The sequence below is a fragment of the Trichomycterus rosablanca genome, chromosome 6 (genome assembly GCF_030014385.1).
Source record: "Trichomycterus rosablanca isolate fTriRos1 chromosome 6, fTriRos1.hap1, whole genome shotgun sequence".
NCBI classification, from domain to species: Eukaryota; Metazoa; Chordata; class Actinopteri; order Siluriformes; family Trichomycteridae; genus Trichomycterus; species Trichomycterus rosablanca.
This window is the reverse complement of record NC_085993.1, coordinates 44,102,987-44,247,165: the sequence shown is the minus strand read 5'-3', so window position 1 is coordinate 44,247,165 and position 144,179 is coordinate 44,102,987. Positions and strand designations below refer to the sequence as shown.

At 40.4% G+C, this 144,179-nt stretch overlaps 4 protein-coding genes across 5 annotated transcripts; all 4 read right to left on the bottom strand.

Moving 5' to 3' along the window:
* Nucleotides 1–897: 897 nt before the first annotated feature.
* On the bottom strand, nt 898–4,863 carry apof (apolipoprotein F). Its single transcript, XM_062997958.1, has 2 exons — nt 4,792–4,863; nt 898–2,282 (listed from the first exon to the last, which is right to left on the bottom strand). The coding sequence occupies exon 2, from the start codon at nt 2,262–2,264 to the stop codon at nt 996–998; it is 1,269 nt and encodes a 422-aa protein (XP_062854028.1). The 5' UTR covers nt 2,265–2,282; nt 4,792–4,863; the 3' UTR covers nt 898–995.
* A 24,880-nt stretch (nt 4,864–29,743) lies between these two features.
* LOC134317203 (glycoprotein-N-acetylgalactosamine 3-beta-galactosyltransferase 1-B-like) lies at nt 29,744–37,639 on the bottom strand. The gene is made up of 3 exons (XM_062997957.1): nt 37,398–37,639; nt 33,281–33,939; nt 29,744–31,523 (listed from the first exon to the last, which is right to left on the bottom strand). Exons 1-3 carry the CDS (start codon nt 37,627–37,629, stop codon nt 31,275–31,277), a joined length of 1,140 nt encoding a protein of 379 aa, XP_062854027.1. The 5' UTR covers nt 37,630–37,639; the 3' UTR covers nt 29,744–31,274.
* Nucleotides 37,640–55,711: 18,072 nt separating this feature from the next.
* LOC134317202 (glycoprotein-N-acetylgalactosamine 3-beta-galactosyltransferase 1-B-like) lies at nt 55,712–76,883 on the bottom strand. Of its 2 annotated transcripts, none has more exons than XM_062997956.1 (4): nt 76,718–76,883; nt 67,789–68,045; nt 61,255–61,919; nt 55,712–59,613 (listed from the first exon to the last, which is right to left on the bottom strand). In XM_062997956.1, the coding sequence occupies exons 2-4, from the start codon at nt 68,018–68,020 to the stop codon at nt 59,365–59,367; spliced, it is 1,146 nt and encodes a 381-aa protein (XP_062854026.1). In that variant the 5' UTR covers nt 68,021–68,045; nt 76,718–76,883; the 3' UTR covers nt 55,712–59,364. The 2 variants fall into 2 exon arrangements, with proteins under 2 accessions (XP_062854026.1, XP_062854025.1); XM_062997955.1 differs by lacking the exon at nt 76,718–76,883 and adding an exon at nt 74,061–74,407.
* A 10,293-nt stretch (nt 76,884–87,176) lies between these two features.
* Nucleotides 87,177–110,971, bottom strand: os9 (OS9 endoplasmic reticulum lectin). The gene is made up of 15 exons (XM_062997954.1): nt 110,822–110,971; nt 108,837–109,013; nt 107,061–107,124; nt 105,835–105,911; nt 105,632–105,730; nt 102,649–102,850; nt 102,319–102,477; nt 101,497–101,606; nt 101,231–101,273; nt 99,998–100,089; nt 98,685–98,912; nt 96,882–97,116; nt 96,051–96,248; nt 94,382–94,491; nt 87,177–87,858 (listed from the first exon to the last, which is right to left on the bottom strand). Exons 1-15 carry the CDS (start codon nt 110,969–110,971, stop codon nt 87,721–87,723), a joined length of 2,082 nt encoding a protein of 693 aa, XP_062854024.1. The 3' UTR covers nt 87,177–87,720.
* Nucleotides 110,972–144,179: the final 33,208 nt, after the last annotated feature.

Genomic DNA, 144,179 nt, shown 5'->3' with positions numbered 1-144,179 from the left:
TACTCTTCATAAAATGAATTGGCATATTACAAATACATATACATATACACTGATCAGCCATAAGATTAAAACCACCTCCTTGTTTCTACCCTCACTGTCCATTTTATCAGCTCCACTTACCATATAGAAGCACTTTGTAGCTCAACAATTACTGACTGTAGTCCATCTATTTCTCTACATACTTTTTTTGAGCTTTCACCCTGTTCTTCAATGGTCAGGACCCCCACAGGACCACCACAGAGCAGGTATTATTTGGGTGGTGGATCATTCTCAGCACTGCAGTGACAATGACATGGTGGTGGTGTGTTAGTGTGTGTTGTGCTGGTATGAGTGGATCAGACACAGCAGCGCTGCTGGAGTTTTTAAACACCGTGTCCACTCACTGTCCACTCTATTAGACACTCCTACCTAGTTGGTCCACCTTGTAGATGTGAAGTCAGAGACGGTCGTTCATCTATTGCTGCTGTTTGAGTTGGTCATCTTTTAGACCTTCAGCAGTGGTCACAGGATGCTGCCCACGGGGCGATGTTGGCTGGATATATTTTTGGTTGGTGGACTATTCTTAGTCCAGCAGTGACAGTGAGGAGTGACAGTACTGCTATGTCTTATCCACCACCACCATGTCAGTGTCACTGCAGTGCTGAGAATTACCCACCACCCAAATAATACCCACTCTGTGGTGGTCCTGTGGGGGTCCTGACCATTGAAGAACAGCATGAAAGAGGGCTAACAAAGCATGCAGAGAAACAGATAGACTACAGTCAGTAATTGTAGAACTAGAAAGTGCTCCTATATGGTAAGTGGAGCTGATAAAATGGACAGTGAGTGTAGAAACAAGGAGGTGGTTTTAATGTTATGGCTGATCGGTGTATGTAAAAAGTGTAAAATACATTTAGGTTGATTGATAACCAGTCTTTTTATTTCTCATCCATCACTTACAGTGGATTCATAGAGCATTCAGACCCCTTGTTTTTTTGCACACTTTTTAATCTGTCTTATTGAACAATAAACGTTTCCTCCTCCCCAATGTTTTGGTTCATGAGCAGGTCTTCCCCCTGGTTCATTCTATTCAGCAAGTATTTAACGCCGGCCTTTACACCTGTTTTGAGTCCTGCCCCAAGTGCATATCCAGCTACTCCTGCTGTTCCACCAGTAACAGCGATAAGAGCATCAGTGCCCAGATCCACAGCACTGAAAAGGGCTCTTTCCTTTGCTGTGTCTGAGCACTTTACAGAAGCGTAATAAACAGCTGTGCCCAAGTTATACAGTGTTGAGACTGCAGGGATCCACTCCACTACTTTATACACTCGCTCCTCCTTTTCATTCTTACAGTCATTCGGACGAGCTGTGTGTCTGCGTGAGCGTGCAAGTGCCACCCCGCAGTTCTGGATCCAGGTCTCTGATTGGCCAGAGGAAGTTGTGGGTACAACCCGGCTTCCAGCTCTGTGGATTACACGGTACAACCCAGGTATGGAGTCACCTACTTTATTCACACCTGCACATTCAAGTCCAAGGTTCTGACAAAACTGCTTTGCCTCGTTTAAGTGCATATACCTATAATTATCAGCCGTCTGTCCCAATAAGTGAACACCCTGTACCTTCAACCATCCCTGGCATTGTTTCCTCAGTCCAGGTCTGTCTTTACCAAACATCCCAGCAAGATTATCATCTGCATCTGCAAGTTGTTGGATGTTAAACATGATGGCCTGCAGCTGTCTCAGATTAGGAGGAGTGGATGAGGAATTGGAAGGGTGAGAATTGGGCTTTCTATCCCGCCTGATCATTGCTACTATATCCTCCAGAAGTTCCTGTGTGTCATCCTGTCCCAGCAGCTCATAGAGGTTCGTTACCAGTGCCCGGCCTTCGACTACACATCCTGCAGACACGAGTACAGGCACCATGACCAGGCCCAGCAGCTCATGTGAAAATCCCGCTCCTCTCCAGGGCCCTGCTGCCAGCTCTGAACAGCTCAGATTTCTGTGGAGATGAACATGACCCTGTAGAGATGCTGTGAGTGCAGACACGAGGCGATGTGCAGGGTCACTACTGGATTCCTTCATTATGTCTTTGAGCTTTTCTTCTTCTTTCTGGATTGTCTCATGGTTTATAGATGAATGATGTGACTGGTATGAAGACATGCTGTCAGTAGAGATGACTGAAAGGCTGTTTTTTGAGCGAGAAGGAGGCAGAGTTTGGCCAAGAGCCATGTCAGATAACAGGAAGTTGATCATTAGCAGCCACCTGAGTTTAGAGCTCCACATCATCAAGGCAGTAGTTGTAACCTGGCAAAACATATCAACAAGTGAATACAGTGTTATTGGTATGAAGCACCAGTCTGGCTACAGTGTCAATAGCTCCTGCCTGTAAGAAATTTCCATCTGTTTATGTACAACCCTATTTTGCAAGCCAGCTTAATAATAAAATACACCACAGGACCACCACGGAGCAGATATTATTTAGGTGGTGGATCATTCTCAGCACTGCAGTGACACTGACATGGTGGTGGTGTTTTAGTGTGTGTTAGTGTGCTGGTATGATTGGAGTTTTTAAACACCTCACTGTCACTGCTAGACTGAGAATAGTCCACCAACCAAAAATATCCAGTCAACAGCACCCCGTGGGCAGCGCCCTGTGACCACTGATGAAGGTCTAGAAGATGACCAACTCAAACAGCAGCAATAGATGAGCAACCGTCTCTGACTTTACATCTACAAGGTGGACCAACTAGGCAGGAGTGTCTAATAGAGTGGACAGTGAGTGGACACGGTATTTAAAAACTCCAGCAGCACTGCTGTGTCTGATCCACTCATACCAGCACAATACACACTAACACACCACCACCATGTCATTGTCACTGAAAGGCTGAGAATGACCCACTACCCAAATAATACCTGCTCTGTGGTGGTCCTGTGGGGGTCCTGACCATTAAAGAACAGGGTGAAAGCAGGCTAAAAAGGTATGTAGATAAACAGATGTCAGTAATCGTAGAACTTCAAAGTGCTTCTACACTGGCCTTATTACACTGCCTCCCCATACCTTTACAAGTTGGTAGTTTCTTTAATTTGCAACTGTAGGAAGCCTTTGTTGTCATATTACACATTTTCAATTAAAAATATACTGGAACTGTAGGCAGGCAAGTCTATAACTTACACTCTTCTGTGCTGCCATAATGCTTGGTCTTGTCAATTTAAAATAAGTATAAACATCCCTAAAACAGATTGAGAAAGCAGCATATGTTGTCTTTCTGTGTTACCCAATCAAAAGGCCTTATTACACAGCCACCCCATACCATCACAAACCCTAATTTTTTTTAACTTTCTGCTCAGAACAATCTGTAAAGTAATTTTTTGTTGTTGTTACTGATTGTTAATGCATTGTCTTCTCCACTTTACACGTTCAGATTTCATGGGAAAATGTTTAAAACATTTTACAATTTTACAAGAAATACAGTTCTTTTAATTTTGCACCAGATAAGTGTGTTTGTGATGTTTGTGGTGCATGTGAACTGCTGCTGTAACACTGCAGTTTTACTTTGGGGATCAATAAAGTAATCAATCAATCAATAAACTTTTCCTACTGTGTCAAAACATGTGATTTGTTAAAACACTCAGCGACAGTAAGTTATGAAAACTTTAATTAAACGTCCATTAAATCCAACACTTAATTGTCAAATAATGAAGTTTTATTCTAATTTTTGGCACAGGACACACAGAACAGTACTCAAGTCACTAGCCAGGACAATTTGTCCCAGGTTATGTACTCTGTTAAAGGTCTTCCTGAACTGCAAACAGTACTTAATTTTGTGACATTGGCATTAGCCTCATGCCAGGCTTTGTCTGCACAGAGCGCTTTCCATTTTTCCATTTTCACCTCATGATGGAGTTCAGGTGCTCAGTGTATAAAGACATGATTTAACAAGATTGGTCTGGAGGAATTCTCATAGCCTGCACAGAGCACTGAATTCAAAATTAATGATTATATATTTTTTCTATTTTATTTATGCATTTTCTCCCAATTTAGCGTAGTCAATCTGTCTTCCGCTGCTGGAGGATACCTGATTACAGTCGAGGTGGGTATATTGCTGCTCACGCCTCCTCCAACCTGCGTGCAGCCCTTTTTCCACCTATGCACTCTGCACAGATGCCTTTTTATCTGCCAATCAGGGTCTTTACACAGCATTTGAAGACCCCACCCACATAGTCCAGTCATCCTGCCCTAGCAGAACCATGTCTGCTGCATGCACTGCCAATCATGCCGCCCGTTGGCAACGTTGAGTTTCAAACCGAAGAGTTCGGAATCTCGGCGCTAGTGTGCTAGTGGAATATCCAGCTGTGCCAGCCAGGCGCCTTAAAATGAATTATTATTAAAGACCTTCTGGATTACATGGAACATTTAGCGAGTTATTTTTACTCAAAATCAATAAATCATTTGGTGTGTACCTGAACTTACAAATGCTCTTTTGACTGAATAGCCATGAATTCCCACAGATACTGTCTAAAATCTTACTTAATCTAAAGTCTTACTGGAAAAGTGAAGATTATTATTAACACTTATGGTTTTAGAATTGACTGTCCATTAAGCAATGCTTTGGTGTCCACATACTTTAGGCATAATGTGTATATGTAAAGTTTAAGGTTTTTTACTTTTTGTATTGACATAGTATATCAACTTTCGAAGAACATGGCAGTATTTCTTTAAATAACTGATTATATTTAGATTTTATTGCTTTTTAAAAAAGCAATCATTAAAATTCAACTAATGTTAAAGTAAAGTAAAAGTGGTTAATCTTACCTTTTTTTCAGACACTGGTATTCGATGCTGTACCTCTCTGTGTCTCTGTCCTGTTCACACTGTCCTGTGTGTCTGGTCAGGGTTGACCTAATTCCTCAAGGGGGAGTACAGGCTCACATGGAGAGGGTCCATGTTTTTTGTGAGGGCACAGCATGTTTATTCATGGATCCCTTTTCGTCCCTCTCTCTCTTCTTCTTGTTATTTGAGCATTAAAATATGCTTGGTATTCTTTGTTTTTTTGACCCTCGGAGCTATTCATTTGTGTAAGAGGCTAGTGTTGGTGTCTGTACACTAGTTTGAGAAAGTATTCAACTCCCATTGATTGCCACAACACAGGATTTGTATTAATTTAACAAAAACATATTATATTATTTAATCAGACACTGATTATAAAGGGGGTGGCATGGTGGCTCGATGGGTAGCACTGTCCCCTCCTGGGCCTCCAAGAAGGTCCTGGGTTCGATCCCCAGGCTGGGTGGTCCGGGTCCTTTCTGTGCGGAGTTTGCATGTTCTCCCCGTGTCTGCGTGGGTTTCCTACAGGAACTCTGGTTTCCTCCCATTGTCCAAAAACATGCACTCAGGTGAATTGGAGACCCTGAATTGCCCTATAGGTGAATGGATGTGTGTGTGTGTGTGTGTGTGTGTGTGTGTTCCCCATCCAGGGTGTTACTGTGTGCCTTGCGCCCATTGAAAAGCTGAAACAGGCTCCAGTATGACCCAGCCCCCCGCCCCCGCAACCCTAATTGGATTCTGCTTTACAAAAGTATTTGAGTTCAGTCAGTTGGTGCAGTTTTGTTCAACAATTTTATGATTTAAATTCAGATGTCTGATAGTCTTAAAATTTAGACTAAATTATGACATAGTGCAGTTGCAGCCTGGTGGTTAAGGTACTGGACTAGTAATCAAAAGGTTGCTGGTTCAAGCCCCACCACTGCCAGGTTGACACTGTGTCAGTGGTTTTTCAGTGGTATTTCAGTGGTTGTGTTTCTGGTACCTCACTGAATAGTGCATAATTTATTATCATTCTTTAAAATATGCTGCATTTAGCAGATGCTGTTATCTAAAGCGACAATTATGACTAAATACTATTTAAGCAATTAAGGGTTAAGGGCCTTACTCAGGGGCCCAACAGTGGCTGCTGGAAGATGGTGGGGCTTAAACTGGCAACCTAATGAATACTAGTCCAGTACCATAACAGCTGAGCTTAAAACATCTGATCCACAAATGTGTTACACAGGTGTCAAATACTAACAATTCTAATGAGTTGGCAAAGTAATGTGTTTGATCAGAGCCAAGCTAGTCTACCAATTATAAAAGAGAGGTTTACTATAAATTCAAGATTTTAATACATTTTAACTAGTTTTGGCTTTGAACTTTGTTAATACACACTGTTTATAGATCAGCTAAAACAACATGTCTTGTTTTACAACCTCAGTAGTTTATGAATCAGTTAGTGCTGAATCACTAATGGCGCAACTTATGTGAAATTGCACTCTGAGCTTAAACACTCACAGTTTGTAATGCATATACTCCTATACAAAGATTTTAACCCCCATTACCCACAGCAGCACAGGGAAATGCACAAAGAGGTCACATCTGGACTTACACACACACACACACACACAATTCAACTGTTAGACCTTTCCCTAGTATTACAAATCTCCATTATCATTATACATACTATACATATTATTAAAAAACATTTCCCCAAAATATAGGTTAGGTATCTGAGGTTAAATAGTTTTACAGACAGACACACACACACACACACACACACACACACACACACACACACACACACACACACACACACACACACACACACACACACACACACACACACACACACACACACACACACACACACACACACACACACACACACACACACACACACACACACACACACACACACACACATATATATTTGTGGGTGGCATGGTGGCTCGGTGGGTAGCACTGTCGCCTCACAGCAGGAAGGTCCTGGGTTCAATCCCCAGGTGTGGAGTTTGCATGTGTGTGGAGTTTGCATGTTCTCCCCGTGTCTGTGTGGGTTTCCTCCGGGAGCTCCGGTTTCCTCCCGGAGTCCAAAAACATGCAGTCAGGTTAAGTGGAGACACTGAATTGCCCTCTAGGTGAATGGGTGTGTGTGTGTGTGTATCTGCCCTGTGATGGACTGGCGCCCTGTCCATGGTATTACTGTGTGCCTTGCTCCCATTGAAAAGCTGGGATAGGCTCCAGCACCTCCTCCATGACCCTAACTGGATTAGCGGTTAAGAAAGTGAGTGAGTGAGACACTTATATGCTTTAGTTTTGTTATCCACACATTGTAGGTGTTGTTAGACAGCTGTCTTTCTTTTGACACGATTTCTCAGCACTGGCCTTTATCAGCAACAAGTTCCTGAGTTTGTTTTTCAGGTCCTTTCGTTGTGGAGGTCTTCCCACGTCTGCATAGGTTTCCTCTTACAGTCCAAACACGTGTAAGTTAGGTAAATTGGAGATACAAAATTGATGGTGTTTGACACTGAACTTGAACTGATGAATCATGTGTAACCTGTAAATATCTGTCCTGTCATGAATGCAATCAAAGTGTAAAACATAAGGTTAAAATCCTAATTCAACAATCAAACAATTTTTTTTTTCTTTTGTCCACCCTGTGTGTCAATTATCCATTAGCTGGTTATCAGTGGGCAGTTTTTGATGGCCATTAACACAAAAGAGCACTGGTGAGGTTAGGTATTGATAAAAGGCCTGGCTTGCAATCAACTTTCCAAAACATTACAAAGGTGTTCGGTGGGTTTTTATTCGAGGCTTTGTGCATACCACTAAAGTTCTGTCAAATTTATTTAACCATGTCCATATAAAGTGTTCTTCACTTCCCAAAACATGCCATATGTGGATTGGCTGCTTCAGCTACCAATTTCTGAGTAAGTGTGAATGACTAAGCTGGTAGATGATGCACTGAATAGACTGGCACCTTGTCACAAGCTCTAGACCCACCATGGCTAGGACCAGGATATAGCAGTTACTAAATTATACAAACGTTTGCTCCCTGTAAATAATGTGTTAACTTATTTTTACAGAACATGAAATTCCACCAATGGTTCCAAACTTTTGCATAAGAGAACAGGCCACATGTAGCTTTTATGGTTTCACACAGCTGTGATTGCAGTGAGAAGTTATCCAAAAATAAGGGGAAGTGTTATAGGCTTGGGGTTGAGCTGTCAGGAGAAATACTAAAAAGTGTGATAAGATCATTTACACACCCTCTCGCTGACTCACTGAGATAAAACACACTGGTACTCTGACACAAATCCCAGAGCTCAAAGGTAAGAATCTACAAACATGGCAATCCATTATGATCATGGTCATGGCTGTCATGGGGGACCTGGAATGCTTTTGTGAGAGTTGGTCATAAATATGTGAACCCCAGAGGGAGCTATTTTTCATTGTTATGGGACAGTCTAGGCGTTCAACATATTTTAGTAAAACACAGCTTTCATACACCAAAATACATTATACATCTTGGTGACACATACAAACTACTGTACATCCATATATGGCCCAGCCAGAGTCCAGACTTAAATCCTAAATCTGTGGGGTGATCTGAAAAGGGCTGTGCACAGAAGATGCCCTTGCAATCTGACAGACTTGGAGAGCTTTTGCACGGCGGTGTTGGCAAAGACTGCCAAGTCAAGATGTACCATTCTGATAGACTCCCACACAGAAAGACTAAATGCTGTCATAAAATCAAAAGGTGCTTCAACAAAGTATTAGTTTACGTGTCTGCATATTTTTGCAAACATGTTATTGTAATTTTTTTTATTTTTAACAGGCATGTGTTGACTTTTTATATCAACTGTATTGAATATACTGTATATATACACTGGTTAGCCATAACATTAACATTAAAACCACCTCCTTGTTTCTACACTCACTGTGTCCATTTTATCAGCTTCACTTACCATATAGAAGCACTTTGTAGTTCTACAATTACTGACTGTAGTCCATCTGTTTCTCAGCATGCTTTGTTAGCCCCCTTTCATCCTGTTCTTCAATGATCAGGACCCCCACAGGACCACTACAGAGCAGGTATTATTTGGGTGGTGGATCATTCTCAGCACTGCAGTGACAATGACATGGTGGTGGTGTGTTAGTGTGTGTTGTGCTGGTATGAGTGGATCAGACACAGCAGCGCTGCTGGAGTTTTTAAACACCTCACTGTCACTGCTGTACTGAGAATAGTCCACCAACCAAAAATATCCAGCCAACAGCGCCCCGTGGGCAGCGTCCTGTGTCCACTGATGAAGGTCTAGAAGATGACCAACTCAAACAGCAGCAATAGATGAGCGATCGTCTCTGACTTTACATCAAGGTGAACCAACTAGGTAGGAGTGTCTAATAGAGTGGACAGTGAGTGGACACTGTATTTAAAAGCTCCAGCAGCATTGCTGTGTCTAATTCACTCATACCAGCACAACACACACTAACACACCACCACCATGTCAGTGTCACTGCAGTGCTAGGAATGATTCACCAAATAATACCTACTATGTAATTGTCCTGGGAGAGTCCTGACCATTAAAGAACAGCATGAAATGATGCTAACAAAGCATGCAGAGAAACAGATGGACTACAGTAATTGTAGAACTACAAAGTGCTTCTATATGGTAAGTGGAGCTGATAAAGTGTACAGTGTGTGTAGAAACAAGGAGATGGTTTTAATGTTATGGCTGATCTATATGTTTTAACAGCTGCAACATCATGTATCATATGACCTTCTGTCTCAGAATGAATGAAGAACAATGAGTCACTGTGCACACACGCAGCCTCTTGAGTCATATGTGTTAATTCCCTCACTCACATACGTAATAGAAGGAGTTGAAACGTTTCACAAAGGAACAGGACGGCACAGTGCAATACAGAGCTTTAAACTGTCACCGACACAAAGTAAGCACACACACAAGTTTTACATTTATCTTATTGGATTCTGGTCATGGCATCAATTGTTCTGAACACAACCTTTCAAAAAGAGATTTTATTCAAAAGTACAAACAGGTTTTTAATGGTGTTGACTGGGGTTTTTATTTGACTTTGGGTAAACTTTGGGGAACTTAACCACAGTTATTGGACCATATTTTTAAACAAAGTTCAGTATTTAAGACTAGCTGACATGGCTCTGACAAAAAAGTAGCAAAATGAGCCAAAAGTACAGCCACAAACTGACTACAGTAGACCCTTGAGTTACGAACGGTTTACCATATGGACATTTTGGGTTACGAACGATCTTTTTCAACTTAACGTACGAATAAATTTCGGATTACGAACCGAAATTCGCGAAACACGTGACGTCACGAACAAGTTGACTCAGAGCGTCTCTCTCTCTCTCTCTCTCTCTCTCTCTCTCTCTCTCTCTCTCTCTCTATATATATATATATATATATATATATATATATATATATATACAGTGGGGCCAAAAAGTATTTAGTCAGCCACTGATTGTGCAAGTTCTCCTACTTAGAAAGATGAGAGAGGTCTGTAATTTTCATCATAGGTACACTTCAACTATGAGAGACAAAATGAGAAAAAAAAATCCAGGAAATCACATTGTAGGATTTTTAAATAATTTTTTTGTAAATTATGGTGGAAAATAAGTATTTGGTCAATAACAAAAGTTCAACTCAATACTTTGTAACATAACCTTTGTTGGCAATGACAGAGGTCAAACGTTTCCTGTAAGTCTTCACCAGGTTTGCACACACTGTAGCTGGTATTTTGGCCCATTCCTCCATGCAGATCTCCTCTAGAGCAGTGATGTTTTGGGGCTGTCGCTGGGCAACACGGACTCCACAAATTTTCTATGGGGTTGAGGTCTGGAGACTGGCTAGGCCACTCCAGGACCTTGAAATGCTTTTTACGGAGCCACTCCTTCGTTGCCCGAGCGGTGTGTTTGGGATCATTGTCATGCTGGAAGACCCAGCCACATTCCATCTTCAATGCTCTCACTGATGGAAGGAGGTTTTGGCTTAAAATCTCACGATACATGGCCCCGTTCATTCTTCCCTTAACACGGATCAGTCGTCCTGTCCCCTTTGCAGAAAAACAGCCCCAAAGCATGATGTTTCCACCCCCATGCTTCACAGTAGGTATGGTGTTCTTGGGTTCTTCTTCTTCCTCCAAACACGACGAGTTGAGTTTTTACCAAAAAGTTCCATTTTGGTTTCATCTGACCACATGATATTCTCCCAATCCTCTTCTGGATCATCCATATGCTCTCTGGCAAACTTCAGACGGGCCTGGACATGTACTTGCTTAAGCAGGGGGACACGCCTGGCACTGCAGGATTTGAGTCCCTCTCGGCGTAGTGTGTTACTGATGGTAGCCTTTGTACTTTTGTCCCAGCTCTCTGCAGGTCATTCATCAGGTCCCTCCGTGTAGTCCTGGGATTTTTGCTCACCGTTCTCATGATCATTTTGACCCCACGGGATGAGATCTTGACCCCAAGGGAGATTATCAATGGTCTTGTATGTCTTCCATTTTCTTACAATTGCTCCCACAATTGATTTATTCACACCAACCTGCTTGCCTATTGTAGATTCACTCTTCCCAGGCTGGTGCAGGTCTACAATTTTCTTCCTGGTGTTTTTCGACAGTTCTTTAGTCTTGGCCATGGTTGAGTTTGGAGTCTGACTGTTTGAGGCTGTGGACAGGTGTCTTTTATACAGATAACGAGGTCAAACAGGTGCCATTAATACAGGTAACGAGTGGAGGACAGAAGAGCTTCTTAAAGAAGAAGTTACAGGTCTGTGAGAGCCAGAAATCTTGCTTGTTTGTTATTGACCAAATACTTATTTTCCACCATAATTTACAAATAAATTCTTTAAAAATCCTACAATGTGATTTCCTGGATTTTTTTTCTCATTTTGTCTCTCATAGTTGAAGTGTACCTATGATGAAAATTACAGACCTCTCTCATCTTTCTAAGTAGGAGAACCTGCACAATCAGTGGCTGACTAAATACTTTTTGACCCCACTGTGTATATACAGTATATATATATATATATATATATATATATATATATATACAGTGTATCACAAAAGTGAGTACACCCCTCACATTTCTGCAGATATTTAAGTATATCTTTTCATGGGACAACACTGACAAAATGACACTTTGACACAATGAAAAGTAGTCTTTGTGCAGCTTATATAACAGTGTAAATTTATTCTTCCCTCAAAATAACTCAATATACAGCCATTAATGTCTAAACCACTGGCAACAAAAGTGAGTACACCCCTTAGTGAAAGTTCCTGAAGTGTCAATATTTTGTGTGGCTACCATTATTTCCCAGAACTGCCTTAACTCTCCTGGGCATGGAGTTTACCAGAGCTTCACAGGTTGCCACTGGAATGCTTTTTCACTCCTCCATGACGACATCACGGAGCTGGCGGATATTCGAGACTTTGCGCTCCTCCACCTTCCGCTTGAGGATGCCCCAAAGATGTTCTATTGGGTTTAGGTCTGGAGACATGCTTGGCCAGTCCATCACCTTTACCCTCAGCCTCTTCAATAAAGCAGTGGTCGTCTTAGAGGTGTGTTTGGGGTCATTATCATGCTGGAACACTGCCCTGCGACCCAGTTTCCGGAGGGAGGGGATCATGCTCTGCTTCAGTATTTCACAGTACATATTGGAGTTCATGTGTCCCTCAATGAAATGTAACTCCCCAACACCTGCTGCACTCATGCAGCCCCAGACCATGGCATTCCCACCACCATGCTTGACTGTAGGCATGACACACTTATCTTTGTACTCCTCACCTGATTGCCGCCACACATGCTTGAGACCATCTGAACCAAACAAATTAATCTTGGTCTCATCAGACCATAGGACATGGTTCCAGTAATCCATGTCCTTTGTTGACATGTCTTCAGCAAACTGTTTGCGGGCTTTCTTGTGTAGAGACTTCAGAAGAGGCTTCCTTCTGGGGTGACAGCCATGCAGACCGATTTGATGTAGTGTGCGGCGTATGGTCTGAGCACCGAAAGGCTGACCCCGCACCTTTTCAATCTCTGCAGCAATGCTGACAGCACTCCTGCGCCTAGCTTTCAAAGACAGCAGTTGGATGTGACGCTGAGCACGTGCACTCAGCTTCTTTGGACGACCAACGCAAGGTCTGTTCTGAGTGGAACCTGCTCTTTTAAAACACTGGATGATCTTGGCCACTGTGCTGCAGCTCAGTTTCAGGGTGTTGGCAATCTTCTTGTAGCCTTGGCCATCTTCATGTAGCGCAACAATTCGTCTTTTAAGATCCTCAGAGAGTTCTTTGCCATGAGGTGCCATGTTGGAACTTTCAGTGACCAGTATGAGAGAGTGTGAGAGCTGTACTACTAAATTGAACACAACTGCTCCCTATGCACGCCTGAGACCTAGTAACACTAACAAATCACATGACATTTTGGAGGGAAAATGACAAGCAGTGCTCAATTTGGACATTTAGGGGTGTAGTCTCTTAGGGGTGTACTCACTTTTGTTGCCGGTGGTTTAGACATTAATGGCTGTATATTGAGTTATTTTGAGGGAAGAATAAATTTACACTGTTATATAAGCTGCACACAGACTACTTTTCATTGTGTCAAAGTGTCATTTTGTCAGTGTTGTCCCATGAAAAGATATACTTAAATATCTGCAGAAATGTGAGGGGTGTACTCATTTTTGTGATACACTGTATATACAGTGAGCGAAAATTTGCACAGCGGATGGTGTTTTTTCTGTGTTTTCTTTATATTTTGTAAAATTCTGTATTAAAATGTCCCCCAGAGAAGGTGCAGAGAAAGCGTTTTTTGTTGTAGTATAATTACTCCTGCCAGTAGCTGTCACTGTGAATCAGACAGAGGGGACAGTGAGTGAGAGAGAAGAAGGAAATCGCTGAGTAAAGTATTCTTTCTTTCGTGCAATTATACCTACAAAATACAACACTGTTGAAATAAAGAAGTAAATAATAAAGAAATTTGAGAGTTATTGTTGTTTCTGGTAGATACATTTTATAAAAAAAAAAAAGAAATTTATTATGGTACAGCACACGTACCGTACTGTACTGAAATGGGGTGTGTGTTTTATGTACAGTACTACTGTGTATTGTTTATTATTGTTTATTACAGTAATGTCTATTCTATAATTTAAGATTTAAGGGAAAATATACTTGTATTTATTACAAAAAATACCTTTTAAGACATTAGAAAGGTTAAGTAAGGGGGAGGGTTTGGGAGGTCTGGCACGGATTAATTCTGTTTACATTATTTCTTATGGGAAAAATAGGTTTAACTAACGAACATTTTTACTTAAGAACAGCCCTTTGGAACCAATTAAATTCGTAAGTCAAGGGTCCACTGTATTGATTTCACATAAGGAGTAACTTCTTAACTGGACATCATGCATCTGCAGCTCTATTTCAGCCATACTGTTCCTATTCAGTCATACCATTCCTTCTTCATGTTGCTTTAGGTTCAAATTCAACTGATGCATGCAGTCCACTCCAGTGGACCTGTGAATAACTTCATGAAAAATGTTTGTTAAAAAAAATATATAAAATTATAATAGCTTTTTTCATGCCTTGCTAATAATTAAAACACATAAGAAAAAAAATCTGACTCAGGCTATCATCATTTATGCGCCACAGGTTATTTTAAAAGGTAAAATCTGATTTAAAACATGTGAAATGAAACAGCAGGTGTGTTAGCAGGGTGAGAAACCGTGACTGTCCCGGGGGAAGCGGGTGTGTTTGTGTGTAGCATAATAATCCGCCCACGTGAGGGCGCGCGCAATATAAAAAGAACAGCTCGTGCATGCAATCCACAATCCAGTCAGATTAACACACTGATTTATTTATCTACACAAACACACACATCTTAATTCACCAGCTATTAACCTGCAGATATTTTTTACCTACTCAACCACATACATCTTAATTCACCAGCTATCAACCTGCATAGATTTATAGGTGAGAGTCGCGTCTCTTAACACACTACAGACTACCAATCAACTCCACTTATTTCCACATCATGTCAGTGTCCGTCAGTATTGCCGTGTAAATGATTATTTTAATAATAATTCTAACGTTAACTTTATGTATGTATCGGATCTGAATGTGTAGTGCAGTCTAAAGTAATAATCAGAGGCACCGAGTGGATGAGGCAGCTGAGCGCGAGCATGAGGGCGTGTCAGAGGCGCGCGCGACTCACAGTCCTACTACTGCTGCTACTGTTCTGTACTGGCAGCTCCAGTTCTGCACTCAACTACTTCAACATCCAGGTAAGTGATTTAAAAACAAAAACTTTACCTCCTTTAACCATATACATACAGGGGTTGGACAAAATAACTGAAACACCTGGTTTTAGACCACAATAATTTATTAGTATGGTGTAGGGCCTCCTTTTGCGGCCAATACAGCGTCAATTCGTCTTGGAAATGACATATACAAGTCCTGCACAGTGGTCAGAGGGATTTTAAGCCATTCTTCTTGCAGGATAGTGGCCAGGTCACTACGTGATGCTGGTGGAGGAAAACGTTTCCTGACTCGCTTCTCCAAAACACCCCAAAGTGGCTCAATAATATTTAGATCTGGTGACTGTGCAGGCCATGGGAGATGTTCAACTTCACTTTCATGTTCATCAAACCAATCTTTCACCAGTCTTGCTGTGTGTATTGGTGCATTGTCATCCTGATACACGGCACCGCCATTGGATGCACATGGTCCTCCAGAATGGTTCGGTAGTCCTTGGTTCGGTAGTCCATCTAGCACAAGTATTGGGCCAAGGGAATGCCATGATATGGCAGCCCAAACCATCACTGATCCACCCCCATGCTTCACTCTGGGCATGCAACAGTCTGGGTGGTACGCTTCTTTGGGGCTTCTCCACACCGTAACTCTCCCGGATGTGGGGAAAACAGTAAAGGTGGACTCATCAGAGAACAATACATGTTTCACATTGTCCACAGCCCAAGATTTGCGCTCCTTGCACCATTGAAACCGACGTTTGGCATTGGCACGAGTGACCAAAGGTTTGGCTATAGCAGCCCGGCCGTGTATATTGACCCTGTGGAGCTCCCGACGGACAGTTCTGGTGGCAACAGGAGAGTCGAGGTGCACATTTAATTCTGCCGTGATTTGGGCAGCCGTGGTTTTATGTTTTTTTGGATACAATCCGGGTTAGCACCCGAACATCCCTTTCAGACAGCTTCCTCTTGCGTCCACAGTTAATCCTGTTGGATGTGGTTTGTCCTTCTTGGTGGTATGCTGACATTACCCTGGATACCGTGGCTCTTGATACATCACAAAGACTTGCTGTCTTGGTCACAGATGCGCCAGCAAGACGTGCACCAACAATTTGTCCTCCTTTGAACTCTGGTATGTCACCCATAATGTTGTGTGCATTGCAATATTTTGAGCAAAACTGTGCTCTTACCCTGCTAATTGAACCTTCACACTCTGCTCTTACTGGTGCAATGTGCAATTAATGAAGATTGGCCACCAGACTGGTCCAATTTAGCCATGAAACCTCCCACACTCAAATGACAGGTGTTTCAGTTATTTTGTCCAACCCCTGTACATGCACAGTGAAGTGATGCTGCTGTATGTTACTGCATTACCAGTTTATGTCGATATTTCGATTTGTATTTTATGTCATTTCATGTAGTTTTGTATTAAACCCGGTGCGTAACTACCGGGGGTGCAGGGGGGGCAGGTGCACTGGGGCCCATGGCAGTCCATGTCCTTTCTGTGTTGAGTTTGCATGTTCTCCCCGTGTCTGCGTGGGTTTGCTCCGGGAGCTCCGGTTTCCTCCCACAGTCCAAAGACATGCAAGTGAGGTGAATTGGGGACACTGTCACCTCACAGCAAGAAGGTCCTGGGTTCGGCAGTCCATGTCCTTTCTGTGTTGAGTTTGCATGTTCTCCCCATGTCTGCATGGGTTTGCTCCGGGAGCTCCGGTTTCCTCCCACAGTCAAAAAACATGCAAGTGAGGTGAATTGGCGATACAAAATTGTCCATGACTGTGTTTGACATTAAACTTGTGAACTGATGAATCATGAATGTAACGAGTGTGTAAAACATGACGTTAAAATCCTGATCTAATAAATAAACGTACTAAACTGCACCAACACTTTTCTATCCTAAATAAACAGTATTGTGTAGCCCTACCTTTGGTGTCTTTGACTTCGGGTTATCTGAATTAAAGACAGAAAATTTGTTTTAAACAGATAACACGTTTGAAAGTGGCCAAAACCTGTGCATGTAAATCTAAATGCAAATTAAAAATACATTTCAGGCAGACAACACGACAGTTTTGTTGAATAATGTATTATTATTAGGGCTGTCAAACGATTAAAATTTTTAATCGCGATTAATCTCAGAATTTCATATAGTTAATCGCGATTAATCACATTAAAAAAAATCTGTGTAAATGTTATAGAAAACAAGGATTTTTAAGTGAAATGTTACAATTAAAATGGTGAACACATTTTATGCTAAATGTACTGATGTTAAAAACTGCTGGGACAAGAGAAAACTGTAAGGGAGTTTTATTCACTCACATACTAGGCAGTAAATGTCAGATTGTAGGTTAGAATTTCTCCATCAGCAAACATTGTAGATCAGCGGTGCTTTAGGTGGGATAAGGTGTAGTTATTGTATCAGACTTGTCTGTGGTTGTATCGTGACGATGGTTTGATGGACGTTTCTACACGAAGTGAGTGTGTTTTGACCCTTTGGGGCTTCCATAGTTCATGAACTAACGTGCTCGACTCAGCTTTCCGGTATTCGGTACAGAAGAAGAAGTTAATTAAGTGTTCTGCTCCCGACAACTTGTGAATATAGCGTGTATTTATTTCTTTATTATGCAAGTGCATCACTACCACGATCGGTTACATTATGTTAACAAACCGCAAATGAAAAACGGTGGCAAGTCCGACATTAAAACGTTTGTTCTACCAGTCAAGTGTCAACATGAACTAGAATTTGCGTTAATGGCACTAATTTTTTTAATCGCGTTAAATTGAGGTCGCGTTAATGCGTTATTATCACTTCGACAGCCCTAATTATTATTATTATTATTATTATTATTATTAAAGTATTATTTAAAAAAAGAAACCAGTACATTCATAGCTAGTATTTCTGCACTGCCATCATTTTGCTATAATAATACATTTTGAAAGGCTTATTATGCAAATCAGTATCCTTTTTATGTTTACAAAATAGCACAGGATTTAAATGAACCACTGCAATTATATATGTATTATATATCTGTCCTAACAAAATTTAATTCAAAACATGTTCATTTAATAATTTACACAGTTCTTCCCTTCATTTCAATCTCGGGTGGCATGGTGGCTAGGTGGGTAGGTGGGTATCACTGTCGCCTCACAGCAAGAAGGTCCTGGGTTTAATCCCCAGGTGGGGCGGTCCGGGTCCTTTCTGTGTGGAGTTTGCATGTTCTCCCCGTGTCTGCTCGGGTTTACTCCAGGTGCTTCGGTTTCCTCCCACAGTCCAAAGACATGCAAGTAAGGTGAATTGGAGATACTAAATTGTCCATGATTGTGTTAGATATAACCTTGTGAACTGATGAACCTTGAGTAATGAGTAACTACCTGTTCCTGTCATGAATGTAACCAAAGTGTAAAACATGACGTTAAAATCTTAATAAACATAAACACACAACATTTCAATCTCCATTTAAAAAAGGATGGGACATCTTGTAAAATGCAACGAAAAGCACAATCTGTGATTTGTTGGTTATCTTGTACCCTAATTTAACTGACAAAAGTACAAAGAAATATCTTCAAATAACAATGATGGATGGATGGATGGATGGATGGATGGATGGATGGATGGATGGATGGATAGATAGAAATAATAACTTTTTACTTTGTTAGTATAAACAAGTTTTGAATTTGGTGCCTGCAAATAAAACATTTTTGGACACTTAGGGAAAAAACAGTAAAATGTTTAAAGAATGTTCAATTTACACTGGATAAGCGGTTAAGAAAGTGAGTGAGTGAGTGAGTGAGTGAGTGAGTGAGTGTTTTACAAACTGCTTTGTACTGGTCAGGATTGGTGGGTCCATCACCACATGGAAATACTGAGCATAAGGCAGGAACACAGCATCCCAATCCACTGGAGGGATCAAAGGATCTGAGAGGATTTGCTTAGATTTACTGCATTATGAATTTATTATGGTAACTGAAGCATTTTAATTTTAAACTGCTCTCTGTATGTTTTGGTTTTGCACAGGATAACGGAGGCTCTTTGTCTGGACGAATAATGAGGCCGTCTGATGATGCAGACTATGAAAGTTTCATTGGCCTAATGGGAAAAAGAAGTGCAGGTAAGGAAAAACAGATCTTCTTTTGATGGGTTATAGGTTTAGTTAAAAAAATGATGCAAACTGATATTTAATGTACCATCTTAAGCTTTGATTACAATGCACATTCATCATGGCATTGTTTTGACAACTGTATAAAAGTATACAATGCAATGGAAGAGTTGAACTACTCCATACAGTCTTCTCCAGCACATCTTAAAGACTTCGGATGGGGTTAAGGTCAGGGTTCTGTGGTGGCCAATTCATGTGTGAAAATGATTCATCATGCCCCTTAAACCTCTTTTACAAGTTGAGCATAATTGACCTCAAAACTATTGAGGACAAAAAAAATCTACTGATGGTTTAACCAGGTTATTTAGGACCTTCAGGTAGTCAGCTGACTTCATTTAATGGTCACATAATGACCAGATGAAGCAGCCCTGAGATCCACATGCCCCTGATTGATTTAGGCCACTGAAACTGTCATAGTCTGCATCATCAGACGGCCTCATTATCCGTCCATCCAGAGAGCCACCACTGTCCTGTTCAAATCCAACGCTTATCCAATTAGGGTCGCGCGGGGGGGCTGGAGCCTATCCCAGCTTTTCAATGGGTGGAAGACACCCAGTAACAGACGCACATACACAGACACACACACACCCATTCACCTATAGGGCAAAAGAAACAGCAGTTATTCGTTACACAAGATTCATCAGTTCACAAGTTTAACGTCAAACACAGTCATGGACAATTTTTATCTCCAATTCACCTCACCTGCATGTCTTTGGACTGTGGGAGGAAGCCTGAGCTCCCGGAGGAAACCCACACAGACACGGGGAGAACATGCAAACTCCGCACAGAAAGGACCCAGACCACCCCACCTGGGAATGGAACCCAGGACCTTGTGCTGTGAGGCAACAGTGCTACCCACCGAGCCAATACTTTGCATTTATTTGATTGTTTATGCCTTGCAGGTCGAAATGCTGTGCCACTACCCAAATGTACGTGTATCTCTTTGAATATCTAATGCTTTTTTATCTGATTAAAAAAGAATAAAGTGTTACTAATGCTGTAAACTTGGCTCTTGTTTGCTGTAGGGGACATGGATGACATATTTGTTGGCCTGTTAGGCCGCCGAAGCTCAGAATTTGGTGAGTGCATGTTTAATCTTTGTGAGATGTATTATATTGTATTATATACAGTGTAAATTATGTTGGAATGTTTTGTTGGTCCTTAGAAAAAAGTGGTTTATACAAAAATTGGACATCCATTTGAATAACTTGTACAAACCTGAATTCTAAATAGGTTGGATAACAACTAAAATACAAATAGAAACAGAAAATTGTAAACTTCACCATCTACAATTCATAAGTTTTTTTGAAAGATTCAGAGAATCTGGAATATCAAGGCCGGAAACCAATAATTAAGCCTTGTGATCTTAAAACATCAGACAGTACTGTTCTGTTATGAATGTAACCACATGTGGATACTTCGGAAAACCCTTGTAAGTAAACAGTTTGTTGCAACATCTACATGTGTAGGTTAAGACTCTACTACAGAAAGTAGAACCCAGACATCCAACAGCATCCAGAAATGCCACCGACTTCTCTGGACTTATTTGAAAAGGACTGACAGAAACATGTTGTGGTGTGATGATTCCACCTTTAAATTGTTTCTGAAAATAATGGACATGAGCTGAGGTGTTTGTATGTATACAGAAACAATAAAGTTGATTAGCTGAAGCATTCAACTAAACAGAAATGTTCTTGAAACATCTTTAGACTGTTTTCAGATAAACATGGTCTAGAAAATAATGCAAATTTTAATTGTTAATTAATTAATAATTAATTAATTGTTTTTATTTATAATTTATAAATATAGGCACCTCAGTTCCTAAGATTTACATCTACAGGGATCTTTCCAGTGACAACAGAGAGAAGAAGCGGTTTCATCAGGAAAAACAGTAAAATCAGGTGATTTCTAGTATATTTATCTAGAATAAAAAAGATTACGCTCCCACAAGTGCACTGATCAGTAGTTATTTGTCCACACTGTTGCAAATGATGTAAAAAATAACTTTAAAATAATGGTCGGCTGGGCGCCATCTAGCGGGCACAACTGGCAGTGCCTGCAGCAGATACTGATTGGCCACCATGTCTGCTAGGGGGCGGGATGACTGGACAATGTGGGTGGGGTATTCAACGCTGTGCAAGGACCCTGGTTAGCAGATAGAAGTGTCTGTGCAGAAGCACGGGCAAAAAGAAGGGTCGGCTAGGACTGCGCACGCGTCGGAGGAGGTGTGAGCAGCAACATACCCTCCTTGAATGCAATCAGGGATCCCGCAGCAGCGGAAGACAAATTGACTAAGCTAAATTGGGAGAAAATGGGAGAAAATGCGTCAATAAATAGAAAATAAAAATGCAATAAAAATGAATTGGTACTATTTGATCAAACGTGTATGGCAGAACTAAGAAAATGGGTTTGTAAAAACACAGACCTGTGCATTCTTGTTTTTATTCCTAATTCTAGTCATGTTGTAGACATGCTCCCAAGAGCCTTTCACTCCAGTCCCATCAGTATTACATTTGTATACGGCTTTTTATACTTTGTATACTGACCATGTTTTTTTTTTTTCCTCAAACAGGTTCCAACGTACAGTCTAAAGCTTCTTTATCTGTGGAAAGTTCATCACACACCTTTTATTATTTATTGACATTATTGACACATTATTATTATTATTTATTGTTTTTTATTTATTTGATCTCTTTTCAGTGCATTTACCCTATTTAAATGTACACACATTGTTTTACTTGTAATTATAAACAGTAAAAGTTAAAAATGGACTTGTTAGGGGAAAAGTTTTAAATGCTTTATTAAAATGTGTTACAAAAAAAAAGGTTTAGATTTGAATTCTGCACATAAAAACAAAAAAATGTTTTCGTGCAAATTGCAACTGATCCAGTAAAAAAAAGTCAACTGGACTCAACGTAGTTAAAGCAAACACCATAAACACCCTGTCAGTACAATTAGTTTAATACTCTCCAAGTAATCAGATTATTTTATTAATGACTGCTGGTTTGCTCACACTGTAGAGCAGGAGTTTTCAACCTTTTTGGACATGCACCCCCTTTAGACATTGATACAGTGATATTGTGAACAGAGCATCTCCCACTATACACCTTTGTTAAAGACACACACTAACACACGTCCTGTAACAGCCGTTATTGCTTTTGTCACCGATTTATCTTCACTGTTAGCCCTGTTTTTAAGTTTTTCTAGCCACCGGTCCTTTTTTCAGACTGAACTGAATAACATTAAACGTGTGCGTGGTCAGCGAGACTAATGAAATATATCTCCTGTCAATGTGGAATCGAATCCTGCCTTAGGTCAGTTCTTAGGCGCTTGTGCTATAAAACTTGTGATATCAAAAATCCTCAGTTTGTAATACAATCACCTTATGATTGGTTTATTGGAACTCAACCCCTTCACCAATTGAGAAGTGTCTGTATAACCACTGTTGAACCACAGTAATCTGGTTTCACTTTGGCTCATTTCTTTTGTTTTTTCTTTTGGACCCCAAACAGGGCTGGACAGGTCGGTGGCTGAACACCTGAAGCCATTGGGAGGTGCACTTGTTGGTGCGTTCTCAGTACTGGTACTTGCATGGCTTAGCCGGTCTCCTGATATTATAAATAATTTTAAAATTGGGACCCTTGTAACAAAAGAAATTAGCCAAAGCTGAACCACAATACTCTGGTTCAGCAGTGGTTATACGAACAGTTCTCAGTTAGTGAAGGGGTTAAGTTCTAAAAAACCCATCCTCTATTAACTCTATTCCCAAAATCTTCCTAAGACCCTGAAAATAAATAATACATTTATAATTTATTTACGCTGGAACCAGAGCTGGGATCTCAAATACATTGTATCTAACCTCAGCTCTGCCTACTGGCTAACTGGCCTGTAATACAACTGGCCTGTTGTTCAGATATGGGCGGGACTAACACTAGCCAGATATGGGCTTTGACACTTGTCAAAGTGCAGGTGATAAAATGCATACGGCATGCTGCCCACGTGTCGGAGGGGGCGTGGGTTAGCTTAATTCTCCTCAATCAAAGCAGGGATCGGCATTGGTGGAGAGGAAGCATGACGTAATCGGGCAATTGGACGTGCTAAAAGGGAGAAAAAGGGGAGAAAAATGCATAAAGAAAATATATATATATATAAAACAGTATTTTTTAAAATTAATTAATTTAACCTTTTAAGTAAACTGCCTTGTATAGTGTGAATATATGTGTGTGTGTGTGTGTGTGTGTGTGTGTGTATGTGTGTCTGCGCGAATATAACTGATATACAGAACATATTTAAATGTATTTACAGTGGTACCTTGAAACTCAATGTCAGTTGGTTCTGGGAGTGCCGTTGAGTTTAAAAGGCGTTGAGTTTTAAGGTATTTTTTCCCATAAGGATGTATAATAATAAGTTTAATAAGTTTCATGGTCCCGTGGAACTGCATATATTTTGGGTTAATGTAAAATAATGGGGTTGTTTTTGGCACTTATACACTGAAAATAACACAATATAATAAAAAAAAAAAACTGAAATACAATAGAAAAACCAGTTAAAAATCAATAACAAATTACAATAAAACCTGCACTTTACCTTTACTTCTTTATTGTTTCCTTATGCTTCTTAACTAGTGGAGAGAACTTATAATAAGTAATAATAGCTGAATTTGAATATGTTGATGTCATTTTAATACATTAAGTTACATGATAAGTGTTTTAGACTCTTGGAAAAACTGATTCTCACAATTTCTCAGAACCTCGAGCTGTAACACAAGTTTAAAAGTGAAACAGTGAGGAAAATCCAGATAAGCACAGATACATGTGGAGCTTTCAGATTTGACGGCTATTTCACACAAATGCAGATTCGTCTCATATTTGCAATTTGATGACGTTTTACCGCTCAAGCCGAGCGCTGAACAAAGCAGCTGTCACACACGTTGAGTTTAGGGGAAACGTTGAGTTTAAGAGTACAACTTTCTTGACAAAGGGTGTCAAGTTTCAAAGATTTAGAGTTTAGGGGATGTTGGGTTACAAGGTACCACTGTATATACTTTTTTTTTTTTTACATTTCCATAAATAGCTTTATCCTGATTAGGGTTGCAGCAGGTCCAGTTCCAACAGAAAAACATTTTTAATGCACAATAATACAATTCTTAGTGACTTAATTCTTAGATTAATTTTCTTTTTTCTTTTTTTTTCTATTTTCCCCACTTTTTTCCCCCAATTTTCTCCCCTAATCTAGTCGTGTCCAATTACCCTGAATGCGTCCTCTATACTGATTCGACCCTTCACCGCTGACTAAGAACGCCTCTCAACTGACATGCGCCCCCTCCGGCACGTACAGTCAGTACAGACTGCATCTTTCACCTGCGGGAGTCGAGTTCATACACCAACGGACACTGTGTATGGAGGGCCACACCCCCATCAGCATTATTCCTCAGCCCTGTGCAGGCGCCATCAGTCAGCCAGCAGGGGCCGCAGTTGCACCAGTTATGAGGACCTATGATCCAACTTTTTACCCCTATGAACAACAGCCAATCGTTGTTCATGCAGCTGCCCAGCCCAGTCGGAAGGCAGAGCTGAGATTCGATACGATCTATTCGAAACCCCAACTCTGGTGTGCTAGCGTACTTTACCGCTGTGCCACCTGAGCGGCTTAGATGAATTTTCTTGACTTTTTTTATCATAAACCTAGTGTGGGACATGTCATGACCGTCTTGAAATTTGTGACTTCTGCAACTGTTTTACTGACATGAACTTTGAAGATGAAGATTGATTCATATCCACAAAACTAAGAAAATATTTAGCCTTAAATGTTATGGAAAAGAAAAGTGATGTGAAAGAATCAAATGAATGTTGCAAAGCCTGTTCATCAGTGTCTGTTTTAAATGATCAGGTACAAACGATGTTTATTTATGTAAATGAACTACCAGAAGACAGTTTACAGTAAAATACATCTTTATTAAATATTTTGTTCATGAGTCCTAATGATTTTGTATATATGTTCTCTGAATTGTTCACATCAGACGTTCTATAAATAAACAATGCTGTGACGTTACTGTACAGAATTCCCTTCATACACACACCAGTCACAACCCTTTGGATTACAAAGCAAAATAGTGATTTAAAATGTGAAAAGCAACCCTGCCATTGCAGGTACTGCCTTTCTTTACTCTGGAATTCACCCAACACATTGATTCATTGTTCTCAATCAAAGAACAATACTCCCCCAGATTCCACCCAGAAAAGAGCTTTAATGCCCCGGTTAGATTCGTCTTAAAAGATTATCCACAGTCTATTTTCCTATGCACAAGGAAATGCAAAAGCAAAGCTGTGTACAGTATGTCCTGGCATGTAAATTATTTCACTCCATTACACAGAGCAAGCAAACAGAATAAATTAAATTCAAAATGATTTCCTACTTACTCCTTTCATGCACTACAGAAGATTAACTAATAATAACTTTTAGAGACAAATCATACTGAAGAAAACAGGACGGTGAGGATGTCAGAAGTGGTACTGACCAATATTCAAAAGTTTTATACTGACGTTAGGTTAATAATTAAAAACAGAGATCGGGTCATTTCTACTCAATATATCTTTGATTGTAAAACTGCATCCTTCTGCGGTTACAAGATTTTAGTGGTTTCAGATAGAAAACTACATACATATATACTACATATATATATATATATATATATATATACTGTATATATATATATACATGGATCTGCCATAACATTAAAACCACCTCCTTGTTTCTACACTCACTGTCCATTTTATCAGCTAGAAGCACTTTGTAGTACTATAATTACTGATCATTTACAGTGGTACCTTGAAACTCAACATCAATTGGTTCTGGGAGTGCCACTGAGTTTAAAAGGCGTCGAGTTTTAAGGTATTTTTTCCCATATGGATGTTTGGGAAACCTGTTATTGCGTGCCATGGTCCAGTGGAACTGCATATTTTTAGGCTAATGTAAAATAATGGGGTTGTTTTTGGCACTTATACACTGAAAATAACACAAATATTATATATAAACACTGAACTACAATTAAAAAACAGTTAAAAATCCATTAAAAATACAATAAAACCTGCTCTTTACCTTTACTTTTTTATTGTTTCCTTATGCTTCTTAATTAGTGGAGAGAACTTATGAGCAGTAATAATTGAATTTTAATATTTTGATGTCATTATTTTAATACATTAAGTTACATGATAAGTGTTTTACTCTTGGAAAAACTGATTCTCACAATTTCTCAGAACCTCGAGCTGTAACACAAGTTTATAAGTGAAACAGTGAGGAAAATCCAGATAAACACAGATACATGTGGAGCTTTCAGACTATTTCACACAAATGCAGATTCGTCTCATATTTGCAATTTGATGACGTCTTACCGCTCAAGCCGAGCGCTGAACAAAGCAGCTGTCACACACGTTGAGTTTAAGGGTACAAATTTCTTGACAAAGGGTGTCGAGTTTCAAAAATTTTGAGTTTAGGGGACGTTGAGTTACAAGGTACCACTGTATATACTTTTTTTGTATAGCTTTATCCTGGTCAGGGTTGCAGCAGGTCCAGTTTCACCAGAAAAAACATTTTTAATGCACAATAATACAATTCTTAGTGACTTAATTCTTAGATGAATTTTCTTGACTATTTTATCATAAACCTAGTGTGGGACATGTCATGACTGTCTTGAATTGAGACTTGAGACTTCTGCAACTTTTTTACTGACATGAACTTTGAAGATGAAGATTGATTCATATCCACAAAACTAAGACTCAAATGAAAAACTTGTAGTGAAAATAGTGAGAATATTTAGCCTTAAATGTTATGGAAAAGAAAAGTGATGTGAAAGAATCAAATGAATGTTGCATAGCCTGTTCATCAGTGTCTGTTTTAAATGATCAGGTACAAACGACGTTTATTTATGTAAATGAACTACCAGAAGACAGTTTACAGTAAAATACATCTTTATTAAATATTTTGTTCATGAGTCCTAATTATTTTGTATATATGTTCTCTGAATTGTTCACATCAGACGTTCTATAAATAAACAATGCTGTGACGTTACTGTACAGAATTCCCTTCATACACACACCAGTCACAACCCTTTGGATTACAAAGCAAAACAGTGATTAAAAATGTGAAAAGCAGCCCTGCCATTGCAGGTACTGCCTTTCTTTACTCTGGCATTCACCCAACACATTGATTCATTGTTCTCAATCAAAAAACAAAAATCCCCAGATTCCACCCAGAAAAGAGCTTTAATGTCCCGGTTACACCTTCAAAAACCAGATCAATTTCTTACTCATAATTTGATATTACAATGCTTAAACACTACCAATGTGATAGGGCTTATCAGTACATGAAATACAGTCACATTCCACACGTGGTCAGTATGAAAATGTACCCCGTAAAATACAAACTTACTTCCTGAAACTGTTTCTGTCACTGACAGCAATTATCCTCATGCAATACTTTTACTATGGTTAAGTACAAAAAACATTATTTATGAACCTAAACAACAAACAAATCACTTTTAGTAAATCAAAATCTCACTAATAACCTAAAAACAACAACAAAAAAATCACTTTCAGTGAATCAAAATCTCACTAGTGAAAATATAATCATTGCAATGACACGGTAAAAGAGACTTGGTACATATTGAAAAAAAAAAAAATAATAATAATAATCACTTCAACTTTAAGGTATATTTTGAGTAAATTACAGCTTTATTATAACTACTACAGTATATGGTCTCAATACTAGGGCTGTTTTGATACTATAGAAGTACGGCTGTCAGAGCAAAAACTGGCCCAAAATGCTGGATCGGTATCTATATTCCAAATGAATCCACTGTCTTATTCTTGGCTTATTCCACTATACTATCTTAAAAGATTATCCACAGTCTATTTTCCTATGCACAAGGAAATGCAAAAACGAAGCCGTGTATGTCCTGGCATGTAAATTATTTCACTCCATTACACAATAAATTAAATTACAAATGATGACGTTAGGTTAATAATTAAAAACAGAGATCGGGTCATTTCTACTCAATATATCTTTGATTGTAAAACTGCATCCTTCTGTGGTTATACGATTTTAGTGGTTTCAGATAGAAAACTATATATATATATTTACATGGATCAGCCATAACATTAAAACCACCTTCTTGTTTCTACATTCACTGTCCATTTTATCAGCTCCACTTACCATATAGGAGCACTTTGTAGTTCTACAATTACTGACTGTAGTCCATCTGTTTCTCTGCATGCTTTGTTAGCCCCCTTTCATGCTGTTCTTCAATGGTCAGGACCCCCCACAGGACCACTACAGAGAAGGTACTATTTGGGTGGTGGGTCATTCTCAGCACTGCAGTGACACTGACATGGTGGTGGTGTGTTAGTGTGTGTTGTGTTGCGCTTATATAGTTTTTAAACACCTCACTGTCACTGCTGGACTGAGAATAGTCCACCAACCAAAAATATCCAGCCTGACCATTGACTATTACTTGCTTCAACAATAATAATACATTAACCTTTTAACTTTAGAAAACCAGCTAACTTTATAGTCTGAAAAAGAGACCAGTGACTGAATAGTAACTACATTTGTTTGTCTGTATAATATTAGAAATCACAAACTCAGTATGGAAATACTGTTAAGAAAGTCGTTCCTATTGTAAAGCAAGTTAGTTCACCAGGCTTTTATCATGCACGGGAACCAACTGGAAGGGCTAGTTTTACAGGATCTGTTCCTAGCCCAGTTTCACCAAACAATTTCACTGCACACTTTCTAAGGTTCTGTCCTATGACAACAAATTTCATGAGTCAACATGCTGCTTTTAGGGGACGTGTACTATATGTGAACGATCCTAACAATCTTGACCTGTTGTAATAACATTGGCTTGTTGCCACCATTCATTAAGCAACATAAAACATTTCTGTTGATCATGGGTGCCAAATTCACAGTTTCATTTACATGTTAGAAATTCCAGTGGCATTGTGGACATTCGTTAGAAAGAGCAAACTTTTATATGAGTTACAACCTAAGACTGGGCGATATGGTAGATGGGAGACATAGGTACATGCTTTGAAAAATTTAGATTAGACAGGCTGCTGGCTGGCTACTTTGTTATCTCCAATAAGCTCTAGCTACGTGAGAATGATCAGCAAACATTCCTACAAGAAAAACAAAAGATCATACAGATCTTGTGACAGATGCCACTGGAGAAGGCTGACCCATCTGTGCAGCAAACCCCGGCGTGAAAGATCACATTACATTGGCTGCCTGTTAAGCTCTGTATTGACTACAAAATCCTGCTGACGTTTAAAGCCTTAACTTGAGTGTTTAGCCTTCGTCACAAAAGGTCAGTGAGCCACACTGGCAGGTTTTTAAAACAACAAACTACACCTGATTCCTACTGTTCCAATCAGTAAATATTGGTCAAGTGAAGTTCCAGTCCAATTAGAATAAAAACCTGCAGTCGTTCTTAGTTCATATGAGATTAGAATTTAAGAATGTACACTTAGTGGTTCAGCTTCTGCATGTCTTAGTGATCTATTAACTAAAGCCTATCTCAAACACTTTATTTAAATAAAGCGGCGCTTCAGTTAGTCCCTGGAGTCATTTACAGCTCAACCGTGTCCTAAAACTTCAAACATTGGAATAGTGCAACTGAGAATATGTTCAACATGGAGTATTTGTACTATTTTTTTAATATATATTTTCTTTATGCATATTTTCCCCTTTTTCAAGAGCACTCTTTTCTCATCTCTGTGCAGGCACCATCAATCAGCCAGCAGAGGTTGGGAGAGAGACCCCATCTGGCTTAGTCCTGCCCATATCTGAACAACAGGCCAATCGTTGTTCATTTGGCTGCTCAGCCTTAGCCGGCAGGCAAAGCTGAGATTCGATACGACGTATTCGAGATCCCAGCTCTGGTTCCAGCGTGTGTTTTTACCACTGCGCCACCTGAATCGGCGAGTATTTGTACTGTTTATAATCTTTATTAAATTATGTGTAGGCCTGCCATGGTTGTGAAATTTTAGATGACTATTGTCATACACATAGATGCAAGTAATTATTGACTGAAGCAATTAAATTGACTTTTTGCATCTTTATTACATCCGCACACAGTGTAGCTCAAAGCCTTTGACTGGGAATGATTGAAATATGACAATGCCATTTTGTTAAGTTTATTTTAATTAATGTGTCATTTTTGAATAATTCCTATGACAAACTAGACCAGCTTTAAAATGATATTTAGATGATTATTTAATAATTATGACAGGCCTTTATGCATTATAACAAAGCCTTCAGGAATTATTAGCAAATCACTAGTGAAACCTTAGACATGATGGATTCTGTAAAACCAACTTAGATTTTTGAGATTAATTCTTTTTGCACTCTATTTAAACACTAGAAATAAGTTCTGTGCAACAGTCATGGTCTTAATGTACATTAATACTAATTAGAAGGCGGGGGCATGACGCGACACCAGAGCCAGTACTTTATAGATCACCTAAATAAGTTGCAGTTGGGGCCGTTCATCTGGTCTGAACATTAATCATATGAGATCAGAGATGAGTCAACATAGTAAAAACCACCTGAAACCCCGATGCAGCCACACATACAGTAAGTAGAGGCACTGTAAATCATTAAATCTTCATTCATTGCTTAACACTTCTTATGCAACCCTCTTACAATCTCAAAATTTCCTTATACACTCTATGGCCAAAAGTTTGTGGACACCCATCAGGGTGGGGGGGGGGGGGGGGGGTTATATAACATTATTATATGCTTTATTATATGCTTACAACATTGTGACAGCATATTTTTATTAATTCCTATGGTTTTGAATTGCTATGTCCAACAAACCCGAGCAAAATCCACACACTTTTGGCCATATATTATACATGCGCACACTCCCACACCTCTGCTACCTGATTCATAAGCAGACTGTTAGCACAACATTCATCATGCTCACCCATTTCAAAACGAGTCCCATTGTATAAAAAAGTCACAAGATTAGCAGTTATTTTGGGCATTTATAAAATGCTCAGAACTTCTCCCCTTCAGGAGACGGAGCTTTGTTTTCCACTTCATGTTTGTCTGCATCCTGTTTGTGACTGTCGTTTAAAAGCTTCACCTCTTCATGGTGAGATGGACGCTTGGTTGGTGCAGGGGCTTGGTAGCGGTAACTGTAGCCAAAGGCACGTAAGTGGTAAGTGTAGTACTCCAACAGGTACATCAGTTGAGGGTTCACATAATGGAAGGACACGACCAAATCCGAGCAACACTGAGGTCCCTAAAATGAGGGAAAACATGTCAAAAAGTCATCATCGTTTATTCACACTTGTTGGGTCTGTTCAGAAACCTAGTGAGCTACCTTACTGTCTACTGCCTACCTAGACAGCTGACTAAGTAGAAAGATTGTAATAAGACATCGAACTTGTAAAGCAGGTTATTCAGACACACTACTTAGACCAGGGGTTTTCAACCTGTGGGGCCAGGGGGCGTGAGCACTCGTCTGGGGGGGCGCGAGCGGCTGACTGGGGGTGGGGGGGTTAGATAATAATCTACGAGATGATTATTATGAGCCGGTGGCACACAAGACTGACGGAGGATGCGCCAGGCATCCGCGATTGAGCCGTGGTTCACTGAGGGGAAGGGGGGCACGGCAAAAGCCGCCGTGCTTGGCATCTGTGCTCGAGCCGTGCCTCATCCAGGGAGGGGAGGGGGGCGTGGCGGAAGCAGCGCTGTTCCACCAAGGGGAGGGGTGCTCCCTCTGTGTCCTGAAATTGGTTAAACTGTCACTGACAAGCCTGAACTTGCAAATAAATTACAATTGTATGCCTTTATACAAATTAAAAATCAATGAGAACTCCGTTCGTTGCTCCGCATTCGTCTGGGATTGGCTTCACCGCTAAGGAAGCATCGGATGCTCCCTCGTTATTCAGTCAGTTTATAGTTTTGAAATAAGGCACCTTAGTAGGCAGCATTTTGAGGTATCTAAGAATTCGGACAACCTTCTTCTAGGGGGCGTGCGTATGATGACGTAAAATGCTATCTATGTAGAGAGCTCACTAGGTTTTCGGACAGACCCATAGTCTTTACACTTTACTGGGTTGCACCCATTTAGCCATGTAACATTCACACTGAATCTCACCATTATATGATTTCAGCATATGTTTGATTTTGATTATTAGTTACATAAACTGCACACTCTGTATTGGATGTTTGGAAACTAGAAAAGCCACTTGGATTACAGACCAGTTATTGTGTTACTTTCTGATTAACTGATTTTCTACTACTGGGCAGGGCGACACGGTGGCTCGGAGGGTAGCACTGTCGCCTCACAGCAAGAAGGTCCTGGGTTCGAGGTGGGGAGGTCCAGGTCCTTTCTGAGTTTGCATGTTCTCCCCGTGTCTGCGTGGGTTTCCTCCGGGAGCTCCGGCCTCCTCCCACAGTCCAAAGACGTGCATGTGAGGTGAATTGTAGATACAAAATTGTCCAGGAATGTGTTTGATATAACCTTGTGTACTGAAGGACCTTGTGTAATGAGTAACTACCGTTCCTGTCATGTAACCAAAGTGTAAAACATAAGATTACCATAAGGGGGCCAGTGATAGCTCAGTGGTTAAGGTACTGGACTAGTAAACAGAAGGTTGCCGGTTCAAGCCCCGCCACCACCAAGTTGCCACTGTTGGGTCCCTGAGCAAGGCCCTTAACCCTCAATTGCTCATCGTGTTCTGCTCATTGTGTAAGTCGCTTTGGATAAAAGCGTCTGCTAAATGCTGAAAATGTAAATGTAAATTACAATCCCAATAAACAAACAACTTCTGAGCATGTGTGAAAGCATAGCACATTTAAAACTAAATGTTATAAATTACATAGAACGTCAATTAATAGATGCACCAATTAATTACATTTTCACAGGTAGTTCAAATCACCTGTTGTATTAGATAACAGCAGTGTCATTTTACTATACCCCGCAATAATCTAAATCCAGGTTGCTAGGTAACTGAACTGAACTGACTACCTCTCAGCTTCGGCTGTTCTTACCTCTACAGTGGGGTAGTAGTTGTAGTTCCAGAAAGTCTTGGAGAATTTGGCAGTGAGGTGTTGCTGTGGTACGAATGGATGGAAGGTCTCTCTGTGTAGCGTGTCTCGAGAATCCCCGGCTATTACTCCCATCTTTTCCATGCACTGGCCTAAAGCAAGGTCCTCCACCGAGGACGTATGTGTGCACACTTTGGTGCGAAAGCCTTCCGCGAACCTCTTCAGGGCCTCTCGGCTCAAGACGTACCCGGCCCCACCGCTCATGTAGCCCTGCTTGGTGTACGGCTTGAAGCGCCGCCCGAAGTATATGGGTTCGTCCGGCGTGTGATTGGCCAGGATCCAGCGCAGGTTGTCTACCACCACATATGTGTCATCGTCAGCCTTGAAGAACCAGTCAGCATCGTTTTCGTGCTTCTCCAGCACATAATGAAAAGCGTTGATAGTCTTCCAGTATAGCTGGTCTCGGCCCTCTTTGGTGTTGAGGCCCACGGTGGGGAAGTCTGGGTCGTCAACAGAGCTCATAAATATGACGATGTTACAGTGGCGGCTCCACGTGGCCTTCACGTGTCGGGCTTTTGTCTCCAGGTTCTGAGGGCTAGTCATTACCCAACAAAGAATGCGCACACGCTTGTAAAGGTCATCAGCAATAGTGCTGTCCTCTCCTAAAAAAGAAATGATACAAATGGGCGTCAATATTTTCTTTTGTAAAATAAATGTATAAATGTTTCACATCATTCAAAGTTAGCCATGACTTGTGACACAGTCAAACACAGTGTGGCTGAGCTGCTGTGAAGCAGGAAATCAACACGTTATAAATTTGCTTTAACCAACTTACTTTCACGAGTGTAAATGTAATGTCTATACCATCACATGAAGCATCACAGAGAGAACAGCATTGAACCGGGGCGTGAATCAAACCCCACATTGCTAAGACAGCTTTTATGCTTTGGAAAGCTGCAGAATGAGTATATCCAATACAGCCTTTCTTATACTCATACAGTACTGATTAATCAGTGTTCAGCAGTTTTTAGGACTACTTAGTATATATCCCACCATCGCTGAGATCTCAAGCTTTGTGAACATAGCCGGGCGTCCACGCAGGCACAATTGTCTGTGCCTGAAGCAGGAAGTTGTTGAATGGCCTAATTTGTGGCCACTGCTGGCTGTTCGAGGTGCCTGTTCAAGGGATGGTGTAAGACCCCATGTCTAGCAGAAGCAGCTAGCGACTGCACTTGTCAAAGGCGGCAAATAATAGTCTGCAGTCTGCAGAGGAAGTTACAGTTAGAATTGAACCTGTCTGCAGTCTGCACAGGAAGTTACAGTCAGAATTGAACCTGCCTAGATTGGCAGGTAAACATAAAAATAGAGAAATTATCTGTAAAACTCAATCTGAAATGTTCTACAACAAATAGGGTGACTGGATTCTTTTGGCCAGTTGCTTTAATTTCCTAGCTACAGACTAAGAGTGATGTCTATTTTAACCTGAGACACCCAGCCAGGAGGTGATGCTTATATAATAAAAGACTGAAAATGCACATTGAAGCCTGTATTCAGCACAAGATTATAGTTGCCTAAACCATATTTACAGTAAGGTCTAGATGTCTTAGCTCATGTTGTCATTAACCGCATGTGTCACACGGATATAAATCAAGTATTCCTCCAGCACATGGGTCAGTTGTGCTACATGGGTGTGGTCAGAAGTCCGTGTGTACACGTTTATTAGCAGCACAAGAACCTGGGCATCATATGAAAACAATCGACACACTGAAACAAAGGAAACCTTGAATGGTGTAAAAAGTTCATTTGAACTGAATCACTCTGAAACCCCAAGACATCTGCATTCAGGACAGCTACCGCTGTTTCTAGGGACATTTTTGTTTTAATTGTGGGCACAGGAACCTCTGTGCAAATACCCCATTGTAATCGGTTCCTCCATTCTAGCAGGTAAAAAGCAGCATTCTAGAAAACAGCATCAGCCCTAACAGTAGACTTGGGTGGCCTGTTCACACGACTTCACCCTAATTATAAAATAATAATATAGGGCAGATGGAATAAACAGTATGTATGAACATACAGTACATTAAAATTATTTTTCCACATATGTCAGCTTGTTTAAAAGCTGGGGTTCGAGCACAGGGTCAGGCATCAGATAGTACCCCTGGAGCCAGAGAGTTAAGAGCTTTGCTCAATGGCCCAACAGTGGCTGCATGACAAAGTCAGGATTCAAACTAACCATTTAAATCTCTCTAATTTCAGTGAAATACTGGAATCCTGTTGCCAAATCTCCAAATTTAAATCAGACAAGTTTAATAAACATGAACTATAAGAAATGTTCATGATTAACCGGTAACCAACAAAGAAATCATAGATAGGTCAATTATTTAATTCATTTAGAATGAGCAAAAACTTTAAATTAAAGCGACTTGGAATTGTTAATTAACACAATCCAAGCAACTGAAAGTTGAGGGCCTTGCTTGAGGGCCCAACAGTTGCAACCTGACTGTAGTGGGGCTTGTACCAGCAACCTGCACCAGTTATTTTTTTTTTTTAATCCATTTTCTCCCCATTTTCCTCCTGATTTAGCACACTTAATTGTGTCTTCTGCTGCTACCAGAGATACCAGATTGCATCCGAGGAGAGCACGTCGCTGTACACGCCTCTTCCGACACGTGTACAGCCCTCCTCTTCTCGCCCCTGCATCCTGCACAGGCGTCTCTTCCGCCAATAAGGGTCCTTACACAGCGCATGAAGAACCACCCAACCACACAGTCCGGCCCCCACCCTGCAGATACGATGGCCAATTAGTATCTGCTGCAGGCACTGCCAATTATGCCCGCGAGATGGCGCCCAGCCAACCAGAGGCAACACCGAGTTTCGAACTGAGGAGTTCAGAAACTCGTTGCTAGTGTGCAAGCAGAATATCCAGCTGCGCCATCTGGGTGCCACCTGCACCAGTTCTGTTTACACACGCATTTGTAGATTCTTACAAAACCTTTTAATGCGTTTATATCAGTTCAATCATGAACTATTGAACTGATATGAACTGGGATTAAACGAACTATTATGCATTCAAATCCCAAACGCTGAAGTGAAGCTGCTTTACATTTGTAAGACTCAGCACATGTGGATCTGTGTAATATGCTGTACTTTTTCTGTTTGACGTCATGCTTTATTATAAAGTCTGAACTCTGTTTATCATCGAATAACTACACTAATGCTGTCATGGAGAGTTTAAAGATACTGAGCACATCTCATTTTTTTGATTAGCCTGTTTACTTAGCGCTTCTAATGACCTGTTCGCCAGCGGCTTTGTTTAAAACCTGCATTCAGAATGCTGAACTGGTTCTGCTTACGGAGTTTGTTCATCTAACCGTTCTAAACTACTGCCACGTTCTGTTGAGCTGTTTTAGTCAATAAAGCATGAAGAGTTATTACATTTAAAATTTTGATGGGCTGCTCTATGAACGGTGGGTATCTGTATGAACCAACTGGCATTCATTGAAATTGAATTTCTAATCATTTATTTCTTGTTTTTACATAAAATTCATTTGATTCTGAATAAAAGGTTTACACTCTGTGTATCTCTGTTTTATCGTCCTGTGTGTGGAGAAAGACAAATAGTACACTGAGCGTGCATGTGAGCTTTAATTCCTGGATTTAGTATATTAGTATCAGTAGCATTAAGATTGAAAGCAGGTTTAAACCAAAAGAAGTGTTTAGCTTACTGTGTACACTTTGGGAGGGTCAGTGTAAGTGAGGTCATTTGAGGGAAAAATCTGGGCAAAGTCCAGGATTTCATATTTACAATAACAAGACCACTTAAACACAAAGTTAGATGTTACAGACTCTGGACTTTCAGTTAGACTAGTTCTTAAATGCATGTATGCATAAATGCAATAAAACTAACACCAAGAACACAATCAGGCTATTAATGCATTATAGCAGCTGAGTAAACTGTTGAACTAAAAGCTTAAACACATTTACTCTCTTTGGCTAAACAATAAAAGATAAAAAGTATGAATAAAAAAATGTACACAGATCAGCTTCTCAAACAACCTCTAACAGGATACGCTTATCACAAAGCTACTCAGTTTATTACCAAACAGCCGTAATATATTACCTATATGGTGTGGATGATTCAGGTTAAACAGAGCAAACTTCTCTTTTCTCCAGTTCTTTGCCTCTATAAGCAGATTGACGTCCTTAGCACTTTGGCCCAGACCCTCATGCTGATGGTCGTGAAGGCTCTGTGTGAACCATGTCTGTTGAAGGATCACGTACAAGGTGAATGTGCCCACCAAAAAGCCCACAATGAAAGAGGACCTAACATTGAGAGCTTTTTTGAGGATCATTTTCACCACCCCTTTCTCTCAGCACCTGCACATAAAATAATTACAAGGTTACTTATGTTACAACATAGTTCACAGTCATAGTACTGCATAGTTTTAAAGATTCGTTCAGTTAGGGCTTGGTCATATGACTCATTGGCCATGTTTATAGTGCATGTAAATGCTTCCTCATCTAAATGCTTCCATCTAAATGTTTCCTCATGTTACACTTAGCGAATAAACTATAATTACGCATTGAAAGGTGTAAAATTTATAACGTTGGTTTCCAGAGAAGGAAACTAATGCCTACTTAGAAAATCAAATAAACATGGTATTTGACCATGGCAAGTCCAAATATTTGTATACGACTGTGTATGCATAATTACATTTACATTTTCAGCATTTAGCAGACGCTTTTATCCAAAGCGACTTACACAGTAAGCGGAACACAATGAGCAATTGAGGGTTAAGGGCCTTGCTCAGGGACCCAACAGTGGCAACTTGGTGGTGGCGGGGCTTGAACCGGCAACCTTCTGTTTACTAGTCCAGTACCTTAACCACTGAGCTATCACTGGCCCAATTATTCATTAAGAATGACTGTGAAAAAGTGTTACATTTCATCCAGGTATTTTTTTTTATTATTATTATTATTGTTTATGCATTTTCTCCCCTTTATCTTTCCAATTTAGCGCGTCCAATTGCCCGATTGCGTCATGCTTCCTCTTTACTAATGAGGACCCCGGCTCTGATTGAGGAGAACGAAGCTAACCCACGCCTCTCCGACACATGGGTAGCAGCCGTATGCATTTTTTTCACCTGCACTTTGACGAGTGCGCATGCAAATCAGCACCGTGTACGGAGAGACACACCCTGATCAATGCACTTTTTTCCTCATCTCTGTACAGGCGCCATCAATCAGCCAGCAGAGGTCGTGAATTGCATTAGTCATGAGAGAGAGACCTTATCCGGCTTTAATCCCACCCCTATATAAACAACAGGCCAATCGTTGTTCATGTGGCCGCTCAGCCAAGCCGGCAGGCAGAGCTGCATCCAAGTATTTTTGACTGAACCTTAAAAGTCATTTACTTGGCCAGGTTTGTGCTTTGCTCTGTAGGCTGGTCCTGTATATAACACCCCTGAGATTCGAACCCCGGATCTCAGCAGTAGTGGGCTTGCATACTTTATCTATGCGCTACCCGAGCACCCACATCTAGTGCGATAGTATTTAAACATATACAGTATAATTAGCATTTAAAGTGAACAGGAGCTCATTTGGACTTGGCACAAATTGATGTAGTACTTAGTATAAAAGTTATTTTTAAAACTCAAGGTGCTCAGGTGAAGCAGCAGTAAATTATGCTAGCCCACTGCTGCTGGGATCCAGGGTTCAAATCCCCAGCAGGGTTTTTAGCTGGTCAGGCATGATTAATTATGTCAGAGGGTGGGTGGCCAAGGCTCTGTGATGGATTGGTGTCCTGTCAACTGGACCTATTGCAGCCCTGACCAGAATAAAGCAGTGGTAAAACATGAAGATAAAATGGAAGTAAAGTGTATAACTAATTCCAATTTTGTCTTTTTGTGATTTGACTTCAATAGTTTACTTATGCTCAGAGCAGTGCTGCTGCTAATGTTCATGCTGTCTGAAAATTACCACCTCCTTATTTCTACACTCACAGTCCATTTTATCAGCTTCAGTTACCATATAGAAGCACTTTGTAGTTCTACAATTACTGACTGTAGTCCATCTGTTTCTCTGCATGCTTTGTTAGCCCACTTTCATGCTGTTCTTCAATGGTCAGGACCACTACAGAGCAGGTATTATTTAGGTGGTGGATCATTCTCAGCACTGCAGTGACACTGACATGGTGGTGGTGTGTTAGTGTGTGTTGTGCTGGTATGAGTGGATAAGACACAGCAATGCTGATGGAGTTTTTAAACACCTCACTGTCCCTGCTGGACTGAGAATAGTCCACCAACCAAAAATATCCAGCCAACAGCGCCCTGTGGGCAGCATCCTGTGACCACTGATGAAAGTCTAGAAGATGACTAACTCAAACAGCAGCAATAGGTGAGCGATTGTCTCTGACTTTACATCTAGAAGGTGGACCAACCAGGTAGGAGTGTCTAATAGAGTGGACAGTGAGTGGACATGGTATTTAAAAACTTTGATCCACCCACACCAGCACAACACACACTAACACACCACCACCATGTCAGTGTCACTGCAGTGCTGAGAATGATCCACCACCCAAATAATACCTGCTCTGTGGTGGTCCTGTGGGGGTCCTGACCATTGAAGAACAGCATGAAAGCAGGCTCCAAAGGTATGTAGAGAAACAGATGGACTACAGTCAATAATTGTAGAACTTCAAAGTGATTCTATATGGTAAGTGAAGCTGATAAAATTGACAGTGAGTGTAGAAACAAGGAAGTGGTTTTAATGTAATTGCTGATCAGTGTATATACAGTGTATCACAAAAGTGGGTACACCCCTCACATTTCTGCAAATATTTCATTATATCTTTTCATGGGACAACACTATAGACATGAAACTTGGATATAACTTAGAGTAGTCAGTGTACAGCTTGTATAGCAGTGTAGATTTACTGTCTTCTGAAAATAACTCAACACACAGCCATTAATGTCTAAATAGCTGGCAACATAAGTGAGTACACCCCACAGTGAACATGTCCAAATTGTGCCCAAATGTGTCGTTGTCCCTACCTGGTGTCATGTGTCAAGGTCCCAGGTGTAAATGGGGAGCAGGGCTGTTAAATTTGGTGTTTTGGGTACAATTCTCTCATACTGGCCACTGGATATTCAACATGGCACCTCATGGCAAAGAACTCTCTGAGGATGTGAGAAATAGAATTGTTGCTCTCCACAAAGATGGCCTGGGCTATAAGAAGATTGCTAACACCCTAAAACTGAGCTACAGCATGGTGGCCAAGGTCATACAGCGGTTTTCCAGGACAGGTTCCACTCGGAACAGGCTTCGCCAGGGTCGACCAAAGAAGTTGAGTCCACGTGTTCGGCGTCATATCCAGAGGTTGGCTTTAAAAAATAGACACATGAGTGCTGCCAGCATTGCTGCAGAGGTTGAAGACGTGGGAGGTCAGCCTGTCAGTGCTCAGACCATACGCCGCACACTGCATCAACTCGGTCTGCATGGTCGTCATCCCAGAAGGAAGCTGACGCACAAGAAAGCCCGCAAACAGTTTGCTGAAGACAAGCAGTCCAAGAACATGGATTACTGGAATGCCCTGTGGTCTGACGAGACCAAGATAAACTTGTTTGGCTCAGATGGTGTCCAGCATGTGTGGCGGCGCCCTGGTGAGAGTACCAAGACAACTGTATCTTGCCTACAGTCAAGCATGGTGGTGGTAGCATCATGGTCTTGGGCTGCATGAGTGTTGCTGGCACTGGGGAGCTGCGGTTCATTGAGGGAAATATGAATTCCAACATGTACTGTGACATTCTGAAACAGAGCATGATCCCTTCCCTTCGAAAACTGGGCCTCATGGCAGTTTTCCAACAGGATAACGACCCCAAACACAACCTCCAAGATGACAACTGCCTTGCTGAGGAAGCTGAAGGTAAAGGTGATGGACTAAACCCAATTGAGCACCTGTGGCGCATCCTCAAGTGGAAGGTGGAGGAGTTCAAGGTGTCTAACATCCACCAGCTCCGTGATGTCATCATGGAGGAGTGGAAGAGGATTCCAGTAGCAACCTGTGCAGCTCTGGTGAACTCCATGCCCAGGAGGGTTAAGGCAGTGCTGGATAATAATGGTGGTCACACAAAATATTGACACTTTGGGCACAATTTGGACATGTTCACTGTGGGGTGTACTCACTTATGTTGCCAGCCTATTTAGACATTAATGGCTGTGTGTTGAGTTATTTTCAGAAGACAGTAAATCTACACTGCTATACAAGTTGTACACTGACTACTCTAAGTTATATCCAAGTTTTCATGTCTATAGTGTTCTCCCATGAAAAGATATAATAAAATATTTGCAGAAATGTGAGGGGTGTACTCACTTTTGTGATACACTGTATAATATACAGTGTATCACAAAAGTGAGTACACCCCTCACATTTCTGCAAATATTTTATTATATCTTTTCATGGGAGAACACTATAGAAATAAAACTTGGATATAACTTAGAGTAGTCAGTGTACAACTTGTATAGCAGTGTAGATTTACTGTCTTCTGAAAATAACTCAACACACAGCCATTAATGTCTAAATAGCTGGCAACATAAGTGAGTACACCCCACAGTAAACATGTCCAAATTGTGCCCAAAGTGTCAATATTTTGTGTGACCACCATTATTATCCAGCACTGCCTTAACCCTCCTGGGCATGGAGTTCACCAGAGCTGCACAGGTTGCTATTGGAATCCTCTTCCACTCCTCCATGATGACATCACGGAGCTGGTGGATGTTAGACACCTTGAACTCCTCCACCTTCCACTTGAGGATGCGCCACAGGTGCTCAATTGGGTTTAGTCCATCACCTTTACCTTCAGCTTCCTCAGCAAGGCAGTTGTCATCTTGGAGGTTGTGTTTGGGGTCGTTATCCTGTTGGAAAACTGCCATGAGGCCCAGTTTTCGAAGGGAAGGGATCATGCTGTGTTTCAGAATGTCACAGTACATGTTGGAATTCATGTTTCCCTCAATGAACCGCAGCTCCCCAGTGCCAGCAACACTCATGCAGCCCAAGACCATGATGCTACCACCATCATGCTTGACTGTAGGCAAGATACAGTTGTCTTGGTACTTCTCACCAGGGCGCCGCCACACATGCTGGACACCATCTGAGCCAAACAAGTTTATCTTGGTCTCGTCAGACCACAGGGCATTCCAGTAATCCATGTTCTTGGACTGCTTGTTTTCAGCAAACTGTTTGCGGGCTTTCTTGTGCGTCAGCTTCCTTCTGGGATGACGACCATGCAGACCGAGTTGATGCAGTGTGCGGCGTATGGTCTGAGCACTGACAGGCTGACCTCCCACGTCTTCAACCTCTGCAGCAATGCTGGCAGCACTCATGTGTCTATTTTTTAAAGCCAACCTCTGGATATGACGCCGAACACGTGGACTCAACTTCTTTGGTCGACCCTGGCGAAGCCTGTTCCGAGTGGAACCTGTCCTGGAAAACCGCTGTATGACCTTGGCCACCATGCTGTAGCTCAGTTTTAGGGTGTTAGCAATCTTCTTATAGCCCAGGCCATCTTTGTGGAGAGCAACAATTCTATTTCTCACATCCTCAGAGAGTTCTTTGCCATGAGGTGCCATGTTGAATATCCAGTGGCCAGTATGAGAGAATTGTACCCAAAACACCAAATTTAACAGCCCTGCTCCCCATTTACACCTGGGACCTTGACACATGACACCAGGTAGGGACAACGACACATTTGGGCACAATTTGGACATGTTCACTGTGGGGTGTACTCACTTATGTTGCCAGCTATTTAGACATTAATGGCTGTGTGTTGAGTTATTTTCAGAAGACAGTAAATCTACACTGCTATACAAGCTGTACACTGACTACTCTAAGTTATATCCAAGTTTCATGTCTATAGTGTTGTCCCATGAAAAGATATAATGAAATATTTGCAGAAATGTGAGGGGTGTACTCACTTTTGTGATACACTGTATATATATATATATACAGTGAGCGAACATTTGCACAGCGGATGGTGTTTTTTCTGTGTTTTCTTTATATTTTGTAAAATTTTGTATTAAAATGTCCCCAGAGATGGTGCAGAGAAAGCGTTTTTTGTTGTTGTGTAATTACTCCTGCCAGTAGCTGTCACTGTGTATCAGACAGAGGGGACAGTGAGTGAGAGAGAAGAAGGAAGTTATTTTTTCGTGCAATTACACCTACAAAATACAACACTACTGAAATAAAGAAGGAAATAATAGAGAAATATGAGAGTTATTGTTGTTTCTCGTAGATACATTTTATAAAAAAAGAAGGACATTTATTATGGTGTATGGTACAGCACACGTACTGTACTGTGTATTGTTGTTTATTGTTGTTTATTACAGGAATGTCTATTCTATAATTTAAGATTAAGGGAAAATATACTTGTATTTATAACAAAAAATACCTTTTAAGACATTAGAGAGGTTAGGTAAGGGGGTGGTTTCGGAGGTCTGGCACGGATTAATTCTATTTACATTATTTCTTATGGGAAAAATAGGTTTAACTAACGAACATTTTGACTTAAGAACAGTCCTTCAAGGGTCCACTGTATTTTAATTAGTCAATAAACATCTTTTCTTCATATACAACCCCAAATCAGAAAAAGCTGCAAAGTATGGAAAATATATATAAGAAATAAAAATGTAGTTTATTTGTTTACTTTTATTTAATTGCAGGCCGTATAAACCCAAGATATGTCATGTTTTGTCCGGTCAGCTTCATTTTATTTATTAATTTACAACCATTCCTGCATTTTAGGCCTGCAACACATTCCAAAAAAGTTGGGATGGTATATTATTTACCACTTTGTAATGTGGCACAGCAGTAAAACACGCTAGCAAATCAGAGCTGACATTTCAAACTCGTCTGTTCGAAACTCAGCTTTGCCATCCGGCTGGGCTGGGTGCCTACATGAACAATGATTGGCTGTTGTTCATACAGGGTGGGAGCCGGAGCCGGGACCTAATAACTGATGCAATTGCGACCTCTGATGGCTGATTGATGGCGCCTGCACAGAGTCGGGGAATAATGCATTGATCAGGGTGTGTCTCTCCATACACAAAGCTGATCTGCATATGAACTCGCCTTGTGCAGGTTAAAAGATGCTGTCGGCTTCTGCACACGTCAGAGGGGGCGTGTGTCAGTCTCGCGCTCCTCAATCAGAAGTGGAGATCAGCATCAGTAGAGAGGATGCGTAATGCAATGGGGTAATTGGATATGACTAGATTGGGAGGAAAATTGGGGAAAATGCAAAAAAGTGTTGTTTTGCTTTTTGCTTTTTTCAGCATATGATGTGTAATTATACATAATGTACCATATTATTTCATATTTTACATATTATACATAAATTACCATATCTTTTTTTTATATAATTTATTATTTGAGGTGATTTTTAGAGAAATCCTCTATATTCTGAATACTGTATGCAAACATTAATACGACGATAATGCTGTGAAGTTGCACGTGACTTCTGATTAATAGTTTCTTCAGCCTTGATGCAGTCTTAACCCTCTGATGCATAGTGGTCGCTACAGTGGACAGCTATTCAATAGCTGTTTTTTTTTTTTACAAGCACAGGTTTCCATGCTTTAAATGCATATCAACCCCTACAGTGGACACTACTGCATTACTTTGTAGGATTCTACCCAGAGGTCAGTAGTTGTTACTGCAACTGGAATACCTTTCAACCAACCCGATAAAATGCCAATCGAGGAATATCTTGCCAATCTTTCTAATCCAGAAGACCTTTGCAGGTTAAAAATATTATGACATAATGTAACATCCAAGAAATAATATAACTGTTTCATTTTTCAAATACAGTAGACCCTTGAGTTACGAACAGTTTACTATATATTATACGAACATTTCAGGTTTACGAGCAATCTTTTTCAACTTAACGTACAAACAAATTTGGGATTACGAACATAAATTCGTGAAACACGTGACGTCACAAACAAGTTGACTCCAACCGTCTCTCTCTATATGTATACAGTGAGCGAACATTCGGACAGCGGACAGTGTTTTTCTGGGGTTTTCTTTATATTTTGTAAAGTTCAACATTAAAATGTCCCCAAAGAAGGTGCCGAGGAAGCGCAGTGCTGAGAAAATGAAAAAAATTACTATTTGTTGTTGTATATTTACTCCTGCCAGTAGCTGTCACTGTGAATCAGACAGAGGGGACAGTGAGTGAGAGAGAAGAAGGAAATCGCTGAGTAAAGTATTCTTTCTTTCGTGCAATTATACCTACAAAATACAACACTGTTGAAATAAAGAAGTAAATAATAAAGAAATTTGAGAGTTATTGTTGTTTCTGGTAGATACATTTTATAAAAAAAAAAAAGGACATTTATTATGGTACAGCACACGTACCGTACTGTACTGAAATGGGGTGTGTGTTTTATGTACAGTACTACTGTGTATTGTTTATTATTGTTTATTACAGTAATGTCTATTCTATAATTTAAGATTTAAGGGAAAATATACTTGTATTTATTACAAAAAATACCTTTTAAGACATTAGAAAGGTTAAGTAAGGGGGAGGGTTTGGGAGGTCTGGCACGGATTAATTCTGTTTACATTATTTCTTATGGGAAAAATAGGTTTAACTAACGAACATTTTGACTTAAGAACAGCCCGTTGGAATCAATTAAATTCGTAAGTCAAGGGTCCACTGTATTGATTTCACATAAGGAGTAACTTCTTAACTGGACATCATGCATCTGCAGCTCTATTTCAGCCATACTGTTCCTATTCAGTCATACCATTCCTTCTTCATGTTGCTTTAGGTTCAAATTCAACTGACGCATGCAGTCCACTCCAGTGGACCTGTGAATAACTTCATGAAAAATGTTTGTTAAAAAAAATATATAAAATTATAATAGCTTTTTTCATGCCTTGCTAATAATTAAAACACATAAGAAAAAAAATCTGACTCAGGCTATCATCATTTATGCGCCACAGGTTATTTTAAAAGGTAAAATCTGATTTAAAACATGTGAAATGAAACAGCAGGTGTGTTAGCAGGGTGAGAAACCGTGACTGTCCCGGGGGAAGCGGGTGTGTTTGTGTGTAGCATAATAATCCGCCCACGTGAGGGCGCGCGCAATATAAAAAGAACAGCTCGTGCATGCAATCCACAATCCAGTCAGATTAACACACTGATTTATTTATCTACACAAACACACACATCTTAATTCACCAGCTATTAACCTGCAGATATTTTTTACCTACTCAACCACATACATCTTAATTCACCAGCTATCAACCTGCATAGATTTATAGGTGAGAGTCGCGTCTCTTAACACACTACAGACTACCAATCAACTCCACTTATTTCCACATCATGTCAGTGTCCGTCAGTATTGCCGTGTAAATGATTATTTTAATAATAATTCAAACGTTAACTTTATGTATGTATCGGATCTGAATGTGTCGTGCACTCCTTTAACCATATACATACAGTACATGCACAGTGAAGTGATGCTGCTGTATGTTACTGCATTACCAGTTTATGTCGATATTTCGATTTGTATTTTATGTCATTTCATGTAGTTTTGTATTAAACCCGGTGCGTAACTACCGGGGGTGCAGGGGGGGCAGGTGCACTGGGGCCCATGGCAGTCCATGTCCTTTCTGTGTTGAGTTTGCATGTTCTCCCCGTGTCTGCGTGGGTTTGCTCCGGGAGCTTCGGTTTCCTCCCACAGTCCAAAGACATGCAAGTGAGGTGAATTGGGGACACTGTCACCTCACAGCAAGAAGGTCCTGGGTTCGGCAGTCCATGTCCTTTCTGTGTTGAGTTTGCATGTTCTCCCCGTGTCCGCATGGGTTTGCTCCGGGAGCTCCGGTTTCCTCCCACAGTCAAAAAACATGCAAGTGAGGTGAATTGGCGATACAAAATTGTCCATGACTGTGTTTGACATTAAACTTGTGAACTGATGAATCATGAATGTAACGAGTGTGTAAAACATGACGTTAAAATCCTGATCTAATAAATAAACGTACTAAACTGCACCAACACTTTTCTATCCTAAATAAACAGTATTGTGTAGCCCTACCTTTGGTGTCTTTGACTTCGGGTTATCTGAATTAAAGACAGAAAATTTGTTTCAAACAGATAACACGTTTGAAAGTGGCCAAAACATGTGCATGTAAATCTAAATGCAAATTAAAAATACATTTCAACACGACTGTTTTGTTGAACAATGTATTATTATTATTATTATTATTATTAATAAAGTATTATTTAAAAAAAGAAACCAGTACATTCATAGCTAGTATTTCTGCACTGCCATAATTTTGCTATAATAATACATTTTGAAAGGCTTATTATGCAAATCAGTATCCTTTTTATGTTTACAAAATAGCACAGGATTTAAATGAACCACTGCAATTATATATGTATTATATATCTGTCCTAACAAAATTTAATTCAAAACATGTTCATTTAATAATTTACACAGTTCTTCCCTTCATTTCAATCTCGGGTGGCATGGTGGCTAGGTGGGTAGCACTGTCGCCTCACAGGAAGAAGGTCCTGGGTTTAATCCCCAGGTCTGGCGGTCCGGGTCCTTTCTGTGTGGAGTTTGCATGTTCTCCCCGTGTCTGCTCGGGTTTACTCCAGGTGCTTCGGTTTCCTCCCACAGTCCAAAGACATGCAAGTGAGGTGAATTGGAGATACTAAATTGTCCATGATTGTGTTCGATATAACCTTGTGAACTGATGAACCTTGTGTAATGAGTAACTACCGTTTCTGTCATGAATGTAACCAAAGTGTAAAACATGACGTTAAAATCCTAATAAACATAAACACACAACATTTCAATCTCCATTTCAAAAAGGATGGGACATCTTGTAAAATGCAACGAAAAGCACAATCTGTGATTTGTTGGTTATCTTTTCCCCTAATTTAACTGACAAAAGTACAAAGAAATATCTTCAAATAACAATAATGGATGGATGGATGGATGGATGGATGGATGGATGGATGGATGGATGGATGGATGGATGGATGGATGGATGGATGGATGGATGGATGGATGGATGGATAGATAGATAGATAGATAGATAGATAGATAGATAGATAGATAGATAGATAGATAGATAGATAGATGGAAATAATAACTTTTTACTTTGTTAGTATAAACAAGTTTTGAATTTGGTGCCTGCAAATAAAACATTTTTGGACACTTAGGGAAAAAAGAGTAAAATGTTTAAAGAATGTTCAATTTACACTGGAAAAAGCGGTTAAGAAAATGAGTGAGTGAGTGAGTGAGTGAGTGTTTTACAAACTGCTTTGTACTGGTCAGGATTGGTGGGTCCATCACCACATGGAAATACTGAGCGTAAGGCAGGAACACAGCATCCCAATCCACTGGAGGGATCCAAGGATCTGAGAGGATTTGCTTAGATTTACTGCATTATGAATTTATTATGGTAACTGAAGCATTTTAAGTTTAAACTGCTCTCTGTATGTTTTGGTTTTGCACAGGATAACGGAGGCTCTTTGTCTGGACGAATAATGAGGCCGTCTGATGATGCAGACTATGAAAGTTTCATTGGCCTAATGGGAAAAAGAAGTGCAGGTAAGGAAAAACAGATCTTCTTTTGATGGGTTATAGGTTTAGTTAAAAAAATGATGCAAACTGATATTTCATGTACCATCTTAAGCTTTGATTACAATGCACATTCGTCATGGCATTGTTTTGACAACTGTATAAAAGTATACAATGCAATGGAAGAGTTGAACTACTCCATACAGTCTTCTCCAGCACATCTTAAAGACTTCGGATGGGGTTAAGGTCAGGGTTCTGTGGTGGCCAATTCATGTGTGAAAATGATTCATCATGCCCCTTAAACCTCTTTTACAAGTTGAGCATAATTGACCTCAAAACTATTGAGGACAAAAAAAATCTACTGATGGTTTAACCAGGTTATTTAGGACCTTCAGGTAGTCAGCTGACTTCATTTAATGGTCACATAATGACCAGATGAAGCAGCCCTGAGATCCACATGCCCCTGATTGATTTAGGCCACTGAAACTGTCATAGTCTGCATCATCAGACGGCCTCATTATCCGTCCATCCAGAGAGCCACCACTGTCCTGTTCAAATCCAACGCTTATCCAATTAGGGTCGCGCGGGGGGGCTGGAGCCTATCCCAGCTTTTCAATGGGTGGAAGACACCCAGTAACAGACGCACATACACAGACACACACACACCCATTCACCTATAGGGCAAAAGAAACAGCAGTTATTCGTTACACAAGATTCATCAGTTCACAAGTTTAACGTCAAACACAGTCATGGACAATTTTTATCTCCAATTCACCTCACCTGCATGTCTTTGGACTGTGGGAGGAAGCCTGAGCTCCCGGAGGAAACCCACACAGACACGGGGAGAACATGCAAACTCCGCACAGAAAGGACCCAGACCACCCCACCTGGGAATGGAACCCAGGACCTTGTTGCTGTGAGGCAACAGTGCTACCCACCGAGCCAATACTTTGCATTTATTTGATTGTTTATGCCTTGCAGGTCGAAATGCTGTGCCACTACCCAAATGTACGTGTATCTCTTTGAATATCTAATGCTTTTTTATCTGATTAAAAAAGAATAAAGTGTTACTAATGCTGTAAACTTGGCTCTTGTTTGCTGTAGGGGACATGGATGACATATTTGTTGGCCTGTTAGGCCGCCGAAGCTCAGAATTTGGTGAGTGCATGTTTAATCTTTGTGAGATGTATTATATTGTATTATATACAGTGTAAATTATGTTGGAATGTTTTGTTGGTCCTTAGAAAAAAGTGGTTTATACAAAAATTGGACATCCATTTGAATAACTTGTACAAACCTGAATTCTAAATAGGTTGGATAACGACTAAAATACAAATAGAAACAGAAAATTGTAAACTTCACCATCTACAATTCAAGTTTTTTTGAAAGATTCAGAGAATCTGGAATATCAAGGCCGGAAACCAATAATTAAGCCTTGTGATCTTAAAACATTAGACAGTACTGCATTAAAAATCGAGCCACTTCTGTTATGAATGTAACCACATGTGGATACTTCGGAAAACCCTTGTAAGTAAACAGTTTGTTGCAACATCTACATGTGTAGGTTAAGACTCTACTACAGAAAGTAGAACCCAGACATCCAACAGCATCCAGAAATGCCACTGACTTCTCTGGACTTAAGCTTATTTGAAAAGGACTGACAGAAACATGTTGTGGTGTGATGATTCCACCTTTAAATTGTTTCTGAAAATAATGGACATGAGCTGAGGTGTTTGTATGTATACAGAAACAATAAAGTTGATTAGCTGAAGCATTCAACTAAACAGAAATGTTCTTGAAACATCTTTAGACTGTTTTCAGATAAACATGGTCTAGAAAATAATGCAAATTTTAATTGTTAATTAATTAATAATTAATTAATTGTTTTTATTTATAATTTATAAATATAGGCACCTCAGTTCCTAAGATTTACATCTACAGGGATCTTTCCAGTGACAACAGAGAGAAGAAGCGGTTTCATCAGGAAAAACAGTAAAATCAGGTGATTTCTAGTATATTTATCTAGAATAAAAAAGATTACGCTCCCACAAGTGCACTGATCAGTAGTTATTTGTCCACACTGTTGCAAATGATGTAAAAAATAACTTTAAAATAATGGTCGGCTGGGCGCCATCTAGCGGGCACAACTGGCAGTGCCTGCAGCAGATACTGATTGGCCACCATGTCTGCTAGGGGGCGGGATGACTGGACAATGTGGGTGGGGTATTCAACGCTGTGCAAGGACCCTGGTTAGCAGATAGAAGTGTCTGTGCAGAAGCACGGGCAAAAAGAAGGGTCGGCTAGGACTGCGCACGCGTCGGAGGAGGTGTGAGCAGCAACATACCCTCCTTGAATGCAATCAGGGATCCCGCAGCAGCGGAAGACAAATTGACTAAGCTAAATTGGGAGAAAATGGGAGAAAATGCGTCAATAAATAGAAAATAAAAATGCAATAAAAATGAATTGGTACTATTTGATCAAACGTGTATGGCAGAACTAAGAAAATGGGTTTGTAAAAACACAGACCTGTGCATTCTTGTTTTTATTCCTAATTCTAGTCATGTTGTAGACATGCTCCCAAGAGCCTTTCACTCCAGTCCCATCTGTACTACTCACAAACGGAATCATGGTGGACTTCATTGCTAAATACTTAACATTTTAACCCCCCTGCCTGCATTCATGTATTATCTCCTTCTCTTTAGCACCAGTATTACATTTGTATACGTCTTTTTATACTTTGTATACTGACCGTGTTTTTTTTTGTTTCCTCAAACAGGTTCCAACGTACAGTCTAAAGCTTCTTTATCTGTGGAAAGTTCATCACACACCTTTTATTATTTATTGACATTATTGACACATTATTATTATTATTTATTGTTTTTTATTTATTTGATCTCTTTTCAGTGCATTTACCCTATTTAAATGTACACACATTGTTTTACTTGTAATTATAAACAGTAAAAGTTAAAAATGGACTTGTTAGGGGAAAAGTTTTAAATGCTTTATTAAAATGTGTTACAAAAAAAAAGGTTTAGATTTGAATTCTGCACATAAAAACAAAAAAATGTTTTCGTGCAAATTGCAACTGATCCAGTAAAAAAAAGTCAACTGGACTCAACATAGTTAAAGCAAACACCATAAACACCCTGTCAGTACAATTAGTTTAATACTCTCCAAGTCTCCAAGTAATCAGATTATTTTATTAATGACTGCTGGTTTGCTCACACTGTAGAGCAGGAGTTTTCAACCTTTTTGGACATGCACCCCCTTTAGACATTGATACAGTGATATTGTGAACAGAGCATCTCCCACTATACACCTTTCTTAAAGACACACGCTCACACACGTCCTGTAACAGCCGTTATTGCTTTTGTCACCGATTTATCTTCACTGTTAGCCCTGTTTTTAAGTTTTGCTAGCCACCGGTCCTTTTTTCAGACTGAACTGAATAACATTAAACGTGTGCGTGGTCAGCGAGACTAATGAAATATGTCTCCTGTGGGTGAATAATTATTTGCTTTAATTTTAGAATTTAAAAAAAATCTTGTAATGTCGCGCCCCCCTGGATAGGTTGAAAACCCTTGTTGTAAAGTGAGGTCCCAGACACCCGTCAGTGTGGAATCGAATCCTGCCTTAGGTCAGTTCTTAGGCGCTTGTGCTATAAAACTTGTGATATCAAAAATCCTCAGTTTGTAATACAATCACCTTATGATTGGTTTATTGGAACTCAACCCCTTCACCAATTGAGAAGTGTCTGTATAACCACTGTTGAACCACAGTAATCTGGTTTCACTTTGGCTCATTTCTTTTGTTTTTTCTTTTGGACCCCAAACAGGGCTGGACAGGTCGGTGGCTGAACACCTGAAGCCATTGGGAGGTGCACTTGTTGGTGCGTTCTCAGTACTGGTACTTGCATGGCTTAGCCGGTCTCCTGATATTATAAATAATTTTAAAATTGGGACCCTTGTAACAAAAGAAATTAGCCAAAGCTGAACCACAATACTCTGGTTCAGCAGTGGTTATATGAACAGTTCTCAGTTAGTGAAGGGGTTAAGTTCTAAAAAACCCATCCTCTATTAACTCTATTCCCAAAATCTTCCTAAGACCCTGAAAATAAATAATACATTTATTATTTATTTACGCTGGAACCAGAGCTGGGATCTCAAATACATTGTATCTAACCTCAGCTCTGCCTACTGGCTAACTGGCCTGTAATACAACTGGCCTGTTGTTCAGATATGGGCGGGACTAAGCCGGTTGGGGTCTCTCTCCCATGACTGGTGCAATTATGACCTCTGCTGGCTGATTGATGGCGCCTGCACAGAGATGAGAAAAGAGTGCTCTCAGAGTGTGTCTCTCCTTACACAACGCTAAGCTGCACTGCACTTGTCAAAGTGCAGGTGATAAAATGCATACGGCATGCTGCCCACGTGTCGGAGGGGGCGTGGGTTAGCTTCATTCTCCTCAATCAAAGCAGGGATCGGCATTGGTGGAGAGGAAGCATGACGTAATCGGGCAATTGGACGTGCTAAAAGGGAGAAAAAGGGGAGAAAAATGCATAAAGAAAATATATACAGTATATATATATAAAACAGTATTTTTTTTAAATTAATTCATTTAACCTTTTAAGTAAACTGCCTTGTATAGTGTGAATATATGTGTGTGTGTGTGTGTGTATGTGTGTGTGCGCGAATATAACTGATATACAGAACATATTTAAACGTATTTACAGTGGTACCTTGAAACTCAACGTCAGTTGGTTCTGGGAGTGCCGTTGAGTTTAAAAGGCGTTGAGTTTTAAGGTATTTTTTCCCAAGGATGTATGGAAAACCTGTGAATAAGTTTCATGGTGCCGTTGGAAACTGCATATATTTTGGGTTAATGTAAAATAATGGGGTTGTTTTTGGCACTTATACACTGAAAATAACACAATATAATAAAAAAAAAAACTGAAATACAATAAAAAAAAAAAACAGTTAAAAATCAATAACAAAATACAATAAAACCTGCACTTTACCTTTACTTCTTTATTGTTTCCTTATGCTTCGTAACTAGTGGAGAGAACTTATAATAAGTAATAATAGTTGAATTTGAATATGTTGATGTCATTTTAATACATTAAGTTACATGATAAGTGTTTTAGACTCTTGTAAAAACTGATTCTCACAATTTCTCAGAACCTCGAGCTGTAACACAAGTTTAAAAGTGAAACAGTGAGGAAAATCCAGATAAGCACAGATACATGTGGAGCTTTCAGATTTGACGGCTATTTCACACAAATGCAGATTCGTCTCATATTTGCAATTTGATGACGTTTTACCGCTCAAGACGAGCGCTGAACAAAGCAGCTGTCACACACGTTGAGTTTAGGGGAAACGTTGAGTTTAAGGGTACAACTTTCTTGACAAAGGGTGTCAAGTTTCAAAGATTTAGAGTTTAGGTGATGTTGGGTTACATGGTACCTGTTATGGGGATTCAAACAACCCCTAGAGGTTAGTTTGGAACCACTACTCGGGAAATCAAGCTCAGAAACAGAAATAAATGAAAGAGGGTTTTAATACCAGTACCCCAAACTACAATCAGCAATGTAACAAAATACTACAGCGTAAGTAAAGGAAGTTAATGTTCATAAGCACATAACACATGTCCAGACGAACGGAGTCGGTTCCAGGGCTTCTAAAACGTAAGTGTCCAAATCTCAAGTATCGCCTGGACCGCTCCCACCTGCAACAAACAGAATAAACACAGCCGAGGTAAAGGCTAAAAAAAATAGGAACAGGGATCTACTAATAATGCTCTAGTCCGACGACCTAACGAGACCAACTGGCAACAAGGATTCCCACACCACTTCTATATATAGTGCTCGTGATTAGACTACTTAAGCCCCGTGCACCAATAAGAAAAGAACAAAAGGTGTGGCTAAAACCCTCCACCAATGTGACCCCGTAACAGGTACCACTGTATATACTTTTTTTTTTTTTTTTTACATTTCCATAAATAGCTTTATCCTGATCAGGGTTGCAGCAGGTCCAGTTCCAACAGAAAAACATCTTTAATGCACAATAATACAATTCTTAGTGACTTAATTCTTAGATTAATTTTCTTTTTTTTTCTATTTTCCCCACTTTTTTCCCCCAATTTTCTCCCCTAATCTAGTCGTGTCCAACGCCCTCTATACTGATTCGACCCTTCACCGCTGACTAAGAACGCCTCTCAACTGACATGCGCCCCCTCCGGCACGTACAGTCAGTACAGACTGCATCTTTCACCTGCGGGAGTCGAGTTCATACACCAACGGACACTGTGCATGGAGGGCCACACCCCCATCAGCATTATTCCTCAGCCCTGTGCAGGCGCCATCAGTCAGCCAGCAGGGGCCGCAGTTGCACCAGTTATGAGGACCTATGCTCCAACTTTTTACCCCTATGAACAACAGCCAATTGTTGTTCATGCAGCTGCCCAGCCCAGTCGGAAGGCAGAGCTGAGATTCGATACGATCTATTCGAAACCCCAACTCTGGTGTGCTAGCGTACTTTACCGCTGTGCCACCTGAGCGGCTTAGATGAATTTTCTTGACTTTTTTTTATCATAAACCTAGTGTGGGACATGTCATGACCGTCTTGAAATTTGTGACTTCTGCAACTGTTTTACTGACATGAACTTTGAAGATGAAGATTGATTCATATCCACAAAACTAAGAAAATATTTAGCCTTAAATGTTATGGAAAAGAAAAGTGATGTGAAAGAATCAAATGAATGTTGCATAGCCTGTTCATCAGTGTCTGTTTTAAATGATCAGGTACAAACGACGTTTATTTATGTAAATGAACTACCAGAAGACAGTTTACAGTAAAATACATCTTTATTAAATATTTTGTTCATGAGTCCTAATTATTTTGTATATATGTTCTCTGAATTGTTCACATCAGACGTTCTATAAATAAACAATGCTGTGACGTTACTGTACAGAATTCCCTTCATACACACACCAGTCACAACCCTTTGGATTACAAAGCAAAATAGTGATTAAAAATGTGAAAAGCAGCCCTGCCATTGCAGGTACTGCCTTTCTTTACTCTGGAATTCACCCAACACATTGATTCATTGTTCTCAATCAAAGAACAATACTCCCCCAGATTCCACCCAGAAAAGAGCTTTAATGCCCCGGTTACACCTTCAAAAAACCAGATCAATTTCTTGATATTACAATGCTTAAACACTACCAATGTGATAGGGCTTATCAGTACATGAAATACAGTCACATTCCACATGTGGTCAGTATGAAAATGTACCCCGTAAAATACAAACTTACTTCCTGAAACTGTTTCTGTCACTGACAGCAATTATCCTCATGCAATACTTTTACTATGGTTAAGTACAAAAAACATTATTTATAAACCTAAACAACAAACAAATCACTTTTAGTAAATCAAAATCTCACTAATAACCTAAAAACAAAAAAACAAAATCACTTTCAGTGAATCAAAATCTCACTAGTAAAAATATAATCATTGCAATGACACGGTAAAAGAGACTTGGTACATATTGAAAACAAACAAACAAACAAAATAATCACTTCAACTTTAAGGTATATTTTGAGTAAATGACAGCTTTATTATAACTACTACAGTATATGGTCTCAATACTAGGGCTGTTTTGATACTATAGAAGTACGGCTGTCACAGCAAAAACTGGCCCAAAATGCTGGATCGGTATCTATATTCCAAATGAATCCACTGTCTTATTCTTGGCTTATTCCACTATATTATCTTAAAAGATTATCCACAGTCTATTTTCCTATGCACAAGGAAATGCAAAAACGAAGCTGTGTATGTCCTGGCATGTAAATTATTTCACTCCATTACACAATAAATTAAATTCCAAATGATGACGTTAGGTTAATAATTAAAAACAGAGATCGGGTCATTTCTACTCAATATATCTTTGATTGTAAAACTGCATCCTTCTGTGGTTATACGATTTTAGTGGTTTCAGATAGAAAACTATATATATATATTTACATGGATCAGCCATAACATTAAAACCACCTTCTTGTTTCTACACTCACTGTCCATTTTATCAGCTCCACTTACCATATAGGAGCACTTTGTAGTTCTACAATTACTGACTGTAGTCCATCTGTTTCTCTGCATGCTTTGTTAGCCCCCTTTCATGCTGTTCTTCAATGGGCAGGACCCCCCACAGGACCACTACAGAGAAGGTACTATTTGGGTGGTGGGTCATTCTCAGCACTGCAGTGACACTGACATGGTGGTGGTGTGTTAGTGTGTGTTGTGCTGCGCTTATATCGTTTTTAAACACCTCACTGTCACTGCTGGACTGAGAATAGTCCACCAACCAAAAATATCCAGCCAACAGCGCCCCGTGGGCAGCATCCTGTGAGCACTGATGAAGGTCTAGAAGATGACTAACTCAAACAGCAGCAATAGATGAGTGATCGTCTCTGACTTTACATCTACAAGGTGGACCAACCAGGCAGGAGTGTCTAATAGAGTGAACAGTGAGTGGACACGTTATTTAAAAACTCCAGCAGCGCTGAGAATGATCCACCACCTAAATAATACCTGCTCTGTGGTGGTCCTGACCATTGACTATTACTTGCTTCAACAATAATAATACATTAACCTTTAAACTTTAGAACACCAGCTAACTTTATAGTCTGAAAAAGAGACCAGTGACTGAATAGTAACTACATTTGTTTGTCTGTAATAATATTAGAAATCACAAACTCAGTATGACTAAGCAGAAAACTTACTGTTAGTTTGGAAATACTGTTAAGAAAGTCGTTCCTATTGTAAAGCAAGTTAGTTCACCAGGCTTTTATCATGCACGGGAACCAACTGGAAGGGCTAGTTTTACAGGATCTGTTCCTAGCCCAGTTTCACCAAACAATTTCACTGCACACCTTCTAAGGTTCTGTCCTATGACAACAAATTTCATGAGTCAACATGCTGCTTTTAGGGGACGTGTACTATATGTGAACGATCCTAACAATCTTGACCTGTTGTAATAACATTGGCTTGTTGCCACCATTCATTAAGCAACATAAAACATTTCTGTTGATCATGGGTGCCAAATTCACAGTTTCATTTACATGTTAGAAATTCCAGTGGCATTGTGGACATTCGTTAGAAAGAGCAAACTTTTATATGAGTTACAACCTAAGACTGGGCGATATGGTAGATGGGAGACATAGGTACATGCTTTGAAAAATTTAGATTAGACAGGCTGCTGGCTGGCTACTTTGTTATCTCCAATAAGCTCTAGCTACGTGAGAATGATCAGCACACATTCCTACAAGAAAAACAAAAGATCATACAGATCTTGTGACAGATGCCACTGGAGAAGGCTGACCCATCTGTGCAGCAAACCCCGGCGTGAAAGATCACATTACATTGGCTGCCTGTTAAGCTCTGTATTGACTACAAAATCCTGCTGACGTTTAAAGCCTTAACTTGAGTGTTTAGCCTTCTTCACAAAAGGTCAGTGAGCCACACTGGCAGGTTTTTAAAACAACAAACTACACCTGATTCCTACTGTTCCAATCAGTAAATATTGGTCAAGTGAAGTTCCAGTCCAATTAGAATAAAGACCTGCAGTCGTTCTTAGTTCATATGAGATTAGAATTTAGAGATTAGCCAGCAGAGGTTGGGAGAGAGACCGCATCTGGCTTAGTCCTGCCCATATCTGAACAACAGGCCAATCGTTGTTCATGTGGCTGCTCAGCCTTAGCCGGCAGGCAAAGCTGAGATTCGATACGACGTATTCGAGATCCCAGCTCTGGTTCCAGCATGTGTTTTTACCACTGCGCCACCTGAATCGGCGAGTATTTGTACTGTTTAAAATCTTTATTTAATTATGTATTGGCCTGCCATGGTTGTGAAATTTTAAGTGACTATTGTCATACACATAGATGCAAGTAATAATTGACTTAAGCAATTAAATTGACTTTTTGCATCTTTATTACATCCGCACACAGTGTAGCTCAAAGCCTTTGACTGGGAATGATTGAAATATGACAATGCCATTTTGTTAAGTTTATTTTAATTAATGTGTCATTTTTGATTAATTCCTATGACAAACTAGACCAGCTTTAAAATGATATTTAGATGATTATTTAATAATTATGACAGGCCTTTATGCATTATAACAAAGCCTTCAGGAATTATTAGCAAATCACTAGTGAAACCTTAGACATGATGGATTCTTTATATAACATTATTATATGCTTACAACATTGTGACAGCATATTTTTATTAATTCCTATGGTTTTGAATTGCTATGTCCAACAAACCCGAGCAAAATCCACACACTTTTGGCCATATATTATACATGCACACACTCCCACACCTCTGCTACCTGATTCATAAGCAGACTGTTAGCACAACATTCATCATGCTCACCCATTTCAAAACGAGTCCCATTGTATAAAAAAGTCACAAGATTAGCAGTTATTTTGGGCATTTATAAAATGCTCAGAGCTTCTCCCCTTCAGGAGGCGGAGCTTTGTTTTCCACTTCATGTTTGTCTGCATCCTGTTTGTGACTGTCGTTTAAAAGCTTCACCTCTTCATGGTGAGATGGACGCTTGGTTGGTGCAGGGGCTTGGTAGCGGTAACTGTAGCCAAAGGCACGTAAGTGGTAAGTGTAGTACTCCAACAGGTACATCAGTTGAGGGTTCACATAATGGAAGGACACGACCAAATCCGAGCAACACTGAGGTCCCTAAAATGAGGGAAAACATGTCAAAAAGTCATCATCGTTTATTCACACTTGTTGGGTCTGTTCAGAAACCTAGTGAGCTACCTTACTGTCTACTGCCTACCTAGACAGCTGACTAAGTAGAAAGATTGTAATAAGACATCGAACTTGTAAAGCAGGTTATTCAGACACACTACTTAGACCAGGGGTTTTCAACCTGTGGGGCCAGGGGGCGCGAGCGGCTGACCGGCGCGTGGGGGGGTTAGATAATAATCTACGAGATGATTATCATGAGCCGGTGGCACACGAGACTTACGGGGGATGCGCCAGGCATCCGCGATTGAGCCGTGGTTCACTGAGGGGAAGGGGGGCACGGCAAAAGCCGCCGTGCTTGGCATCTGTGCCTCATCCAGGGGAGGGGGCGTGGCGGAAGCAGCGCTGTTCCACCAAGGGGAGGGGGGCTCCCTCTGTGTCCTGAAATTGGTTAAACTGTCACTGACAAGCCTGAACTTGCAAATAAATTACAATTGTATGCCTTTATACAAATTAAAAATCAATGAGAACTCCGTTCGTTGCTCCGCATTCGTCTGGGATTGGCTTCACCGCTAAGGAAGCATCGGATGCTCCCTCGTTATTCAGTCAGTTTATAGTTTTGAAATAAGGCACCTTAGTAGGCAGCATTTTGAGGTATCTAAGAATTCGGACAACCTTCTTCTAGGGGGCGTGCGTATGATGACGTAAAATGCTATCTATGTAGAGAGCTCACTAGGTTTTCGGACAGACCCATAGTCTTTACACTTTACTGGGTTGCACCCATTTAGCCATGTAACATTCACACTGAATCTCACCATTATATGATTTCAGCATATGTTTGATTTTGATTATTAGTTACATAAACTGCACACTCTGTATTGGATGTTTGGAAACTAGAAAAGCCACTTGGATTACAGTCCAGTTATTGTGTTACTTTCTGATGAACTGGCGAGGTCCAGGTCCTTTCTGAGTTTGCATGTTCTCCCCGTGTCTGCGTGGGTTTCCTCCGGGAGCTCCGGCCTCCTCCCACAGTCCAAAGACGTGCATGTGAGGTGAATTGTAGATACAAAATTGTCCAGGACTGTGTTTGATATAACCTTGTGTACTGAAGGACCTTGTGTAATGAGTAACTACCGTTCCTGTCATGTAACCAAAGTGTAAAACATAAGATTATCATAAGGGGGCCAGTGATAGCTCAGTGGTTAAGGTACTGGACTAGTAAACAGAAGGTTGCCGGTTCAAGCCCCGCCACCACCAAGTTGCCACTGTTGGGTCCCTGAGCAAGGCCCTTAACCCTCAATTGCTCATCGTTTTCTGCTCATTGTGTAAGTCGCTTTGGATAAAAGCGTCTGCTAAATGCTGAAAATGTAAATGTAAATTACAATCCCAATAAACAAACAACTTCTGAGCATGTGTGAAAGCATAGCACATTTAAAACTAAATGTTATAAATTACGTAGAACGTCAATTAATAGATGCACCAATTAATTACATTTTCACAGGTAGTTCAAATCACCTGTTGTATTAGATAACAGCAGTGTCATTTTACTATACCCCGCAATAATCTAAATCCAGGTTGCTAGGTAACTGAACTGAACTGACCTGACCACCTCTCAGCTTCGGCTGTTCTTACCTCTACAATGGGGTAGTAGTTGTAGTTCCAGTACCAGAAAGTCTTGGAGAATTTGGCAGTGAGGTGTTGCTGTGGTACGAATGGATGGAAGGTCTCTCTGTGTAGCGTGTCTCGAGAATCCCCGGCTATTACTCCCATCTTTTCCATGCACTGGCCTAAAGCAAGGTCCTCCACCGAGGACGTATGTGTGCACACTTTGGTGCGAAAGCCTTCCACGAACCTCTTCAGGGCCTCTCGGCTCAAGACGTACCCGGCCCCACCGCTCATGTAGCCCTGCTTGGTGTACGGCTTGAAGCGCCGCCCGAAGTATATGGGTTCGTCCGGCGTGTGATTGGCCAGGATCCAGCGCAGGTTGTCTACCACCACATATGTGTCATCGTCAGCCTTGAAGAACCAGTCAGCATCGTTTTCGTGCTTCTCCAGCACATAATGAAAAGCGTTGATAGTCTTCCAGTATAGCTGGTCTCGGCCCTCTTTGGTGTTGAGGCCCACGGTGGGGAAGTCTGGGTCGTCAACAGAGCTCATAAATATGACGATGTTACAGTGGCGGCTCCACGTGGCCTTCACGTGTCGGGCTTTTGTCTCCAGGTTCTTAGGGCTAGTCATTACCCAACAAAGAATGCGCACACGCTTGTAAAGGTCATCAGCAATAGTGCTGTCCTCTCCTAAAAAAGAAATGATGCAAATGGGCGTCAATATTTTCTTTTGTAAAATAAATTTATAAATGTTTCACATCATTCAAAGTTAGCCATGACTTGTGACACAGTCAAACACAGTGTGGCTGAGCTGCTGTGAAGCGGGAAATCAACACGTTATAAATTTGCTTTAACCAACTTACTTTCACGAGTGTAAATGTAATGTCTATACCATCACATGAAGCATCACAGAGAGAACAGCATTGAACCGGGGCGTGAATCAAACCCCACATTGCTAAGACAGCTTTTATGCTTTGGAAAGCTGCAGAATGAGTATATCCAATACAGCCTTTCTTATACTCATACAGTACTGATTAATCAGTGTTCAGCAGTTTTTAGGACTACTTAGCATATATCCCACCATCGCTGAGATCTCAAGCTTTGTCAACCTAGCCGGGCGTCCACGCAGGCACAATTGTCTGTGCCTGAAGCAGGAAGTTGTTGAATGGCCTAATTTGTGGCCACTGCTGGCTGTTCGAGGTGCCTGTTCAAGGGATGGTGTAAGACCCCATGTCTAGCAGAAGCAGCTAGCGACTGCACTTGTCAAAGGCGGCAAATAATAGTCTGCAGTCTGCAGAGGAAGTTACAGTTAGAATTGAACCTGTCTGCAGTCTGCACAGGAAGTTACAGTCAGAATTGAACCTGCCTAGATTGGCAGGTAAAAAGGGAATAAACATAAAAATAGAATAATCAGAGAAATGATCTGTAAAACTCAATCTGAAATGTTCTACAACAAATAGGGTGACTGGATTCTTTTGGCCAGTTGCTTTAATTTTCTAGCTACAGACTAAGAGCAGGGCTCTAGACTAACTTTTTGCACTGGTTGCACTGGTGCGCCTAACTTTTTTTCTTAGGTGCACCAGCACAAAAGTTAGGTGCACCCAAATTTTCGACCGCATCGCATTTAACACCGCAGTTTTACAGGTTCACTTTTTTTTTAATCGTTGTCCATATAGGCAATATTGACTTGTAAATGATTAACAATTTGGTCAACATGGCCTCATTTGATGATCTGTTTGCTGCTGCCTGCCGCTGAAAGGCAGCAGAGAGAGGGGACACTTGGGCAGTACATTTATCCCGGCATGTAATGGGTTTTATAGATGCATTGTGCTTTTTCAGCATTTCAATTCGAAATGTATTACAACCAGTCACAAATGCACTATTGCTCTTCCTACACTCTTTACAGTCAATGATAGTATTATAGTAGACTACAATACAAATTATAAAAATAATAAGAGTAAATGTGTGTATGTATGTGTGTATATCTGTTTATATGTGTGTGTATGTGTGTATATCTGTTTATATATATGTGTGTGTATGTGTGTATATCTGTTTATATATATATGTGTGTGTATATCTGTTTATATGTGTGTGTATGTGTGTACATCTGTTTATATATATGTGTGTGTGTATGTGTGTATATCTGTTTATATATATGTGTGTGTGTATGTGTGTATATCTGTTTATATATATGTGTGTGTATGTGTGTATATCTGTTTATATATATGTGTGTGTATATCTGTTTATGTGTGTGTATGTGTGTACATCTGTTTATATATATGTGTGTGTATGTGTGTATATCTGTTTATATATATGTGTGTGTATATCTGTTTATATGTGTGTATGTGTGTACATCTGTTTATATATATATGTGTGTGTATGTGTGTACATCTGTTTATATATATGTGTGTATATCTGTTTATATATGTGTGTATGTGTGTATATCTGTTTATATGTGTGTGTATATTTGTGTGTGTGTGTATATCTGTTTATATATATGTGTGTGTATATTTGTGTGTGTGTATGGGGCTCTAGAGTGTAATCTTAAATGCAGTGCATTATATTATCGGCTTTACTGTATCGTTTACACAGATTCCCAAAATCGCTTGCGGATGTATACTGATATTTCATTGTCTTTTAGTTATTTTTATATTTTACTTAACGAAAATATTGTCGTGTTTTTACTTTCATTATCGCCGCACTTTACCGCTAGCATTAGCCACTTGCTACTGTAGAGGGTCGGCTCACTTAGCCGCTGTGCGGTGGGGATGCTACAGGTCTTTTGCTGTGCGGTGGTGGAGGTGTGGGAATAAAAGCACACGACATAGTAGAGTCACTTTAACTGTTTAGTCAGGACTTCCAAGAGCGTTCCAGCACCCGAACTTCCATCCTGGGGCTATACGGCGAGTCTCATATACGAAACTAAACAAACTGCACATAACCAGGTGCTGCATTCTGATTGGCTGAGCTGAATGTCACATACCGCCGCTACAATATTGTCCCGCCCTTCACTATCTCTGATTGTGTGTTTGTTGTTGAACCACAGGGAGACTTTCAGAGTCGCGGAGACTTTTTTTCCCCCCCTCGAACGGCTGGTTGCACCGGTGCGACCTAAGATTTTTTTTAGTCGCACCATTGAGAAATTAGGTCGCATGTGCGACCAAATTGGTCGCACACTAGAGCCCTGTAAGAGTGATGTCTATTTTAACCTGAGACACCCAGCCAGGAGGTGATGCTTATATAATAAAAGACTGAAAATGCACATTGAAGCCTGTATTCAGCACAAGATTATAGTTGCCTAAACCATATTTACAGTAAGGTCTAGATGTCTTAGCTCATGTTGTCATTAGCCGCATGTGTCACACGGATATAAATCAAGTATTCCTCCAGCACATGGGTCAGTTGTGCTACATGGGTGTGGTCAGAAGTCCGTGTGTACACGTTTATTAGCAGCACAAGAACCTGGGCATCATATGAAAACAATCGACACACTGAAACAAAGGAAACCTTGAATGGTGTAAAAAGTTCATTTGAACTGAATCACTCTGAAACCCCAAGACATCTGCATTCAGGACAGCTACCGCTGTTTCTAGGGACATTTTTGTTTTAATTGTGGGCACAGGAACCTCTGTGCAAATACCCCATTGTAATGGGTTCCTCCATTCTAGCAGGTAAAAAGCAGCATTCTAGAAAACAGCATCAGCCCTAACAGTAGATGTTGGTGGCCTGTTCACACGACTTCACCCTAATTATAAAATAATAATATAGGGCAGATGGAATAAACAGTATGTATGAACATACAGTACATTAAAATTATTTTTCCACATATGTCAGCTTGTTTAAAAGCTGGGGTTCGAGCACAGGGTCAGGCATCAGATAGTACCCCTGGAGCCAGAGAGTTAATAGCTTTGCTCAATGGCCCAACAGTGGCTGCATGACAAAGTCAGGATTCAAACTAACCATTTAAATCTCTCTAATTTCAGTGAAATACTGGAATCCTGTTGCCAAATCTCCAAATTTAAATCAGACAAGTTTAATAAACATGAACTATAAGAAATGTTCATGATTAACCAGTTGACCGGTAACCAACAAAGAAATCATAGATAGGTCAATTATTTAATTCATTTAGAATGAGCAAAAACTTTAAATTAAAGCAACTTGGAATTGTTAATTAACACAATCCAAGCAACTGAAAGTTGAGGGCCTTGCTTGAGGGCCCAACAGTTGCAACCTGACTGTAGTGGGGCTTGTACCAGCAACCTGCACCAGTTCTTTTTTTTTTTTTTTATCCATTTTCTCCCCATTTTCCTCCTGATTTAGCGCACTTAATTTTGTCTTCCGCTCAGGGCCGGCGCTAGGGGGGGGCTGAGGGGGGCATTGCCCCCCCAAATTGTGTCTTTGCCCCCCCAAGCACAATGCAAGCAATGGCTATTTTTAAAATTATCTCTGAACCAATCACAAAAATGCATTTTGTTTTACAGTGTGAAGATATTTCCTTGCTTATTCCTGATTGGCTCTTTGAGTCATATAAAAATCGGCAGACTGCCCCAAACAGTTCAGTTCGGCAGTATATGTTCCGTTAGTGTGAGCGAGAGGCAGGTATACTGGTAAACACTCTTCTGAGTTTAAACTGACTTCCACATGGTAATATTTGCTTAACTGTGGTTTTTCGTTGCTTTAATGTTACTTACCTCTTACATAGGTGTTGCTTAAATTATTTTATTAGCCGTTAGCGGTTAGGCTAATGAACTAATGGCAATTTAATTAAGGGGGCGTATTAAAAGGAAATACAATTAGATAATCTTTTTTCTCCATTTACATAATCAACATGTATTTTTTAATCATTGGGTTTTAAGTTTAAGTTCGAAAACATGCATTTTTATTTCTTTACCTCATACATCACTTTAAGCCAGTATCAATAGCTTGGCTGTCATCATTCATGCACAAATCAAGCCTTGAATATATTTCTGGCTTCAAAAACATGACTATCAACATGCCCCCTCATTAGGTTTTACTGCCCCCCCAAGCAAAGCAGTCCAGAACCGGGGCTGCTTCCGCTGCTACCAGAGATACCAGATTGCATCCGAGGAGAGAACGTCGCTGTACACGCCTCTTCCGACACGTGTACAGCCCTCCTCTTCTCGCCCCTGCATCCTGCACAGGCGTCTCTTCCGCCAATAAGGGTCCCTACACAGCGCATGAAGAACCACCCAACCACACAGTCCGGCCCCCACCCTGCAGATACGATGGCCAATTAGTATCTGCTGCAGGCACTGCCAATTATGCCCGCGAGATGGCGCCCAGCCAACCAGAGGCAACACCGAGTTTCGAACTGAGGAGTTCAGAAACTCGTTGCTAGTGTGCAAGCAGAATATCCAGCTGCGCCATCTGGGTGCCACCTGCACCAGTTCTGTTTACACACGCATTTGTAGATTCTTACAAAACCTTTTAATGCGTTTATATCATTTCAATCATGAACTATTGAACTGATATGAACTGGGATTAAACGAACTATTATGCATTCAAATCCCAAACGCTGAAGTGAAGCTGCTTTACATTTGTGTGGATCTGTGTAATATGCTGTACTTTTTCTGTTTGACGTCATGCTTTATTATAAAGTCTGAACTCTGTTTATCATCGAATAACTACACTAATGCTGTCATGGAGAGTTTAAAGATACTGAGCACATCTCATTTTTTTGATTAGCCTGTTTACTTAGCGCTTCTAATGACCTGTTCGCCAGCGGCTTTGTTTAAAACCTGCATTCAGAATGCTGAACTGGTTCTGCTTACGGAGTTTGTTCATCTAACCGTTCTAAACTACTGCCACGTTCTGTTGAGCTGTTTTAGTCAATAAAGCATGAAGAGTTATTACATTTAAAATTTTGATGGGCTGCTCTATGAACGGTGGGTATCTGTATGAACCAACTGGCATTCATTGAAATTGAATTTCTAATCATTTATTTCTTGTTTTTACATAAAATTCATTTGATTCTGAATAAAAGGTTTACACTCTGTGTATCTCTGTTTTATCGTCCTGTGTGTGGAGAAAGACAAATAGTACACTGAGCGTGCATGTGAGCTTTAATTCCTGGATTTAGTATATTAGTATCAGTAGCATTAAGATTGAAAGCAGGTTTAAACCAAAAGAAGTGTTTAGCTTACTGTGTACACTTTGGGAGGGTCAGTGTAAGTGAGGTCATTTGAGGGAAAAATCTGGGCAAAGTCCAGGATTTCATATTTACAATAACAAGACCACTTAAACACAAAGTTAGATGTTACAGACTCTGGACTTTCAGTTAGACTAGTTCTTAAATGCATGTATGCATAAATGCAATAAAACTAACACCAAGAACACAATCAGGCTATTAATGCATTATAGCAGCTGAGTAAACTGTTGAACTAAAAGCTTAAACACATTTACTCTCTTTGGCTAAACAATAAAAGATAAAAAGTATGAATAAAAAAATGTACACAGATCAGCTTCTCAAACAACCTCTAACAGGATACGCTTATCACAAAGCTACTCAGTTTACTACCAAACAGCCGTAATATATTACCTATATGGTGTGGATGATTCAGGTTAAACAGAGCAAACTTCTCTTTTCTCCAGTTCTTTGCCTCTATAAGCAGATTGACGTCCTCAGCACTTTGGCCCAGACCCTCATGCTGATGGTCGTGAAGGCTCTGTGTGAACCATGTCTGTTGAAGGATCACGTACAAGGTGAATGTGCCCACCAAAAAGCCCACAATGAAAGAGGACCTAACATTGAGAGCTTTTTTGAGGATCATTTTCACCACCCCTTTCTCTCAGCACCTGCACATAAAATAATTACAAGGTTACTTATGTTACAACATAGTTCACAGTCATAGTACTGCATAGTTTTAAAGATTCGTTCAGTTAGGGCTTGGTCATATGACTCATTGGCCATGTTTATAGTGCATGTAAATGCTTCCTCATCTAAATGCTTCCATCTAAATGTTTCCTCATGTTACACTTAGCGAATAAACTATAATTACGCATTGAAAGGTGTAAAATTTATAACGTTGGTTTCCAGAGAAGGAAACTAATGCCTACTTAGAAAATCAAATAAACATGGTATTTGACCATGGCAAGTCCAAATATTTGTATACGACTGTGTATGCATAATTACATTTACATTTTCAGCATTTAGCAGACGCTTTTATCCAAAGCGACTTACACAGTAAGCGGAACACAATGAGCAATTGAGGGTTAAGGGCCTTGCTCAGGGACCCAACAGTGGCAACTTGGTGGTGGCGGGGCTTGAACCGGCAACCTTCTGTTTACTAGTCCAGTACCTTAACCACTGAGCTATCACTGGCCCAATTATTCATTAAGAATGACTGTGAAAAAGTGTTACATTTCATCCAGGTATTTTTTTTTTATTATTATTATTATTGTTTATGCATTTTCTCCCCTTTATCTTTCCAATTTAGCACGTCCAATTGCCCGATTGCGTCATGCTTCAACTTTACTAATGAGGACCCCGGCTCTGATTGAGGAGAACGAAGCTAACCCACGCCTCTCCGACACATGGGTAGCAGCCGTATGCATTTTTTTCACCTGCACTTTGACGAGTGCGCATGCAAATCAGCACAGTGTACGGAGAGACACACCCTGATCAATGCACTTTTTTCCTCATCTCTGTACAGGCGCCATCAATCAGCCAGCAGAGGTCGTGAATTGCATTAGTCATGAGAGAGAGACCTTATCCGGCTTTAATCCCACCCCTATATGAACAACAGGCCAATCGTTGTTCATGTGGCCGCTCAGCCAAGCCGGCAGGCAGAGCTGCCTGCATCCAAGTATTTTTGACTGAACCTTAAAAGTCATTTACTTGGCCAGGTTTGTGCTTTGTTCTATAGGCTGGTCCTGTATATAACACCCCTGAGATTCGAACCCCGGATCTCAGCAGTAGTGGGCTTGCATACTTTATCTATGCGCTACCCGAGCACCCACATCTAGTGCGATTGTATTTAAACATATACAGTGTATCACAAAAGTGAGTACACCCCTCACATTTCTGCAAATATTTAATTATATCTTTTCATGGGACAACACTATACAAATAAATCTTGGATATGACTTAGAGTAGTCAGTGTACAACTTGTATAGCAGTGTAGATTTACTGTCTTCTGAAAATAACTCAACACACAGCCATTAATGTCTAAATGGCTGGCAACATAAGTGAGTACACCCCACAGTGAACATGTACAAATTGTGCCCAAAGTGTCAATATTTTGTGTGACCACCATTATTATCCAGCACTGCCTTAACCCTCCTGGGCATGGAATTCACCAGAGCTGCACAGGTTGCTACTGGAATCCTCTTCCACTCCTCCATGATGACATCACGGAGCTGGTGGATGTTAGACACCTTGAACTCCTCCACCTTCCACTTGAGGATGCGCCACAGGATGCTCAATTGGGTTTAGTCCATCACCTTTACCTTCAGCTTCCTCAGCAAGGCCGTTGTCATCTTGGAGGTTGTGTTTGGGGTCGTTATCCTGTTGGAAAACTGCCATGAGGCCCAGTTTTCGAAGGGAGGGGATCATGCTCTGTTTCAGAATGTCACAGTACATGTTGGAATTCATGTTTCCCTCAATGAACTGCAGCTCCCCAGTGCCAGCAACACTCATGCAGCCCAAGACCATGATGCTACCACCACCATGCTTGACTGTAGGCAAGATACAGTTGTCTTGGTACTTCTCACCAGGGCGCCGCCACACATGCTGGACACCATCTGAGCCAAACAAGTTTATCTTGGTCTCGTCAGACCACAGGGCATTCCAGTAATCCATGTTCTTGGACTGCTTGTCTTCAGCAAACTGTTTGCTGGCTTTCTTGTGCGTCAGCTTCCTTCTGGGATGACGACCATGCAGACCGAGTTGATGCAGTGTGCGGCGTATGGTCTGAGCACTGACAGGCTGACCTCCCACGTCTTCAACCTCTGCAGCAATGCTGGCAGCACTCATGTGTCTATTTTTTAAAGCCAACCTCTGGATATGACGCCGAACACGTGGACTCAACTTCTTTGGTCGACCCTGGCGAAGCCTGTTCCGAGTGGAACCTGTCCTGGAAAACCGCTGTATGACCTTGGCCACCATGCTGTAGCTCAGTTTCAGGGTGTTAGCAATCTTCTTATAGCCCAGGCCATCTTTGTGGAGAGCAACAATTCTATTTCTCACATCCTCAGAGAGTTCTTTGCCATGAGGTGCCATGTTGAATATCCAGTGGCCAGTATGAGAGAATTGTACCCAAAACACCAAATTTAACAGCCCTGCTCCCCATTTACACCTGGGACCTTGACACATGACACCAGGGAGGGACAACGACACATTTGGGCACAATTTGGACATGTTCACTGTGGGGTGTACTCACTTATGTTGCCAGCTATTTAGACATTAATGGCTGTGTGTTGAGTTATTTTCAGAAGACAGTAAATCTACACTGCTATACAAGCTGTACACTGACTACTCTAAGTTATATCCAAGTTTCATGTCTATAGTGTTGTCCCATGAAAAGATATAATGAAATATTTGCAGAAATGTGAGGGGTGTACTCACTTTTGTGATACACTGTATATACTTTTTTACGCCTCTATTACGCTATACAAGAAGAACAAAAGCCTGTTTCGTAACTGCTACAGTGTAGAGGAAGGAAAATCTGGAAATTCAGGCTCCTCATTATCTCACTCCTACTCAAACAAGTGCTTTTGTTGTAAACATTACAAAACAGACAAATTAGTTTAGCTATTTGCAAAAGTTTTGCCAAGGTTCACAAATATGCGGACTTTGCTAAATAATTTCTGTTCATTTTTTGTTCATCTTTTATAAATGAACAAATAAAAATAAGCAGATGACCATACTAACACTTATGTTTAATAAATGTGTGGTTTTTTATTACTGTTCAAACACAGACTACATAATTCACCTCAGCACTATGATGCTTTACAGTAGGCACTGTTCAATTGTACAGATAAAGTTTACAAATGTGTGTAAAAATGAACCTAAATCTATTCACCTAATGTAAACAATGAGGTACATGTTACTCCGGCACGTACAGTCAGTACAGACTGCATTTTTCACCTGCGGGAGTCAAGTTCATACACTGACGGGCACTGTGTACGGAGGGCCACACCCCCATCAGCATTATTCCTCAGCCCTGTGCAGGCGCCATCAGTCAGCCAGCAGGGGCCGCAGTTGCACCAGTTACGAGGACCTATGATCCGACTTTTTACCCTCATGAACAACAGCCAATCGTTGTTCATGCAGCCGCCCAGCCCAGTCGATACGATGTATTCGAAACCCCAACTCTGGTGTGCTAGCATACTATTTACCGCTGCGCCACCTGAGCGGCCTAACTCTGCAGTGTTTTCTAGTGTGCACCAATATAACAGATACATGAAACGTATGTACTCATTTCTAATGCAATTACAATAGTTTTTGTGTAAAATGTGTTATCATCGCAAAATTATTTGATTTGTAGAATAATTTGATGAACTGTGTATTGTGACACATACACCCCATCACCAGAATTAAAATCTTTTGCAATAAGCCACGCTAGCCCTTGGTCCCTACCAGATTCCATAGAAGTTATGTCTTTAGGCATCAATGAGTCTTACTATATATTTTATATCATTTTTAGAATACCATATGTCCTCTATAAGGGCCTACAGGGGCCTTTTAGTTTCCCTCTAAAATAAAAGATAAAAAGTACAAAGAACACATTTTCATTGTTTTTACCTATAAAGCTAACTGTATTTCATAAATATTAAAAATAAAAATTGAATCGAATGTGACACCTGCAACATTGAAACAGAGAAAGAATAAGACTAAGATTACACAAATAGCACTGTTCAGTAGGGTTCCACAATTAACATGTAAGGTCACACTCAAGTGTGAGTATTAAAGGAGCATACACTGAAAGCTTACTTTTTGCAAATGGGTCTGGTTCACCAATGTGTGTCAAACTTTGTAGTAAAAAGGACAATGTTTCTCAGTGAAAGATTGCAAACAATCTAGTCTTTCCACATTTACAGTTCATACAATCATGAAAATATTCAGGGGTAATCTTGGTGTGTAAAGGCCAAGGGTAGAAACTGCTGCTGAATGTGCGTGACCATCGAGCCCTCAGGTGATACTGTTTGAGATACGCTACTGTGATGGACATGGATTTGGGAGTACTTAAAAAAAAAATCATCTCATTTAACGCAGTCCGCCAAATTTCCAATTGCAACTGTAATATATTATAATACACTACATCATGATTTATTTATTTATTAGGATTTTAATGTCATGTTTTACACACTTCGATTACATTCATGACAGAAACGGTACTTACTCATTACACAAGATTCATCAGTTCACAAGTGTAATGTTCATCACAGTCCTGGACAATTTTTTTTTCTCCAATTAATCTCACTTGCACGTCTTTGGACTGTGGGAGGAAGCCGGAGCTCCGGGAGAAAACCCACGCAGACACGGGGAGACCATGCAAACTACACACAGAAAAGACCCAAACCCAAGGACCTTCTTGCTGTGAGTAGCCCCACTACAATAACTAATTAACTAATAATAAATAACTTATATATTCATTATCTTGTCCCTTAGGCATAATATAAAAATATAAAAATAATAAGTGATCTCTCCCAGCTTGTGTGACAGGTTCAGCTAAAGCAAATTAGGAGTGGTTATTATGGGTTACGTTCCCAATGGTTTAATCATGTTGTATCCTAACTTTTGGTAATACAGACTATTTTAAGATATCAATATTATGTTGGGGTTGAATAATTGTGACATGACAGTATTACAAAATATCCTGCTACTCTAAAATCTTCCATAATTCAACTTTTTGTTTATTTACTGTATCAAAGTTCTATTATGCCATTGAAAACTGTTGGATGGCCCCATAATGTCTTATTTTTTAGCGCCTATAACAATTTTACTGTACTTATTATTCACAAAAAGCGAATAAACTAGTTACAGGGGTCCCTTTCTTAAGCACTTTAATACACAAGATGATCTGTACAAACAGATATTTTAATAAGTATACAGTACATGTCTCTTTGCCAAGGTTGGGGGAGCAAAAACTGTATGTCACTGTATGATTAATACAAATTGGAGAATGCTTGAAAAGGGTATGAGACAGGTGAAAAGAGCTAAAGGGCAACGTTGTTATACATATTTTAGTCACAAACCAAGAAGAGCTCCGGAAATGATTTAAGATTCTACGACTACCAAATATATATTTGTGTGTGTGTGTGTGTGTGTGTGTGTACGTACACTTTTGACCTTACATGTTTCAACGCTGTAGTTTGGAGCAAAATGTTTAATAACAGTAATAATAATAATGATGGGGCGGCACGGTGGGTAGCACTGTGGGTGGGTAGCACTGTCGCCTCACAGCAAGAAGGTCCTGGGTTCGATCCCCAGTTGGGGCGGTCCGGGTCCTTTCTGTGTGGAGTTTGCATGTTCTCCCTGTGTTTGCGTGGGTTTACTCCGGTTTCCTCCCACAGTCCAAAAAAAATGCAAGTGAGGTGAACAGAAGATACTGAATTGTCCATGACTGTGTTCGATATAACCCTGTGAACTGATGAATCTTGTGTAATGAGTAACTACCGTTCCTGTCATGAATGTAACCAAAGTGTAAAACATGACGTTAAAACCCTAACAAACAAACAAACAAACAAATAATAATGATGGTTTTACGAAGTGTATCTGTTTTGTTTATAATATAATAATTTAAGAGTTGGTTGCTGATCTGACCACGATTAAGCCTGCTAGGAAATAACAGTATTAGTAAAACTTACCAAGCTTTGGATGTGTAAGCAATGCTAGAGCACTGACAATACATACAGCAGTGAGAGGTCCATGTCCAGCTCCCAGTAGCTACAGTTAGACATCAGCAGACAGGTAAATGAGACCGTTTGGACGAAATGCAGCCCAACATCTCTCACTAAATTACTGTCAACAGCAGAATAAGCGTCCGATTCAGTTTCTGTTAGCCGCAGCTTTACCACGCTAATTACAAACGGTTAGCTCAGGCTCTAAGCGTGTATAAGTGTCATCACTAAAGTGTCGTTAATAGTGTTCCCTCATCCTACAGTGTTACAGAGTTAATATGAAACAAAGAAACTTAAGCGTGAGCGGAATAACATTCACTCTCTCCGGCGCATAACTTCACACTAACTTCTACTCTCACCACTTCAGTACTGCCAGCTACAGGAAGAGCCTGCAGCAGGACCGTTCCGCGCATGCGCAAACTCAGCACTGTAATTGGCGACGGACGCCAGACCTACAGAAGAGCGATGAAGATTATTGCTACCTTCAAGAGCTCCTCGAAAACTCCCACTCGACAAGTTCGCAGTCAGAAATACGAACTAATATTTTCAACTGGCTTAGATGGAAATAGCGTGAATGAATTGGGGATATTTACTTGTGTAAATATTTGTATATATATTACTTAAGCTTATATTTACTTTAAATGTACATAGAATCGTTTTAGACGTTTTAAACTCATGGGAAAATACACATTTACATATCAAATATATGCAGGAAAATATTTAACAGTTAAAACAAATAGCGTTTTAAAGCACTGTGGTTACATTCCGAATCTTTAGGCAAATTAGCTTTAATTTCCTAAAATTATGAATGTTTCTATTATATTAAATATTATATATATACACCGATCAGCCATAACATTAAAACCACCTCCTTGTTTCTACACTCACTGTCCATTTTATCAGCTCCACTTACCATATAGAAGCACTTTGTAGTTCTACAATTACTGACTGTAGTCAATCTATTTCTCTAGATACTTTTTTTAACCTGCTTTCACCCTGTTCTTGAATGGTCAGGACCACCACAGAGTAGTTATTATTTGGGTGGTGGATCATTCTCAGCACTGCAGTGACACAGACATGGTGGTGGTGTGTTAGTGTGTGTTGTGCTGGCATGAGTGGATCAGACACAGCAGCGCTGCTGGAGTTTTTAAATACCGTGTCCACTCACTGTCCACTCTATTAGACACTCCTACCTAGTTGGTTCAGCTGTAGATGTAAAGTCAGAGACGATCACTCATCTATTGCTGCTGTTTGAGTTGGTTATTTTCTAGACCTTCATCAGTGGTCACAGGACGCTGCCCACAGGGCGCTCTTTGTAGTGTTACAGTGAGTAATTGTAACACTACAAAGTGCTTCTATATGGTAAGTGGAGCTGATAAAATGGACAGTGAGTGTAGAAACAAAGAGTTGGTTTCAATGTTATGGCTGATCAGTGTATAAAGATCCAATTTCTGTTGCAGAGAAGCGGTCCCATATCACAACACTTTCACCTTTATCTCTCTCTTTGGCTTTTTTAGGGTGTAGACAGGGATGTGGATACAATTACATCTCAACTCATTAAAGTGATGGCTGGCTTCTCTTTTAACTTCATTATTATTAGTCTGAAAGCACCCATGGAGCAATCTGGATTTAACATTCACTGAATATTAAACACAGTTATACATCCTTTATAATATTAATATTTAGTCATCTGTAGTAGAGGATAAGATATTATGCTTCTCTGATTTTGAGTAAAAGCCTAATCAAATATTGGTCCAGTCATAAAATGTTATCCAGCTTTATAATCCTTAGTACCAGAGCACAAAAGAAAGCTACCCAGATAAGATGGTGGTCTATTTGTAATATGGTCAAGTGCTTTGCCTCTTTTGGGAGTGCCATGTAGCCAGAATGTATATGTAATCCTAGTTTTGGTTCTGTTTTACAAGATCTTAAATTAAGCTTTGAGTGACTAGTCTGTCTTAAGTGTCTTTGTGAAACATGTAGAACTAAAAAATGGTCTGTCTTTTGTGTCACTCACTACAGAGTTCCAAACTGCCTATGAATGGAATGAAAACTGTGCAGTGGGAGCTTTATGATATGGGTTTTCATGTCAGAGCAGTTGCACACGGACCTACAATTACTATGCATAATGCCAGGTATTGGTTTAAGTCAGGGGTGGGCAATTAAATTTTCCAAGGGGCCACATAAGAAACTGGGACTGTTGTGGAGGGCCGGACCAATAAGGTGAACTTAATTCTGCTCAATATTAATGTTATCTCATTATAAAGAGCAGTAAATTGTACAGTTCTGATAATCTGTTACTGTTTAGATGTTACAATCAGAAGAAGTAGGCAGAGTAAAAACATCAACGTTATTTTACTATTTAATCAACTAATTTTTCAAAAACAAATGGGGTGGCACGGTGGCTAAGTGGGTAGCACTGTCGCCTCACAGCAAGAAGGTCCTGGGTTCGATCCCCAGGTGGGGCGGTCCGGGTCCTTTCTGTGTGGAGTTTGCATGTTCTCCCCGTGTCTGTGTGGGTTTCCTCCGGGTGCTCCGGTTTCCTCCCACAGTCCAAAAACATGCAAGTGAGGTGAATGTGCAGGTTTTTAAACTTTACACTATTTTGTTTGGAGTCTAATTACCTCATTTGCTGTTTTTCAGTCCTTTGTTGTTGTTGGATATTCTTTTTAAAATCATAAAGCAGGTCCTGGTGCTTCAGTTCTGGATGTGTTAAACTTTATAAAAAGTCCTTGTTGCTTTTGCAGTTTTGTTAGAGAAGCTTCAGGTGTGACGCTCCGCATCGTTCATGTTCTTGTATTTCTCTGTTTAGTAACAGCGATTTAAAGCCTAAATTCTGATCCTTAACCAGCGTTACATCTGACTTCAGTGAATAAATACTTCAGAAGTTCATGTCTTGTTAAAACACGTAACGTACACACGTAAAACGAAACTTAAAAGAAATTTAAAGACATAGCGCTCCCGTCAAAAACAATCCTGCTGTATTGTATGTGTGACAGGCACGTGCACAGGTAGACCCCTAGTGGTGCTCAAGCACCTGCCCTATTGCCCTGGATGAGAAAAGTGCCCTTTCTGCTGGAGCCCAATTTTTTTTCTACATTCATCAATATTAAAAATACAAATTACCCTCTCTGTCATCAATTCCCCCCAAAAGTGTTTTGATATCTGATGAGCATTTATTTGAGTTCTTGTTACAATTCTGCCCCGATCTGATCCGCGGCGCGCACAAGCTCCCGCCCTGCCCCTCTCTCCTCCTCCTCCGGTCAGTACTCATGCAGTGCTGAACGCCAGGCCAAACCGCTGCTACACACTTCTCCTCTGACCCGCAGCATCAGACAGACAGGTAATGACAGTGTTTCATACAAAGAGCATCCATGCATAATGCATAGCCTACACGTTTTGTACTCATGAGTCATGAAATACGTGATTTCAAAGCCTTGTCCAGCTGTTTACTGATGTTTGTCATGTTTAATGAAGGGGAGAAGGACAAACTGCAGCAGACAGACAGACAGGGAATTTAAAGACAGTTTTACAAATTAGACAAGTTCACTAGTTTTGTTTCATTTAAAATCTTACTTATTTTGATGTGAAAGCCTGAAGAAAAAGAAAGCATGAGCACAAACATTTTGCAGGAGAATGTCAAGTAGCTCTCACAGTAAAGTGTTGAAAATAGATACAAACATACAATATTTTATAATTACAATATTTTATAATTACAGCATCCTGGCTTTAGTCAAGGAGTTATTTTCATGCAAGCATTTATACTTCAACAGTTGAGGTTTACAAATGAGGAATAATTTTGCTAGGTAATTAACATTACAAACTAATATATGTAGAAGGCTAAATATAATGCTCTATGATACAGAACAGCATACAAAAAAATTATGAATAAATAGGAAAATGTTATTTAGATGTCTATTTGATTATATTGGCATAATAATAGGCCCATTGTTAACATTAACTACCCAAAATGGGTTTCTGATTTGAAATCAAAGGTAGGTCTTAAGTTGAGCTACATGACAGTCTGGTGAGGTAAATTGATACTAGTAATGGTATATTATTAGTGTAATGCTTCAACTCTGTCAGAAAACAGTAAAATGATGTATACTGTGTTCTCCCCTTTATGGAGATTCAGTAAGTCACTCTTGATTTTTATGCACAACATTGATTTATCTCATTTACAAATTTTGCAGCATAATGCCAAGAAAAGAAAGAATACAAAAGCAGAAAGAAAAGGAACTACAGCAAGCAGCTCAGGGTAGCAGCTATCTTTTATCCTGGATTAGGCCACCTACCAGTAAAGCAAATGAGGGAGCTGTATCAGTATCAGTTGTTTGGTTATTAAAAAGCGTGCACAATATGGCCTTGTTTTTGCCTGTTTTTCATTTATTTATGCAATTTGATAATTTGAGTTATTTGATTAGATGTGTATTGATTGTGTTAACAAAAATAAATATATAAGTTAAATATTCTACTGTGTTTTTTTTTTGTTTTTTTTATTAATAATTTTGGCGATGGGTGCCCTTTTTTTTGGCTTAAGCACCTGCCCCCAAAAATGTCTGTGCACGTGCCTGATGTGTGATGTACATTTATTTACGTCTGATTTGTAATTGCCACGGACCTCATGCGGGCCGGTCTGAGGAAATGTGTTCTCTGTAGAGATGAAGCAAACTTCACTATCTGATTGTTTGGGTGTGGTGGATGGGAGGAAAAATGCCTCCTAACTGGCATAGCGGCACTCTGTGAGTGGAAAGGAGAAAATAATTGTCTAGGGCTGTTTTTCAGGGTTAAAATAAAGCCTACGTAATTTTAACCACTTATATGCTTTCAACAATCTGGAAAAAGTATTTTTCTCTAGCATGCCTAAACACAAACATATACAGGGGTTGGACAAAATAACTGAAACACCTGGTTTTAGACCACAATAATTTATTAGTATGGTGTAGGGCCTCCTTTTGCGGCCAATACAGCGTCAATTCGTCTTGGAAATGACATATACAAGTCCTGCACAGTGGTCAGAGGGATTTTAAGCCATTCTTCTTGCAGGATAGTGGCCAGGTCACTACGTGATGCTGGTGGAGGAAAACGTTTCCTGACTCGCTTCTCCAAAACACCCCAAAGTGGCTCAATAATATTTAGATCTGGAGACTGTGCAGGCCATGGGAGATGTTCAACTTCACTTTCATGTTCATCAAACCAATCTTTCACCAGTCTTGCTGTGTGTATTGGTGCATTGTAATCCTGATACATGGCACCGCCATTGGATGCACATGGTCCTCCAGAATGGTTCGGTAGTCCTTGGCAGTGACGTGCCCATCTAGCACAAGTATTGGGCCAAGGGAATGCCATGATATGGCAGCCCAAACCATCACTGATCCACCCCCATGCTTCACTCTGGGCATGCAACAGTCTGGGTGGTACGCTTCTTTGGGGCTTCTCCACACCGTAACTCTCCCGGATGTGGGGAAAACAGTAAAGGTGGACTCATCAGAGAACAATACATGTTTCACATTGTCCACAGCCCAAGATTTGCGCTCCTTGCACCATTGAAACCGACGTTTGGCATTGGCACGAGTGACCAAAGGTTTGGCTATAGCAGCCCGGCCGTGTATATTGACCCTGTGGAGCTCCCGACGGACAGTTCTGGTGGAAACAGGAGAGTTGAGGTGCACATTTAATTCTGCCGTGATTTGGGCAGCCGTGGTTTTATGTTTTTTGGATACAATCCGGGTTAGCACCCGAACATCCCTTTCAGACAGCTTCCTCTTGCGTCCACAGTTAATCCTGTTGGATGTGGTTTGTCCTTCTTGGTGGTATGCTGACATTACCCTGGATACCGTGGCTCTTGATACATCACAAAGACTTGCTGTCTTGGTCACAGATGCGCCAGCAAGACGTGCACCAACAATTTGTCCTCTTTTGAACTCTGGTATGTCACCCATAATGTTGTGTGCATTGCAATATTTTGAGCAAAACTGTGCTCTTACCCTGCTAATTGAACCTTCACACTCTGCTCTTACTGGTGCAATGTGCAATTAATGAAGATTGGCCACCAGACTGGTCCAATTTAGCCATGAAACCTCCCACACTAAAATGACAGGTGTTTCAGTTTCATTGTCCAACAGTGTATCACAAAAGTGAGTACACCCCTCACATTTCTGCAGATATTTAAGTATATCTTTTCATGGGAAAACACTGACAAAATGACACTTTGACACAATGAAAAGTAGTCTGTGTGCAGCTTATATAACAGTGTAAATTTATTCTTCCCTCAAAATAACTCAATATACAGCCATTAATGTCTAAACCACCGGCAACAAAAGTGAGTACACCCCTAAGAGACTACACCCCTAAATGTCCAAATTGGGCACTGCTTGTCATTTTCCCTCCAAAATGTCATGTGACTCGTTAGTGTTACTACGTCTCAGGTGTGCATAGGGAGCAGGTGTGTTCAATTTAGTAGTACAGCTCTCACACTCTCTCATACTGGTCACTGAAAGTTCCAACATGGCACCTCATGGCAAAGAACTCTCTGAGGATCTTAAAAGACGAATTGTTGTGCTACATGAAGGTGGCCAAGGCTACAAGAAGATTGCCAACACCCTGAAACTGAGCTGCAGCACAGTGGCCAAGATCATCCAGCGTTTTAAAAGAGCAGGGTCCACTCAGAACAGACCTCGCGTTGGTCGTCCAAAGAAGCTGAGTGCACGTGCTAAGCGTCACATCCAACTGCTGTCTTTGAAAGATAGGCGCAGGAGTGCTGTCAGCATTGGTGCAGAGATTGAAAAGGTGGGGGGTCAGCCTGTCAGTGCTCAGACCATACGCCGCACACTACATCAAATTGGTCTGCATGGCTGTCACCCCAGAAGGAAGCCTCTTCTGAAGTCTCTACACAAGAAAGCCCGCAAACAGTTTGCTGAAGACATGTCAACAAAGGACATGGATTACTGGAACCATGTCCTATGGTCTGATGAGACCAAGATTAATTTGTCTGGTTCAGATGGTCTCAAGCATGTGTGGCGGCAATCAGGTGAGGAGTACAAAGCCTAGTGTGTCAAGTGTGTCATGCCTACAGTCAAGCATGGTGGTGGGAATGCCATGGTTTGGGGCTGCATGAGTGCAGCAGGTGTTGGGGAGTTACATTTCATTGAGGGACACATGAACTCCAATATGTACTGTGAAAGACTGAAGCAGAGCATGATCCCCTCCCTCCGGAAACTGGGTCACAGGGCAGTGTTCCAGCATGATAATGACCCCAAACACACCTCTAAGACGACCACTGCTTTATTGAAGAGGCTGAGGGTAAAGGTGATGGACTGGCCAAGCATGTCTCCAGACCTAAACCCAATAGAACATCTTTGGGGCATCCTCAAGCGGAAGGTGGAGGAGCGCAAAGTCTCGAATATCCGCCAGCTCCGTGATGTCGTCATGGAGGAGTGGAAAAGCATTCCAGTGGCAACCTGTGAAGCTCTGGTAAACTCCATGCCCAGGAGAGTTAAGGCAGTTCTGGGAAATAATGGTGGCCACACAAAATATTGACACTTCAGGAACTTTCATTAAGGGGTGTACTCACTTTTGTTGCCGGTGGTTTAGACATTAATGGCTGTATATTGAGTTATTTTGAGGGAAGAATAAATTTACACTGTTATATAAGCTGCACACAGACTACTTTTCATTGAGTCAAAGTGTCATTTTGTCAGTGTTGTCCCATGAAAAGATATACTTAAATATCTGCAGAAATGTGAGGGGTGTACTCACTTTTGTGATACACTGTATATATACTGTACATACAGTGTATCACAAAAGTGAGTACACCCCTCACATTTCTGCAAATATTTCATTATATCTTTTCATGGGACAACACTATAGACATGAAACTTGGATATAACTTAGAGTAGTCAGTGTACAGCTTGTATAGCAGTGTAGATTTACTGTCTTCTGAAAATAACTCAACACACAGCCATTAATGTCTAAATAGCTGGCAACATAAGTGAGTACACACCACAGTGAACATGTACAAATTGTGCCCAAAGTGTCAATATTTTGTGTGACCACCATTATTATCCAGCACTGCCTTAACCCTCCTGGGCATGGAATTCACCAGAGCTGCACAGGTTGCTACTGGAATCCTCTTCCACTCCTCCATGATGACATCACGGAGCTGGTGGATTTTAGACACCTTGAACTCCTCCACCTTCCACTTGAGGATGCGCCACAGTTGCTCAATTGGGTTTAGTCCATCACCTTTACCTTCAGCTTCCTCAGCAAGGCAGTTGTCATCTTGGAGGTTGTGTTTGGGGTCATTATCCTGTGAGGCCCAGTTTTCGAAGAGAGGGGATCATGCTCTGTTTCAGAATGTCACAGTACATGTTGGAATTCATGTTTCCCTCAATGAACTGCAGCTCCCCAGTGCCAGCAACACTCATGCAGCCCAAGACCATGATGCTACCACCACCATGCTTGACTGTAGGCAAGATACAGTTGTCTTGGTACTTCTCACCAGGGCGCCGCCACACATGCTGGACACCATCTGAGCCAAACAAGTTTATCTTGGTCTCGTCAGACCACAGGGCATTCCAGTAATCCATGTTCTTGGACTGCTTGTCTTCGGCAAACTGTTTGCGGGTTTTCTTGTGCGTCAGCTTCCTTCTGGGATGACGACCATGCAGACCGAGTTGATGCAGTGTGCGGCGTATGGTCTGAGCACTGACAGGCTGACCTCCCACGTCTTCAACCTCTGCAGCAATGCTGGCAGCACTCGTGTCTATTTTTTAAAGCCAACCTCTGGATATGACGCCGAACACGTGGACTCAACTTATTTGGTCGACCCTGGCGAAGCCTGTTCCGAGTGGAACCTGTCCTGGAAAACCGCTGTATGACCTTGGCCACCATGCTGTAGCTCAGTTTCAGGGTGTTAGCAATCTTCTTATAGCCCAGGCCATCTTTGTGGAGAGCAACAATTCTATTTCTCACATCCTCAGAGAGTTCTTTGCCATGAGGTGCCATGTTGAATATCCAGTGGCCAGTATGAGAGAATTGTACCCAAAACACCAAATTTAACAGCCCTGCTCCCCATTTACACCTGGGACCTTGACACATGACACCAGGGAGGGACAACGACACATTTGGGCACAATTTGGACATGTTCACTGTAGGGTGTACTCACTTATGTTGCCAGCTATTTAGACATTAATGGCTGTGTTGAGTTATTTTCAGAAGACAGTAAATCTACACTGCTATACAAGCTGTACACTGACTACTCTAAGTTATATCCAAGTTTCATGTCTATAGTGTTGTCCCATGAAAAGATATAATGAAATATTTGCAGAAATGTGAGGGGTGTACTCACTTTTGTGATACACTGTACATACATACACCCAGCAAAAGTGGACTACTGCACTGTATTATACATGTACATGTGTGTGTACTGGGTGTTTGGGCATTTCTCCATACTCTGGTTGACCTAGCTAAAAAAAAAAGCCTCAAAGTTGTGGAATCTGGTCAGAGTAAAAGATTTTCTTACAAGTTACCTTGTATGTGGCTTGCTTAATGTGTTGATCACAAAGACACATCTGCCTGCTCCTTCACCAAATTTCACAGTGAGCGCAAAACACTCTGGTTTAAGGCCTTTCCAAGTCTCTGTGACCAGATGTTGGACCAAGCTGAACATTTTACTCATCAGAGATGACCTTACTCATATTACTCCTGCCCTTTAAAATCTAATCCTTATGTTTTTTGCAAACCCCAACCTGGCACTTCTTTGCCTCTCACTGATAAAGTCGTCAACATGCACTTTACCCCATCTGCTGTTTGTCATTCTGTTTGTAGGTCACTTGATGTCATTGTACGATAGTTGGTCACTTTCCTGGTCAGTGCAGAGTTGTTTTCCTTTTTTCTTTCTGTCATCCTGTACCTTCTGTTGTCTTCATTGTCATCATTTTCATTAAAAGCTTTACTCTTGTCCAGGTTGTGGTGGGTCAGGTCACCGTCCGGTGATTTTGGTGACCAGTTTAACTGCTGAACCCTAAAGACACATATTTGACTCAGGATGCCACTCCACATTTGGCATCCTGGAGTGTCAATGTGCTTAGAAAGAACAATAGTTGATCATGCAAAATTAATCCCCTTACATCTTGATTTAAGGTAAATGACACTGAAACAAATAACCATGTAATGAGCTGCCGCTGCTGCCACAACAACTTAAACGCTTTGTGACTAAAACGCTTTATGAGGCTGTGGGTGGCTGACTCATGGAATCTAAAAACAGGCAAAATCTTAACTCTCCACGTTTTCTAATTATCCACAGTCCACTTACTATATAGAAGCACTTTGTAGTTCTACAATTACTGACTGTAGTCCATCTATTTCTCTACTTACTTTTTTAACCTGTTTTCACCCTGTTCTTGAATGGTCAGGACCCCACAGAACCACCACAGAGCAGGTATTATTTAGGTTGTGGATCATCCTCAGCACAGCAGTGACAATGACATAGTGGTGGTGTGTTAGTGTGTGTTGTGCTGGTATGAGTGGATCAGACACAGCAGTGCTGCTGGAGTTTTTAAATACCATGTCCACTCACTGTCCACTCTATTAGACACTCCTATAGTTGGTTCACCTTGTAGATGTAAAGTCAGAGACGATCGCTCATCTATTGCTGCTGTTTCAGTTGGTCATCTTCTAGACTTTCATCAGTGGACACAGGACGCTGCTCACATGGCGCTGTTGGCTGGATATATTTGTTTGGTGGGCTATTCTCAGTCCAGCAGGGACAGTGAGGTGCTTAAAAACTCCAGCAGCGCTGCTGTGTCTGATCCACTCATACCAGCACAACACACACTAACACACCACCACCATGTCAGTGTGACTGCAGTGCTGAGAATGATCCACCACCTAAATAATACCTGCTCTGTGGTGGTCCTGACCATTGAAGAACAGGGTGAAAGCAGGCTAAAAAAAAGCATGCAGAGAAACAGATGGACTACAGTCAGTAATTGTAGAACTACAAAGAGCCTCCATATGGTAAGTGGAGCTGATGAAATGAATAGTGTGTGTAGAAACAAGGAGGTGGTTTTTATGTTATGCCTGATTGGTGTAGATGATTAAATTGTTGTTATATTTTCACTGTGACCGATCTGCAATTGTAATTTGTTGAGTGTACTTTTGGATTACTAAATGTAAAAGTAATTCCATCATTTTGACATCCTTCTAACATTTTACACAGTGCCATCTGTACAAATACCACTCTGCACTTTGGCACAAACCCCAGTGTTTTCTCTGTAAACTGAAAATGTGTTAATTCAGTAGTACTGGGTCTACTAAGCAAGCTTTCTAATGTCAGACAGTGCTTAAACATACCAGTACTGATCTCATTGTTCTAAAAAATCTCAAGGGCTACACATTGTACAAACAGCAAAACATATACCTAACTCCTAAACAAACAAAAGGCTCCAGAGCAAACACTAACCGTACTGTTGATTTGATTTAACTGGTGTTCTGTCTGGCACCACAGATCTACCAATCCATACAGTGTCTTTCAGTTAATGTGCAATAAAATGCTATATACCTGCCAATGATTTACAAAGACCTGATAAGTCTTCACTAAACTGACCATCTGTGACCGGTTGGAAACAACATAATTCCTTATGATAAGTTATGGGGCTGAAATTGATCTAATAAAATAAAAACATACAACAGAATGCCTGAGAGCAGCATCAATAGTCCTATAACAGTCAGTGGAAGATCCATAACACTACAAAAATGATGATATATCTAAAAAGAAATGAAAACAAGGAATTAAAGATACATTTGAAAAAAATCCAGCAAAGAAAATTCTTACAGCTACATTTTCACTGTTATTAACAATGTTTTAATTTGTTGTCACAATGTAAATTTATGTCTTATCAAACATATCAAATTATATTGCAGGTAAAAAACAATGACCTGCTTAAAAACTGAAATATCCCAATTTGGAAATACCTCACCAGGTGCATGATACTCACACTGTCTGATACCAACTGACTGCTTCTTTACACCAGCCAGAGGTGAATCCTTACAGAGAGTTGCAGCACGTATGGAGATCACTTCCGTATTTAGAAGTCACCAGAGGGTATACCAGATTCGTCACAGTGTTCAAGCCAGATGCCCTTCCTGACGCAACCCTCTTATATTTATCTGGGTCTGGGTTTGGTGCCGGCACTGACAGTGCACTGAAAAGTGCACCTCTAAATAGCTAGGCTTTATTGGCTACCCACCCTGGGTCAATAGCTAATCATGTCCATGCAGATGCCCAACCGGCCGATAACACCTCAGAGATTCATTTTATTTATTTATTTTTAAGTATTTTAACGTCATGTTTTACACTTAGGTTACATTCATGACAGAAACGGTAGTTACTCATTACACAAGATTTATCAGTTCACAATTTTACTGTCAAACACAGTCATGGACAATTTTGTATCTTCAATTCACCTCACTTGCACGTCTTTGGACTGTGGGAAGGAACTGGAGCTTCCTGAAGAAACCCACACAGACACTGGGAGAACATGCAAACTCCACACAGAAAGGACCTGGGCCGCCCCACCTGGGGATTGAACCCAGGACCTTCTTGCTGTGAGGCGACAGTGCTACCCACCTTGCCGTCCCCTCTGAAATTTAAACCTCATCAGCAGTGAGCTTGCATACATTACCGTTGCATCACCTGAGTGCCGTATGAAGGACCATGCTACTTTCACTCATGACGGAATCTCAACCGGACAGTAAGAGTCACTTTTGCTGTAGCAAGTTGACTTCCCATCTGGCGTTTCTTCTCTCAGACTTGGGCAATTACAGCAGTTGAACACCCAGCCAGGTTGGTGACATCGCAAAGGCTTGAACACAAAACTTGAGTCAGACTTGCAAATTAAATGAACTTAAGCTTCTCCTGCATTTTAAACTGCAAGTTGTTGCTTTGCAAATAAATGGAGCGTATTAAGGGTGTGCACTGACTGAACATCATCATTATACAGTGCATTCCTGGCAACCCAACCCAAGTGAATAAAGAATTACAACATGCACACGTCTAAAATAAAATAACATCAATCTAACTAAGTTATTTAGCAGTGAGTTTATTCATTTAAACCATGTTTATTTATATATGGGCAGTAATCACTGGAGTGACAATGTAAAAAAGCAAGCTGTGCTGTGCCAAAAGTCATCGTTTGTACCCATTTCTCTAATCGCAGTATGAAATCTGCCAAATCAGTTTTTCCTCCCACTTTCCTTAATGAAATAGCTGGTAATAAATATGTTTGCTGTCAGTGAACATTTCCTCTTGTTGTTCCTCTAAATTGTGCTGTGGGGTTTATTTGTATATTGTCGGATTAAGTTTTGTATTGAGTAGGCAGCAATAAAAAGAAACTGTAACACCCTCCATGACTGTTGAGGTACCAATATGTTTGCGTGTATTCATCCCAAACTCTAATTGTTCAGAGGTGCTTTAAATATGCAAGCTACTCCCACGTGACTGAATGCTCTCAGGTTTCATATGACTTCAGATAAGATGGCAAATAAACTTCCCAAGTGCAGTGCAGTCCCAGCAAGGCAGTACAGCAATCAAACAGTTCAATGTTCATGTATATGAAAAAGAGTCTTAGAAATCCAGTTCATCAGAATCACTTGTTCCAGTGGACTGACTGTCATCTTGCTTCTCTCCCCAAACAAATTTGTAATTGTTCTCCAGTTCCTGCTGTCTCTTCTGCTCCTTGTAGACTTCTTCTGTCCCTCCGGTCTATATAAACAAGTACAGAAAAATAAACATGTCAGTGTCAGGCAGAAGAGACAGTCAATAAAGATTTTTGTTTTGTTTTGTTTGGGTTAACGTCATGTTAGCTTCTATGGCTGCTTACATGACAGACACCTGGTTCCCTAAAGGTCTATTTAAATCCAGTGTTCAAGTTTTACAAAATTGGTTCACAAATTCCACGAAGAGGGTGCCCAGGTGTTGCAGCAAGATATTTAGCTAGCACACCAGTGCTGGGATTCTGAACTCTCCGAGTTATGCCAAATTCATCAGGTCGCTGTACAGTTCACACTACACGACTGGATCTCTTGTAACCGGGAGTCTTTCAAGTCCGTGTGGCTTTCACACTACACGACTGATCAGCGATAGGGGGTTTCACACTACACCATCTATCACCAACCGGAATCGCAGACGAGCTTCTCTGGTCTCCCAAACTACATTTACGAGGGGTTTAATGATACCAAGTCCAAAAATGCACATCAACAAGTAGCGAGTGATCAAAGTTTGTGCGCTGATGTGCAGCGTAAAATCAAGTAGAAAAAAAAATGAATCTGAGTGGATTTGGCTACGCGACCAGCATGGATTGTTCTATAGTGAGCTGAAGGTTAATAAATATTTTTTTGCAACGTAACGTTGGTATTGTGTTTTGTTTGTTTGTTTATTAGGATTTTAACGTCATGTTTTACACTTTGGTTACATTCATGACAGAAACAGTAGTCACTCATTACACAAGATTCATCAGTTCACAAGGTTATATTGAACACAGTCCTGGACAATTTAGTGTCTCCAATTCACCTCATTGGCATGTCTTTGGACTGTGGGAGGAAACCGGAGCGCCCGGAGGAAACCCACTCGGACACGGGGAGAACATGCAAACTCCACACAGAAAGGACTCGGACCTCCCCACCTGGGGATCGAACCCAGGACCTTCTTGCTGTGAGGCGACAGTGCTACCCACTTAGCCACCGTGCCGCCCGGTATTGTGTTTTGTAGACAATGATGAGGTCAGAAATACTGTATGTGCCAATGTATTCTGATATAAACTATATTATGCCCCTGTCCCACCTTTTTACAACTCCTCCCCTGCATTTCCCTTCACCCTGTATCTTGCATTCTCATTGGCTGTTCAACATAGCACTCGTTGCCAGTCGGCCAACTCGGATCCAGATATTTGACAAGCTAGATATCGCTCTTTCTCGAGTTGTTGAGTAGTTCACACATAGCGATTGAGAGCCGAGTTTCGATCGCCGAGCAAACGCCAAGTCGCTCCCGAGCCGGCAAATCTAGCGTCGACGCCGGCAAAAGTCGTGTAGTGTGAACTAGGCATTAAAATCTCAGCTCGCTAGTGGTCGGCCGAAAGCCCCCAGCAGGCACCACAGGCAGTGCCAGCAGCAGACAAAATTGGCCAATAGTCTGCTGTGTGGGAAAAAGCCAGACTAAAAAGGGGGTGGGGTCTTCTGCGTGACTAAGGACCCCGGTTAGTAGCCTGAGGAACCTGTACAGAAGTGGAGGAAGGCGGAGATCAGTGTGCAAAACTGGCCTCAAGCGCAAATCCACCAACGTATGGGCAACATATACGCACTGCTGAGCGCGCTGATAGAACATGTGTCAGGCAAATATACCCTCTTTTGGCTACGCTAAATTGGGAGAAAATGGGAGAAAGGCAATAGCAAAAAAAGATCGATGACAAACAAAGAGTCATACAGACTGAGAATCTTGCTGCTACAGAAAGAACGTATGGTTCGTCATACAGACTGAGAATCTTGCTCGCTGCTAAAGAAAGAACGTAGGGTTCGTCGTACAGACTGAGAATCTTGCTCGCTGCTAAAGAAAGAACGTAGGGTTCGTCGTACAGACTGAGAATCTTACTCGCTGCTACAGAAAGAACGTATGGTTCGTCATACAGACTGAGAATCTTGCTCGCTGCTAAAGAAAGAACGTAGGGTTCGTCGTACAGACTGAGAATCTTGCTCGCTGCTAAAGAAAGAACGTAGGGTTCGTCGTACAGACTGAGAATCTTGCTCGCTGCTAAAGAAAGAACGTAGGGTTCGTCATACAGACTGAGAATCTTGCTCGCTGCTAAAGAAAGAACGTAGGGTTCGTCGTACAGACTGAGAATCTTACTCTCTGCTACAGAAAGAACGTATGGTTCGTCGTACAGACTGAGAATCTTACTCGCTGCTACAGAAAGAACGTAGGGTTCGTCGTACAGACTGAGAATCTTACTCTCTGCTACAGAAAGAACGTATGGTTCGTCATACAGACTGAGAATCTTGCTCGCTGCTACAGAAAGAACGTAGGGTTCGTCATACAGACTGAGAATCTTGCTCGCTGCTACAGAAAGAACGTAGGGTTCGTCATACAGACTGAGAATCTTGCTCGCTGCTACAGAAAGAACGTAGGGTTCGTCGTACAGACTGAGAATCTTACTCGCTGCTACAGAAAGAACGTATGGTTCGTCGTACAGACTGAGAATCTTACTCGCTGCTACAGAAAGAACGTATGGTTCGCCGTACAGACTGAGAATCTTACTCGCTGCTAAAGAAAGAACGTAGGGTTCGTCATACAGACTGAGAATCTTGCTCGCTGCTACAGAAAGAACGTAGGGTTCGCCGTACAGACTGAGAATCTTACTCGCTGCTAAAGAAAGAACGTAGGGTTCGTCATACAGACTGAGAATCTTACTCGCTGCTACAGAAAGAACGTATGGTTCGCCGTACAGACTGAGAATCTTACTCGCTGCTAAAGAAAGAACGTAGGGTTCGTCATACAGACTGAGAATCTTGCTCGCTGCTACAGAAAGAACGTAGGGTTCGTCATACAGACTGAGAATCTTGCTCGCTGCTACAGAAAGAACGTAGGGTTCGTCATACAGACTGAGAATCTTGCTCGCTGCTACAGAAAGAACGTAGGGTTCACCGTACAGACTGAGAATCTTACTCGCTGCTACAGAAAGAACGTAGGGTTCACCGTACAGACTGAGAATCTTACTCGCTGCTACAGAAAGAACGTAGGGTTCGTCGTACAGACTGAGAATCTTGCTCGCTGCTACAGAAAGAACGTAGGGTTCGTCGTACAGACTGAGAATCTTACTCGCTGCTACAGAAAGAACGTATGGTTCGTCGTACAGACTGAGAATCTTACTCGCTGCTACAGAAAGAACGTAGGGTTCGTCGTACAGACTGAGAATCTTACTCGCTGCTACAGAAAGAACGTATGGTTCGTCGTACAGACTGAGAATCTTACTCGCTGCTACAGAAACAACGTATGGTTTGCCGTACAGACTGAGAATCTTACTCGCTGCTACAGAAAGAACGTAGGGTTCGCCGTACAGACTGAGAATCTTGCTCGCTGCTACAGAAAGAATGTAGGGTTCGCCGTACAGACTGAGAATCTTACTCGCTGCTACAGAAACAACGTATGGTTCGCCGTACAGACTGAGAATCTTACTCGCTGCTACAGAAAGAACGTAGGGTTCGTCGTACAGACTGAGAATCTTACTCGCTGCTACAGAAACAACGTATGGTTCGCCGTACAGACTGAGAATCTTGCTCGCTGCTACAGAAAGAATGTATGGTTCGTCGTACAGACTGAGAATCTTGCTCGCTGCTACAGAAAGAACGTATGGTTCGCCGTACAGACTGAGAATCTTACTCGCTGCTAAAGAAAGAACGTATGGTTCGTCGTACAGACTGAGAATCTTGCTCGCTGCTACAGAAAGAATGTAGGGTTCGTCGTACAGACTGAGAATCTTACTCGCTGCTAAAGAAAGAACGTAGGGTTCGTCGTACAGACTGAGAATAATCGTACAGACTGAGAATCTTACTCGCTGCTATAGAAAGAATGTATGGTTCGTCATACAGACTGAGAATCTTACTCGCTGCTATAGAAAGAACGTATGGTTCGTCGTACAGACTGAGAATCTTACTCGCTGCTATAGAAAGAACGTATGGTTCGTCGTACAGACTGAGAATCTTACTCGCTGCTAAAGAAAGAACGTATGGTTCGTCGTACAGACTGAGAATCTTGCTCGCTGCTACAGAAAGAATGTATGGTTCGTCGTACAGACTGAGAATCTTACTCGCTGCTAAAGAAAGAATGTAGGGTTCGTCGTACAGACTGAGAATAATCGTACAGACTGAGAATCTTACTCGCTGCTATAGAAAGAATGTATGGTTCGTCATACAGACTGAGAATCTTGCTCGCTGCTACAGAAAGAACGTAGGGTTCGTCGTACAGACTGAGAATCTTACTCGCTGCTAAAGAAAGAACGTAGGGTTCGCCGTACAGACTGAGAATCTTACTCGCTGCTAAAGAAAGAACGTATGGTTCGTCGTACAGACTGAGAATCTTGCTCGCTGCTACAGAAAGAATGTAGGGTTCGTCATACAGACTGAGAATCTTGCTCGCTGCTACAGAAAGAACGTAGGGTTCGTCGTACAGACTGAGAATCTTACTCGCTGCTAAAGAAAGAACGTAGGGTTCGCCGTACAGACTGAGAATCTTACTCGCTGCTAAAGAAAGAACGTATGGTTCGTCGTACAGACTGAGAATCTTGCTCGCTGCTACAGAAAGAACGTAGGGTTCGTCGTACAGACTGAGAATCTTACTCGCTGCTAAAGAAAGAACATAGGGTTCGTCGTACAGACTGAGAATAATCGTACAGACTGAGAATCTTACTCGCTGCTAAAGAAAGAACGTATGGTTCGTCGTACAGACTGAGAATCTTGCTCGCTGCTACAGAAAGAACGTAGGGTTCGCCGTACAGACTGAGAATCTTACTCGCTGCTAAAGAAAGAACGTATGGTTCGTCGTACAGACTGAGAATCTTGCTCGCTGCTACAGAAAGAACGTAGGGTTCGTCGTACAGACTGAGAATCTTACTCGCTGCTATAGAAAGAACGTAGGGTTCGTCGTACAGACTGAGAATAATCGTACAGACTGAGAATCTTACTCGCTGCTAAAGAAAGAACGTATGGTTCGTCGTACAGACTGAGAATCTTGCTCGCTGCTACAGAAAGAACGTATGGTTCGTCGTACAGACTGAGAATCTTACTCGCTGCTAAAGAAAGAACGTAGGGTTCGTCGTACAGACTGAGAATAATCGTACAGACTGAGAATCTTACTCGCTGCTATAGAAAGAACGTATGGTTCGTCGTACAGACTGAGAATCTTACTCGCTGCTAAAGAAAGAACGTAGGGTTCGTCGTACAGACTGAGAATAATCGTACAGACTGAGAATCTTACTCGCTGCTACAGAAAGAACGTATGGTTCGTCATACAGACTGAGAATCTTACTCGCTGCTAAAGAAAGAACGTAGGGTTCGCCGTACAGACTGAGAATCTTACTCGCTGCTAAAGAAAGAACGTATGGTTCGTCGTACAGACTGAGAATCTTGCTCGCTGCTACAGAAAGAACGTAGGGTTCGTTGTACAGACTGAGAATCTTGCTCGCTGCTAAAAAAAGAATGTAGGGTTCGTCGTACAGACTGAGAATCTTACTCGCTGCTATAGAAAGAACGTATGGTTCGTCGTACAGACTGAGAATCTTACTCGCTGCTATAGAAAGAACGTATGGTTCGTCGTACAGACTGAGAATCTTACTCGCTGCTATAGAAAGAACGTATGGTTCGTTGTACAGACTGAGAATCTTGCTCGCTGCTACAGAAAGAACGTATGGTTCGTCGTACAGACTGAGAATCTTGCTCGCTGCTAAAGAAAGAATGTAGGGTTCGTTGTACAGACTGAGAATCTTACTCGCTGCTAAAGAAAGAACGTAGGGTTCGCCGTACAGACTGAGAATCTTACTCGCTGCTAAAGAAAGAACGTATGGTTCGCCGTACAGACTGAGAATCTTACTCGCTGCTATAGAAAGAACGTATGGTTCGTCGTACAGACTGAGAATCTTGCTCGCTGCTACAGAAAGAACGTAGGGTTCGTCGTACAGACTGAGAATCTTGCTCGCTGTTACAGAAAGAACGTAGGGTTCGCCGTACAGACTGAGAATCTTACTCGCTGCTAAAGAAAGAACGTAGGGTTCGCCGTACAGACTGAGAATCTTGCTCGCTGCTACAGAAAGAACGTATGGTTCGTCGTACAGACTGAGAATCTTGCTCGCTGCTACAGAAAGAACGTATGGTTCGTCGTACAGACTGAGAATCTTACTCGCTGCTAAAGAAAGAACGTAGGGTTCACCGTACAGACTGAGAATCTTGCTCGCTGCTACAGAAAGAACGTATGGTTCGTCGTACAGACTGAGAATCTTACTCGCTGCTACAGAAAGAACGTATGGTTCGTCGTACAGACTGAGAATCTTACTTGCTGCTACAGAAAGAACATATGGTTCGTCGTACAGACTGAGAATCTTGGAATAAATGTACTTCTGTTGTTGACTTATGTAAGAAAACTCGTGTACTAGACAGCGAAGGCAATTTTATGCAAAGTAGATGCAAATCATACACAAAATTGATTCAAAATGTTGGTGTGGCCATCAGAGATTGTGTGTCCATACCAATAAATTTATGAGTAGTTCTCTAAAAGATTTGGTATCCTCTTCACTTAGCCACTGGTCTCCAGCGTCCTCTGCTGTTTTACGTGTTAAAATCTTTACTTCAATCTTGCCTGAAACACAAAAAAACATAAAAGCTAATGATTGCATTTCATTACACACAGTTTCATCGGCACCTTTACTACACGTTCCATGAGTTGTGATCCATGCTCAGTGCAGAAAAAGTACAGACTTGTAATTGCTGTTGACGTACCCTCTATCTACACAAACACAACAAATGCAAACACATCGCAGTGAAAGAATAAAGGAAATAGGCCAGGCAAGTGAGTGGAAATAAAGAATGATAGGTAAGAAAATGATTAGGAATAGTTTAAATGCTTAATGACAGTCTAGAACCATGCAAAATTATGAACTGAAATGAGGGTAGTACAATACTACAGTACACGTTGTTTCCAGGTACATTAAAAATTAACATCAAAATTATAGACAATTAGAACTGAATGTTCACAAGTTAGGTAGCTTCTGTAGGTGGTACGTGTCAAAGTAACATCCAGATGGATGGCAGAACCCAAGGTTTCCCAGCAGAACATTGCCCAAAGCATCACACTTGCCTTCTTCCCATAGTGCATCCTGGTGCCATGTGTTCACCAGGTAAGCAATGCACATGCACCCAGCCATCCACGTGATGTAAAAGAAAACGTGAAATCAGACCAGGCCACCTTCTTCCACTGCTCTGTGGTCTAGTTCTGATGCTCACATGCCCGTTGTTGACGCTTTCGGTGGTGGACAGGGGTCGGCATGGGCACCCTGACTGGTCTGCAGCTATGCAGCCCCATACGCAACCAATGTGATGCACTGTGTATTCTGACACCTTTCTATCAGAACCAGCATTAACTTCTTCAGCAATCTGAGCTACAGTAGCTCGTCTGTTGGATCGGACCAGCCTTTGCTCCCAACATGCATCAATGAGCCTTGGCCCATGACCCTGTCGCCGGTTTGCCACTTTTGATAAATACTGACCACTGCAGACCGGGAACACTCCACAAGAGCTGCAGTTTTGGAGATGCTCTGACCCAGTCGTCTAGCCATTACAATTTGGCCCTACACAGACGTTGTTAGCTATGTCTGAGGGTGGGAGGGCCATACACAGCTTAGCATGGCTCTCTGTACATTATATAGCACTGTGTGGGAACTCAAGGTTGGATAGCACATGGTTCGAAGGGGGCGTGTGGTGATCCTGCTCTCCTTGATCAGACAGGTAGTTGTGCAAGCAGCAACAGAGTCATAGACAGGAACAGGAAATGACTAGATTGGGAGAAAAATCTAAAAATTATGAAACAAACAGAAAACAACATGTAGAAGAAGAAGTAGTTTAAATTTAGGAAAATAAGAAATAGAAATAGCTTTAAATAGAATTATAAATCAAAAGGCAACATAAATTCCATTGATTTTAATCCACACTACACCCATCACCAAGCAAACAGTGCTGAATGCTAGAACACCCCACACACCACAACTTGCCCAGCAAAGAACCCACTCATTAAGTGATTTAAAACATACCAATCAGAAAGGAAAGCCAGAATTAGTAAGAAATATGCCAAGTCAAAAGCTCAGTTAAAAACTGAAGCTGAACTCCATTACCACACAGGATTTACTGTGTGCTCTGGCCTACCTTCGGCCTTGATGCCAGCTTTTTCTAGCTGTTCTTTGACCACATCCTGAATCTGCTGCCACTGGGGGTCACTTTCGCCTAGTTCTTGCACCTTCACACCACCCTCACCACCAGCAACTTCTCCTGCAGCCACGTCTCCACCCAATTTATACTTAGTCACCCTGATCTTTACCTGCTCATCACTGCCAAGTTCCCGCGCTGAGGTGACAAGAAACACAAAAGGAGGAAGGGGCATGTTACCCTTGCTAAAAGTACACCCTGGCCATTCAGGCTTTGATCTGATTACACAGTGTTAGTGCATCATTATTTAGAAATGACTATGATTAGAAAAAACAACAATCTGAAACAGAATCCTAATTAGGTACTTGGGTGGCACAATGGTCTATTGTGCTAGCCCACCGCAGCCGAGATGGGAGATGCTATCAGCCAGCCGGGTGTCTACACAGACACTGACTATGTCTGAGGGGGGACGGCTGTAGCTCTGTGATGGATTGTGATGTAGCTCTGTGATGGGTCTATTCAGGTATTCCTGCCTTGCGCCCAGTGTTTCCAGGTTAAGCCGAAACCTGCCGCAACCTTGACCAGGATAAAGCGGTTGATGAAAATGAAAAAATGAATTCTAATTAGAGTGAGTAAATACTGAGATGATTATAAAATGTTATGCTGATCTGAAAAGTTAAAAACCATGTGAAAAACTTTTGTTCTGTAACAATAAGATCTCGACATGACATTATTTGAGCACGTCATGCAGGCTGGGGTCAAAACTTCATCAGATAAAATCATTTAAGAACATATCTGACCAATTGTCCACTTGTCCATTGTATAATTTACCTGGGGTTTTGGGAATGTTACTGGTGCCTTCAGGAGCTGAGCCGGTCTTCCTCTCAGGGGGGCTTTGAGCATTTTTGTGCTGGTCTGTATGTGTTCCTGAGTCTGACTCTGTGTCCCGTCCTGTCTTATCCTCAAGACGATCCAGCAGTTTTTCTAAAGTGGTTTCTAGAGTCTGAGTTGCCTGAGAGCGATCAAATTCCCCCTTAAGACCTTCAGTCTCCAACTCCTGCTGTGCCTGAAAAATGCACAAACCCACCAACAGTGCAGTAAATTAAACACACACACTTGCAGTTGCAGAAATCAATGCAAATGCAGATCAAAATATTGAATCTGTTTCTAAATGACTGGAACACACCCATTTCTTACACTCCTATTATCTCTATTACCCAGACAGATCACTCCTTACCACTGTGCATCCCTAACCTGACCATGGAGGGCTGCACCCAACACATGCCCCCTCTGATACATGTTCAGTTGCCAACATTTTTTTTCACCTGCACAAGACGAGTTTACACGGGATCAGAATAGCATATAGAGAGTCACGCACTACTCTCCATTATCCTCTGTCTCCGTGCAGGCTGTAACTGCAGCAGTGATGAGGAGTCTCCCACCCCGCAGACGTTAACCAGTCATGTCTGTGTGTAGGGGCCTGGCCAGCAGAGCTGAGATTCTATCTAAATAGCTTGCGATCTCAGCACAGGTGGGCTAACGTGTTTTAGCGCTACGCCACCCAAAAGCCCCTGTTTTTAAGTCTTTAAATGGGGGCAGCACGATGGCCCTGTGGGTAGCACTGTCGCCTCACAGCAAATAGGTTATGGGTTCAATTCCCAGGTGGAGCGGTCCAGGTCCTTTCTGTGTGATGTTTGCATGTTCTCCCTTTGTCTGGGTTTCATCCAGGAGCTCCGGTTTCCTCACACAGTCCAAAGATGTGCAAGTGAGGTGAAATGGAGATACAAAATTGTCCATGACTGTGTTTGACATTAAACTTAAACTAATAAATTTTGAGTACCCAGTAACTACCTATCATGTCATGAATGGCAGCTGTAGCCTAGTGGGTAAGATACTGGACTAGTACTCAGAAGGTTGCCGGTTCTAGCCCCACCTCTGCCAGGTTGCAACTGTTGGGCCCTTGAGCAAGGCCCTTAACCCTCAATTGCTTAGATTGTATACTGTCACAGTACTGTAAGTCGCTTTGGATATAAGCATCTGCTAAATGCTGAAAATGTAAATGAATGTAACCAAAGGGTGTAAAACATGACATTAAAATCTTAATACAATAAATAAAGTCCTTAAACAAATCTGTGCTGCCTTACTTCTTTCAGGATTTTAAGGTCATTAGATGAACTGGTTTTGGCTCTGCCATGGTCAGCTTAACCCTGAACATTAGGTCTGCACCTTCCACTGCCACTTTTACAGTTAGATTAAAAACCTATTTTTCCTGGTTAGCCTTTGATCTTTCTGAACGACTGTGATGCTTTTACATTGTTTTAAACTGTATGTGCCACAATTATGTTTTCTGTAAAACTGTATTACTTTGTACAAGTACTTCAGGTTTAAATGTGTTTTATTAATAAATACTTTTTTATTTTATTTTAGTTGTTTAATTGGACCCACACTCAGTAACCCAATTTCCCAAGTCACTAATGCTCCAACATGTAGGAAATAATCAGTGATTCATGTAGTGTGAGTAACAACAAATTACGAGTACCAGTTTTTACAAGTTATATTACAAGTGGGGTTTGGGGGACTGTATGGTCTGAATTATTTACATTTCTAAATATTGACATGAATATTAAACAGTACCTCTTCTATGATGTTGTCAAACTCTTTGTGCAGCTCTTCTTTAATTTCCTCGATTTTGGAGGAGGGAACAGAAACATCAGTTATTTCCTCTTCAAACTCCTGAAGCAGTTGTTCCTCTTCATCTCCATCCCCTTCACTCCTTTCTTTTTGCTGCTTCTTTTCTATCTCTGTGTCTCTCGTCGATGGAGAAGACTGTTCCTTCTTGTTTTTAAGATCTCCATCCTTATTCTATAACACACATCAGTGTAGGGTAAATTTATAGGCACAATGAAAACTTCACAACTCTTTGGGTTCCTGGATAATTTGCGTCTGTATAAAAAGTAATCTGGGGCGTTTGGGTGGCGTTCTAATACGCAAGTTTAACTCTGCAGAGAGTTTGAGCCCTGGAGTTCAAATCTCAGTAGAGCTACTGACCTGGCCTGGTGTCCTACAGACACAGTTGGACTACAATTACTGACTCTAGCCCAATTGTGTGTATACTTCGTCCTCCCCCTGCCCTTTGCGGACCTTATTTAACAAGTGAACGGAACCCAGGACACCCACTGACCAGATGTTATATGGAATTACGAAGCCAACAGCATCCTGTGTACAGAAAGTGTCTAATGCATCAGGGAGTGCTTCTAATAAAGAGGACAGTAAGTTTAAACAGCATTTAAACCAATCATCATCAACTGGTCAGTGGGGGTGCATCTCAATAGAAAAGCTACAGTCAGTAACCGTATACCCACAAAGTTTATCTGTATGATAGGTGTAACTAAAATAATTAATGAGTACACGCACCACACGTACACATATATTTAATAAAGACCTTGGTAAGTATGCTGTAGTTATTTTGGAGCTTCTGGGCTACCCTAGTTGTTTTGGGACAGCCACATGGGTGTTTTAAATTTGCATATTGTACTCAAATATATAATCGCCGCATCCCAAATCCTAACTGCTGTACAGAATAGAATCCCATATTAGCACACACTGATGGTGTTCTTATAATTTTTACATATCATATACAATCTTGAACTTAGGTAGGGTCATAAAATGGGTCATGTTTTATTCACACTCCTGTACTAATGAGAATTGTGCTTTTAAATCAGATGAATAAAAGACAAACCAGTCACTAAAGACAGCCTTAACATGAATAGTCAGTCACACCGGGAAGACTTTAGACCCCCTCAACATTAGCAGCATAAAGTAAACAAACACAAAATAAAATAAATGGGAAATCATGATTATTTGAAAGACGATCATCTGCTGAAATTTCTTCAATGTGACAGATGTGGTATAAATGAAGTAGGACTGAGAGTCTTTCAGGCACTAACCTTTCTGTTGCTTTCCCGGAGATGCTGCACAAACTTCATCAGGTCTACAGGGTCAGTAATGATTTTAAAATTAAAGTTTCCATCACCAAATACTAGACAGAAAAAAAACAAGAATAGGTTTGCAGTTTATATATGGCACAACTATAAATGACCAAAATTCACAAATGTCGTCAATTTTGTATTTAGTTTAATTATGATATTTTTAATATTTATGATAATTAATAAATAATGGGTAAACATTAAACACTAAAATCTACATTTATGGTACTCAATTCAGTTCTGGTGAATGTAAGCAACCTACACTGATCAGCCATAACATTAAAACCACCTCCTTGATTCTACACTCACTGTCCATCTTATCAGCTCCACTTACCAAATAGAAGCACTTTGTAGTTCTACAATTACTGACTGTAGTCCATCTGTTTCTCTGTATATTTTTTTTAGCCTGCTTTCACCGTGTTCTTCAGTGGTCAGGACCCCCACAGGACCACCACAGAATAAGTAATAAATTTAGGTGGTGGATGATTCTCAGCACTGCAGTGACACTGACATGGTGGTGGTGTGTTAGTGTGTGTTGTGCTGTTATGAGTTGATCAGAAACAGTCACGCTGCTGGAGTTTTTAAATACTGTGTCCACTCACTGTCCACTCTATTAGACACTCCTACCTAGTTGGTCCACCTTGTAGATGGAAAGTCAGAGACGATCGCTCATCTATTGCTGCTGTTTGAGTTGGTCATCTTCTAGACCTTCATCAGTGGACACAGGATGCTGCCCACGGGGCGCTGTTGGCTGGATATTTTTGGTTGGTGGACTATTCTCAGTACAGCAGTGACAGTGAGATGTTTAAAAACTCCATCAGCATTGCTCTGTCTTATCCACTCATACCAGCACAACACACACTAACACACCACCACCATGTCAGTGTCACTGCAGTGCTGAGAATGATCCACCACCTAAAAAATACCTACTCTGTGGTGGTCCTGGGAAAGTCCTGATCATTGAAGAACAGCATGAAAGGGGGATAACAAAGCATGCAGAGAAACAGATGGACTACAGTCAGTAATTGTAGAACTACAAAGTGCTTCTATATGGTAAGTGGAGCCGATGAAATTGACAGTGAGTGTAAAAACAAGGAGGTGGTTTTAATGTTATGACTGATCAGTGTATGCTGTTTGTGTACCATGTTTTAAGTACATTGTAGAAAAACTGTAATTGTAGTAAATTATTCTTACCATCATTATCATCAGACTGGCTATCTTGTGCATCGTCAGACTCCTAAAAAACAAAATATGATTATGTTCATTTAACATGGTGTAGGCTTACTGGTGTTGAACCAGTACAGCTGCGTTAGAGATCCTCCCAGGTTCTTCATAATAAGTCTTGAATATGTGATGCTCTGGTATGTACTGCCACCGTGTGGTTGCATAATTCCCCTCATGCATCTACGTATTTCATTCAAGCATGCATGTCAACCCTGACAGCAGTGTTTAGAACTTACTTGTAGCTCAGGGTTCTGTGATTGTGTACTGTCTGGTTTGGTGACGCCATCCCAGAAATCTTGATCTCCTAACTCTTCACTTACTGACTCACCATCTTCAACTATAGCATCTGTCAAACAGATTAAGAACTGATAAATATTTGGAGGAAACAAAACCAATTAATTACAGCAATGTTATAGAAATACCTAAGAAGCATCCTGATCCCAATGTTGTATTTTTTAGCTTTGTAAGCTTAAAATGCACCTAGAAAAATCACTAACCACTAAGGACAGAAGGTAATTTTGGGTTCAATTTTACATAGGCAAGCAGATGGCTAGTATGGAAATCAGTTGTTACAACCAAAAGGGGCAGAGCCAGTTATTAGGTTTATGTGGCTTAAAATGACCCTTTCACATAGGTGATAAAGGGTTTAAATAAATCTATATCTACATTAAATAAAAATATAATTTGTGTTGTCTTTACATTATATTCAAATTAGCTAGAAGTTAATTTGGCCTTGGTGCCAGCTATTTCTAGCTGTTCTTTGACCACATCCTGAATCTGCTACCTTCACACCACCCTTACCACCAGCAACTTTTCCTGCAGCCACGTCTTCACCCACTTTATACTTAGTCACCCTGATAATCAAGATATTTAATACAAGTAAATGAATATTTCCCCTCAGCTGCCCATGATAGGGGTCACATAGTAGATCATTCGTCTGCAGGTGCAGGTGCTCAGTCTATTATTAGGTATTATTATTTTTAAAAGGAGTATCTGAGACACAAGAAGTGAAAGCAGAGAAAGGAGAACAGAAAGCAAAATTACAAAAGTACACTGACTTTTATCATCGCCCTCTGGAGCATGGTCATCAGCGGGTGCTACAGGCTCCTCCACTATTTTATCATCATTTTCTGTACTGTCGCTTTTCTTTTCAGACAAAATTTCGTCCAGGCTCCTGAGCTCCTCTGAGATTTGCTCCACTTTTCGTTTGGTGTCAGCTGAAGACAGACACACACACAGTAAATGAGCATGCAAAAGAATGAGAGCATAATAAGGTAAGCCTGGAGACATGGCACAGATCACTTCAGTGAGTCCTAATAGCATGCTAATTATAAAAGACAACATGACCGAGGACATTCGTTAACAGTCGTATTAGGAAGTGCGCTTACAGACTTGAGCTTTGACATAGTCCATGTACTGCTGAGCACTGAGAGCAGGCTGACACACGATGCCCTGGGGCTTAGCAGAAGTGGGTGGGCGCAGGAGAGGGTGTTGGCATGTACGTGAGGTGTGCACGGTGAGAACATAGCGACAGGACTGAGGCTCGTCCACACGGACTATATAATCGCTGGAACCTTCCTCACACACAAACTGAAGAGAGGAGGAGACACATAAATTCAGTCTACAACATCCACACATATTTCATTCATTACCTGAAATTCCAAAGGCCGATTGTGTTGTATGATTTTTTTTTTTTTATCCATTCATGAAAAAGTGATCCATGGTACTGTGAGCAGCATGAAATAAAATGACAAAATCATAAAGATTTTCTACATTTACATTTTCTGCATTTAGCAGACGCTTTTATCCAAAGTGACTTACAGTACACAGTCTAAGCAATTGAGGGTTAAGAGCCTTGCTCAAGGGCCCAACAGTGGCAACCTGGCAGTGGTGTGGGTTGAACCAGCGACCTTCTACTTACTAGTCCAGTACCTTAATCGATAGGCTACAACTGCCCTGATATGTTTGAATAGTATAATTCAGTGGTTCTCAAACTTTTTAGACCAAGTACCACCCATTATCAAACCAAAACTTCCAAGTACCACCTATGTTTCTCATCACAGAACCACATATGGCACACATTAATTAGGTGTGTGTGTATATATTAGTGGTGGGAATTATGGCTTCTTGAAGGGAGCCGGATCTTTTGGCTCGGTTCATTTTAAAGAGCCGTTCAAAGAAATGGCTCTTCGTTCTTCGGGAGGCGCTACTGGGTAAACTATAAGATACCCCCGATATTAATATCAAATTTTGCTACCTTGTCTTAAATGTATTCCTAATTCAAACAACACTTAAACGAGAAAAAAAAGTTACTTCAAAAGGAAAAAAACTACAGAGAAGAGACGTACTGTGGTTGCATCGCATTAAGTTTCAGAACAATCCTCTCTTGTGCAGAGATGTGACTGTGTTTGTTTCTGCTTTAAAACATAAGCGCCATGAAATAATCAGATTTAACACAATTAAACAAGTTTATAGTTTATTTCTCAATTATTTGCCATTATACTACTAGCTCTCTCTCTCTCTCTCTCTCTCTCTCGGTGTGTGTGTGTGTGTGTGTGTGTGTGTGTGTGTGTGTGTGTGTCTCGCTCTCCGTGATACTGAAAGTGTTTCGGATTTGAATATCGACAATAAACAGCTCTTATTACAATTTACGATTAATTCCCTCTGATGCGAAGCTGAATGGGTGGATTACAGTCTAGAACTGCGCAGAAATAAAAGACTTGGTTCCTTTCGTTCATTTCAAAGATCCGTTCAATAGAATCGGATCGTTCGCGAACGACTCATCACTAGTATATCTGCAGTTACTGACCATTTCAGTGAGTGCGCCTGTTTAGCGGAGCAGCCTTGTGATGTCAGGAACGAGATCAGTGAGATTCAAACGCAGATCTGCTCTGATAAAAGCGAGAGACCTACTGATAACTTTACTGATAACTTTTCTGAAATTTCGAGATGGAAACCGCGAACGTGAAGTATAGACGTAATGAAGTACGGTGCCTGCATAGCCCCGAATATTTTTAAAAACACATTCGTTTTAATGAAACTGATTTTATTAAAACAGAATTATAAGAACTTTGAAACAGATTTTATTAGTAATTTCCACATTTTGTGTCATTTTTTTAATTATTAAATTATTATTTTTTTCGGTGCATGTAATTACTTTTCCGAGATTATCTGGCGTACCACCTCATGCTGCTTCACGTACCACCAGTGGTACGCGTACCACAGTTTGAGAACCACTGGTATAATTCATTTATTCATTCATTCATCTTTACGATTTACCAATGCTCCATCCTGGTCAAGGTCGCAGTGGGTCTGGTTTATCTAGAATCACTGAGCGCAATGCAGTAACACACCCCAAACAGGACGTCAAAAACCATTGTGGGGCCTTGGTCTGAGTTCTTGGTTTGAATCTCAGTGGTACTAATCGGCCAGCCATGCGCTTTTACAGGGGTGGTCAAAGTTCTCAGATAGACTGGCGCGCTGTCCAAGGTATCCCTGCTTTGCGACTAGTGTTTCTTTTTATATATATATATTGTTTTTTTGTTTATGCATTTTCTCCCTTTTAGCGCATCCAATTACCCGATTGCGTCATGCTTCCTCTCCACCAATGTCGATCCCTGCTCTGATTGAGGAAACAGAAGCTAACCCATGCCCCCTCCGACACATGGGCAGCATGCCGAATGCATCTTATCACCTACACTTTGACGAGTGCAGTGCAGCTCAGCGTTGTGTACGGAGAGACACACCCTGAGAGCACTCTTTTCTCATCTCCGTGCAGGTGCCATCAATCAGCCAGCAGAGGTCGAAATTGTACCAGTCATGGAAGAGTTACCCCATCCGGATTAGTCCCGCCAATATCTGAACAACAGGCCAATCGTTGTTCACGTGGCTGCTCAGCCTCACCCGGCAGGCAGAGCTAAGGTTCGATTCGATGTATTCGAGATCCCAGCTCTGGTTCCAGCGTGTGTTTGTACCGCTGCACCACTTGTGCGGCCACGACTAGTGTTTCTTGGTGGAACCTAAACCATAACCCTGATGAGGATAAAGCGATTTGTAAAAATAAAAACATTTTTGTTTAATTATGGGACCTAGTGGTTAAGGAACTGGACTAGTAATCAGAAGGTCGCTGGTTCAAGCCCCACCACTGTCAGGTTGCTGCTTTTGGGCCCTTTGGCAAGGCCCTTAACCTTCAATTGCTTAAACTGTATACTGTCACAGTAATGTAAGTCGCTCTGGATAAAGGCGTCTGCTGAATGCCTAAAATGTAAATGTAAACAAAAGTCATTTTATTTTCGGGTGTTCACAAATTTCTTTCCAGGTTTGAAGTCGTTTTTAAAATACACTTGCATGTGAACTAAAGTGTGTTTTTACCCTGACTTCTGATTCTCTAGGACTTCCGTTCAGGTCACACTTGGAACCATTGACATATGACTGGCTATGAAACCTCTTCAGCTTGTGCTGCTTGGTGGCCTAAAGAAGGGCAGGAAAGTGTAAGATTAATGCTGAAAAAATGCTATAAGTAATGTAATAATATACCTTATAGATCAAACGGTATATTCTGTCATCTTTCTCACCTTAGCTGTTTCATTGGCCCAGTCAAATTCAGACTCATAATTACCAAGAAAAAGCACATCACCCTTAATCTCAGAATCTGCAAACACATACGAATAAACAGGGTCACATAAGCATAGTTACAATGCATTAAGTGCCTAAAACTTACATATGCTGCAGGAGGTGTAAAGTCATAAAGTAAAAGTATGTTCATCTTACATACAATTTGTTTTTGTTTTTTTCAAACTGCTTTATCATGTTCCACAGTGTGCCTGGCAGCAACTGGAAAGACCAATGGGAAACACCCTGGGCAGGGCAGCAGTACATTTCAGATACACAAACACAAAATGCTTTTGGAAAGTGGAAAAAATAGAAGCCCCAGGTCACTAAGTAAGTTTATGTTCATCAAAATAATGTTTTAATAGATGCACATGGTTTTTCACACACGCTTCCCACATTTTTCCCTTATACAGTTAATGCACATATGCACCTTACCTACTGTAAATAATCTTTATTGCACAATCTTTCTACTAAAAGTCTGTCAGTGCACCGTACTGTATATATAATATACCTTTTCTATTTTTTTTACTTAAAGTCTGTCAGTACATTCATTGCACAATGCCTGATGCTGTACTGTTCATGTCACGGCTATATTTTTTATTCTATATTTATATATAGTGTTTCTTTTCTACTATTTAACTTGATGTATGTATGTTGACACCTGCACCAAAAGAAATTCCTTGTACATCTGGTACTTGGTGAACAGTAAAGATTTTGATTCTGATGTGTTCCAATCGTTTAGGTACAAAATTCAGTTTTTGTTTGTTTGTTAGGCTTTTAACGTCATGTTTTACACTTCGGTTCCATTAATGACAGGACACGTTGTTACAGGTTACACACGATTCATCAGTTCAAATTCAGTGTTGAAAAACATGATGGGAAATTTTGTATCTCCAATTCACCAAACTTACATGTGTTTGGACTGTGGTTAGAGACCAAAGCTCCAGGTTGAAACCAACACAGACATGAGGAGAACACGAAAGGACCCGAACCGCTCCACCTGGGAATCAAACCCAGGACCCTTTCGCTGTGCCGCCCAGAAATTAGTTATTTCATATAAATTATTGCAATCTCAAGACTGCTACGACAAGGATGTTGCTCAAAAGTGAATGTAAATTATTGTAAACTTTAGATCTCAGTTTTATTCCAAAAACAATGTAAACCATCTAATATTTTAATTATTCTGTACCTTCCAGGTGGTACTGTCTAATATGCTGACCATAGCAGAACTCATAGGTCCACCAGTCTTTAGTCTGCAATGGAATAATAAAAACATACCAATGTTAATTATTCAAAAATAAAATCTTGCCCGTTAACAATAATTCAATTAAGAATAGCTTTGGTACTGACATTACCAGTAAATATATAGAAAACCATGGTGATACTCAAAATAAGTGTAAACATTACACCAGCAATCAGACATGGTGGTAGTAGATTAATGGTGTGGAAGTTCATTGTTGTATCAAGACCTGGACAACTTACAACTAACTGTTATTAAAGGAATGGTGCAATAACTTTTGACCTTGTTATTTAAACAAAATTCTGTTTAACAAAATGTGTAGCATGTTTACTACAGGTATTTCCATCGGCAGTTATGAAGGTATCTGTTCTATACGATCTTCATCTATTAATCAACCAACTATAACATTTTTAAAGAAGTTATTCTAAAAGGTGAAAATAAATTAAAAGAGCACTATGCATGTTTGCCTGAAGGTCTAAAATCCCTCTAAGGTCACATTCACATCTATAGTTCATTGGCTCTGGTCAGAATCAGATGATGAGTTTGTTAACTTGGAGCGTTTTTCTCATAGCTTGGTTTCCTTTCACACAGAGAAGAAAAAAAACAAGTACACAAACATGCATCACAACAAACCACATGAGAACGTTTAATCCACTTATTAATCACATGTGTCTGTGGCAGAAGCATTTTCAAGTAAATAAAGAAAAAAAGGTCCTGTGTTTTGGACTACTTAAGCAGCCGAGGGAATTTGAATAAATTAGATTTAAGACTTTGCAAAGACGACGTGCTGATTTGAGACTAATAATCAGAAGAAGGTTCGGGAAGCACGGAAGAGAAGAGGAGGGCTGTACACGTGTAAAGAAGGCGTGGGCAGCGGCAAGTTCTCCTTGGATGCAAATCTGGAGTCTGCCAGCAGTGAAAGACAAATTGGATGCACTAAATCAAGAGGAAAAATGGGGAGAAAAATGCAAAAAAAAAAGAATAAATACATTTTCAGAAAGAAACCTTGAAAAGAACCATACTCAACAGGTACCCAACCACCTATCCATCCTTGTGTGGCCTGGAGGATAATTTGAATAAATTAAATTTAAGACTTTGCAAAAAGGACATGCTGACTTTAGACTAATAATCAGAAGAAGGTTTTGCTAATAATCAGAAGAAGGTTTTGCTAATAATCAGAAGAAGGTTCTGCTAATAATCAGAAGAAGGTTCTGCTAATAATCAGAAGAAGGTTCTGCTAATAATCAGAAAAGGGTTCTGCTTATAATCAGAAGAAGGTTCTGGGCGCCCAGGTGGCGCAGCAGGATATTCCGCTGACGCACCAGCACCGAGTTTCTGAACTCCCGGGTTTGAGGCTTGGTGTTGCCACCGGTCAGCTGGGCGCCATCTGGCAGGCATAATTGGCAGTGCCTGCAGCAGATACTAATATCGTATCGGCCATCGTAGGGTGGGACCGAACTATATGTGGGTGGGTGGGTCTTCATACGCTGTGTAAGGACCCTGATTGGCAGAAGACACGCCCGAAGACGAGAAGAGGAGGGCTGTACACGTGTAAAGAAGGCGTGGGCAGCGGCATGCTCTCCTTGGATGCAAATTTGGAGTCTGTCAGCAGCGGGAGACAAAAAAATGGGGAGAAAAATGCATAAAAAAAAAAAAGGTTCTGCTAATAATCAGAAGAAGGTTCTGCTAATATGCAAAAGAAAGACTAATAAGCAGAATGCCAACCTTAATCAAGCAGGGTGCAGTCCGCATGGGCTTCAGGAGCTCAGGAATGCTAGGGCCGCTGTAGCCCTGAGAGTCCGGTTCAGGAACTGGATCCTGGTGGAACCTCACAGCCTGCGCAGGCAAGCGGCACTCATACAGCTGCTTGTACTTGTTGGAGACCAACATCACATCTTCCACCTGATGAAAGATGAGTAGTCAAAATAGAAAAGAGGTAAAAAAAACAATAAATTAGTTATTTATTACTAAACCAGTAGTTGTGCAATCTGACAAAATAACCAGCATATGGATCTTAACTCATCTTTATAGGCAACTGTAACCCAAATTCTCTTTATATTCATTTCAGTTGTTTGGGTTTGTGAATGCAAGCCTACATCAAAGTTTTATGAAAGGAAAGTGGCTAAACAAATCATGTTACAAAACAGATACAACCACAACAAATAATGGGTGTGGATAGGATAAAAAAGAAACTCCATTTACATTTTAAAATAAGTAAATTAAATACAATCACCATAAGGTTAAAGGAACAGCAATTAACAAGGAGCAAAAAATGAGGCAACACTTAAATAACTAAATAGTAAGTTATCAAAATACAGTTGCATCAATTACGGCAGATGAAATTTGTGTTTGTTTATTAGGATTTTAACGTCATGTTTTACACTTTGGTTACATTCATGAAAGGAACGGTAGTCACTCATAAGGTTCATCAGTTCACAAGGTTATATCAAACACAGTCTTGGACAATTTAGTATCTCCAATGTAAACTAGAAGCTCATTTAAGGTTTGTTGCTGATCACACAGACAACAAATGAAAAGCATGGAGCTTATGCAGATCACTGAAATGACAAAATGACCATGACCTACACCGATCAGCCATAACATTGAAACCACGTCGTTTCTACACTCACTGTCCATGTTATCAGCTCCACTTTCCCTATAGAAGCACTTTGTAGTTCTACAATTACTGACTGTAGTCCATCTGTTTTTCTACATACTGTTTTAGCCTGCTTTTACCTTGTTCTTCAATGGTCAGGACCACCACAGAGCAGGTATTATTTAGGTGGTGGATCATTCTCAGCACTGCAGTGACACTGACATGGTGGTGGTGTGTTAGTGTGTGTTGTGCTGGTATGAGTGGATAAGGCACAGCAGCAATGCTGGAGTTTTTAAACACCTCACTGTCACTGCTGGACTGAGAACAGTCCACCAACCAAAAATATAACTAGCCAACAGTGCCCTGGGGGCAGCGTTCAGTGACCACTGATGAAAGTCTAGAAGATGACCAACTCAAACAGCAGCAATAGATGAGTGATCGTCTCTGACTTTACATCTACAAGGTGGACCAACTAGGTAGGAGTGTCTAATAGAGTGGACACGGTATTTAAAAACTCCAGCAGCACTGCTGTGTCTTTTCCAATCATACCAGCACAACACACACGAACACACCACCACCATGTCTTTGTCACTGCAGTGCTGAGAATAATCCTCCACCTAAATAATACCTACTCTGTGGTGGTCCTGTGGGGGTCCTGGCCATTGAGGAACAGGGTGAAAGCAGGCTAAAAAGTATGTAGAGAAACAAATGGACAACAGTCAGTAATTGTAGAACTACAAAGTGCTTCTATATGGTAAGTGGAGCTGATAAGATGGACAGTGAGTGTAGAAACAAGGAGGTGGTTTTAATGTTATGGCTGATCAGTGAACGTGTTCCTTCTAAATGTATGTAAACGTTTGACTTAAACTGTCCACTCTTAACATTACCTAATCTTAATAACATGCTATAAAGCGAGCACAATGCTAGCCTGCTTGGAAGGTTCCTAACCACATAAACTGTCCTAATCACATCCTACCATCCTAAACAGCAAGCCAAGATACGTGCGAAACAACCAGATGTGCACTAATTTATCATACTATTAAGTACAGTAGAGTGCGGTTTGAGACGCAGCCCAAACCTGCACCCTTGCTAACTAGTCATATTTTACACTTACCTGCCCCATAATAACAGGGTCGGGCAGAATTTGAATCCCATATTTCATCTCATTTAATTCCTCCAAATTTAGAAAAGCAGAAGCAGAGATGAGACATGTGAAGAATAAAACATACAGCCCCCTTAACCACCTAACCAAGGAAGCAGCCATGTTTCTCTGACATTATAAACAGCGTTGACAATCCGCTTGTTATTTGTCTCCAGAGAAGATGCCGATTGGACAACGTCGAAGTAAGACGCTCCAGGATTGGCTTAAATAGATGTCAGTCAACTCAAGAACGTGTGCTTATTGGATATGGAGTCAAACCGGGTACGGCACCAGCCACGACCAGAGCCGTAGATAGAGAGAGTTGCGACACTCCTTGATCTCGCCGCTACTCGTGATGAGAATTTCGGCTCCTTTTAGAGAGCCGGTTCTTTTGGCTCGGCTCACTAAAAAGAGCCGGCTCTTTATTAATTAATTTATTACCAAATTACATGTAAAATGAATTACTAATGTAAAAAAAACATTGTATTAAATGTTTATTATTTAAATTGCTTTATTTATATACTCAACATGGAACAGAGTGCTCCAACAATAAATTATAAAATACAAAAACAAAAACCCATCTCAATTAGACAAAAAGATCCGATTGTGTATATTATTTGTAAATTTGCATCTAGAGTGGGACGGCATGGTGGCTAAGTGGTTGGCACTGTCGCCTCACGGCAAGAAGGTCCTGGGTTCGATCCCCAGGTGAAGAGCCCGGGTCCTTTCTGTGTGGAGTTTGCATGTCTTTCCCGTGTCCGCGTGGGTTTCCTCCGGGTGCTCCGGTTTCCTCCCACAGTCCAAAGACATGCAAGTGAGGTGAATTTTCCTGTCATGAATGTAACCAAAGTGTAAAACGTGACGTTAAAATCCTAATAAACAAAACAAAATAAACAAGCATCTAGAGTGAAACAACACAACATCAACGAAGCATCACTCACACTCAGCAAAATATAAATGAAAATGTGCAAAACATAAAGAAGATAGTTTAGTGAAGATCAGCATTCAGAAAAACCAAGGAGCTCATCTTTGATGGGCTGATCCTGTTTCTCTTTTCTGTTATGATCTGCCCTGTTAAAATAGATTCTCTCTGAGTAGACAGATACACAGTCTATGTGCCATCACATGTATAAGATGTGGGTAGACTGAACACTTGGTCTCCCACCAGTGGGCCTGCACTTCTCTGTTTCCTCTCACTCATTTTCCTCACCTTTCCAGCATGTAATGTCTGCCTGTGTAAGTTAATGTGTATATTTTTTGTAATTAATGTGTATTGGAACTGTGAGGGACTGAGCACCTGAGCATTTCACTCACCTTTCACACCTGTGTTAATGTGACTTGACAATAAAGTGATTTGATTTGACTTGTGTAAAGCGCTGAGTTCTCTCTCCCTCCTGTTCGTGTGCACACTGTCTGTGTGTGTGTGTGTGTGTGTGTGTGTGTAACCCCGCCCCTCCTGCTCAGTGTAAACACACAAACGCCACCACGTATCTTGACCAATCACGTGCGGCTTTGACAGAAAAAAATAAAACGGGAAAAAAACGAATCGGCTCCCAATCAGGAGCCGGATCCCGTCGTTCACTTTGAAGAGCCGGCTCTTAGAGCCGGATCGTTCGCGACCGACCCATCACTAGCCGCTACGCGGTCACGTGGTTCATGTAACCCTCAATAGTTCCAAACAAACCCGGCGCTGTCATGTTCTCAAATGGGACAGGCAGCAGTAAATGAAATATTAAACGGCAAATAATAAACATTTGTACAATTTCTGGGTATTTTCAACTGCGTTTACATTTACTGCATCTGCTTTAATGTCAATTTGGTATATAAAGTGGAAGATTGATGTTTATAATGACTTGTTAATAGGTCGTTCTTGTTAACACACAGTACTGTACATTATAGCATACATTACATAATGCGATATCATTAAGTCATCAAGTAGTAGAGACAATATACAGTATAGACATTAAAGTCTTTTATGTTTTGTTTTTTGCATAAACTAATCTCCCTTCACTTTCCTGAGGATTCATAATAATAATCATTTTGGCTAAACACTAAGTCATGTGCTGGATTCATAAGGTTTACCTGCACTGAATGAACAGATTGATAAACACATTACCGTACCAAAAACATTATAGTGCAGGTACATGAAAAAGCATTCATTCATCTCTTATTTCATGAGTGATTAATAATTGATTCCTACATGTAATACATTAATGAATTCATTATGAATATGCACTAGTTCATTTTGTCTAATGTAAGTGGTGGACAAGGTACACAAACCATGTAGTTGAGTTAAAGTAGAGATATCCAAGGTAACATATTACTCCAGTAAAAGTAGTAGTAAAAGTAAAAATACTCTTTACCTCCACTAAAGTACTAAACTAAATTTACCTTCAAATGTACTTAAGTATGAAAATAAAAGTATAATGATTTATTGTGGTTCTAATGTTTTATGATCATTTCTGTAACAAGACTCTTGATTAATCAACTCATTTTAGGTGAAAAGACTCGTGTGTCATTAATTAAGCTTAACTGACTAAGCTAAATTCAGTTACACCTATTAATTAAGATAAACATGTAACATTTAGTGCTGAGCAAATGCTAAACAATAACAGTATTAAGTATATTAATGACATTAAATTCATAATTTTTTTAAAACAAAGCAACATACAGCTAAAAATGTTTGATAAGTAGTGGAAATGAATGGGGCTCTATGGGTTGTTTGGAACTATACAGAGCTCCACAACCCGGAAGCTGCGCAGAAAAAATGTCCCGCCCCCTTTCCAACGGTTCCCTATGGGAGTGTCGCCACTCTGTTCTCTCTACCGCTCTGGCCACGACAATAACAGTAATAAGAGGATGAACTGATACAATTAGAGAAGGAATGAACGACCCATTAAGAATCCTGAAGACCAGAAACACTGTCCATGTGGTAGCCAGGAGTCTTGACTTGACGGCACTTACATTAATAATGATAATATTAATAATGTGGCATCACCGAAGACAGAGACAACATTAGCATTAGAAATATATATGTATATTTAATGCATTTTCTCCCCCTGTAGTGCGTCCAATTGCCCAATTGCATCGTGCTTCCTCTCTGCCTATGCCGATCCCTGCTCTGACTGAGGAGATCGAAGCTAACCCACGCCCCCTCCGACACGTGGGCAGCAAGCCGCATGCATCTTATCACCCACACATTGACGAGTGTTGTGCCACCTAGCGTTGTGTACGGAGAGACACACCCTAAGAACACTCTTTCCTCATCTCTGTGCAGGCGCCTCTAATTAGCCAGCAGAGGTTGTAATTGCACCATTCTGACAGAGAGAGACCCATATCCGGCTTAGTCCCGCCCACCTGAACAACCGGCCAATCGTTGTTCATGTGGCCGCTCAGCCTTCAGCCGGCAAGACAGAGCTGAGATTTGATAATATGTATTCGAAATCCCAGCTCTGGTTGCAGCGTGTGTTTCCTCCCACAGTCCAAAAACATGCAGTCAGGTGAATTGGAGACACTGAATTGCCCTATAGGTGAATGTATGTGTGTATGTATGTGCGTCTGCCCTGCGATGGACTGGCGCCCCATCCAGGGTGTCACTGTGTGCCTTGCTCCCATTGAAAAGCTGGGATAGGCTCAAGCAACAAGTACCATTGTGTTTTCCACTTTTCATTTCCGGAAAGGGCCAGAGGAAACCTACAGCCCCTGTCTCCATGGCCTCCCTGGACTGGAATGGTTGGAATGGGCCATGTGACTTGACACTGTGGCAACATTCAAGCCAGTAGAAATACTGGTGCAACAATCAAAGAGTTTTGGTCACCACGAAATGACCCACACCCACTGTACATTTTGTTCCTCAGGCTTTGAGGCACCAGCAACTGCCAAACCTTTGTGTCCAGGACTGGACTCACCCAGCGACAGTACAGCTGATTGTCCCATTCCACAGAGTGACCAGTACACCCTCACGGTCGACCCGTGAGATGACATAGCAAACCATTCCAGAGTCTGTTCACCTTGCAACAGGTCCTGGAGCACCGACAGCTCGAGTTCTGATAGACATTAAAGCATGATGAAACATCTCTTGTGTTGCAGAAGTGCCAGGATGGGCAAGGTGACGAGAGCTGTGAGGAGCTGATGAAATGCCTCCTCCCTCTCTGACGTCCACTCATACGAGGTGCCCTTCATTGTGAGCTGGTGCAGTGACACAGCGATGTCTACAAAGCCTCTGACGAACCGCCTGTAGTATGAGGACAACCCCAGAAAACTCGGCTCTCAATGTGAGTCAATAAGTAAGTAAGTAAGTAAGTAAGTAAATTTTATTTATAAAGCACTCTTAAAACAACTTACGTTGACCAAAGTGCTGTACATCGAATAAGCATACATAACACAACATTATATTAAAAAAGTAAGAACCAAATAAAAATACAGAGTAAGAGACAAAATAAAACAGATAAAAATAGACTAAACAATTAAAATTAACACGGCTCCTCACTGTTCAAATGCCAGCTTATAAAGGTATGTTTTTAGGAGTGATTTAAAAACAGCGGCCGAAGGTGCTTGTCGAATATTAGGAGGTAGAGTGTTCCATAGCCTCGGAGCATAAACTGCAAATGCACGATCACCTTTTAGCTTCAAACGAGCCCTAGGAACAGTCAACAAATTCTGAGTGGCTGATCTTAAAGATCGCTGTGCGGTTGCGGGAGAAAGCATACCACTGAGATAAGCCGGGGCTCGACCATTAAGCGCTTTAAAAACAAATAAAAGCACTTTAAAATGAATCCTGTGCTGAACAGGCAGCCAATGTAGTGAGGCAAGGACTGGTGTAATATGGTTTCTTTTCTTGGTATTAGTCAGTAACCTTGCTGCTGCATTCTGGACTACCTGCAAGCGCCGCAACAGAGACTGACCAATCCCAATATACAGAGAATTACAGTAGTCAATTCTTGCAGAAATGAATGCATGAATAACTTTTTCCAGGTCAGAATAGCAGAGAAAAGGCTTAATCTTCGCAATATTTCTGAGCTGGAAGAAGCTATTCCTTACCACAGAGTTGATTTGTTTATCAAATCGGAGGTCAGAGTCAAAGATAACACCAAGATTTCTCACAGATGTTTTGACACATATAGACAAGTGACCAAGGTTATTGGAGACACTATTGATGTGATGACCCCCAAAAACGATAACCTCTGACTTGCTTTCATTCAGCTGAAGAAAATTGTCAGCCATCCACCTCTTTATGTCCTCAAGACAACTGCTAAGAGATGTTAACGAGCCATTGTCATTCGGTCTAATGGGAAGATAAAGCTGTATGTCATCAGCATACAGGTGAAAGCTGACATTGTGCTTCCTAATTATTTGACCCAATGGCAGCATATAGAGAGAAAAAAGGAGGGGCCCTAGTATGGACCCTTGTGGAACACCACAAGAGACATCAGCAGAAGAAGAGAAATAGCTGCTAATATTCACTGAAAAGGTTCTATTCTTAAAATAAGATATGAACCAATTCAGGGCCTCTCCCTGTAACCCCACCCACTTTTCCAGGCGACCAACAAGTATGTCATGGTCAACAGTATCAAAAGCAGAACTAAGGTCCAATAAAATGAGGATGGCACAATTTCCCTCATCAACAGTAAGTAGCAAGTCATTTGTCACCTTCAGAAGAGCAGATTCAGTGCTGTGCATAGACTTAAAGCCAGATTGAAAAATCTCAAAAATACCATCTCTACTCAAAAATGGTAAAAGCTGAGAATATACAACCTTTTCCAGCAATTTAGCCAAGAATGGTAATTTAGAAATCGGCCTATAGTTACTAACCACTGTAGCATCAAGATTATGCTTTTTGAGCAGAGGTGTAACTACAGCATGTTTAAAGCATGCTGGAACAGTACCAGTGGCAAGGGAAGTATTAATGATATCCAGGACAAAAGGTCCTAATATATCAAATGTCTCCCTAACTATCTGTGGGGGCATCACATCAAGTGGGGAGGTTGTTGGCTTTGTTTTCAGCACCAAATCTGTTAATTCAGAGATTGAAACAGCCTCAAACTTTTCAAACATACCTGGGCACGGCGGTGGAAGTGGAGAATCTATACCCAAGTAAGTAATGCCAGACCTAATTGTTTCAGTTTTTTCCACAAAAAAGTTTAAAAACTCTTCACATACTCTAGAAGAAGGAACATTTCCAACTTCGGGTGATGATTTAAGTAAAGAATTTATTGTACTGAACAGTACTTTAGGTCTGTTGTAATTTTTGGCAATTATGCTTGAAAAGTATGCCTCTCTAGCAGACTTAACAGCTAGCTGATAGTCTTCCAGGCAACCTTTAAAAATATCCAAACTTACTTGCAATCTGTCCTTTCTCCATTTCCGTTCCGCTCTTCTACAAGCCTGTCTAATTTCCTGTGTGGATGCATTTAACCAGGGCTGAACTTTTGGTTTTAAGCGTTTAAATTTCATAGGGGCAAGAGAATCCAGAACAGCTGAACAGTTATAATTAAAAGAAGTAACTAACTCATCCACATTAGCATGAGTCTGACCATAGTTGGGCAATTTTAACATGTCAGAAAAGGCTCTGGAAAAATCGTTAGATGTGGACGAAGTGATAATCCTTGACCAGTGCCCTAAAACAGGAGCAGGGAAATGCGCAGTTAAAGTTGAGCTAAAGACTACTGGCATATGATCAGAGAAACTAGCCTCCTCAATATCTAGTTTGTCAATATCAAAACCAGATGAAAACACCAAATCAAGTGTGTGACCTTGCATATGGGTGGGCTTATGAATATGTTGAATAAAACCAAAAGAGTCCAGTAGCTGATTAAAATCATTCACCTGATATTTATCAGGGCAGCAGACATGAATATTAAAATCACCAAGAAGCAGAATGCTGTCAGACATAGGTACAATCATAGCAAGAAATTCAGCAAACTCAGTGATAAAGTCGCTGTTTGGTTTTGGAGGTCTGTATACTACTGCACAGAGTAATGGAAGAACAGAGTGAGATTTAAAAACCAGTGCTTCAAAACTTTTAAAAGTCCCAATATTCAGCATTTGGCATCTCAGACGCTGTTTAAAAACCACCGCAACTCCTCCGCCTCTACCCGTATTCCGAGGTAAACTGAAGAAACCGCAGTCTACTGGGCAAAGTTCCAAGAAGGGGGCGGAGTCGCTAGCCGATTCACCACCTGTAGCCCATGTCTCAGTTAAAAACAACAGGTCCAAACCATGAGAAGTGAAAAAGTCATTTAAAATAAACGTCTTATTATGGACAGAGCGCGCATTTATCAGTGCCATATGGACTGACACAGAATGAGACTGCAGTAACGGTGTGTGTTCCAGTGCTCTGAGATTGACAGTATTGTGGCGCCGGCGAGCAGGAAGGCGAGCGTCGGGACCTCGAGTGAGCTGCCCTTGGCAGATCTCTCAGTGGTTTAGGACGTACACTCATTCATGCACACATACATCCATACAACAGACAAACATATAAGCTACCTATCCAGCTCTCACCGCAGCCACCCAGTCTCCCACACTGGGATACACGCTGACGGTAAGCCTGGATACCACGGCTCCTCCCACTGACGCTACAGTATTAACTCCTCTGTTTCTGGCTCGGAGTCTCTGCCGTGGCTGGAGGTGTGTAGCGGGCTGATCAGGAACCACAGGTACCAGCCAGGTGTAACGCGGTTCGAGACTACACGGAGATACTCCATTGGGAGTATACGGCGCATGCCGAGAAAACCCCACTTTACCATCCGAGCAGTTCCTTACTCTCACTGGGACAAGCTTTCTCCGGGAGCCCCTGTGAATATAACGAGGCCGGCGAAGGAGTCCAAGCTGTTTGATGACTAGAATACACGATGGAGTAGTGTAATTGTTGAACTTCATCAGCTGGTCAGCAGAATAGTTCAACATTGTGCCGATCGCAGGAAAACTCACCCACCGTTCACCACGTAACTGTAAATTGTAATCCAGACCGTTTCAGGATGTGAAGAAAACGTACCAGCGTCCGCGTCTTTTAAAATGATCCAACACACACACACCACAGTCTTTTAGTATCCAACAGGCGCTGAGATTATCCGATGAAAAAGAAATAAAGCAACAGGAGCGGTAGCAATAACATGAGTATGTACAAAGATAAAAATGAAAAGAAAATACGATAAAAATACAATAAAATATGATAAAATACGATAACGGTAGCGGCAGCCAGATGCGCCAGCGTCCACCATCACCATGGCAACGATATATATCTTTAATAAGGTGATCTCGCCCTGTAACAAGTAGTACTTTTTAGGGTGCAACTTAAAGCAGGCAGAGCGAACGGCAGCTAATACTTGTTGCAAGGTGTGAAGGGCTTCGTCGAAGCTGGGCCCATGTATTAAAAAGTTATTCAAAGTTTGACGTAAGCCCACAAGTACTTGCTCCATCAACCGCACAATCATAGCGTGGGCATTACAGAATCCTGCCACCCAGTCCAGCATGAAATTGGGCACTGGATATGAATCTACCTTGGTAATGGCATTTAGCCACCAATATTCAATGAAGAATCGCCAGTCCCTGCTTTTCTTTAGAACTAGAACTGTGGCGCCGGCCTACGGACTGCTCAATGGTTTAATGACCGCAGTCACCACAATCTTCTGGATCTGTTTAGTTCCACCAAGTCAAATTGAAAACACATTCTGCCGTGGGCGGTATGGGGGCGAAACTGGTATGATGGTGCTGTACAGCAAATGGGTTTGAAGTTTTTTGCTGATAAGGACCCATTGATGTACAGCACCTAGGTTTAAGCCTTGCATTTGTCAAAGTCAAAGTCAAAGTAAACTTTATTGTCATTCAGACTATACAGCTAGGAGTGCACAGCTGAACGAGATTGCGTTTCTCAAGCTCCAATGTGCAGAATATAAAAAAAGAGCATATACAAGACAAAATATACATTAAGTTTTTAAAAAAGATATACATTAAGTAAAAAAAAATTAAAAAATATTGCACAGACAATGTATACAGACATAAAATACACGTTAAGTAAAGTAAAAAATATATACACATTAAGTAAGAAATATTGCACACAATTTGCAGTGGTGAGGTACCGGTGTAATAAATAAATAAAATGCCTGGTGTTAAACACTTAAGTTATTGCACAGAATATAATAGAAGAGTAGCAGCATGATGTAGGTATTTAAATCTTAATAAATAAATGTGTTTAGAAAGTCCGTAAGTGTGAGCAGGTATGTTGTGTGCGCTGTTATAGGGAGTTGAGGAATCTGGTGGCTTGTGGAAAAAAGCTCTTGCTGAGTCTGGCAGTCCTGCATCGCATTCTGCGGTAACGTTTGCCAGAGGGCAAGAGGCTGAACAGTCCATAGGCCGGGTGTGTGGGGTCACCAACTATCTTGGTGGCTCTTCTGAGGCGGCGTGACTGGTATAGTTCTTGTATGGAAGGGAGTGAGGTTCTGATGATCTTCTCCGCCGTCCTCACTACTCTGTGAAGGGATTTCTGGTCTGAGGCTGTACAATTTCCATACCAGACTTGGAGGCTGTTGGTGAGAATGTTCTCTATAGCACCTTTGTAGAAAGTTGTGAGGATCGGAGGGGGAAGGTTTGCTCTTCTCATCCGTTGCAGGAAGTGAAGACGTTGTTGTGCCCGCTTGACGAGGGAGGTGGTGTGTGTAGTCATGTCAGGTCGTCTGTGAGGTGCACCCCCAGAAACTTGGTGCTTCTGACTGACTCCACAGCGTTTCCATGGATTGTAAGCGGTGCATGTACCATGTGTTTCCTCCTGAAGTCAACAGTGATTTCCTTTGTTTTATTGACATTTAGTGACAAGTTGTTATTTTCACACCAGACAACGAGTTGGTTTACTTCCTCTCTGTAGGCCGAGTCATCGTCGTTGCTGAATTTGGTCACTGTCTGTGAAGGTTTTACATGTTCTGCATGTGTCTGAGAATAATCCATTGTTTTTCTACCTCCAAAAAACAAGCAGCTAAATAAACTGGGTGTAAATGTAGTTAATGTGTAAACATATTAGTGCCCCTGCACATCAAGAAAATGCACCAAATAAGTAAAAAAGACAAATATGACATCATTAAAGACAGAACTCCAGAAATAGTCTGGAACCTTGTAACCTTGTTAAGAAATAATTGGATTCATTGGATGGTACTTAAACTCAATTAAAAAAGAGAAAAGTTGACTTAATCATTGAGTTTGTATGCACAGAAAATGAAAAAAAGAGCAAAGAATCCAAGTATGTAAGAACAAAAATTGGTCAGTGGTCCCCAACCACCGGGCCCAGTCCGTGCGTCATTTCTTACTGGCCATATGCCATATGCTTACTCCCGACACCTTGATTAAACTTAACAACCATAAATTACTTCACCTTAACCGCCTCCGCCACCTCCACCTATGGCCAGTTAAGGTTAAGTATTTTATGCTAGTTAAGGTTAATCAGGGTGTCGGGAGTGAGTCAGCTTTCAATTTTGTGTGAACTTTGTGTCAACTTTTGTGCGTACAGCATGGCTGCTAAACATGCAAAAGTGGATGTTCAACAAAAAGACAGGGCTGTGTGTGTTATGTGCTGTGAAAGCATTGTTTGTCACACCTCAAGTTTGTCATTTTGAGACAAAGCACCAAAGCGAATTTAAGGATGATGCTGACAAAATGGAATCAAACAAGCAATTTCAAGGTACAAGAAACAGATGAGTGTTCTTCAAAATTTAAGCCATGGTAAAAGTTCACCTCATATACACCACAGATGGATCATCTCTGCAGAGAAAGTCAGGGACAAGGATCACACTGACATGTAAGTTTAATTAACTGATTAATTGCTTTATGTCACATACATAGCAACAGTTTGTGTTAAATGACCGATGTATTTCATGGCACACTTAGTACTTCATCTTCAATTTATTTTTTTTAAATAGTACAAAAAAGGTTGCCGACCACTGTCTTATATGAAACCGGTCCGTGGTGCAAAAAAGGTTGGTATGACGGCGTATTAGGGCCACTTAATTTTGATTTTGAGAATAAAGTCGTATAAGTTTTGATTTCGAGATTAAAGTCAAAATATTACGAGATTAAAGTCGAAATAATTACGAGATTAAAGTCGAAATATTATGGCCATAGCAACCTCCTTGTGTTAAAATGAGGGATGTTCATGATCAGTTTCACAAATAAAGAGATCCCCAATCTCCTGCACATCAGCACCAGTTTGTTATTAGTATAAGGACGCTGAAATGGCTTTGCAAGAAGAACGTGCTCCACCGGTGCGCTCGGCATCTGTGTCATCAGCAGTACTTCAACCGAACCTTATGGACTCGTACGATAAGCTAAAGCCGTATGGCATCGCTATAAATGGTTGCATTGACGGGTTTATGTCATGTCATGTGGATGGAGGCGTACAATACAAACAGCCACCCAAAAGTAATCGCGGGTTACTGGATAACCACAATAACACTCATTATAGGCTGCCCTCTGTGTTTGCATGCCGATCCAGGTACTGAGACCCGTGCTTCTCTGAACTGACAAGCCTACGACAGCTGCATACTCTTTGGCCATAATATTTTGACTTTATTCTCAAAATAATTTCAACTTTAATCTTAAAATAATTTAGACTTTATTCTCAAAATATTTTGACTTTATTCTCATAATCATTTCAACTTTAATCTCAAATTAATTTTTACTTTATTTTCATAATATTTTGAATTTATTCTCAAAATAATTTTGATTTAATCTTAAAATAATTTAGACTTTATTCTCATAATATTTTGACTTTATTCTCATAATATTTTGACTTTAAGCTCAAAATAATTTCGACTTTATTCTCATAATATTTTGACTTTATTCTCATAATATTTCGACTTTATTTTCATAATATTTTGACTTTAATTTCAAAATAATTTCGACTTTATTTTCATAATATTTCGACTTTATTCTCATAATATTTTGACTTTAATCTCAAAATAATTTCGACTTTATTCTCATAATATTTTGACTTTAATCTCAAAATAATTTCTACTTTATTCTCATAATATTTTGACTTTAATCTCAAAATAATTTCTACTTTATTCTCACAATAATTTTGACTTTATTCTCATAATATTTCGACTTTAATCTCAAAATAATTTCGACTTTATTCTCACAATATTTTGACTTTTCTCATAATAATTTCAACTTTAATCTCAAAATAATTTTGACTTTATTCTCATAATATTTTGACTTTAATCTCAAAATAATTTCGACTTTATTCTCATAATATTTCGACTTTATTTTCATAATATTTTGACTTTAATCTCAAAATAATTTCGACTTTATTCTCATAATATTTCGACTTTAATCTCAAAATAATTTTGACTTTATTCTCATAATATTTTAACATTAATCTAAAAATAATTTCGACTTTATTCTCATAATATTTTGACTTTAATCTCAAAATAATTTCGACTTTATTCTAATAATATTTCGACTTTATTCTCATAATATTTTGACTTTAATCTCAAAATAATTTCGACTTTATTCTCATAATTTTTCGACTTTAATCTCAAAATAATTTTGACTTTATTCTCATAATATTTTGACTTTAATCTCAAAATAATTTTGTCTTTATTCTCATAATATTTCGACTTTATTCTCAAAATATTTTGACTTTATTCTCATAATCATTTCAACTTTAATCTCAAATTAATTTTTACTTTATTTTCATAATATTTTGAATTTATTCTCAAAATAATTTAGATTTAATCTTAAAATAATTTAGACTTTATTCTCATAATATTTTGACTTTATTCTCATAATATTTTGACTTTAATCTCAAAATAATTTCGACTTTATTCTCATAATATTTTGACTTTATTCTCATAATATTTCGACTTTATTTTCATAATATTTTGACTTTAATTTCAAAATAATTTCGACTTTATTTTCATATTTCGACTTTAATCTCAAAATAATTTCGACTTTATTCTCATAATATTTTGACTTTAATCTCAAAATAATTTCGACTTTATTCTCATAATATTTTGACTTGAATCTCAAAATAATTTCGACTTTATTCTCATATTATTTTGACTTTAATATCATATTTTGACTTTATTTTCATAATATTTCGACTTTATTCTCATAATATTTCGACTTTATTCAATATTTTGACTTTAATCTCAAAATAATTTCGACTTTATTCTGATAATATTTCGACTTTAATCTCAAAATAATTTTGACTTCATTCTCATAATATTTTGACTTTAATCTCAAAATAATTTCGACTTTATTCTCATAATATTTTGAATTTAATCTCAAACTAATTTTGACTTCATTCTCATAATATTTCGACTTTATTCTCATATTATTTTGACTTTAATATCATATTTTGACTTTATTTTCATAATATTTCGACTTTATTCTCATAATATTTTGACTTTATTCTCATAATACGTATTTTGACTTTAATCTCAAAATAATTTCGACTTTATTCTCATAATATTTTGACTTTAATCTCAAAATAATTTCGACTTTATTCTCATAATGTTTTGACTTTATTCTCGAAATCAAAACTTAAAAATATATTTTTACAGTGGCCCTAATACTCGTCGTAGGTTAAGGATCGCGGCTGTAGAGAACTTAAATGTTCCTGTGAACACTGTGTATGTGTGTGTGTGTGTGTGTGTAACCCTGTTTAGAAGTTAACCGTGTGGTCTGAAGGGCTGTGTGGATTCTGCGGCTGGTGCGCCCTCTGTCGGCGCTGTGTGCATCAGGACTCTCCATTCGCGGCGCTGTAGTCCACACTTCACCGTCGGAATTATCTCTCACTGGAGGATCTCTGTCTGCGTTCATCTCGCACCCCTAACCTGCCGTTATTCAAGGCTTGGAGGCCATGCCTCCGGATTTCCCTTCCTCATTAACTGCGGGCAGTGATACAGGCTAATTACAGAGATCCAGTCGTGTGAATTAAAGGACAGTTGTCATTTTGGAGGCAGTGTTAGAGGTAAGCTTTATTTATGGCATGCTTCTTTTTCTTTACCTCACTGATCTGATGCGATTAGCAGCGTTAGTATGATTTCCCGGCAGTTCTGGATATAATCTAATTAAAGCTGATCCACCTAATAACATACACACAGGCAGATTTATTTCATCTTGGGGGGGGAAACAAAATAATTGTGATTTTGGCCTGTGATGATGTTTCAAGGGCTAATGCAAAACAACACGAGAAACGGGCCTCCTGTTTAATTTGAATTTGAGTGATTATTATGTTTTGTTGCATGCAGTAGGGTGTAAAATATTCAGACTGCACATGTTGTTTTGCGCCTTGTATGTTGCACTGATTTAGTATTATAGGGAATCACCTCACGCGCGCTCTGTCATGGCTCGGGGAAATACTGGCACGCGAACATTAAGAATGCACATCATTTTAGATACGACATATGCAGCATGCAGGGACAGATTTACTAACTACATGGTTATTAATGAGACATATTCGGCACTGCAAATGCAACAACTGCAGGTGATAAGAGTGGATCTCTGACCAAAATCAAAACGTCTTGTGTATTTGTCCAAATCAGAGCGACATGCGTTCCAGGCATCTGTCTCTCCTCCATCTCTCTTTAACATATGCACAACATTAGTGCCTTTTAGGTTTAAAAAAAATGTAAAGTATGCATGCTTTCTTAAATGCAATAGGACGCGTCTGTATTACATTGTACATTATATCTGTCCTATACTTGATGCACTTTGAGACGAAGCCATATAGCACTTAGGAGATAGTCTCTTAATAGACCGCGCCCAACGCCCACTGAGAGCACATACTTAGATTGTCCCACAAAGTTGAATCGAATTAGTTCATCCAGACACAAAGCTTGGTGTGGAGAACTGATTCAACTTTGTAGGCAGTTGTAGCTTAGTGGTTAAGGTACTGGACTAGTAATCGAAAGGCTGCTGGTTCAAGCCCCACCACTGTCAGGTTGCCACTGTTTGGCCCTTGAGCAAGGCCCTTAATTGCTTATTTTATTTATTTATTTGCATTTTCTCCCCTTTTTCTCCCCCTTTAGCGCGTCCAAATATCCAATTTGCATCGTGCTTCCTCTCTGCCTATGCCGAACCCTGCCCTGACCGAGGAGATCGAAGCTAACCCACATCCCCTCCTACATATAAGCAGCAAGCCGGATGCATCTTTGCCACCCACACCTTGATGAGTGTTGTGCCACCTAGCGTTGCATGCGGAGAGACACACCCTAAGAGCACTTCTTCCTCATCTCTGTGTGGGCGCCTCTAATCAGCCAGCAGGGGTCGTAATTGCACCGTTCTGACGGAGAGAGACCCACATCCGGCTCTTTGTCCCGCCCCCCAACTGAACAACAGGCCAATTGTTGTTCATGTTGCCACTCAGCCTCGAGTCGGTAAGGCAGAGCTGGGTTCGATACCATGTATTCGGGATCCAGCTCTGGTTGCAGCGTGTGCTTTTTACCGCTGCACCACCTGAGCAGCACCCTTAATTGCTTAGACAGTACAGTAAGTGGCTTTGCATAAAAGCGTTTGCTAAATGCCTTAAATGTAAACCTTTTGGGAAAATGATTTGTTGTCACAAACCTAAACCTAAAAATTTGGCACTGCAAATGCAACAACTGCAGGTGATAAGACTGGATCTCTGACCAAAATCAAAACGTCTTGTGTATTTGTCCAAATCAGAGTGACATGCGTTCCAGGCATCTGTCTCTCCCCCATCTCTTTTTAACATAGTGTAGCGTCGGCACAGGCTTTACCCAGAAAGCCTTGCGGCAGTGGTGTCTAAGCTCACCGTGGCCGTGTATCCCGTTGTTGGGAGTGGGGTGGCTGCGGTGAGGGTTGGGTAAGTAGCTTATATGTTTGTCTGTTGTATGAATGTATGTGTGTATGAATGGGTGTCTGTCCCTAAACCACTGAATGAACTGCCAAAGGCAGCTCACTTGCGGCCCTGACGCTATCCTTCCTGCTCGCCGGCGCCACAATATGCACAACAGTTGTGCCTTTTAGGTTTATTCAAAGTAAGTATTTTTCGAGTGTAATAGGACGCGCCCGTATATTATAGTACATTATAGTCTCTTAATAGACCGCGCCCAACGCCCACTGAGAGCACATGCTTAGATTGTTCCACAAAGTTGAATCGAATTAGTTCATCCAGACACAAAGCTTGGTGTGGAGAACTGATTCAACTTTGTAGGCAGTTGTAGCTTAGTGGTTAAGGTGCTGGACTAGTAATCAAAAGGTTGCTGGTTCAAGCCCCACCACTGTCAGGTTGTCACTAGAGCAATAAAGCGTTAATAACAAATATCTTTACATATCTAGTCATAAGGAATCCATAAGGTAGGTATTACTACACCTGTGTTTATAGCGCTCCGGTGGTGCAGTGGTAAAACACACTAACACATAAGAAATGACATGTGAAAGTCAGGAGTTTGAACCCCACGTCTGCTAAAAGTCTGAACACCACCTCAAAAAATAACAACCCTTGCTGGTTACAATTCAGAGATCAGTGCTTGGCTGTGAAGCTTTGCTCTGAACTACAAAGAAGTGTGAGAATGTTTTTGCTCTAAAATAAATATATTTAAAGTAGGGCTGGGCGATATGGATCAAAAATTATATCTCGATATTTTTTTCTGAATGGCGATATACGATATATATCTCGATATTTTTTTATCCCATAAGGTAATAACAAAAAGACACTTCTGAGACAAAGCTACATGTTCCAATTTTTTTACAGGCACTTTTATTAATATTCATGCTGGGGAAGCTTCACACAAGAATTATTTTTCCTTAAAAAAAAAAAAAGCTATTCTAAGAAAAAAAAAAGTTGTTTTCTAAGGCATCTCCTGTCGTCTAATGTGAATTACAAATATATTGTCTGGCCCTTTAAGAATGTTAAGTGTACTATAGGGCGCAGGGAGCGAGTGTGTAGGGAAGATGTCGGAATGACGGTTTCCGGCTGAGCTTGTGTGACATTAAAAGTAAAACCCCGTTAAAGTAAACCCCTCGTTAACCCCCCACCCCCCATGTTTGGACTTTATACATTATTTTATGTATATGTCGCCACAACATTAACATTTACATTAATATTTTCTTTTACTGTATAGAACTCAGTTCTGTAATACAGGCAGAACTAATCGTTCATGTTACTGTGTAACTATTACAACATTTCATGCATTTTAATCAGCGTTCTGCTTCATGCACTTTATTATTATTTAACAGCTTTATTTGTTGTTTAATCGCTGTTTGCTCCTTGTTTACTGCAGAGTTAGTTCATGCAATTTAATAATGTTTGGTTGTTTATTGGCCGACAACAAGAAATAATATAATAGAAGATAAATAAATGACGTGTCGGACGTCGGGCGATCGTCCAGTATAAACTAACACAACCACGTACAACATCCAGTACAGAAATCACTCCCCATAATATTTGTTTTTACAGATAGAGCAAATATATGCACATCACATATACAAACACACACGTCAGAACAACAGGAGACGCACCGTTACGTTATTATTACTTTCTCAACACTTAATGTGAAGTAAATACGTGCATGTCAGCGCGTGCATGCGCTTGTGTTGGTTTTTAAAACAAATAACGACTCGTTTTCTTGTTTTTTAACTTTGGGATTTGAAGTGAAAAACGAATGAAGGTACACGGAGCTGGAACCTTTTGTCTGGACTTGTTTTCGGCGTTCTCTACAGAATACATTATTCTGCTGCTCATCTGACACTTTGAATTCGAACCATCTCCAAATAATTCCAAAAAGAGCCATTATTTTTCTTTTTAGTAAGCAGCTCCTCTTCGATAGCTTCTGTCATGTCTTTATCCGTCTCCATGCTATCGCTGCCTGCAGGAATTACTGAAGCGGTGGGGAGGGGCGAGTTGTGTTCAGTGAGGGAGAGGGGCGGGGCAGGTGAACATGTGCAGAGACAAACTAGGAGAAGAGAAAGACGAACTGTCTGATCTAACTGGAACGCAACATCTATATCGATATACGCGATATTGTCTTATCTTATATCGCGTATGAAAATATATCGATATTTTATAAAATCTCGATATATCGCCCAGCCCTAATTTAAAGTATATTTTTAATGTACTCTAAGTGCACTTGAAATACTGATTAAATGTGCTTCAACTTCATTTTAAGTGTATGTGAAATGGAATTAAATACACATGCAGTAGTATACTTAAGTTGAATTAAATATACTTAAAATTGTCTCAATGTAGTACAGTTTAGTACACTTAATACAATTAAAGTTGAGCTTTTGTATTATTTTTGTACAACTAAAGTATATTAAGTACAACAATAGTTGTTCCATTTTAGCACTCTTTAAGTGTATTGATCATTAGTTTGACAATAATATACACTTCAGCATATTGAAGATTAGTATACTTAAGTATACTTTTTTTTCACCAGGGTGGAAAAAGCAGAAAAGCTATAGATTTATTGAGGAGCACATGTAAACACAATAAACCAAGCCGCTTCCTGGCAACCATTTGAATAGCTGTTAGATAAGGGTGGGTTTTATTTCTGTAAATCTGTTGCCATTGGTAAATCACATATGCAGAAATCTCCAGGCCCTCTTTCACATACCATTATGTGTACACATTTACAAATACACCTATCAGGCATAACATTAAAACCACCTCCTTGTTTCTACACTCACTGTCCATTTTATCAGCTCCACTTACCATATAGAAGCACTTTGTTGTTCTACAATTACTGACTGTAGTCCATCTGTTTCTTTGCATACTTTGTTAGCTTTGCATACCTTTCATGCTGTTCCTCAATGGTCAGGACCCCCACAGGACCACCACAGAGCAGGTATTATTTAGGTGGTGCTTCAATCTCAGCACTGCAGTGACACTGACATGGTGGTGGTGTGTTAGTGTGTGTTGTGCTGGTATGAGCGGATCAGACACAGCAGCGCTGCTGGAGTCTTTAAATACCGTGTCCACTCACTGTCCACTCTATTAGACACTCCTGCCTAGTTGGTCCATCTTGTAGATGTAAAGTCAGAGACAATCACTGATCTATTGCTGCTTTTTAAATTGGTCATCTTTGAGATCTTCATCAGTGGTCACAGGAGTGGTGCTTCTATATGGTAAGTGGAGGTGATAAAATGGACAGTGAGTGTAGAAACAAGGAGGTGGTTTTAATGTTATGGTTGATCAGTGTGTATTTTATTCATACCCAAATGAAACAGTAAGTCATAACTTACTTTTAGTTGTTAAACACTGAACACTGAAATTAACAGCTTATATAGATATAAGATAAACTATAAATAACATTTAGCTGTTTTTCTGTAAAAACTGTGCCAATGATTGTGACATTTTATTTGATAAAAATATTTATAAAGTTTTTACTTGTTTAAATAACTTTTTTTTATCATTATTAAGGGTTAAAATAAATAAATCTACAGTTAACTATGTATAATGTTATCTAAAACAGATTCTAGAGTAGGTACAGTAAAGACCAAAATCTAATGGATTTTTCTCTGATTAAGAAAATGTTCTTAATATTTTCTTAATCTTAATCTTGTTTCTTTCTTGTTTTTACTGAGGTTTAATGTGCATACTGTAAAAATCAGTACAGTAAAGCCTCCAAAAACTAATTGCTGTGCCTGCACTATTAACTCATCAAACTGGCTTTTACTCTATTGATTGACTGAACACATCTCAGAACACATTTGTGGTTTTTATCCACTTTTTCTCTCATGGCAATTTTAGATCTGTAATAAACCTGACTGCATGTCTTTGGACTGTGGGAGGAAACCAGAGCATCTGGAGAAAACCCACACAGACATGGGGAGAACATGCAACATACATCTGGGAATCGAACCCAGGACCTTCTTGCTGTGAGCTGACAGTGCTACTCACCGAGCCACTGTGCCTTCTCTTACTGATGTTGCCAAATGAAATCTTATTAACTGTTAATGATCAAAACAGTAATAAATTATGTGATTTGATAGCAAAAGGAAATTTTCTAATTCTAATTGACTAATTACACAAGAATTGAAAATGGAAAAAGTAAAATAATTAAATTCTGTTGACTTATTTTTACTATTACATAGAATAATATGGGATTCAACATATGTGTTTAAAAATTCTCCCACATGCATGCATACATCTTTTCTTCTGCAAACTAACTTAAGATTATGGATTTCAGTGTGCAGCTGGGTCATTCCTGTGATTGGGTGCCTTTTGGACCTTAAAACCTTTTGAAAATGAAACACTGTTTTTAATATTGGTCAGACTCAAGCACACAAACTGTAGGTTTTATTAAAACATTTTTATGCAGTCTCTGACCCAGGATGTCCACCCTGTTATGGACAAATGCATAACTGTTGTGTTTCTGTCTTTCAGCTGCACTTAAGGCAATTCTACACACAAGGATACACACATAATATTAATATTTCTGTTATTATTATAACCAAACTGAATAATAAAGCTATATAAATTACACATGCACCTCATATACACTGTGACGTCCACCCTGTTATGTATTAGGTTGTACAGGGACATTCTGACATAAAATGAGCCATTAGCTAGCGAGTGAGCAAAACCATGCTAGCATAAATGTGAAATCAGACCAAGAATTCGCCGCTCAGGTGGCGCAGTGGTAAAAACACACGCTGTTCACCAGTCGGCTGAGGCTGAGCGGCCACATGAACAACGATTGGCCTGTTGTTCAGATAGGGGCGGGATTAAGCCGGATGGGGACTCTCTCTCTCAGACTAGTGCGATTACGACCTCTGCTGGTTGGTTGGTGGCGCCTGCACAGAGATGGAAAAGGAGTGCGGTAGAGGGTGTGGCTCTCCGTACACAGCGCTGTACTGCACTGCACTCGTCAAGTGCAGGTGATAAGATGTTCGATTGCTGTGCACGTGTCGGAGGGGGCATGGAGCAGCCTCGTCCTCGCCAATCAGGAGCAGGGACCAGCATTAGTAAGAGGATGATTGACAGGCAGAAATTGTATGCGCTAAAGTGAGAGAAAAAGGGGTATAAAAAAAAGACAAAGAATTCTCTGCTTGCTTTTTAGTATGATTATTTTTAAAATGATCAAATGGTATTGCTTTTTCTCATACATTCCATAACAGGGTGGCCATGTTATGGTTAACCATATAAGACTTTTAGGATAAAATGTGGAAAAAACAACATTAAAACGAGGAGTTAGCCACTCATCTTCCACAGTTGTTTTCCCTCCAAAAAGATTATTTGAACTCCAGGAAATGATGTCAGTATGCAAAACAGTTCAGAGACAGTAGTAAGAAATAACAGAGTGGACAGCAGCTTGAGGGACGTGTGAAAAACCCTCATAATCAGCAATAAAATGAAACTCATAAAGAAAAGTAAAACAAGGTTTAGAGGGACTTAAGCAAAAGATTTTAAACCTTTTATACAGTGATATATCCATCACTAAATCAGAATGTACAGCACTGGGGACATGGGAAAACCTCTGCTTTCTAAGAGATAAAACAATGTAAAATTTATAGTCATGGGGGGGGGGGCGGGGGTAGAAAACATTGTGTTTAGTATTTGAAAGTGTTCATTATTTCAGTAAGATGTTTAGAAATTGCATTGTTTAAAATGTACTTAATAAATACAATGATCAGTACTGGGGACACAAAAGGCACGGAATTGTAGGAATGACCCAGCTGCCAGATTTACTCCACAGAACATGTGGACATAATAAGAGACTGAGTCTGGGATGCTTCTTTTATCTCATTAGATGGAATGCCTGACTTGTCATTTTATGTCTAGCCATCTGCACATCAGACATGCCCAGATGTGGCCAACAGAATAATTAAAAACTGGAGACTAATAACTCTAATTATAGTGGATAAATAACTAGAATGAATCTTAAACATGAAAGTAAGTATTACTTAGTTACTAATACAAAACCATTTAAGAAACTAAACCATCTCTTGTCCATAATGGCAAGTGTCACATAGAATGTAATTTTAACTTGTTGCATATACACCGTTTCTACACTCACTGTCCATTTTATCAGCTCCACTTACCATATAGAAGCACTTTGTAGTTCTACAATTACTGACTGTAGTCCATCTGTTTCTCTGCATGCTTTGTTAGCCCCCTTTCATGCTGTTCTTCAATGGTCAGGACCCCCACAGGACCAGAACAGAGTAGGTATTATTTGGGTGGTGGATCATTCTCAGCATTGACATGGTGGTGGTGTGTTAGTGTGTGTTGTGCTGGTATGAGTGGATCAGACACAGCGATGCTGATGGAGTTTTTAAACACCTCAGTGTCACTGCTGGACTGAGAATAGTCCACCAACCAAAAACATCCAGCTAACAGCGCCCAGTGGGCAGCGTCCTGTGTCCACTGATGAAGGTCTAGAAGATGACCAACTCAAACAGCAGCAATAGATGAGTGATCGTCTCTGACTTTCCATCTACAAGGTGGACCAACTAGGTAGGAGTGTCTAATAGAATGGACAGTGAGTGGACATGGTATTTAAAAACTCCAGCAGCATTGCTGTGTCTGATCCACTCATACCAGCACAACACACACTAACACACCACCACAATGTCAGTGTTACTGCAGTGCTGAGAATGATCCACCACCTAAATAATACCTGCTCTGTGGTGGCCTTGTGGGGGTCCTGACCATTGAAGAACAGGGTGAAAGCAGGCTAAAAAAAGTATGCAGAGAAACAGATGGACTACAGTCAGTAATTGTAGAACTACAAAGTGCTTTTATATGGTAAGTGGAGCTGATAAAATGGACAGTGTGTGTAAAAACATAGAGGTGGTTTTAATGTTATGGTTGATCAGTGTGTAATTTTTTTATTCATTTGTTGACATTAAATGTTTTTGTTTAATTAAAACTAATGTTATCAAAAATTAAACATATTAAGCAGTTTTTACTAGATAATTTTTACTTAAAATTATGAGATACCTTAGCGAGGTAACTAACTTAAAACGAACTTTGCAAAGCCAAAAGCATTTTTCCTCAGAACAGTTGTTTATGGATAGCTTGCAAGCATGAGGGGGAAGATAAACAGAAAGTAGTAAGAGAGGGAGGCACTTATTTTGTGCCTAATGTGGCTTGATGCTTAATGCATCAGGATCAGCATGCCAAATCTCTATCATACTTTATTAAAAACAAGTACAGTCTATTTCTGTTTAACTCCACTGTTGGTATATAATGCATTTAGATGAAGGTTAGACACTAGACACAGTCTAACTGCAAATGCGAAAACGTTTTGGGTGTGTGTCAGGGGGTTGGGGGTGTCTGGAAACAGGGACGTTCACTTCACAATAGTCTTCTTGTATGCAAACAGCAGTTCATGAAAAGACTGAAATGTTTTATATAAAACTCATGTAACCAGTGGATGTCGACACTGCTGCCACAATAGACAAATGGACTCTGCGTTGTGTTTTCGATGAGGATTTTATTCTGTTAACAAAAACAATATAGCCCTTAGTACTGGTAGCGATCCCCTGCTTCTTCTCTACTCTCCTCACATCCTCCTCATACAATACAAAATTCAAAAGGGGCTGGGCGGACAGAAGCAGGGCTTATAATAAAGATTACAATATATTACAAGAAAATTACCAAAACAACAGCTTATTAACAATAAGAATTGCTTTTAATTTACAGTCTAGACAAACACATACAGCAATGACGTCACTCTATTACTCTCCGCTGCATTAGCATAGGCAACTGGCATACCTCAGACTTTATCAACTTTATACATATAATTATGCATACCTGTTAACAAAAACAATATAGCCCTTAGTACTGGTAGCGATCCCCTGCTTCTTCTCTACTCTCCTCTCATCCTCGTATAAAAAGAATATAAAGAACAGACTTAACTGACTGATACACTGCATGGACCATGCTGTGCAATATTAGCAATATATGTAGAAGTAAAATTCACTTTAAAACTGACTATCAACAAAATATAATATAATAATAATAATAATGAACCCAGGAACATATAGTATATAAACCTGGTGAGATATGTACTGTATATTAACTAAACATGTATGATTAATATAGATTTAATATGAAGCATATTGTGATACCTAACTCCTCATACAATACAAAATTCAAAAGGGAGGAGGTAGGGGGAGTGGAGGAGACTTTAAGAGAGGCGGGAAGGGGACGGGACGTCCCAATGTGAACTTGCAGCACCAATACAGGCTATATGTAAAAAGAGAATTGTGTGTAATTATAACATAAACATATATAGATTTTTAACTATGTTACACTCAGACTAAAACGTCTGGCTGTTCACCATTTTCAAAATATCTTCTGGCTTGTTTTTGTCATTTTCAGATTCGTGCAGTTTTGAGTTCGGCCAATTTTTTGTCCAGGAGTGTGATGTTTTTGCTTAAAATATCTAATCTCAGCCGAGCCTGAACAATTAAATGAGCTTCTGCTTGAGAGAATGACCTTTTTAAACTGCTTCTGCTGTAGGCCTGCTTAAAAGCTTTAAAGATGGTTTGACTGGTTACATTACTGTGTGATTACTGATATTGTTATTTAACTAATTTCACCTTTACCTCTGCTCACAGGTCACTCAGATCTGATGCACTATGTGAATTTTGCTTCACACGTAAACACAACTGTAAAGTTAGTTACAACCCCAAATCAGAAAAAGTTGGGACAGTATGGAAAATGCACATAAAATAAAAAAGCAGTGTTCCTTACATTTACTTTGACTTTCGTTTCACTGCAGACAGGATGAACCTGAGCTATTTCATGTTTTGTCTGCCCAACTACATTTCATTTATTCACTTTTTCCCCCAATTTTTATCCCCCAGTCTAGTCGTGTCCAATTACCCTGAATGCGTCCTCTATACTGTTAGAAATTCGGCATATTCAGGAGCCAGGAGACTTCCGGGTCTTCAGGAGTAGTTTATTGACACATACAGACGTATGGGCACAGCTTGGAAGACCAACAGAAAATCCAACTAGGCATATTCTGGGAGGACTTTATATACACTAGAAATGAGGGGAGGATTAGGAAAAAGAGGAGGAGGTTAAGGGGACGGAAATGACAATGCAGAGGGGGACTACAAAGGTGTCCAAAGGTTGGGGTAGTGTAGTGGTTTTATCGTGGGTAATCACAATGGAGGGGGTCAGGATACAGGATAACAAAAGATGTGAAGAGACACGATTAGGTGTGTAGGAGACAGGGAGTGGGGGTGATACAGGATGGGGGATCAAACAGGAGGGCTCACTCAATATACAAAATGTAAGAAAAGGGGGGGTAATTTCTCTTAATCCTCCCTCTGATTCTCCCTAATGGAGAATCACAAAACCAAAATACAAATACAAAACATACAGACATTTACATTTTACATTTACATTACATTACAGACAATGAGAGAAAGACAAAAACAAACATTTAAAGGGGTTATAACTATACAGAATAGGACAATGCCTATTTCTGTAAAGTTATGCAGAGATTGTCCAAGACGTTCACGCAGCCAAGTTCTGGAGCTGTTTATGGCTGTTACTTGGATGTAAATTGACAAAGATGTTGGATATGTCCTTAGAGAGATGTATTTTCTCAGTTGAAGAGTGCCAGAAACATGTGGTGTCTTCAAATGTGTCCACGATGAATGCAGTCCAGGAGCTTGGATGGTTGATTGCATGGCGATGTCACACCTCCATTGTTCATCCATGTGCAATCCCATGCAGTGAAACCACGTTGGAGTGTGGCAGGTAGACATGTTGTTCTAGTGGGCTTCAACAGTCAACCAGGCAGATCGTCATGCAGACACACCCAGCTCACCATCCAACTTCTGGGTATTTCTGTGGGAAACACAAAGAAACGTACGCAGTGAACTGTTCCTCATTGAGTTTAGTCTCTTTAATTAATTTAATTAATTAATTTACTTGTCATGTAAGGTTACTTGCTGCTCCTCACTATCTGTCCCTTAGTAGGGGCTGCTATGGTAATATACAGTGTGTGGAAAAGTCTTCACCACAGAGTTTGGCCCCCATAGTTCTAAACACTACAGTTCTTCTCTGTGGCTCTGTATATTACCCACTAGGGCTGGGTATCGCCACTAATTTCCTGAATCGATTCGTTTCCGATTCACAAGGTCCCGATTCGATCTTCGATTTTCGATTCCATTTTCGATTCCATTTTCGATTCCATTTTCGATTCCATTTTCGATTCAATTTCGATTCAACACATTTAGGCATATTTGAGTTACATTAACAGGTTTTGTTTAATTGTGTACAGATGTACAGAGAACGAATGTGATAATTGTACAAAGAACACTCATTATTATAAATATTTGTTTTTACATAAATAAGTAATCCACAACAAAAAACAGTAACATTAATTTTTTTTTATTATTATTTTATATGTCTGACACGCTACAACAGTGTATGTGTAATGTAAACACTACACAACTTTCTGATTTGCCGGGTCGCTGTACAGTTCACACTGCACGACTGATGGGTGATGGGGGGGTTTCACATCTACACCATCTATCACCAGGAGGAATCTCAGATGAGTCTGTCTGGTCTCCCAAACTACGTTTTGTCACAAAAACACACGTGAGAAGTGACGAGGGGTTTAATGATACCACGTCCTAAAATACACTCCAACAAGTAGCGAGAGATCAAAGTTTGTGCGCTGATGAGCAGCGTAATATCAAAGAGAAAAAAATAAAGGAATCTGAGTGGATTTGGCAACACGACCAACAGGGATTGTTCTGAAGTTGGAGGTTAATAAATATTTTGTTTTGTAGAGAACGATAACTATATTACGCCCCTGCTCCACTTGTTTACAACCTCTCCCGTGTGTTTCCCCTCGCTGTTTCACATTGATTAAGAGCCGAGTTGACCCGAGCCGGCAAATCTAGCGCAGACCAGTCGCCGAAAATCAGGGCAGAAATCATGTAGTGTGAACCAGGCATTACTGGAGCTTCTGCCATGCTGAACTGATGTGCAGGTCAGATCTCGTTGCACGTAAAAACAGCGGCTGGTCACGCAAGATTAAAGAAGGTAACAGATTTCCGTGTACACCGTAAAAAGGGGCTCATTTAAAAGATCGATCTCGCGTTCATATTAATCGATATCGGATCATTCAAATAAAGATCGATTCGAATCGAAAAATCGATTTTATAAACCCACCCCTATTACCCACCCCTCCTTTTTCTGACCCTAACACTCAATTCAGAGGAGCAGACACAACCTTACAGTGAGAAACATGAATCCATGTTTTCTTTCCCTCACATTTCACTGCTGAGTCAGTAATGAGCAGAACCTGATATGGGCCATCCCATCTAGGTTTCTAAGACTGTTTCCTAAATGTCCACAGTTCTCAACTTGAAGAATCAGACTTTAACTTAGAAAGAAATGGAAGAAATGTTATTACTGCTACACTCAGTGTTAGTAAGTGATGCAATGCCTTTTTGCTACTTCATCAGCAAATCTGTTGCCTTAAATGAAATGCCCTTAGTGTGTGATTTGACTTTAACAATAGCTAAATCTGTAGGTAAGTTAACTGCCTCCAAAAGATTCTGTACCAAATCAGCATTTTTTAACAGGGGTACCTGCAGCCGCCAGGAAACCTGTATGTTTCCGCAATGTCCAAAATCATGGACCACCCCAAATGCACAAAAATAATCTCTATAAACCGTAGCCCTCTTGCCTGATGCAAGTTTACATGCTTCAGTTAGGGCCACCAACTCAGAAGACTTCATAAGAGAGGAAGGATTGTTCATGTGTGCATTCTAAATTACCACATTAGGAGCTGTCAAAACTGCAAGCCAGTTACCCCATCTGGAGGCTGTCCAGACACAAGACACGACCATTATTGAGTAGTGCTGACACAGAATGAGGACCTTTGACTACTACTATTTGTTCTAGCGTTCATGACGTGTTGTCCAGGGTTACTTTTAAGCAGATCGTATAGTGGTTGTGAAATTGCAGCATAACAATTTATCCAGGGTCTCCAGTAATTGCATAGACCTAATAAAGCTCGAACATTCGTGCACTGTAGTTGGCAGTGACATTGCATTAATTGCAGAGCTTCTAGCAGGGATAATTCATCTAGAACCCTGGGTAACCCATTGTCACAAATACTGAACACCAGCACAACATAACTGTGCTTTGTCACGCAAGGCCTTGTGTTCTTTGCTAGCCAAAAGATCAGGAAATGCCTTCATATCTGTGTCATGTGTTTCCTTATTCTCACTACTCAAAAGAACATTATCAACACCAAGGTTCCAAACACAAGAATCAGCAGAAATGAACAAAGAGCAGTTCAGCTCCCTCAGAAAATCCATGCCAAAAATATTTTCAACTTTTCCTACCCAAAATTGCCACGAAATGGTTTTAGGCCCTAGATTAAAAGATATGGGTGAAGATAAAGTTAAGGGAATACCAACATTACCCTTTCCCTCAGCTGTGACGTGTTTGTCTGTTAAAGGTAATTCTAAGGATATGCAAACTGTTTCTGATAGAGATGGGACGATCGATCGGCTACGAATCGGTATCGGCCGATTTTTAATCAAAATATGCTATCGGCGATCGGCGATATTTCCTAAAAGTAGCCGATCCGATCGTGTGATATATAAAGACCATGTTAAGTTAACAGCTCAGTGGATTGATCCAGACTTTGAGCTACGAAGCACCAACCATCACATCACCATTCATCAACAATCGTACAGAAACCATCGTGAAAGCTCTTACGATGTAATTTTGCTGATTGTAATATTTACTTTAAAAAGATAATTCAACCCGGTCACATCTGAGTCGATTCTATCAGCACGTTATATAAACTCCTGGTTCACTTTGGTAAATCGTAAGTGGTTCTTACTTGTGATGTAGATGAGAACAGAAAACGTTACAGAGCCAATCCGAGGCAAAAGTTTATTCATTACCAAATTCGTTAGTTCAGGATCATCTGCTGAACTTTTAGAAAACTTTTAGCTCCTTAGACGGAACGAGTCTGACTCGGTTACAGATCTGTGGTAATAGCAGTTTAATTAAGCTTTTTAATGAAGCTTTTTAATGTAAGAGAGTCACACAAAATGTTCTGTAGTAGCTGGTGTTTATTTAAAACCACGACATTTAATTAATAACAGTCAACACGGAGAGATAACTGAGAAGAGAAACTTACGCTTCACATAAAAACGAATCAACTCATGAATCAATGAATCACTTTCCTTGATTTCACCTTCCCTATTATGTACCTCTGATGATACAATAGTCACAGGTCGCATTTGAATGTGCCTTGAAAAAGATACTTGATCACTAGTATGGTCAGAATCCTCATCAGATGAAAAGAATTCCGATCCATCAGAGTGGTCAGTTTCATTATTCAAGGAAATCACAGCTAAATCTGGATATAGCCTATTTGATGCACGAGGCTTTTCATCCTCTGTGTAGCATGGCTGACCTGGCAGGGGGGCTACAGGTGGGGGATGGCACTGACGTTTCGGCTTAGATGTGCAATTTGCATGTTGCTGCTCGAGATCTATTAGTGAATGCCTTCACACATGTTCTCTGTGCATTTATAGCAGCTGTTTCATGCTTTTTACATTCACTGGTTAGTTCTACAACCTTTGCCTCAGCTTCTTTTAACCTTTCATCCATTGATTTCAACTTGTATTCCCAATATTACTTATAAACAAATAGACATTCCTTCACTGAGTCATGCTTAAGGCCGAAGCCTAAAGCTGTTTTACACTCAGCAGGAGTCCATATTTTATTAACAGTGAAACCCTTGGATGAAAAGTACTGACGTCTCTTTTGTTCATTAATGTGGTTCTTTACTACGTCATTAATTAACTTTTCAAAATCTAAATCAGTCCACTCAGGCATTTCAGTCCCTCCCTTAACTAAGGTGCTGGATTTATAGTTAAGAGGCTTCCAGAAGTCTTTACCAATATCCCGTGCAATTTGACCTTTACTGAACATGGTGAGGAAGCAGAAAAACAAACAAACAAACAAAACAAAACTTTCCCTACTGACTGGGATTGCAGCAGAACAAAGGCACTACAGCAGTAACAAAGATTTCACTCTTTTTAAGGAAGGTAATAGTTACAAGCACCAGTAACCAACAGAATTCTTAAACAGCTGTAAAACAGATTACACTAACAGTAACCAACAGCAAATACAGATTACGTTCAGATGCAGTAACAATCAATCTTCCTTTCTTTCAGAGAAAATACCTGCTACAATCAGTAATAATGCATTACAATTTTCTCTTTTGCAAAGAGGATAACCTTTACTGACTCCGTTTTATCTTATTCAGCCAAAATTTCTCTTAGGTTCAAAATGGCGTTTACTCACCGGGTAGGTTTCAGTTTGTCATCTGGGTCACGGCACCAACTGTGAGAAATTCGGCATATTCAGGAGCCAGGAGACTTCCGGGTCTTCAGGAGTAGTTTATTGACACATACAGACATATGGGCACAGCTTGGAAGACCGACAGAAAATCCAGCAAGGCATATTCTGGGAGGACTTTATATACACTAGAAATGAGGGGAGGATTAGGAAAAAGAGGAGGAGGTTAAGGGGACGGAAATGACAATGCAGAGGGGGACTACAAAGGTGTCCAAAGGTTGGGGTAGTGTAATAAAAGGGTGTTGGTTTAATTGTGGGTAATCACAATGGAGGGGGTCAGGATACAGGATAACAAAAGATGTGAGGAGACACGATTAGGTGTGTAGGAGACAGGGAGTGGGGGTGATACAGGATGGGGGATCAAACAGGAGGGCTCACTCAATATACAAAATGTAAGAAAAGGGGGGGTAATTTCTCTTAATCCTCCCTCTGATTCTCCCTAATGGAGAATCACAAAACCAAAATACAAATACAAAACATACAGACATTTACATTTTACATTTACATTACATTACAGACAATGAGAGAAAGACAAAAACAAACATTTAAAGGGGTTATAACTATACAGAATAGGACAATGCCTATTTCTGTAAAGTTATGCAGAGATTGTCCAAGACGTTCACGCAGCCAAGTTCTGGAGCTGTTTATGGCTGTTACTTGGATGTAAATTGACAAAGATGTTGGATATGTCCTTAGAGAGATGTATTTTCTCAGTTGAAGAGTGCCAGAAACATGTGGTGTCTTCAAATGTGTCCACGATGAATGCAGTCCAGGAGCTTGGATGGTTGATTGCATGGCGATGTCACACCTCCATTGTTCATCCATGTGCAATCCCATGCAGTGAAACCACGTTGGAGTGTGGCAGGTAGACATGTTGTTCTAGTGGGCTTCAACAGTCAACCAGGCAGATCGTCATGCAGACACACCCAGCTCACCATCCAACTTCTGGGTATTTCTGTGGGAAACACAAAGAAACGTACGCAGTGAACTGTTCCTCATTGAGTTTAGTCTCTTTAATTAATTTAATTAATTAATTTACTTGTCATGTAAGGTTACTTGCTGCTCCTCACTATCTGTCCCTTAGTAGGGGCTGCTATGGTAATATACAGTGTGTGGAAAAGTCTTCACCACAGAGTTTGGCCCCCATAGTTCTAAACACTACAGTTCTTCTCTGTGGCTCTGTATATTACCCACTAGGGCTGGGTATCGCCACTAATTTCCTGAATCGATTCGTTTCCGATTCACAAGGTCCCGATTCGATCTTCGATTTTCGATTCCATTTTCGATTCCATTTTCGATTCCATTTTCGATTCAATTTCGATTCAACACATTTAGGCATATTTGAGTTACATTAACAGGTTTTGTTTAATTGTGTACAGATGTACAGAGAACGAATGTGATAATTGTACAAAGAACACTCATTATTAAAAATATTTGTTTTTACATAAATAAGTAATCCACAACAAAAAACAGTAACATTAATTTTTTTTTATTATTATTTTATATGTCTGACACGCTACAACAGTGTATGTGTAATGTAAACACTACACAACTTTCTGATTTGCCGGGTCGCTGTACAGTTCACACTGCACGACTGATGGGTGATGGGGGGGTTTCACATCTACACCATCTATCACCAGGAGGAATCTCAGATGAGTCTGTCTGGTCTCCCAAACTACGTTTTGTCACAAAAACACACGTGAGAAGTGACGAGGGGTTTAATGATACCACGTCCTAAAATACACTCCAACAAGTAGCGAGAGATCAAAGTTTGTGCGCTGATGAGCAGCGTAATATCAAAGAGAAAAAAATAAAGGAATCTGAGTGGATTTGGCAACACGACCAACAGGGATTGTTCTGAAGTTGGAGGGTAATAAATATTTTGTTTTGTAGAGAACGATAACTATATTACGCCCCTGCTCCACTTGTTTACAACCTCTCCCGTGTGTTTCCCCTCGCTGTTTCACATTGATTAAGAGCCGAGTTGACCCGAGCCGGCAAATCTAGCGCAGACCAGTCGCCGAAAATCTGGGCAGAAATCATGTAGTGTGAACCAGGCATTACTGGAGCTTCTGCCATGCTGAACTGATGTGCAGGTCAGATCTCGTTGCACGTAAAAACAGCGGCTGGTCACGCAAGATTAAAGAAGGTAACAGATTTCCGTGTACACCGTAAAAAGGGGCTCATTTAAAAGATCGATCTCGCGTTTATATGAATCGATATCGGATCATTCAAATAAAGATCGATTCGAATCGAAAAATCGATTTTATAAACCCACCCCTATTACCTACCCCTCCTTTTTCTGACCCTAACACTCAATTCAGAGGAGCAGACACAACCTTACAGTGAGAAACATGAATCCATGTTTTCTTTCCCTCACATTTCACTGCTGAGTCAGTAATGAGCAGAACCTGATATGGGCCATCCCATCTAGGTTTCTAAGACTGTTTCCTAAATGTCCACAGTTCTCAACTTGAAGAATCAGACTTCTAACTTAGAAAGAAATGGAAGAAATGTTATTACTGCTACACTCAGTGTTAGTAAGTGATGCAATGCCTTTTCGCTACTTCATCAGCAAATCTGTTGCCTTGTACTTTAAATGAAATGCCCTTAGTGTGTGATTTGACTTTAACAATAGCTAAATCTGTAGGTAAGTTAACTGCCTCCAAAAGATTCTGTACCAAATCAGCATTTTTTAACAGTGGTACCTGCAGCCGCCAGGAAACCTGTATGTTTCCGCAATGTCCAAAATCATGGACCACCCCAAATGCACAACAAGAATCTCTATAAACCGTAGCCCTCTTGCCTGATGCAAGTTTACATGCTTCAGTTAGGGCCACCAACTCAGAAGACTTCATAAGAGAGGAAGGATTGTTCATGTGTGCATTCTAAATTACCACATTAGGAGCTGTCAAAACTGCAAGCCAGTTACCCCATCTGGAGGCTGTTACTGACAAGACACGACCATTATTGAGTAGTGCTGACACAGAATGAGGACCTTTG

Coding starts and splice junctions, on each gene's coding strand:
- os9 (XM_062997954.1), bottom strand. CDS start 110,971: ATGGCTGCTTCCTTGGTTAGGTGGTTAAGGGGGCTGTATGTTTTATTC. Junction 101,607..102,318: donor TCCAGAGGGCGATGATAAAA/GTCAGTGTACTT, acceptor TCTGTTTGACAG/ATGCTATAGTTGAAGATGGT. Junction 96,249..96,881: donor TAACATTCCCAAAACCCCAG/GTAAATTATACA, acceptor TTGTCACCTCAG/CGCGGGAACTTGGCAGTGAT.
- LOC134317203 (XM_062997957.1), bottom strand. CDS start 37,629: ATGATCCTCAAAAAAGCTCTCAATGTTAGGTCCTCTTTCATTGTGGGC. Junction 33,940..37,397: donor GAATCATCCACACCATATAG/GTAATATATTAC, acceptor TTTCTTTTTTAG/GAGAGGACAGCACTATTGCT. Junction 31,524..33,280: donor ACTACTACCCCACTGTAGAG/GTAAGAACAGCC, acceptor CCCTCATTTTAG/GGACCTCAGTGTTGCTCGGA.
- LOC134317202 (XM_062997956.1), bottom strand. CDS start 68,020: ATGATCCTCAAAAAAGCTCTCAATGTTAGGTCCTCTTTCATTGTGGGC. Junction 61,920..67,788: donor GAATCATCCACACCATATAG/GTAATATATTAC, acceptor TTTCTTTTTTAG/GAGAGGACAGCACTATTGCT. Junction 59,614..61,254: donor ACTACTACCCCATTGTAGAG/GTAAGAACAGCC, acceptor CCCTCATTTTAG/GGACCTCAGTGTTGCTCGGA.
- apof (XM_062997958.1), bottom strand. CDS start 2,264: ATGATGTGGAGCTCTAAACTCAGGTGGCTGCTAATGATCAACTTCCTG.